Consider the following 121,896-nt stretch of genomic DNA (forward strand, 5'->3'; position numbering starts at 1 on the left):
AAAACTAAAATCTGCAGAGGACAGAGTGAGTGCTTGATCACCCACACAGACTGCCCTGCCATGCCATGGCCTTGCCTTCCCAGAGTCCCTGCCTATTCCGAGTTCCCAAATCCAGTGGACATTCCTCTTACTCTTCCTCTCCTCCTCTCAGTCCCCTCCCGAGACCTCCCGGCCTTCTGCTCAGGACTCCATCCTCAGTCCCCTTCTTCCCTTATTTCCTCCATGAGCTCATCTACTCCCAGACCTCCATCTGCCCAGCCTGGATCTGTCTCCTGGGTCTTCTGTAGACCTCCACCTGGACATCACTCAGCACCTCAAACCCAGGTTGTGGTAAACTAAAGGTCTTCATCCAGCCACATCTGCTCCTATGCCTGTAAAGGACTCACATCTTCATCACTGCCTAGGTGTGACCCAGGTGTCATCCCCATCCCCACCTGCTTGCTCACCATCCCTTCTGACCATATCTTTGGCTCCCAGGTCTGGCTGTCCCACTCCCCAGGGCCAGCGTCTTCCTTGGCTCATACGCTTGTCCTTCTCACTATCTCTTCTGACTGGCCTCTTGCTGTCTGCCTCCTGGGTGGAAATGGTCGGGCCCTGCCATCCAGCCCTGCCTGCCTTCCCATCTCAGCCACAGGCACACGAGTACTTCAGTTGATAGCCCTTGACACAGTGAGGAGGTTGGGAGGGGGTTCACCTTCCCAGGGCTCCCGCAGAGGAGTGATGCCAGGCACGGGGCAGTCAGAGGAGCAGTGAAGACTGCGAAGTAGAACTAGCTCAGCAAACAGGTTCTGCACACGGGCACGCCTGGGTCTGGGTTATGGCTCTGCACTTGCCTGCTCTGTGACTTTGGCTTTGTGACCCACCCTCTCTGGCACTCATGTCCCAGATGGGTTTAATACCATCTCTTTGAAGGGCCAGAGGAGAACACAGGACTCAGGGCCAAGAATGGGCAGGGGGCTGCCCCCGCAATGTGCTCCCCAGAGCTTGAGCTTCTAAATCACCTGGGGGCGGGGCAGGGCCTGGGCTGAAAGAGCCAGTTGGGAGGCCTGGGTGAGGAGGGAAGGGGCGTGGGGGGCGGGGGGGGGGCGTGAGGAGAGGAGGGGAAGCTGACAAAAGAGACCAGCTGCTGTTTGCACACAAACCCCAAGTTGATAATGAGTGGAGGGGCTGGGGTGGGGCGGGAACTGGCTTGGCAGGAGCCTCTGCCAGCTGAAGAGTCTGCCCAGGATCACCGTGCCCCTCCCTCCGCTGCCCCCAACCCAGGCCCTCCCTGCTTGCACCCAGCTGTACATCTGCCCCTAGGACTGCGGCCGGGGAGGGCAGAAAGGGCCTAGGGTGGGGGATCTGGCCCCTCAGTCCAAGGCTCAAATCCTCCTGCTCGGGCAGCCACTCATCCTGAGAGCAGTCCTGGGGAAGCCCAGGGCTGGGACCCAGGGGGCCCCAAGGGTGCCCGAGGACTCAGAGCCAGCCCAGACTCCCTGCCTCTGAGCTCCTGGCCAGAATGGAGGCCCTGAGTGGAGCTCGGAGGGCCCAGAGCTTGGAGAAGAGATGAGGCTCCCAGATGGGAGGCTGGGACGAGTCCGCTGACCCCAGGGCCTCCCACAGGGGCAGAGCAACAGACCAGGGCTGAGGGGGAAGGCCAGAAGGCTCCTGTCAGCTCCCCCTACCCCAGCCCCTGGCCCCCAGTCATGCCAGAGGGCCCCTGGGTCGCCCAATCAGACAGGGGGCAGATAAGACCCAAGGAAGACCAGCTGGGATCCTGAGTGTCAGGAGTGGGACCCCCACTCCAGTCACACCTGCTGGGAGCGTCACGGAAGGGCCCTGCTCCATCTGTGCCCATCTCCCCAGCCCCCAGGGTCTGGCAGGCCCTTCGGCATCTCCCCGGGGCAAAGAGCTCCCCTTTCCCACAGCCGGCTCCTGCCATGGGGGCTGTGGGTGCAGCTGACAGGCTGAGCCTGTGAAGGAGCATGCACCAGCCTAGCAACAGACTCCCAGGGGCTGGGAGAGGCAGCACCAGGCGGGGAGGGCAGCTCCCATACCCTCCTCCGCCCCCACCCCATGCCTGAGTGCCCTGTTAACACCTGCTCCAGAAGAGGGTTAGCTCCAAGACCGAGAGGCAGGATCCAGCACACTGCATCTCCTGGGGATTTGGGCTTCTGCAGGCCAGACCCTAAAGAGTGGAGGGCTACGCTCTGCAAGGGGCAGCCTCGGGAAACCTCCCCCTTGTGGAACCTGAGCCCCTGCCAGCCCGCCTGACACATCTGGAGAGAGGCCTGACCCTCCGGGCTCCTTCTCAGCCATTGACTTTCCTTCTCTCAAGGCTGGAGGGGGACTGGGTGCCGTGGGAGGGAAGGAAGGTAGTCCAGGGAGTTGGGAGAGCTGGACAAAGGCTGGGCAGTGGGACTGGGAGGGGCACAGGAGACGGTGAGCAGAAGGCTTGAATGCCAAGGCGTGTTTTTCCTGAGGTCCGTGGGAATGACAGAATGCTGAGGAAGAAGCAACGAGACAGACAGGGCCATGGGGAGACCTTGGCCACAGTCCAGTAAGAGGCGGTGGCCAGGTGCATCTGAACGCAGGGGAGTCGTGGTCCTGGTGTAGGGATAACACCGGGGGTCTTGGGGTCACGAGGGCCTGGCTCCCAGTCCATATCATGAGCCTCTCTGGGGCTCAGCTTCCTCAGCTGTAATTTGGGGGTGCTATGAGGCCTCTCTGGCAGGTTAATCAGGAGGGTTGGATGATGGAAGGCGTGCGGGAGTGCTCCTGAAGGTGAACTGCTGTCACTAGTGGGAATGGGGCTCGGGCTCCTGAGTCACAGGTGGCCTCTGCGAGGTCAGAGGAGCACACCATGGCTCACTTCCCCTCCTGGGGGTGGGGGGCAGTGGGCGCACAGGGAGAAGGTTGATGGGCTGGGGGGTGGGGCTCAGAAGTGCACAATATGTCCCTGAGCCCAAGTTCAGCCTGGGCAAGAACAGGGTTGCTGGCGCGGTTGCCCGCAGAAGCCTGGGTGCCACAGGGAAAAAGTGGGGTGGGGTCAGGAAGCCAGCACTCCACAGTGGTCCAGATGGTGAGTGGGGCTGGACCTTGAAGGCTGTCGGAGTGCAGAGAGGAAGCTCTCCTGTCCCCAGTGTGTGCTCAGGTGCCCATTTTGCCACGCCTGAATGAGTGCATGTTCAGGGGTTGCACCCTCAGGATGGAGAAGGGCCCCTTAAGACCCCAAGCCTAGTGCTGAGAAGGCCAGGCCAGTGCCACCCCGTGAGGGGACCAGGCTGGCTAGGGCCCAAAGCCTTACCCAGCTCACCCTCCCAAGCCCAGGCCACAGAAGAGGCATTGATGGCAAAAGAGGCGCCCAGAGGCTGTTGCAGCTGGGGCAACATGGGTATCGCTGGGCTGGCAGGGGAAGAAGGATGATCCTTGGGCTCCAGGGCCCATGTCTGAGCATCTGGGGTCAGTGAGGGAACCCCAGGCATCCTCGCCTTGAGAGGCTTTCACGTGGCAGGCAGGCGGGGTGCCTGACTCAGGGCCCATACAGCCCAGAAGGAAACACCTTGGACCTTCCCTCCCAGGTGTTGGCAGGAGGCAGAGGGCCCCCCTCTTCCCTCATAATGGATGGTTTCAGCCCTGCCTAGACTCCTTCAGTGACCCTCCAGCACCAGGCAGAATCAGGGAACCTGTGCCTGGCCCACCTCTCAGGCTTTGCTCCCCACCCCCAACCAGAGCTTCCACTTGCCTGGCATGCCCCCACTCCCTCTCTGATTCTCTGCCCTCTGTGCTCGGAGCCCACTGGGCTCCCCACCCACCTTGCCTGCCTGTTTTCAGGCTTTCCCCTACCCCTCAAGCCTCAGCTCAGCTTGCCTCCCCCATGGAGCCTTCTAGGATTTCTCCAGGCCAGTTGAAGCCCTCCCAGGCTCTCCCTGCATTTTGCAGGCACCTCCAGTGCCCTTATCATCTTAATTATCACGCTAGATTATAATTACTCACAGGCAGAACTGCTTAGGGACAAAAGGGCTTTTCCTCTCTTTCCCCTCATAAGCAGCAAATAAACATTAGAGCGGCCAATGGCCAACTCTGCCCCCCTGCGGCCTTTTGCTGATGCCCAAGTGAGCTGTCCACTCCAGGGACCACCTGGCCAGGGTGCTTTCAGAACAGGCAACTGCTTTAGAGCAAGCCAGGCCCCATTCACCTGCCCCTGAGCCCGGAGAGACAGATGTGTGCCGAGAGGCACCCACACAGATACACAGACACAGGCACTCGAACACACCTGCACACACAAACGAGTACAAGCACACGTGTGCACACCACTGACACATTCCTACGCAGCCAGATATGCACACACCTACACATGCATGCACACACACAGACACACATGCACCCACAGACACATCTGCAGACACGTGCACCCAAGACCCACTCACATAAGGCACACCCTCACAGACACATAGGTACACTTGCACACACAGAACACACTTGCACACATAAGGACCCACCAGTGCACAACTCTGCCAGGCCTCAGCGCGGGAGGAGGGACTGCTAATCTAGGCTTCCCAGCTGCCACCACCGTCTTCCTCCCGGAGCCCCCAGGCCGGCAGGGGGCGCCCGAGGCCCCTTCCGTCCTGGCCCAGCGCTGGCGGGAGGGAGGGCGCGCGGGTGCCACCCACCCTTCGCCCTCTCAAGCTAGGTCCCCTTTGTTCCCCCACCCGGAAAGAGGCCGCCGCGCCAGGGAAGCACCCAGCCACAGAGTCCTCCAGGCGCCGATCCTGCGCTGTCGTTTTGGTCCCGGAGATGACCGAGTCCCGGCACACGGACCGCCACGACCACAGGGAGGGAGAGCCAGTTCATCATTGCCCACTGCCGGTCAGGCAGAACCATGCGGCCCCCAGGGCCCCCGCAAGCCCACTGCTTCACAGGCCTGCAGCCCTGCCCCCTACCCCCTTGTCTCCCTGAAAGTTTAAGTGTTCTCCCCTGGGAGAGGGCCACCCAGGAACATTGAAACAAGAGGAAGAATCCCAGAGGCAAGCCTTCCATCCTCCCCTTCTGCCAGTGTCCAGCTCTTCTGGCCCCAAGGAGCCTCCAGTGAGGACTTTGATTCCAAAAGAACAGAAGCCTGGGGGCCTCCGTCTCCTCTCACTCTGAAACCTGGAATTCTGGAGCTGTGCTAGGCAGAGATTATATACAACAGAGTCGTTTAAGACCTGCCTCTGCTGCTAAGTTCAGGGCCTTGGGTGAGTGTGTGACCCTTCTGAGCCTCAGTTTTCCCATCTGTAAAATGGGCTTCCCTGACACTCCCTACCTTGCAGGTGGATGTGAGGATACACAACTCAGTGGAGACCTGGTGTGGGGCCCGGCGCACAGTGAGTGGAAGCTGGCTCCTGTCCCTGTGGTGATTCCTGTGTGCTGACCCCTTTCCTGACTGAGCCCCTGGACAAGGTTCGGACCCCAGCAGAGAGCCCCGCAGTACGTGCTCACTAAACCCTGGGACCTGCCCAGGATGGGGCAGCCTGGGGACGCTGCACCTGTGCCATCAGCAAACTGCGTGTGTCAGGGAGAGCCTGGCAAGACGCCAGGCCATGTTTTTCAAGTGGTTGGTTTCTCTGGGATGCAGGGCTGGGCTCTCAACCCGGGTTCTTCCTCCTTGTTCAGAAGGGAGGGCTTGGCTGGCTCTCGCCATCTACTCCTCACCAGCCCCTTCCCAGTTGTCCACCATAATTAGGCTCTCTGTGGCTCGGGAGGGGGTATCTTCGCCTCCTCTCCACCCCCAGATTCAGGCTTGCCCAGGGAGAGGATCCACCCGCCCTCAGTGGCATTGCTGCCCTCGTGCAGGCAGGTGGGGAGCCCTGGCCAAGCCTGTGGCAGAGGAGGGCATTCTTGCCCTCGCCCTCGGCCTGGCCCCTTGCTCAGTGGTCAGCCGTGCGTGGGGCTCGGCAGGGCCCAGGAGGCTGCTCTCGTCATTAACGGCCGGCCTCACTCCAAGTGAATTAGCTGGTCCTCAGGGAGTGAGCGCTGAGGCCTGCAGGCTCCTGGCACCGGCCAGCGATTCATTCAACACAACCTCACCCCTGCCAGAGGCCAGCAGCATCCCTGCCCCCAGCCCAGCAGCCTGACTGGGGGCCGGGAGCAGGGCTGGTACCCAGAGCAGCCCAGGCTGCCTGTCCATCTGCCCCTGTCATCCTATTCATCGGGCTGCTCCCCGCTGGCTCCATGGCGCTTGCCTCCATCCACCAGCCCCTCCCACACATAGGCCTGGTGGCCTTGGACCCGTGCCCAGCTTCACCAACCTGGCCTGCCCTGCCAGGCTCTGTCTCCTGCTCCCTTTGTCCCCTGGGTACCTTGAGTGACCAGAGGGAGGCCCCCTCATCCTTTTCCCTCCTCCCTCTGTGCCTTCCTGACCCCCCCTCAACCGAAGCCCTGGGATCCACTTAACTGGTCTTGATGAAAAACAGAAGCTCAGTCTATGCATAGGAGGCTCCTCATAGCTAGCTGCCTGGGGCCAGTTCCTGCCAGGGGCCCTCAGGCCAGGCCCGCCCCCCTTCTTAGAACTAAGGTGGGTGGAGAAGGCACAACCTCGGTCTCTGCCACAGAAGCCCTTAGGAGCCCACAGGCATCCCCTCGATGACCACCCTCCGCACTTTCATTTACTCAGTAGGAGCCAGGTGTTGAGAGGCCGGTGCTGCTGAATGAATGGGTGGATGCCCTCCCCACACAGAAGCGACTTCTCTTCATCAACACTTGTGACTCACATCTTGTCAAATCTCTCCAGCTTGAAAACCTTCCTCCTGCAGCTGCCGATTGGAGAGCATCCACATTTCATGGCTAGAGACCTGAATTCCAGGGCCAGCCGGTTGTCCACGAGCTGGATGATCACTCCTTTGAGCCAACCGTTCCCCGTGGTCGTGCGGGGCTTGTGGTCCCCCAGGCTGCCTCTGAGGATTAGACGCGTTTTATCTTGTGCAGGGAACACAGGGCATCGAGATACCACCCAAAGACAGCCAGCATGGACTCACTCCAAGTGTTCTTCCTGGGGGGGCTCCCTAGCACATATGCGGGCAATTTCCCTTGTATTGTTCTATAATCCTTGATGGTTGCTCTATAATTGCTCTCAAATGGTTTAATCATAATAAATAGCATCTGCAGAGCAGTTTACAAACTGTAACTCTTCCCGCACCCCCCTCCCACCTTTACAGAAAGAAACTGATGCTCAGAGAAGTCAATGAACTTCTCTAAGACCACACAGTGAGCAAGGAGGCAGAGCTCACCCCTCCCCAGGCTGTGGGGTTGGCAGGCCCGCAGGCCAGTGTATCCCCAGCTCACTGTGTCCCCAGTTCTGTGCAGGGGCGGGAGGCACAGGGAGCCTGGCAGAAGGCATGGAGGCTGTCTGGGATCTGATGGCTGGTGGGAAGGGGGCATTTCACCAGGTGTGAGGGTGTCCAGGCAGGATTGTATGCTCGCCTGTGGGTGCAGGTAGGCATTCAGACTGAGACCAGGTGACTCCTAAAGGGGGCTTATTTAGGGGTCATACCTCCCAGGGTGAGATGTGGAACCAGCTTAGTGTCACAAACCCTTTTTGTTCTTAGGTTTAGGTGACTTAGAATCTTCTAGAAAAAAACTGGACCAGATGAAATGCTTCCATTGGAACGGGAAGCAATGCTTCCATTGCTTCCAGTCTCACCCAGATAAACTGTTTTATTAGCTGTTGTTTGATTTGCTTGTGTGCTGTTGTTTTGGTCAGAAAACAGGCCTGAGGGAGGTACGGGGACTGGGCCCAGGAGCACAGAGAGGTGAGAATGGGAGGTGGGCATGCGGCAGGGAGGAGCGATCAGCAGGGGAGACCCCCAATCCACCCAGAGCAGCCTCCTCGTCTTTGAGTCCAGTTAGGAAGATGCCTCCTCTGGGAAGCCCTCTCTGACTGCTCAACAGAACTTGTCTGCTCTCTCCCCGGGTTTCTCCCTGTTGTGGCCCTTGTTACACTCAGTGTATACTTTCCAGACTGTGCCTGTCTCCCTCAGTGGGTGGTGACCAGGGAGGGAGCCTGTGTGTGGATGCTAACATTTGGGAATGCTTAAAAATACAGAGAAATACAAAGGAAACTAAACCAAACACCTGTGTACCTGCAGAGAGCAGCTCTGTGCGCCAAACCCTAGATGGAAGGGGCACCAACATGACTGCAAACACGGCAAGCACGCGCTCATATTCACGCATGCGTGAACACATGTCTGGCTCACAGTAACGAAACCTGTCGCCAGACATGGCTGTGTGTTCACAGTTGCACTTCCAAGGCACGTGCACACCCATAATCAGGAGGTGGGAGAACTGGAATGGGGCCTGGTCCAGAGAAGGAAGTTGGGCCAAGGCCAGGGGTGTGGCTGCTGTGCGCCGGCCGTGTGCCTGTCTGCCAAGGGTGTCCAGGCCAGCACCAGGCCTGCCCCCAGCTGTCACTTTCACTGTGTGCTTCTGTCCTGATTGGCAAGGCCCCCCCATCAATGGAGAGCCCACAAGGAAGCCACCAGGGTTGGGGCTCCCTGACCCTATTTCTGGGGTTTCAGGCTGCAACACTTCCTGGCCTTTCCTGCCAGCCCCTGTGGCTCCTGGATGACGTACACACGGGCACAGCCACTGTGGACAGATAAGGACTGAGGTCTCCTGGGAGGTGGACCCATGGGCAGGGATCAGAGCCTTCAGGGTGGAGCTGGGTGACCTTGGGGCTAATACCACCAACCACACCATCCCAGTGCCTTGAAAGGCAACCATCGTGAGTTCTGTGTGCGGAGAAGAGAAATTACCACCAAGCAATAATAAAGGGGCTTCCCTGGTGGCTTGGCTGGGAAAGAATGCGCCTGCCAATGCAGGAGACTCCAGAGATGCGAGTCTCTTCCCTGGATCAGGAAGATCCCCTGGAGAAGAAAATGGCAACCCTGTTTAGGATTCTTGCCTGGAAAATTCCCGGCAAGGAATTTTGAGGAGAGGACCCTGGTGGGCTACAGTCCACAGGGTCACAAAGCACTGGACATGACTGAGCACACACACAAGCTCTGAGTTGTGGGCTGCTTTCCTGTTCAGATGTGAACAAAATGACTGCTGCCCCGTGTCCTGCAAGAGCTCCAGTCTCCTGCCCCGTATTCCACAAGCGCTTCAGGTCTCTCCATCTGACCCCAGCTCAGCTCTAGGCCTGCATGGGCACATCTGGGGCTTCAAAACTCAGCTGGACTCAAAGGCTCTGAGCCTCAGACGGCGGCTTGGAATTTGAAGAGGGTCCCCTCCACATTGCACTGGGAACTTGTGAGTCTCTCGGGAGCCCGTGGCCTTCCCCAGGAAGCCAGTTCAGGGAATGAAGGGGCTCCAGGCTGGGTAGTGGCTCTTTCCAGTGTGCTGCGGGGTCTCCTGAGGGACCAGCCGGGGAAACACCCATGTTGACAGTCCCAAAAAAAGAGGTGGAGAGGCAGTCGGTGGCCCCCATGCTCTGCCCTCCTGGGGCTTGTTCCTGGGAGGGTTGGACCACACCTTCTTGTCCTGAGCAGTGTGCCAGGAATCGGGCCATCCCTTCCCTGTTGAGGAGGAGAGAGCCAAAGCTGAACCATCTGATGGAAGCACCATAGAGGGGGCCATAGAGAGCAGAGGCAGATTTTTCAATCATCCTTAAATAATGCAGTGGATTTTACCATTTCTTGGAAAGTCCCCCCAAAGTCAAGAGAATGATAACAGGGAAATGGAGTGGGATGGGAGGGAAGTGTGAGGGAGGGGCAGAATCACTCAGCTGCATGGAGGCAGGTGGGGGATTCTGGAAAGGGCTGGGAGAGTAGGGGCGGCCACTTACAGAGCCAGGGCAAGGGCCTGGGGAGACCGGCGGTGGACGGCTCAGGTGGAGTAGAATGACCGGTGTCCACCCTACCAGTTCCCTCTGGGGGCCTTCATTTCCTCTCCTGTAAAATGGGGCACCTACCTGGATTGGCATGAGGCTTAAACAGCATATAACCTGCAAGGAAGTGCTTTGGTACAAAGGGCAGCAGTCTTTTTATCACGATAATTAGGCCTCAGTTCTAAAGCAGTGGTCCCCAGTCTTGTTAGCACCAGGGACCAATTTTGTGGTCCTTCCCTGCTGGTTCAGCGGCAAAGAATCTGCCTGCCAGTGCAGGAGACTACCGGTTCGATCCCTGGTCTGGGAAGATCCTCTGGAGAAGGAAATGGCACCGGCTCCAGTATTCTTGCCTGGGAAATCCCATGGACAGAGGAGCCTGGCAGGATACAGACCATGGTGTTGCAAAAGAGCAACTGAACAACAACCGATTTCGTGGAAAACAATTTTTCTATGGACAGGGATGGTTTCAGGTGATTCCAGTGCATTACATTTATTGTGTACTTTTATTTCCAATCTAATGCCACTGCTGGTCTGACAGGAGGTAAACCAGTACAAGGCCCGGAGGCTGGGGACACGTGTTCTGAAGTTCATAGAAATACCAAAAGGCCAACAGGAAAAAAAGAATGACTGAAGAGGTTGGGTTAAGGGAAAACAAGATGACCTCAGCATGCTCTGGAACTGGGGAGTGCCCTCAAGGTGGGTGCTGGGCCTCTGGCAGCCCACACAGGAAGGAAAATGTGCTTAGTTACAAGACACAGAGGTTCTATAAAGAAAAACTAAAGCAAGTTATTTGGGAGAAGTCTTTTTTTTTCTGACCGCGCTATGTGGTAGGCAGTACCTCAGTTCCCTGACGAGGGATCGAACCTGGGCAATGAAAGTGCGGAGTCCTAACTACTGGACTACCAGGGAATTCCCCAGGAGATGTCGCAGGAGGGTGTTATTTATTCCCATTTTACAGTTGAGAAAACTGAAGCTTATGGAGGTTTCACCTTGCCCAAGGACTCACATGCTAAGCCACAGAGGCAGGCAAGGAACCCTGCTCTAAAGGGCTCCTGCCCCCACCCACCCCCAACAGGAGGACAGCAGGGGGACCTGGAGTTTGTGCTTCTAACCACCAGGCTACACTGCCCTGCTGGTGTGGGGGCCTGAAAGGAATTTGTCCTGTGGGTCACTATAAAGGAACATTGTGCAATGTTGGGCTTCCACAGCCCGCAGCAAGGCCATAGTCAATGGTAGCCTGGAAGGTGTTGTTGCCAACTGTCTACTGATGTCACGAAAAAGCTCAATGAAACAGCCCGGGAGTATTTAGTTTTCAGTAGGCTAACTTACTGGTGAGTCCTTGGCCACAAACAGTTGCAAAATGCCGTTCTCCCGGGTCATCATATCCTGCCAGAAGGAATCCTGCCTCGCAACCAGAAATCACCCATCTGGGGAGGATTCTCTGCTCCTTCTGCAACCTGAAAGGCATCTATCTACTGGAGGACAAGCCCCTCAGCTGGTGAAAATAAACTCCTTACCAATCGACAGAGGAAAGTCCAAGAGCCTGTCCGTGCCTTTGGAGGGGGCAGGGGTGGGCACAGGCTGGTGGGGGCAGGATTGCTTGTGACCAGCAGCTTTTCCCTTTGAAAGTAGGAGCTATACCTGGTTTTAAAACCCAGCTCTGCCAGGTACCCTGGGCAACATCCACCCACTCTGTGCCTCTGTTTCCTCTCTCGTATTGCTGTTCAGTCGCTCAGGTGTGTCCAACTCTTTGTAGCCCCATGGACTGCAGCACACCAGGCTTCCCTGTCCATCACGATCTCCCAGAGTCTGCTCAATCTCATGTCCATTGAGTCAGTGATACCATCCATCTCGTCCTCTGTTGTCCCCTTCTCCTTCCGCCTTCAGTCTTTCCCAGCATCAAGGTCTTTTCCAGTGAGTCAGCTCTTCGTATCAGGTGGCCAAAGTATTAGGGCTTCGGCTTCAGCATCAGTCCTTCCAGTGAATAACGCAGGGTTGACTCTCATGAGTGTGGGTAACACACCACCCAGGACTGAATGGGTTAATGTGGGTCTGGAGTCCAGAGTCATGTCTGACCCAGACTTTGTTCAGTAAACAGGAGCTGCCTGTCTCACCGCCCACTCTACTGCTTACACCTTGTAGCTCTGTCCCTTGCCGTGCCCCTGCTGGGCCGAGTCTTCAGGGTTCTAGCCTGGTAGCCAGGCCCCACTTGTGGAAGGGCACATTTGGAAGGTCTCTGCTTGTTTGGGGCAAGGCGGCTTTCAGAGGCGCCCTCTCCCCTCTGACCCTCCTGCCTCACCCTCGTGTTCATGCGCCTACCTGGCTGGTTTCCCTGTTGGAGCTGCCTAGGCCCCCTTGCCTGTACTCTCTACCTTACTTTCCTGATCTTAGCCTCTTGCCAAGCCTGATTTGCTCCAGGAAGCACCTCTGCCCTGGGCCTTTGAGTTTTCAGAGCCAGCCTCTGCCAGGGCCCCCACTGCTCATTGAGAGGGAGGGTGGGTGGCATGGAGCCCTGGCAGCTGGGCCCAAGGGGCTCTCTTCCTGGCCAGGGGCTACTCTGCTGGCAAATCAGGCTGCTGTTCTGGATCTCAGCCCCACCTGTAAAAGGAGGCTCTTTCCCATTCTCTCCATCTGCAGAGGTGCTGCCGTAACTGTCGGGAGCACGTTCAGATTTTCTCTTCTCCTCTGGCACGGAGTTGGTGTTCACACCCGAGATCAGGGCTGGCTCCGTGGAACGTCGGGCCCAATCACACTTGATTCAGAGAAATAGAATGGTCACTTCTTGATGAAGTATAGCCAGATGTACAGAACATAGGACCACGCCGAATGAGGGGATACAACCAGACCTGCCCCTGCCAGCCCCAGCCTGCACGTATGCCTAGAGATCCCCTCTCATTTCAGCCCAGGTGATGGGAACCAGGTGGGGAGGATAAAGAAATTTGCTTAGAACCAGCGTCACTCAAGCCTAGGCACTCCTCGTCCTAGGCATCCTCCAGTCCCTGGCATGTCCCAACTCCTACTGGTGGCTCTGTGAGGAAGAGAGGTGGGACTGAAGCGAGACCTCATGGAGGACCCCAACCACTGCCAGGTGCTAGGCTTGAATGAAGCTGAAAGCTTCCAGTAACCAGGAGCTGGGGTTCTCAGCTATGAAACATCCATAACTTAACGCTGGTCCTTGCCTGCTTTGAGAGCCATTTCAATTCAAGTGGGGCTTCCCAGGTGGCGCTAGTGGTAAAGAACCTACCTGCCAACGCAAGAGACGTGGATTCAACCCCTGGCTCAGGAAGATCCCCTGAGGAAGGCACGGCAACCCACTCCAGTGTTCTCGCCTGGAGAATCCCATGGACAGAGGAGCCTGGCGGGCTACAGTTCATAGGGTCACAAAGAGTCAGACACGACTGAGCAACTAACCCTAGACACTCATTTCATGCAGGCTCACTTATTAACATTAATCATTAATTTCTGATTTCCCTTTTATCTGTTTCTACAGGTATTCAGAACACATTTTACTTCCATCATGGCTGCCTCTTGTTTAATTATAGTGGTGACTTTGAAGAACATTCTGGAATACATTTTACCATCCTCAAAGTCTTCATTGAGGAAACCTCCAACTTATAACATATGGCCCAAGAGGAGACTGGTTACTCCCTCGGTGATAGGTACTTTGCAGGGGGCGGTGGGGGGCGGTTCTCAACACTGTGTCTTGCCCAGGGACTTTGATGTGGCCCCGTGAATGACTCAGGATGGGGGGGGGGTACCGACAGACGTGCTGTTCCCTCCCTGGAACCTGGGCTATATTCTTCCCTCCACTTAGCGATTGGGAAAACCGAGGCCTTGCCAGCAACCAGGTGGATGCGGAGGTGTCTAGCCCATGCTTTCAAAGTAACACTATTGAAGCACCTAAGTGGCAAGAGAGAGTGGCCTGTCCTGGAGAAAGCTGCCGAGAGCCAGTACATAGTCACAATTCTAGGCTTGGCCACAGCACTGTAAGTTAAGAACGCGCTGCAGCTGAGGAGGCCTGGGGCTCTTGGTTCAGGTGTATGAGCTCTGACTTTCCTCTCAGGCTCTAAATGCCCATGGAGCTTGCACTTCCTTAGAAGGTGCTCCTCTTTTCCTTCCCTGGGGAGGTTTGTTCTCTGGAGTAACCTTTCATCCTGTTTTGAGACTTTCCTATAGAATTGTCTGAGCCTCACTTTTTTTCCCCTGTGAAATCCTCAGAAAACCTCTTGGAGGAGAGAACATTGCTTTAAAGGAGGCTGAAATCTCCTCCCCTCACTCCCACCTGGATCTGGAAACCAACAGATTCCTATGCACTGCACGGCGCAGCTGCAAGCCCTCCCAGGAGGGTGCGGGAGGCCTGATCCCGGTGTCACCCGCTTGCTCTGTGATCTCTGCTAAGCTTCTCCATCCTTCTGCTCTGTCATGTGCAAACCAAATGCTCCTGGAGCCACCCTGGCTTCTCCACCGCAGAGAGGCAGCATCAGAGCTGGAAGCTGTTCTCGGACTGAGCGCTGCAGGTCCCTTTTTCCTGACAGTGTATCTCAGATTTCTTCAGGAATGCCATAGTTACCAGCACATGAGTAAGGACCAGACCAGGGTAACCAGCCATCCGGTGTGTTTAGGCGTTTCCTGGTTGGACCACTGAGTGTTCGGAGCCCCAGAACCATCCAATCGATCGCCTTGCCTGCACTCCCCTTGGCTGTGAGAGGGGGAGCTGGTGGTGTGTCCTCCATCCCTCATATCTTCTCCCCTATAATCGAGACTGGGGGTGGCTCCTCTGCCAGGGGTGACAGAAAGGTAGAAAGGTAGAAAAGACCCATTTAACAGAGAAGAGGGAAGAGGAACCTTCAAGATGTCAAAGAGCCGGCCTCTCCTAGCTTCAAGTTTAACCAGGTTGGGATTTCTGGCCTGGTCCAGACCACCGAGGTCCTCAGCTGGGGTCCGCTTTTGGTTCCTGCCTTGTTGGGTTTCCACGTGGGGCCAGGTGTGGAGATGCCCCCTAAATGCCTCCTCGCGGTCACAGACCTGATTAACCTTTCTCCAGAGGCCCTGCTTTCGCGGCCAGGGCAACTGGGTGTGTGCCCACACATATTCTCCCCCAGCCAGCACCTTCACCTGCCACCGGGATGCTAGGCCCACGCACTCACAAGCAGTACCCAGAGCTTAAGCAAAACACCCACTTGGGCTATGCAGGGAGGGGCGCTCACACAGACACACACACAGACACAAGGATGCAGGGAAGAAGGCTTGGGAAATGGTACAGCCCGGCAGAAGATCCCTGGAGACACCAGGGCATGTGTGCTCAGGGGGTGGCCAGGGTGTTGTACACAGCACACACCTCTCACCCCAAGCGTCCCCAGAATTCCAGTTTGGCATCAGTTTGGGAGCAGGCCTTGAACTTCAAGAGATGTCACCCTCCCTCTCCCAACCAGGCAGGAGCCTTTAGTTGGCCAGACCTGTGTGGGTACCAGGGCCTTCTGGCCCGGCTCCCCAGGAAGACAGGCAGGCCCAGGCATGCTGCACGAGAGAGCAGGCGTGTGGAGGGCGGCTCTTACACAATCCCATCCGGGCTCGGCAGGGCGGGAGAGTTGAAAGGGCCCTGGCAGCTCCCCAGGTCCTGATGCCTGGGCAAGGAAACCACAGCCTGAAACTCCTGGGTTTCTAAAGGCGGGTCTTTTGGAGGCTTGTTCCTCTCAGACTCTGTCTTTCCTCTGAGGCCAGAGGGGCTGCCGAGGATGTCAGGCACCGAGTCACAGGCTTCCAGAAACTCAACTTGGCTGGTTCCCTCCCTTCCCACCGAGTACAGGAAGAATTTGCTGAAGACATTGTTCCTTTGTCCAGAGTCCTGCGAAAACTGTGACGCCAACCCACTTAGGTACAGATGGCAGCTGTAAAGTGGAATCCTGAGAACCCGGACAGCTTTCCTGGTTGTGCCAGACCCTATTTTTAAGCACTTTCTGCATATGAACTCGTTCAGTTCCCACCAGAACCCGTGGAAGGTAGATACTATTCTTGTCATCTCCATTTTTCAAAGGTGGGAAGATAACTCTCCCAAATTCACACAGAGAGCATATGGCAGAGCTGGGATTTGAACCTAGGCAGCTTTACTAGCATTTATATTCTTTTTGGTCTCTTGGGTACCGAAATTGTGAGATGACCAATTATGTTGGAAATGGCTTTGGAGCAAGAATTATAAACTTAAGTGCCTACAGGGTGAGGCAACTGAAAAAAATGTGTGCCCCAGGCCAGCAGAGAAAGGCCTGTTGTGCAGCTGAGAGTGTGCAGGCCATACAGAGGTGTCCCTCATGCAGATTCCCTAAAACCAAAACTCGCCTGGAGGCCAATTGGGTCCCCTGGCTTAAAGCAGCTCTAACCTAAGCCAGTGCGCCTCAGGCTGTAAATGACCAGGGACAGGACATGTGGGCTCCCAAGGCATTACCAGTTTGTCCTGGGGTGGGGGGTGGGGTGTTGAAAGGTCACAGAAGCAGCAAAGGGCAGAGAGGCACCAGTGAGTCAAAGTGACAGGGGAAGCGGAGAACAACCTATTCAGAAAGAGCGAAGGAGGCCAGGGGTTGCCTGTCACTGGACATATGGGACTTTTTCCTTTTTTGGCTGTGCTGAGTCTTCACTGCTGTGCTCAGGCTTTCTCTAGCTGCAGCAAGTGGGGGCTCCACAGCATGGGTGCTAGGCACATGCGCTTCAGTTGTTGTGGCTGGTGGGCTCCAGAGCACTGGCTCAGTAGTTGTGGCACCTGGGCTTAGTTGCTCTACATGAGAGCTTCCCAGATCAGGGATTGAACCCATGGCAGGAGGATTCCTAACCACTGGACCATCAGGGAAGTCCTAGAATGAGGCTCTCCATTAGCCTAAATAACACCTTCAGTTCAGTTCAGTTCAGTTCAGCTGCTCAGTCGTGTCCGACTCTTTGCGACCCCATGAATTGCAGCACGCCAGGCCTCCCTGTCCATCACCAACTCCCAGAATTCACTCAGACTCACGTCCATCGAGTCAGTGATGCCATCCAGCCATCTCATCCTTTGTCGTCCCCTTCTCCTGCCCCCAATCCCTCCTAGCATCAGAGTCTTACGAGGTGTCAAATACCACATGCCTATGGCAAGATGGAGGTTCAAGAACATAGTTGATTCAGGGCTCATTTAACAACAAAGATTTCCCCACTCTAAGGTTTTAGCCTCAACTTGGTCACTGATTCACTTGGTTACCGTAAGTTCCTTGTTATAATCCCTTGGTCCACTTTCCTGACCTGTTAAAAAAGGAGAGTGATAGCGTATTAGAGGTTGAACCTATAAATCTGCCGATTTTCAGTTGGTTTTGACATTCAAAAAAACATCAGTTTCATAAAATCCAACCCTATAATTGTCCTACCTACTTTGGAAAGTGTAGAGAATACCTAAAAATGCTTGAAGCATGAGCCAGAGGCTCACTGCCACCTACACAGCAAGCACCCAGTGTGTGCTCAGTGAAAGGAACGCTGGTTCCATAATCAGGTGGGCATGATCCTTACTTACCCACCTAGCCAAGCCAGCTGCACAGGGACAGCATCAGGCAAAGCAGTTCTTCGAGGGAAATTCACATTCACCCAGTTCCTCCCAAGATCTGCCCCTTCCCCTCGCCTCCCCTCCCCCGTTCACTAAGGTCAGAATCCAGAACAATCGTGACCGGTTTTCAGCCGTGGACACAAGAGACGACTGCCCAAGGCCACTATCCATTTAGGGAAGAAGACTCAGTCGCTCAAATGCGGCACAGAACAAACTCTCAATGCATCCGCGTTTCATGGTCTAAACAATCCCTTCCAGGGTAACGAGAGTTTAAGGGTCACGCCGCAGGAGGCGCTCTTGTACCCCATGTAGGAACCGCACAATCCCTCCACCTCTTGGGATAACGTGATACAAAGGAAGGGTCGCAGCCGCAGCGGCCAAGGAGACCCTTCCTACTCTGGGGCGAAGGGCGGCCCCGGTCTCCGTCTCAGCAAAAGCAACTGACGGCAGGCGGGAGCGGAGTGAATAAAAAGGTTGGGACGCGTGGCCCCGGGGGACACCACTTGCCAGTCTTTTGGTTTGGCAGGCGCCCGCCCTGGGGGAGAATCGCACCTCCAGCCATCGGGGCGCCCTGGGGCAGGGCGGGGACCCGGCGGGCGCCCCACCTCCGCGGTTGCGTACCCAGGACAGGATGGCGACCGCCAGGCAGCGGGAGGTGGCGCGGTGCTCTGTCCTGTCCAGCACCTGCCCCACGTTCCCTTCTGCCAGAGGACAGGGAGTCCGGGCTTCTCTTTTCCCCAAAGGACAAACTCGCTCGGGAAAGCCCCCACAGGCCAGCGGCCAGAAAGGCAGATGTAAACGGGGATGCGAGCCTGAGAAGCGAGCGACAGGGGGACCCCGACCCCGACCCGAGTGGCGCCCCGGCACTGCGCGCCTGCTCCCGGCTGGGCAGCGGAGTCCGTGGCCCGAGGGGGGTGCAGCCAGGCGAGTGCGCGCTGAGCTTAGTTAAGGTGTGTGTGGGGGGGTGTCTCGCGGTGGGAACAGGGCCACGGGTCCTTGACTTAAATAAAAAAGAAGGGCGACCCAGTCTCTTCTCGACCCCCGACTTCAAGCACTGCTGGACTTGGCAATCTTCCCTCCTCCGCGATCCCAGACTCCGGGTTTTCTCCATTCCCAAATTGGCGGCCCCCAAGAGACAGACAGAGGAACCTGCCAATGGCAGGACGCAAAGCGTCAACTTTGTGTTCGCCCGCCACTCTCAGCCAGTGTGCGATCGCTTCTCGCGAGTCCCGCCTTCCGTGTCGGGCGCCCCCTTCTGGCAACACGAGGATGAACACTATCTGTCGCCATCTTGTGTGTGGCACAGGTATTTTCCTCTCGAACGTCTTTGCACTCACTTCGATCTTTCCTGCCACGAAGCCGGTGTCTCAGCTCGACAGTCAAGTGCGATGCCAATAAGAAGAGGGTCGCCTATGGTTTTTGGATCGTCCGAGTGGGTTGGGTCGCCACGTCAAGACACGCTCGCCGAGCCCAGCGCCATCTTGAGTGTGGCGTCCAGATGGTTCCCTTCGGGCTCCGCGTGTTCTCTAAATGGCGCCCAAAACTTCAAGGAGCCCCCAAGGACTAGCCCACCCGGTCTGAGGGACGATTACTTCCCCTCGAATAACCTAGCAAGGAGATGTTCAAGTGCCCGTCACAGAGCTTTAAGTGGGGCGGGAGAGCGACACTCGAAGGCCGGGTTCTAGAAGCATCCCAGTAGTTGTCGCGACGGCAGTGACCGCTCGGGGCAGGCGCAAACCAGAACCCTGAAGTGCGGGCACCCGCTGTGTGTTGCGACGCCCGTGGGCTGTTCAGCTCGACGACAGAGCCCATACCGGCCCTCAAGTCCCCTCTGTGCACGAATATCCCCAGTGTGAATGCTTGGCACGAAGCCCACTCGTCGGCTGGCTTTGGCGGCGGGCGCCTAGGCTGGGTAGTGGGCGAAGGGGTCACCTCCCCAAAGACTCGGGGCACCCTGAACTAGACGCGGATAGAGGACGTAGGGGGTGGCCCAGGTACGCGGGTCTCGGCCTCACGCCCTCATCGCTCGTCGTGGGGCTTTCCACCGACTTGCGCTGGGAAAATTCGTGGTGGAACGTGCCAAGCCGCGGGGGTGGAGGGGTGAGCATCCCCGGGCACTACACAGGGCACCGCCCGGGGCGAGCACAGCCCAGCACCCGGCCTGCCCCTCCCCCTCGCTGGCAGCCGTCGTTTGGGCCAGCCTCCTCCTCCTCCTCTTCCCTACCCCCCTCCTTCCGAGCATCCGCGGGGAGGGGTGAGGACGGAGTAGGGGGAAGGTGGGGGCTGGGCGGGCAGCTTTGCCGCGCTTTGGCTTTCTGCGTCAGCAGCACCGAGGAAAACAGCGGCGGGAGCGCGCGCCCTGAAAGCGAGCGCGCGCCCCTCCCCCCGCGGCGTCGGGTAGCCGACACCCGGCAAACTCAGACCCCGAATGACAGGGCGGCCGGCGACTGCGCAGCACGGACGCACCAAGGCACTGCCGCTTTAAGCATGCTTGCCCATTGTTCGGAATCGAGCCAATGAGCGAGCGCCCGCTCCCTGCCCGCAGCCAATGGCGTTCGGGCAAAGGAGGCCGAGCGCCGCCCACTAATCTATATTAAAGGTTCTGGCGCCGCGTGAGTTCCCCACTGGCTGCTCTGAAAAGCCATCTTTGCATTGTTCCTGTCTCCGGCTTCCCCGATCGCCGCAGCCACCTCCGCCGCGCGCCATCTCCGCCGCCGCGGACTCCGGCAGCTTTACCGCCAGAGTCCTCGAACTCCCGCTTTTCTTCTCAGTCCGTTGCATCGGATCACCGGAGTGCCCCATCATGTCAGACGCGGCCGTGGACACCAGCTCCGAGATCACCACCAAGGTGAGGTTAGACGCCGCCCGCCCGCCCTTTTGGGGTCCGCGCGCCGCTACTGCCGGAGCGGTGTTTAGCGCGCCGCACCCGGTTCTGCCCCGAGCCCGCTGTTACTCCCATTCGCTGCGGAGCCCGCCCGCTCCCGGCCTAGGCTACTAGGTAGCCCACTCTTTGTGCGCGTGCGGGGGAGGGGGCGGGAAGCGCCGTGGGCAAACGTGATGGCCATCCGGGAGTGACCTGAGGGCCCTCAGGGACCCGGAGATGTGAGTGCGGAGGCCAGCAGGCTCGAGGCGAGGCTGCTGCACGGGCTCCCGAAACTTGTTTGTGACTCTCAGGAGTGGCGGCCGGAGGATAGGGGCCAGGCTAGGGGGTCGTCGGCCCACGGGGCGCGCTGAGATAACTTTGAAACTGGAGCGCTTTTGGAATCGGAACTGCCGGCTTTGGGGGGGCCCGCGTGTGCGGGCGCGGACCGGCTGTGGGAAGTGGCGGCTCCGTGGCGAGCGCCCGTCCGCGGCGCTGCTCTTTGTTAGGCGCCGGGCGGCCGAGTTTTGGCGCCTTGTAGTGGATCCGAAGAGGTTTATCTGGACTAGGCTCCGATAAGGCGGAGTGGGGCGGCGGGGCCGCGGTGTAGGTTGTCTTCCTGCGGAGGTGTGAAGGTCTCCTCAGCTCTGGCTGCCCTCGGGAAGGGGAGGTGGGTTTCCCGGGGTGTGGAGGAGTGTGCCAGGAGCAGCCGCCCGGCCTCAGTAATTCACCAGCGGTACCAGGCATCGCTGAGGAGGCGGCGAGCCCACGCGCCTGAGGGGAGGAAACGGAAAGTGAAGGATCGGCGCGCCGGGGCGACGATGGGCGCCCCTCGCGGCTGCCTGGGGGCACCGAGTGTGCGGCTGCTTCGGGGACTACGCGGGCGAACAAAAGCTGCGGCCACGACTACCTTCTTGCGGGCCGAGCCGCGCGCCGGGGGCTGTTGAGGCCCGGTGATGCGGATTCACTGCCCTCGGTTTTGAGATCCTGCGCGTTTGGCGCAGCTCCGCTCCTGCGCGCCGCGTCGGTCTCGCTCCTTGCCCTGGGGAGTGTCTCCGCCCTTGGCGGGAGCACGGCACTTAGAGGAGGAACCGCTTTTTTTTAATCCTTTGGTCCTTATTCGTGCCCCTGCGGAGACAGGCGCGAGTCACCTTGGCGTCTCCTTAACCCCTGTGCCCCTGGAGTCACCCCTGTTTCTTTCCCAGGGGCGACTCCCCGAGAGGAGCGGGGCTTGGGACACGGATCTCCCCCGGGGCTCCCTCCGGTCCTCCCTCCGGTCCTCTCTGGGTCCAGCCAGGGAACTAGTTTGAAGGAGAGGGTCAGCCCTTCCCAGCGCGGGGGTTCGCTTTTCCCCCAAGGTGATTTCCCGCTAGGAGCCCTAAATGCCCCTGTGGAATGCGTCTCCGAAGGCCTCGGGCTACGGGACTGCTAAAGCCCCGCGGACTTCGTGGCGGCCTCCCGCGGGACTTTGCCCGCCAAATACAGAGACGTAGGCCCGCGCATCTAGGCCTGCGAGGGGAGGCGGCGGGGGCGCCCAGAGGCCCAGAAAGACTGGAGACCAACTGGCGCGCGCCCGGCGGTGCCAGTGCAGCCAGCGGGCGCCAGGTTTCCAGGGTCAGGGGCGCACTCGGAGGCCCCGGGGCCACGTGCTCCGCGCGCGCGGTGCGTGCAGAGGCCCGCGCGCAAAGCCCGCCGGGCGGGGGTGCGCGCCTGCGCGCCACGACCTCCCCGCCCCCACAACTCCCCGGGGCTCGGCCGCCAGGGGGCGGGAGCGGGCGGTGCCGGGTCCGCGCTGTGTTGGACAGGGAGCACCAGGAGGATGCGGCCGGCAGGTGCCCCGGGGCCCTTCACCGGAGGGCGTCCGAGCGGCCTCCAGTTCCCGGGCTGCTCGAGCCTGTTTGTGTTAGCGGCAGTGTGCTGCACTGGATGGGAAAAATTACGGGGCAGCGGGGTGCCCGCGGCGGCGCTGCCCCTTGGGGCTCGTGGGAGGCGCGGCCTGACGGACACCGAGCTGGCCCTCGGACGGGCGAGAGAGCCACGGAGGGACATTTTGGCGCTCCCAACTGCCAAATTTCAGGGACTGCGCGCCTGAGTGCAGCAAGGCCTCACTCGGGCCCAGGAGTGAGTCGCCTGAGCCGGTGCCCAAGTCCAGGGCTGTGGTCTGCCTCCTCCTGGGATGGCTGTGGCTTACGGAGGGATCGGTGGGATTCTGGTGCCTTCAAAGAAAGCCCTGCGCTTGCCAGATCGTGGGCTCCGAGCTCAAGCTCGGCTGCGGGGCCTCTGGCTGGAGAAGCGGCTTCCCCAGTTTTGCCAGTTCCCTCCCATTCCCTTCCCAGGCTAGTCCACCCACGGGAATCCTCCCGCAGTGTCAGGGCCCTCCCCCATTGCCTTATTTATTTATGGCACATACCTGCTGTCTTCCAAGAAGGATTTGTGAGAGGCGGAGCTCTCTAGTTGGAAACAACTCTGTGATGAGAGAGTGTGAGTGAAGTGTTCCCGGGCTCGTCTGCCCGGCCAGACAGGTTTCGGTCTGTGGTGCCACATGGCTTGTTTCCTAAGAAGCATGAGTAAAGGTGCGGTGGGAACCGCTGTCCTGGATCCGTTTTTAAAAATGTGTGTGTTTTTAAGAGTAGAGAAGTAGGATGAGATCCCGGCCACAGACACTCAGTATTCTTTGCTCTCTCCCACCTGCAACTTCGAGCTTGTTACTTGGGACATCAGGATTGTCACTGAATCCCTCCTACCTGTAGGTTCGGGCCCCTTTGCCAGCCCTAGGCTACTCAGAAGACTTACTGGTTCCCTTTTCCTTTTTGAAGGACTTAAAGGAGAAGAAGGAAGTTGTGGAGGAGGCGGAGAATGGGAGAGAGGCACCTGCCAATGGGAATGCTGTGAGTGTCTGTTGTGGTCATGACCCACCCCCCCACTCCCGGCAGCTCCTGGCCTGGAGTTCTTACTTAAGACTTTGGGCTTAATCAAGGGTCGGGCGGGGGGCTGAGGCCTTAGCCAGTTCTGTATTGGGATCTCTGGCTGGAACTTCAGGGGGCATCTCTCCGGGGGTCTGTTCTGTAGAAGCCCAGGGTAGGGTCTGGAAGAAGTGATGTTGGGGGCAGAGTGATGTTCTGTCCTCATCAACAAGCTGCTCTGCTTTCTGTCGAGGAGAATGAGGAAAATGGGGAGCAGGAGGCTGACAACGAGGTAGACGAAGAAGAGGAGGAAGGTGGGGAGGAAGAGGAGGAGGAGGAGGAAGGTGATGGTGAGTAGCTTTGTTCCTCTAGTACCTTCTGGTCTTCCTAGCAGATGGGGAGGGACTGGGGTCTTCCTGGGGGGTGGCAGGTCCAAGGCACCACCTCCAACTGGGCTTATAGCCACAAAGCCAGCATCTTTCTCACTTTAGGCTAGTGACTGTGGGGCTGTGCCCCTAGCACCACACTCAACGCCCACTGGAGAGTGCCCTCCATGCCCTGATCAGTTGGTTGGTGGGGCTTCTCTGGTTTCGCTTGGGTCTTACCTCTGATGATAAGCTGCCCGTGATGGGCAGTGTGGGTGCAGTGACTGCCCAGCTTGTCAGGCAGCAGAGATGGCTCAGCGGCACTCAACCCTGGTTACTCTGTTGCTGGAGATTGCCCAAGGAGCTGCAGTTTTCCTGTCATCGTGTCCACCCCCCCACCCTACCTGTTGCTGCCTGCCACTGAGTGGGAGAGTCCCAGGACCCACTGTGCCCGGTTAGTTGAGGAAGGCAGAGTGGTTTACTTGGGCTTTGTTCTCACCAGGTGAGGAAGAGGACGGAGATGAAGATGAGGAGGCTGAGGCAGCTACGGGCAAACGGGCAGCTGAAGATGACGAGGTGGGTCTGGTCTGGCTTGAGTTGGGCCAGAGGGCTGGGATCTGAGACACTAACACTGGAGGGCTTGATGGGGCTTAAAAGTGGTCATAAGGTGCGGGGTGTGGTCCTTCTCCTCTTGAGCTGGAGTGGGAACAGGGGCCTATGGGACCGCGCATGCCTGGTTTTAGTTTGGCCCTTAGGAGCTCAGCCAGTGGGTGGGTGGGCCCAGGGGATTGGAAGAGACCTTGACAATCCTTCCCTTCCCAGGATGACGATGTGGATACCAAGAAGCAGAAGACTGATGAGGATGACTAGACAGCAAAAAAGGAAAAGTTAAACTTAAAAAAAAAAAAAAAAAGGCCGCCGTGACCTATTCACCCTCCACTTCCCGTCTCAGAATCTAAACGTGGTCACCTTCGAGTAGAGAGTCCCGCCCGCCCGCCCCTGGCGGGCAGCGCCACCCACAGACGACAGCGCTCTCCACCACCCAACCAAAACCACAACGTGAATTTGCAACAGGGGAGGAAAAAGAAAGAACCAAAACTTCCAAGGCCCTGCTTTTTTTCTTAAAGTACTTTAAAAAGGAAAATTTGTTTGTATTTTTTATTTACATTTTATATTTTTGTACATATTGTTAGGGGTCAGCCATTTTTAATGATCTCGGATGACCAAACCAGCCTTCGGAGCGTTCTCTGTCCTACTCTGACTTTACTTGTGGTGTGACCATGTTCATTATAATCTCAAAGGAGAAAAAAAACCTTGTAAAAAAAGCAAAAACAACAACAAAAAAAAACAATCTTATTCCGAGCATTCCAGTAACTTTTTTTGTGTATGTACTTAGCTGTACTATAAGTAGTTGGTTTGTATGAGATGGTTAAAAAGGCCAAAGATAAAAGGTTTCTTTTTTTTCCTTTTTTTGTCTATGAAGTTGCTGTTTATTTTTTTGGCCTGTTTGATGTATGTGTGAAACAATGTTGTCCAACAATAAACCGGAATTTTATTTTGCTGAGTTGTTCTAACAAAGCTGTCTCAGGCCTGGTTTTTCTGTATTGGTTTCTTTAGGCTTTCTCCAGAGGGGCAGGGGCAAGAAGAGGGGAGGATCTTGAACCTGCTGTCCTTCCTGGGGACAGTGGGTTGGAGACCTCAGTTGGGAGAGGTGTGCCCCTTGGCACCAGGGTCTGGTGGGTGGCCATCCTGTAGTCAAGTACTGAGCTGCAACTGGCTAATGGGGACATGATGGAGCACTATAGAGCTATGGGCTGAAGGGGGAGCCACTTACCAGCTTCATCCCTTCCTAGGATTGTAGTGAGAGCATCTACACTGAAATTGTTTAACCCAGTTTCATTAGAAATCTGCCGACACCTCTATAGGCTGGGGGAACAAGCTACATGCGGGGCTGCCCTCTGGATCCAGGAGGTGGGGTAGGGGGTTGTCCAGGCCCAAGTGAAAACTCAGGGCCAAAGATCCCAGAGATGCCACCTCCCTGTGGGACAGCTGCTAGCTGTGCCCTTCACCTCAAAGGCCTCACTGGATTATCCTGGCCACTGAGTGGCTCCCCCTGGTGGTGACACGTGGCACCTTCTGGTCCCTTAGGACAGACATTCCAGGATACTAATGCAGCCTAGGTTTAGTCACTAAGAGCTAAGTCTAACCACTGGGACCCTGTAGATTGTAGCCTGCGAGGCTACTCTGTCCATGGAATTTCCCAGGTAAGAATACTGGAGTAGGTTGCCATTTTCTTGTCTAGGGGACCTTCTGGACCCAGGGACTGAACTTGGGTCTCCTGCATTGCAGGCAGATTCCTTACCAACCTTGCACTTATTCACAACTCCGATCTCCAGAAGAAACAAATACCTCGGTTGGGGGAGAGACACCCTGCCCCTTCAGCACAGTAAGGGGTGATATGTGAGCTGCTTGGAATTTTCAGACTGGTGAGGAGCTCTCTAAGAACCTTCTGGGGTCTACAGATGAGCTTCATATGTGTGGTGTGAGGGTCCACAGAGGAGCCTCGTGTGTGTGGTGTGGTGGGGTCCACAGCGGAGCCTCGTGTGTGGTGTGAGGGGTCCACAGAGGAGCCTCGTGTGTGTGGTGTGAGGGTCCACAGAGGAGCCTCGTGTGTGGTGTGAGGGGTCCACAGCTGAGCCTCGTGTGTTGTGTGGGGGATCCACAGAGGAGCCTCGTGTGTGTGGTGTGGCCTGTCCACGGCTGAGCCTCGTGTGTGGTGTGGCAGGGTCCACAGAGGAGCCTCCTGTGTGTGTGTGGTGTGGGTGGGTCCACAGCAGAACCTTGTGTGTGTGTGTGGTGTGAGGGTTCCACAGAGGAGCCTCGTGTGTGGTGTGAGGACTCTCAAGAGTCTTCTCCAACACCACAGTTCAAAAGCATCAATTCTTCGGCACTCAGCTTTCTTCATAGTCCAACTCTCACATCCATATATGATCACTGGAAAAACTATAGCCTTGACTAAATGGACCTTTGTTGACAAAGTAATGTCTCTGCTTTTTAATATGCTGTCTAGGTTGGTTATAACTTTCCTTCCAAGGAGTATGTGTCTTTTAATTTCATGGCTGCAGTCACCATATGCAGTGATTTTGGAGCCCCCAAAAATAAAGTCAGCCACTGTTTCCACTGTTTCCCCATCTATTTCCCATGAAGTGATGGGACCGGATGCCATGATCTTCGTTTTCTGAATGTTGAGCTTTAAGCCAACTTTTTCACTCTCTTTCACTTTCATCAAGAGGCTTTTTAGTTCCTCTTCACTTTCTGCCATAAAGGTGGTTTAGTTCAGTTCAGTTCAGTCGCTCAGTCGTGTCCGACTCTTTGCAACCCCATGAATCACAGCATGCCAGGCCTCCCTGTCCATCACCAACACCCAGACTTCACTCAGACTCACTCAGACCATCGAGTCAGTGATGCCATCCAGCCATCTCATCCTCTGTCGTCCCCTTCTCCTCCTGCCCCCAATCCCTCCCAGCATTAGAGTCTTTTCCAATGAGTCAGTTCTTTGCATGAGGTGGCCAAAGTACTGGAGTTTCAGCTTTAGCATCGTTCCTTCCAAAAAAATCCCAGGTAACTGTGGGGCAAATAACTGAGCCCTGCTGGGCCTCCATCTCCTACTCTGCCTGAAGGCAACACTAGCAGGAGGTGTGTGCCATGGCCCAGAGCTGCCTTTCCTAGGGTCTTAAGTCTGCACTGTGAGCTCACCACACTCATTTTCCCATCCGTACTGCTCCCCCTTCCAAAGGTTTGGTCTGGAACAGCCCCTGCTACCTTCAGCACAACCCACTTCTCTGTAGTCCTGAGTTTAGTACACAATTTATCACTGCCTGGGACGTGTCCTTGGGGTACAGGGTCGCCTGGATCCTATTCAAGTTCTCTCCAAGAGGAAGGACAGGATGCCCGGGACCCCAAGTTGGAAGATTTGTGGGGAATGGGCGCCCCCTGGTGGACATAGAGAAACTGCATGTGGCTCTTGTGTTCAGCACCTTCCAGGAAAGAGCCATTCTGGGCCCTGGCCCCTAGCAAACGCAGCCTGGGCCAAAAACAAGAACGTCCTCCCTCTCTGTTGCTGGAACCCCAGTCAGACATGAAGGTAGGTGGTCATCTCCCAAGCCTTCCCTCTGGACAGCTGATGGCCCATCTCAGGGTTCTGATCCTTTTTTTTCCTGGAGTGCAGACCGCAGGCCTTCCAGAGCCACAGCTGAGGCCAGGGTTGGCTCCTCTGTAGTCATGGGAGTCCCCTGGATTCCGGACCCTCTTGTTTCAAACTCCCTCTTGTTTGAAAGTGTTGCTCACTCAGTCATGTCTGACTCTTTGCGACCCTGTAAACTGTAGCCTGCCAAGGCTCCTCTGTCCATTGCCCTTCCCTTCTCCAGGGAATCTTCCCGACCCAGGAATTGAACCCGGGGTCCCCTGCACTGCAGGGAGATTCTTTACCGGCTGAATACCAGGGAAGCCTTCTCTCTTGTTTAGTTCTGTTGAAATGCATGGTGTGCAGAGTGTCCTCCTAGGGCAGGCATAGCTTTCGGCCACCTCTGGGCCCTATTGTAGGACACCACACAGTGGCTGCTGCTCTGATGAGGCTCTAGTGCCTCAACTGATTGGATTTGGGGGCAGGGGGCAGGGGTTCCCAGCTGTACTCTCTGGAACTCTGCCTCCCTTCCAGGCTGCCCCAGGCCTGAGGGCTAGGATCTGGGGTCACCTCTCCACAGCTCCGTTGCTGGCCCAAGGGCCCAAAGGCCTCCCAGGTCCCAGTCCTTCCAGGACCCTGATGCCCAGTCTCCCCTGTGGCCTCCTGTGTCCTGGATGCAGGCCAGTCCTGCTTGCCTCAGGTCCCTGGCCACTTTGGTCCCTCCTGGTGGAAGTTGTTTCGTGAGGATGGAAACCCCGGTAACAGCTTTATTTGAGCTGGTCCAGTTCTGCTGTGTGGCTGCTTGTCCCTCCCAACCTCAACCCTTTGTAGGCAAGGACAGGGCTATCCTCAGCCTATGGAGACCTCAGTCTATGCCCACAGGGTCTGGTCTGAGCTCAGAGAGGTGATGAAGGCTCAAATAAGGAAATAGAGGTGAAACATTCTAAAACCGCCTGGGACATTGACCTTATATACTAGGTGAATGATATGTGTACTATTTATGGAGATGGCCTAGCAGCCAGTGACTGTTGTGGGATTCCACGAAGTTCTGGGCATAGCCAAGAACCCAGTTAGAAGGGTGTATGTGCCCTCGGGAGCTTTTCATCAAGGCTGCTGCCCATAGCAACATGAAGTGCCAGGTGGTCATTTGAGACAAGCTCATTTCACATACACCCATGCTGGGGCCCAGCTGTGAGGCTCTTGGCAGCAAGCAGATCCCTTGAAGGAAGCAGATGCTAGTGAAGATTCCAGAAGGTACTGGGGACATCTGTTGTTTTTTCGACCAGCAGTCTTTACTGTTCTCTTGGCAATAATCTGAAACTGTCCAGTCTGCCTCCTGGATAATTTCCCCTCTCCAATCTTAATCAAGCCTCACGGAAGGATGTGGTTTTGTCCTGGCCAATCAGTGCCTAGAGGGCCCCTCTGGCTAAACAGATTGGCTCAAGTTGATCCAATCAGAGTGAGCCCTGAGATTTTTGCCTGAGTTGCTGGGAAGAGAACAAACTTGATTCTTGATTCTGAGCCTTGGGCATTGAACTTGGGCAGCTGAGTAAGAAGCTGAGGCTGCAGCCCACATGGATAGCAGCAGAGTTGAGCCAAGAAGCAGAGGAACCCTGAGTTTTCTGATGACATTGCTTGAGCCCCTGAGTCTAGTCATGCCTGAAGCTAGAACAATCTTTTGACTTGTTAATTATACATGTCAGTAAATTTCTTCTTAGCTTAGGCCAGTTCACGTTGGGTTTTTTGTGGTCTCTGAGTCATACCAGTGAACAGGTGAATAGAGGGCTCCAGGCTCCAGTCTCCAGTCTCCAAGGCCAACCAGGCTTCCATGAACAAAGACAACCTGGAGGAGGAGGAGCATGGAGGTGTGGGGGATTGCTTCTCTGGTGAGGTTTCCAGGTTGAGAGGGAACAGAGGGAGGTGAATCAGCCTTGGAAGAGGCTGTGATGCTCATGGCCTATCTCTCAGCAGGATGGCAGAATACTTCTAGATTCATTCTCAACTGGGGGTGGGCATTGGGGAGAGAGGGCCCGGGTCATCTGAGCTGCCCCTCATGTATCACCCGCCTGGAGACCCCCTTTCCTTCATCTCTAGTCCCAGGACTCTCTGGTCCTCTGATCTCCCAGCGACTCACTGAACTTCCAGAATTCCCACCTATGCCTCACAGTCAAAGTCTCACTGAACTAACTCGATTGCTCTCGAAGGCCAGAGGTGAGAGGTGAGACTGTCTTTATGCCGCCTGGTGCCTCCCAACTGTCTCTCTGCCTCAAGTTGGGCGTGAGAGGTGAGATCCCCTGTGTGGAGAAGTGCTAGGCTAACCAGTGTCAAAGTGTCTTCTTTCCACAGAACTCATGGGATCTTTAATATACCAAGGAGTCTGCAGGAATAAGGTTTAACATGCAGCTTGTCCCAAGTTTATTTGACCTGTATTTTTTTCATAGTAAGTCTATTAACATATTGAAGGACATTCATGTCCAAAAAAAGCTGATCTTGCACAAGGACCATCTGCAGGGCTCAGGGAATATTTGCTGAACTAAGCAGATGATGGGAAAGGATTCCCTTGGGAACTGGTTCCACAGTCTGGCTTTCAGAGCCCTGGAAGGGCCTCATGCAGGCTCCCTGGGCTGCAGGTGGCCTGGGGCTCTGTGCCCACAGCAGTGGCCCTTGTTAACACAGCCTGGGAGGTGACCTATCCGTAGGTTAGGGGGATAACAAAAGGGGAACTGGTATAGACCCTTCTAGAAAGCATTTGACCCTAAATACCAAGATTCACAAAATATGTACATACTTTTTTGTGATAGAAATTCACCTGCAATGCCATTTTGCATCCTAGAAAAATCTCTACCTCTTCTCACCCTTCTTGCCAGTCTCCCCACAATGTCCCAGGTCTGACTCTACTGGAGCCCAGGGCTTGGCCTGCTGGGCTGTCACCCAGCCTCAAAGAGGCTGAAGAATGGTGCGGGGTGGGGCGGGGAGAGGGGAAGGGTGTTCCCAGTCCCAGGGGGAAGTGACAGTGGCTTCTACAATTCTGACCCCTTTGTCAACATTGTCCCTGGTGAGCCGCTCTAATCATCATCATACCTACTAGTGTCTCTCCCCAGGAAAAGCTCCTTCCTTTCCTCTGAGACCAGTGTGGTCTGACCCATTTTAACATTTGTATTTATTTTATTTATTCATTTTTGGCATGTGGGATCTTAGTTCCTCAACTAGGGATCAAACCTGTGCCCCCTGCACTGGAAATGCGGTCTTAACCACTGGACCACCAGGGAAGTCCCTGAATCCATTTTAAAGAAAAAACATTTTACTGACCTTGGCACTTAAGGGGTCCCATTATCAGGTGGGTGGGCTTTCTATTATTTTCCTGTTCTGCTTGGGGAGGGGATGGGAATCCTGCCAAAATCACAGATTTGACTTTTAAATGGTAGTCTCTTGTTATGCAATGACATTTTTCAGATGGGTACTCCCAGTGGCTACTGGCCTCCCAGGGAGGTCAAGGAGGTGTTTGTGAGCAGAGGCAAGCTTTTCCTTTGCAAATAATTGTGTCCTCCAGAACACCACCACATCCACAACGGAGCTACCAGAATTCTGGGTCATAATGATACTATTTGAGAGCCTGGAAACACTGAGTATCACTATTGGTCATAAAACTATTTCAGTATCATGAAACATCTACTTTTAAGTAAATGTGAACCCTCCAAGAGTTTCCCAGGTGGTGCAGTGGTAAAGAATCTGGCCTGCCATTGCAGGAGACACAAGTGATGCACGTTTGATCCCTTTGTCAGGAAGATCCCCTGAAGTAGGAAGTGGCAACCCAGTCCAGTATTTTTGCCTGGAAAGTTCCATGGACAGAGGAGCCTAGTGGTCTACAGTCCAAAGCGTTGCCAAGAGTCTGACGTGACCGAGGGACTGAGCCTCCATGCACGCATGCACAAACCCTCCAAGAAAAACCTTAGTCTAATTCTACCAAATACGTTATATATGGTTGCTGAATACAAGTCAATTAAAAGAGAGTAACACTTAGACAATCTGCTGGAAGAGATGAGGTGGATTCCAGTTGTAGCCAAGGGTTGTGGTCCAAGTAACCAATATGTATGACCGACAATGTACCAGGAAAGAAAGGAAATGACCATGATCAACTTCTGTGATAATAGCACAAAGCAGTGGAATGAAATTCTTTTTCTCTAAACAGGTAGACCAATCACGCACAGCTTGATTATACAGGGGTGTCCCATGTACCATGCAGATGGCATATTGATAGCTCAAAATACACATTTTAGCCCAACACAAAAGCAATAATGATAATATACCTGAAACATTCAAGGTGACAATAATTTTCCTTATTCCCTTATAATTGAGAAGAGCTATTGGGGGTTGATTTGAATGAATCAACTCACCTAAGAAATCATTCTAAAAAAACTGAGTAAATGCTATTTTTTAACTTTGAATACATTTCCTCCAAAAAACTGCAAGACTTTAAAAGCATTTCATGGAAACACGCAGCTGTTTCAGAGTTCGGACCTGGGTGCTTAATACCCCTTTGTTGGTACTGCTGTCAGTGATGGTGATATTTGTGTGTTTAAGCATGTTTCTAATCCTCTGAAAGACATAATTTTAAACTAAAGGTTTTATCAGAGAGCCCCAAATGCTCTCTGTTCACAGAAATCTTTGTGTCTCAGAAATGTTTTTCACAGTGCAACTAGACCAAAACAAATAACTAACAATTCTCTTTATTAAGTAGTTAGGTCCGAACAACTTATTCAGTATTAATGTCCTACTTACTAGCCGTCATATTATTTTGGAAAAAGAAAAGCCACATAAATAGAGAGCAAAAATATTTTTATTTCTTATAATCACAAGGACTTACGAATGGAGTGTGTGTGCCTGTGGAATCCGGCACATCTTTTCCAACCTGGAGTCATATTGGACCACAACCCTCATTTCCTCTTCACAATGATTTTCAGCAGTGTGTAACAGATGTCCTGGACCATTACATTGCTTTTAAAAACTAAAAGTTCCTGTGCCACCCCTGTGAATTCACTGCAGTGCTCTGGGGTGCCTCAGTGTACAGATTGGGAAACAAATGTATTGGATTGGCCAGAAAGTTCGTTTGGGTTTTTGGTACGCTGCCATAGAAAAGCCCAAACGGACTTTTTGGCCAACCCGATATTTACTAAATTTCTGCTTCTCATTCCACTGCATCGCATTTCTCAGGTTCTTCAAAGCCATAGTCAAAGCTGCTCAGTTTCATACCAAATAAAAGCACCTGAAGGAGCTGCTAAGTGGCTTTATGTTTTCACTTTGAGGGCCATTTTAACGGTGCATTTATGGAAGGCGGCAAAACAAGTACCAGGTCACTAGCCAGAAATTCTAAAAATAAACTCGCCAGTACACAGGGATTGGTGAGCATATGCACTCCCTGGGGCGCTCTCTGGTTGTGGTGTGAAGGATAAATGGGGGTGCGGGGCAGGCATGCCGCTGGCTGGACCGTTCCCAGAAGGTTATAGGAACTTTAGCAGGGGCGGTGGGGATGGAGGACACGATGGGGGAGATGCTTATGGAAGCTGAGTCAACAGGGTCCCGTCTACTGGATGGAGGGCAGCCCACCCTCCCTACTAGCCTCCAGAAGGCCCCATCATCCCCCACACCTGGGAAGATTAACAAGAAATAATAATTATGCATTTATTTGGCTGTGCAGGTGTTTCTCGAGTTTCCGTGAGCCCGGGCTTCTCTCTGGTCGCGGTGCGCCTGGGCTCGCTGCAGTGACTCCGCTTGTTGCAGAGCGCGGCCTCTCTCGAGCGCGCCGGCTTCAGCAGTTGCAGCACTCGGGCTCAGGAGCACAAACTCAGTAGCTGCGGCGCACGGGCTAAGTTGCTTGGCCGCGTGTGGGATCTTCCCGGATCAGGGGTCGAACCTGCAGGAGTTGCATTGGCAGGCAGATTCAACGGCTGAGCTACCAGGAAAGTCCTAGGCAGATGTTTCTATCCGGCCATCCCCTCCAGGCCTGAGGGGTGGAGAGCAAGGATGTCCATACGGGCATCTCTGCCCTGCTTCCTCCTCACCCTCCTCTCCATCCTTCACCAGGTGGAAGGGGCAGGTGGTCACTCCTCCCACAGGGCAGGGCTTTCCCCATCACACCCAGAGGTCTTTGTACTATCAAGCCTGGCACATCTGGTTCTTACTTTGTTGATGACAGGTTAAAGAGTGTAAAAATCTTTCTGTTTGAGTCAAACCTGGCTTTCCAGACTGCTGGCTTGCTGCGGGGGCTTGTCAATCCTTGTTTCGGGGTCAAGGACTGAATGCTGACTTCTTTCAGTTTTTTCACCTCCTCATTTCAGGCATGATGCCACTGCACTGCCCTGTTTTCTTCAGAGCAAACTGATTACCATCTGAAATTATCTGCTTTCTGTCTCTTCTCATTAGGCACTCGTGGTAGGGACTTCGCTCATCTTGTCCAGCAAGTGTCTCCGTAACTTAAAACAGGTCTGGCACATAAAAAGTGCTCAGTAAGTATGTGTGGAGTGAATGTATAATGCTTAAAGAATTTGACAAATATGTTTGCAATATCAGTTCAGTTCAGTTCAGTTCATTCGCTCAGTCGTGTCCGACTCTTTGCGACCCCATGAATCGCAGCACACCAAGCTTCCCTATCCATCACCATCTCCCGGAGTTCACTCAGACTCACGTCCATCAAGTCCGTGATGCCATCCAGCCATCTCATCCTCGGTCGTCCCCTTCTCCTCCTGCCCCCAATCTCTCCCAGCATCAGAGTCTTTTCCAGTGAGTCAACTCTTCGCATGAGGTGGCCAAAGTACTGGAGCTTCAGCTTTAGCATCATTCCTTCCAAAGAAATCCCAGGGTTGATCTCCTTCAGAATGGACTGGTTGGATCTCCTTGCAGTCCAAGGGACCCTCAAGAGTCTTCTCCAACACCACAGTTCAAATGCATCAATTCTTTGGCGCTCAGCCTTCTTCACAGTCCAACTCTCACATCCATACATGACCATAGGAAAAACCATAGCCTTGACTAGGCGGACCTTAGTCGGCAAAGTAATGTCTCTGCTTTTGAATATACTGTCTAGGTTGGTAATAACTTTTCTTCCAAGGAGTAAGTCTCTTTTATTTTCATGGCTGCAGTCACCATCTGCAGTGATTTTGGAGCCCCCCAAAATAAAGTCTGACACTGTTTCTACTGTTTCCCCATCTATTTCCCATGAAGTGATGGGACCAGATGCCATGATCTTAGTTTTCTGAATGTTGAGCTTTAAGTCAACTCTTTCACTTTCATCAAGAGGCTTTTAGCTCCTCTTCACTTTCTGCCATAAGGGTGGTGTCATCTGCATATCTGAGGTGATTGATATTTCTCCCGGCAATCTTGATTCCAGCTTGTGTTTCTTCTAGTCCAGCGTTTCTCATGATGTACTCTGCATAGAAGTTAAATAAGCAGGGTGACAATATACAGCCTTGACATACTCCTTTTCCTATTTGGAACCAGTCTGTGTTCCATGTCCAGTTCGAACTGTTGCTTCCTGACCTGCATACAGATTTCTCAAGAGGCAGGTTAGGTGGTCTGGTATTCCCATCTCTTTCAGGATTTTCCAGAGTTTATTGTGATCCACACAGTCAAAGGCTTTGGCATATTCGTCAATAAAGCAGAAATAGATGTTTTTCTGGAACTCTCTTGCTTTTTTCATGATCCAGCAGATGTTGGCAATTTGATCTCTGGTTCCTCTGCCTTTTCTAAAACCAGCTTGAACATCAGGAAGTTCACGGTTCACGTACTGCTGAAGCCTGGCTTGGAGAATTTTGAGCATTACTTCACTAGCATGTGAGATGAGTGCAATTGTGCGGTAGTTTGAGCATTCTTTTGCATTGCCTTTCTTTGGAACTGGCATGAAAACTGACCTTTTTCAGTCTGGCACATAAAAAGTGCTCAATAAGTATGTGTGGAGTGAATGTATAATGCTTAAAGAATTTGACAAGCATGTTTTCAATATACACCAACTAAAAAAAAAAAAATCCCCAATTTACCAACATTTTAGGGACAGGGCAGCTGGAAGAAAATGAAGAGCCTGCAAAGTAACAAGGAGCAAAAGCTCAGGAAAGGGGCTCCCAGGACCCCAGCAGGTAAAGCAAGAAGGGCTGGACGGGGGTAGGGGCTCAGTGGAGTTCTCTGATGCCTCAGAGGAGACGCGGCCACAAGCCAGGTGAGCAGCAGAGGCAGAGTGCAAAGAGTGCGAGGAGATAATTCTGGGGAACTTGACTTTGTGGAGAAAGAAGAGGATGAAGCAGGAGCTGAAGGCTATGCAGGATTGATAGAAAGCCTTTTTTTTTTTAAATTCATCTTTTTTTTAGGGCAACTTGAACATGTTTTGTCGGCTGAGAGTTGAAGGATCCAGAGAAGAGAGGGCTTTCCTGATTTTTTCTGCACTGCGTGTCATCTCTTCCTTTGAATGCCCACCTTGTCCTTTTCTCGTGGCAGGCACTTATAACTGCTCAACTGGAGACGACGCTCGGAAATGCAGACCTGTGCTCTCTAACTGGTACACAGTGTGGCCTGAATGGGCCAGATCCTCTCTGCCAGACTGCGCGTCCTCCAACTCCCACGCCCGCCTGGGGCCAGACTCAGGGCTTCACCACATGCCCCATCACAGAAACCACCCAGCACTCGGGCCAGTAACACAGATGGGAAGGTGGATGAGACGGCTGACTCACGTCACACAGGAAACCTTAACCAAAACTCTCTAAATAGAAGTCTGTGTTTGAAAGAGTCTCTTAAGTTCTCCCAAGTCTTTCTCAAATGCCATGCTGCCTGGGGCTTTTCTGTCCTCCTCTAAAGACGACAAAGTTCCTCTGGATGGCCCCAAGCAACTGGACAGGTCAGAACTTGCACAGGTCAGAACAGGCCACTTGCACAAGTCAGAACTGGGACTGCCTTTGTTCCTTAAGCATGCTGCTTAGAGATCTCAGTTTATCTTATGGTCACCAGTGGACACATTATGTCTCTAATACTGAATGCCAGTATTTTGGATTTTAAAAAAAAATGTAAAAGTGGGTCAGCTTTTATTTTGCTTTCCAAAAATGCCTTGTCTTTTCTCAGCATCAACCTGTCTCTTTCCTTTTTCCTGGACTGTCTTCTCCCCAGAATCCACCCAGGGAAGGCTCCTGGGCCTGGACACATCCTGATGGAGAAAGGACTTCCCAAGGGGCTTCTCCACCTGCTTAGACTTCCTTCACTGCCCTGCTCCACTCACCCACCCAGCCAGCACTGTCAGGGACACACTGTGTTGCATTTGTATCCCTGTTGAAATACAGGGACAGTGCTGTATTTCAAAGATTGTTCCACAGACCACCTGTAGCAGAATCAGCCGGGGTGCTTCCATAGGCAGGTATCTGGGCCTGATACCCGCTGGGTCATCATTTCTGGGGATGGGCAGATGTCCATAAATGTTAGGGAAACAGTGGCTGTACACTGTGCCAGGTCTGATCTGAATGCATCTCCTTCCAATAACATTTTGTGATCTTTAATATATCCACCCCCAACCCCACACAGATTTTCAGGCATTTGGACCAGCATTCATCCTACAGGGGCTGACCTGAACCCAAGGATCCTGGTCCCTGCAGCTCCCGTGTCCTCTCTTTCCACCTGGCCTGTACCACCTCCCTTCTCCTCTCACCACAGCATTCAGTTATCCTCCCCATCAGTTCAAGTCCCACTTGTGCTTGAACTCCTTGATCAGCATTGTTCCCAAAGCACACGCTTTTCTTCCTTGTTTGTTTCATGGTTTGCTGTTGTTGTTCAGTCACTCAGTCATGTCTAACTCTTTGCGACCCCATGGACTGCAGCAGGGCAGGCTTCCCTGTCTTCCACTATCTCCTGGAGTTTGCTCAAACCCATGTCCATTGAGTCAGCGATGCCATCCAACCATCTCATCCTCTGTCGTCCACTTCTCCTCTTGCCTTCAATCTTTCCCAGCATCAGGGTCTTTCCCAATGAGTTCGCTCTTCTCATCAGGTGGCCAAAGTACTGGAGCTTCAGCTTCAGCATCAATCCTTCCATTGAGTATTCAGGCTTGATTTCCTTTAGGATTGACTTGTTTGATCTCCTTGCTCTCCAAGGAACTCTCAAGAGTCTTCTTGAGCACCACAGTAAAAAAGCATCAGTTCTTTGTAAATGTTCAATATTTCCTGAGCACATGTACCTTGGAGAGATGGCAAGCTTCTAAGAAGGACTGGGCCATGGTTCTTTTTGTTTTTCTCAGAGCAGCTAGAAAAGCAGTGCTAGCTGGGTGGGTGAGTGGAGCAGGGCAGTGAAGGAAGTCTAAGCAGGTGGAGAAGCCCCTTGGGAAGTCTTTTCTCCATCAGGATGTGTCCAGGCCCAAGAGCCTTCCCGGGGGGGATTCTGGGGAGAAGACACAGTCCAGGAAAAAGGAAAGAGACAGGTTGATGCTGAGAAAAGACAAGGCATTTTTGGAAAAAGAAAAGCTTGACTCACTTTTATCTTTTTTTTAAATCCAACCTTTGGTATTTAAAAATTAGGTTTTGAAGATAACAGATCTAAGAATGGAGTCATCACTGAAAGATGGAGATACAGTACTAAAAATGTTCTGCTTCTTCTCCCACCCACAGATGCAAACAGGCCCTTTGCAGTAACAGATGGAAGGAGAGCAGGGATCTAGGAGCAGGGGCTCCACCAAGAGGGCCCACTCAGTGTATTTTCCCTCCTCTGGCCTCAGACCTTACTACTTTAGGAACCAGAAAATTTTGCTTAAAAAAATTTTTTTTGGATGTGGACCATTTTTTAAAGTCCTTTATTGAATTTGTTACAATATTGCTTCTCTTTTAAGTTTGTTTTCTTGGTAGTGAGGCATGTGAGAAGGCACGTACATTGGAAGGTGAGGTCTTAACCCCTGGGCCTCCAGGGTAGTCCCAGAACCAGAAGACTTTTCATTGCTGGTATTTTATTAAGTACAGTGAAGGCTACTGATAGTTCACAGGTAAGTTCCTAAAAAAGAACCCTTTCTTGTTGTTCTCTGTGTTTTGTTTTTTTAAACTCTTTTGGCCACCCTACTCAGCATGTGGGATCTTAGCTCCCAATCAGAGATCAAACCTGAGTCCCGTGCATTGCAAGGCAGATGCTTAGCCCCTGAACCGCCAAGGAAGTCCCCAGAAGAACCCATTTTAGTTTTCTTTCTATTGTCAGACTTAAAAAGCACTGCAGATATAACTTCTGCTCCCCTACACGGGCTCCCTCTGACCTCGGTTTTCAAGGTCTCCCAGCATCCCTCCCCATCCAGGTTCTTCCCCATCACTGTTCTCCAGGTGAGTTTAGGGAGACCTTTTCTTCATTTTGTAACTTCTAGTGTCTTGTTTAGGAAGGTAAGAGTCCTTACTCGACTAACTTAGAATTTCCAACCTCTCTGGAAACCTCTTGAACAAATGCACATTATAAAAGAAGGGGAAAAGTTAAAAACAATAGACAAATGGAGGGCACATGTATGTTGTAGAAGAGAGCCACTAAATACCACATCTAAAAGACAAATGTCAAGGTCATGGGTCTTGCTCAAGTGTGTTGTACGTTCTTGGAAAGCAGTGACTGAAGCACTCAGGAACTGTAAGATCTATCAGTCCTCTCTGGAGCAAAACAGAGCTGTGATCCTACAGTCTGATAAATGTCATTCTTCCCATCATGGAGCCAGGTTCACATTCCAAGAAAAGGAGAAATCAAAGAAGTGTCATGCTAAAGACGTAGGAATATTTTAATTAACATGTTTTAATTAATTATGTAATAATAATAATATCAGTCTATTTTACAAGTTAAATGTATGAGAATGTATGAAATAGAAATGGTAGGAAAAAACTAAATGCGGGTCAGGAACATGAAGTTTTCCAAAACCAGGGGCCAAAAGATGTGTTGCCTGCAGGGCCCAAGGAGGAGGCAGGGAGGGTGATGGGAACAGCTCGTGATGTGTGTCTGTCCCTAGGTCTACTCCAGGAAGGAGTTGAGGCATGCCCTCTGCCCTGGTCTGGGACTGGGAGTTTATACCCTGGTCAACGGAAGATGGTGGCTTGAGAGAAAAAAGCCATCTGGTTACCTACACAGAGCTGGTCACCTGGTGGCCGCAGGTGGGTTTTGCCGTAGAAGGAATCAGGGGTGAAAGTGCCAAAAATCAAAGGTATAGAGGAAAAAAGTAAACAGTTTCCTCCATCCCTCTAAAAAAATGAATTCTTGAAACGCACACACATTCTTCTCTCAAACGTAGAAAAGCCTCACTCTGGATGTGCTTACGAGAAGATCGTCGTCAAAAAACTTTGTCTCTATGATAACATTTCCACTGTAAGTCAGAAGAGAGGGCAAAAGAGTGAGCGTGTTAGCAACAGATTTCATTTCCACAAAGTAGTTTCGGTCTGGCTTTACTGGGCCCGTGGACATGCACTCACTTATACAACCTTGGCTTGGGGATATTAAGATCACATGGGGTTAGACATCTCACATGACCTTTTAACTTATGTGATGAGGTTCATCTTCTTCAAGTTTAGAAATTAGAAGAGGGAGCATGTCTTAACCCACAGTACACCCAAGGCCCTCTGAGTGCTCTGCATGCAGAGGTGCCTATAAATACGACTTCCTGATTCACGTGAAAACCTCAGACTGCAGGGGTGGTATCTTTTCCTATAAAACTCACTCTGGTGGAAGCTGTGGGTTGGCCTGTCCTGCATCCTTCTCCTCACTTTGGGTAACAGCACTCTGTTCTTCTCTTGGGGGAACCCCTATCTCCAGTCCATGGTCAGTTAAGTGGCCCCTCCCTTGACTGACAAAGGGGCAGGCAGAGCATATAATTTGAGCCAATCAGAATCTCTCCCCTGAGCAAAATCCTTCCTATGGCTGCTCCTTGAGGAATCCATCCATGATTCCTGCCACCTGCATCCTCTAGCTCAGCCCTACCCTTTCAACTCTGTCCTGTAAGCCAGAGTCAGTTTCTGTGGCTTATGGCTCAATAACCCCAAACGATACGCCTGTTTTGTACACAGTGTGCAATTTCATTCTTCTTGGTGGGTATGTCAGTGTTTCCAAATCAAACTCCTCTTGAACTGAGTTAAAAGCAAGAGCGGTGCTATTCTGGGGTTCTAAAAAGTAAGACAAGTTAAATAACCTGAATATATTATCATAGACTTGCTGGTGTTAGCACCTAAAAGAAATCAGGCCTGGCCAAGAAGTCAAGTAAGGGTTAACAAAATCTAAAAAATGCCCATCTACTTATGACACTGTACTTTCCTAGGGTAGTTAATATCTACCAGATACATTTTTGCTGGTAATTAATTATAAAAAAATGGGTAAATAAGGAACTCAAAATCTGACTGATTAAATATAAATTTAATTATTTTATAATTTATACCATTATGTAGTTATAGTATTTTATAGTTTATACTATTATGCAAATAAAAATCTATCCAAGACATAAAAAAACTTCTATTTACAAATTCAATGTGATTTTCATTAAGGACCTGTTTAAAGAGGTGATCTAATGTCACACAATTATCTATTTGTGTATAAGATTTGCTACCAGGCAGTACTGTTAAAACCTTTACAAGACTAAAATCTTTTCTCAAGAGAAAATGGTAGGTGGGCAATGACTGATTGATTTGGAGGACAAAGGACAAACTAATTATTCTTTGAGCAGGAAGCAAATTTATAAAAATGGTAAGTGAGTCTCTGAAAAACTACAATCAAACATCATCCTCTAAGACAGAATTAGGACTCTGCCAGATTCTGCTGAGGGTCAAAAGAAGTACAGAGTATCAGAAGTTTGATAGTCAGGAAAGGGAGCAAATTAGCATAGATTTAATTTATGTTATGTGCTAGTTTCCTTACATACGATCTCATTTTATCCTCACTCTACCTCTGTGAGACAGGATTATTAATTCTCTGTTTAGAGAGAAGAGTAAGGCCCAGAGAAGTAAAGTACATAGCCCCAGTAAAGTACACAGCTAGTCAGGGTTAATCAGGAATTTAGTCTAAAGGTCTAGTCTGAAGTTTTTAATTCTTTCCACTCTATCATACTGTCTTTTTCACGTGACTGACATCAGTAAGCTGTAACCTTGGATACCCTGGATACTCTTACCCCTGTTCTCAACTTAGGCTGCCTGCCTGCTGAACGGAACCATGTATCCCATGTGCCTGGACTTGCTGCTTCAAGACACCTCCACCATCCCTGCGGCCCGCTCACTCACGTTAGCACGCTGGCTGGCATCATCTGGGACTCGGGTGCGGCCTCTATCAGGGACTGCCAGGTGTTTGTTGAGTTAGGGATCACAAAGCCAAACTCGAAGAACCATTCTGAAGGAAGAAGGAAAAGTGGGTGAGCTGGAGCCCTAGGCAGAGTCTCGGGGCTCTGTGTCGCCATCCGTTTGAGCAAGCCTCTTCCTACCTCAGGAACCACCAATGAAGCCATCAGAAACCTCCCAGGCCAGAGGCCATGAGAAAGGACATGGAAGCCCCCTGAACCACACCAGAGGCCTGTTCCTATGCTCTGAGATCTAAAGGACTAGGACCAGCAGCATTTTTTTATAAGTAGGCTGGATGTAAATTATACACAGAGGAATAGAACAGGCCTTTTCACTTGTCACTTCAGCTCTAAGACACAGAGTGCACTCTTACACCCAATGGTGAAGAAAACTCACTGCAGGGTGCCCTTGCCAGTGGAATCTGTATGTGACAGCATGGAGTGCACTGTACCAGGGCCTAACCAGCGGCTTCCTCATGACCACTTCAGTGACAAAGCTGGCACCACCCCTAGGCCCTCCAGGGTCAGTAATCCTCTCATTGGGCTCAGAGCCCCTCACAGTTGCCAGCTTTGTTTCTGCTTTTTGCCCAAGCTCCCAATCTGCCAGGGTGTAGGAACCCTATCCAAGGTGAGTTGCAAAATGGATGTTATCAAAGCAGGGCTTTAGTTCCCCGAGTCTTGACTTCTGCCCCTGTCACCCTAAGCCCAGATACGAGGCATGTAGGCAGCAGAATACCTTCCAGACATTGCCCTTTGAAGTAGACTTTTTGTTCCAGGCGGAATTTTTCCATTTGCTCTGCTGAAGAGAAGTTCAGTTCTCGAGACACTGCCTTGCATTTGAGGATTTTCTTGGGAACACGGGCTGGTAAAGAAAAAGAAATACTGAAACCATTTCTGGGAGCTTCTTAGAGATGATTTAGAGCATATCTTATCTATGCTAAATCTCAGAGAATGCCTCAGTAACAGAATTATACTTTTTGATTAGAGGCAGAGGTCCCAAATTGATCCAATGCATCTGACTGAAAGATCTTCAAGGAACAGCAGATTTAGTGCACAGAAAGGCCTTATCCAGCCCCTCTTATCAGGAAGGAGGCTGAATGGGAGCCTTCTTTCTAGCCTGTCCTGTCGGTTTTAACCCCTTGGTTTTTCTTTTATTTCAGTGAGATAAAAACACAAATTTTCTTTCAGAAAAAAAGTCAAGATCTTACTTTATATCTTTGGGTATGTTCTAATGCTAAAATTTCAGCACAGAGTTGGTTTTGGGAAGTAGGAGAAAGAAACATAAGGAAGGCACTAGAAATCTCAGCATCTCATGGATGGACGTGCTATGCCTGTAGAGGCCTGCCCGCTGGTGGTGCTGTGTCAACTCAGCTCCCTGACGCTCCGGGCCTGCTCTGCGTCATCAGCCCTGTGCAGAAAAGGGTGGAAAGTACCTTCGTGCTCCACGCCAGGGACTGACAGGTCTTCTGTTCCTTGCCAGAGTATCTTCCCTGTCTCAGCATCCCGAAGGTTCATCCAATTTCTGATCAAGTATATTAAGGAAAAAGAAGACCCTAAAGCCTCCTACTTTGTCCTCCAGGTATTTCAGATGTGCTCCTATTGACTCCTGTTTACTTCTCAGCAAGCTGGCCTGACTGCTAAGTGCCAAGAAAGCAAATACAACTGTGCAAGAGAGTGCACTAGACATTTAAAGAAGATGCAGAGACCCAGGGGAGATATTTTTATCTGCAACATGAGAGCTCACAGATGGTACACGTCTGGCAATTGCAAGAAAGAGGTAGAAAATGAACAGTGCAAAATTTAAAATAAAATTTTCCAACAGAAACTGACCAGCTGAAATAAAAAGACCTGAAGAAACAGGTATGAGAGAAATCCCAGGACATGACTCATGGAGATCGCCCTACAGTGAAAATCACTGTCCACAAGTGTTACTCACAAATCCAGACCTCTCAAAGCAATGCTTTTTTTTTTCGGCTGTGCCACTTAGCTTCTGGGATTTTAGTTCCTCGACTAGGGATTGAACTTGGGCCCAGCAGTGAAAGCAAAGAGTCCTAACCACTGCCAAGGAGTTCCAGTTCCCTCAAGTAGCTTTCTTTCCCCCTCACAATCAATATAAAGTCATTTATTTTTAAATTGGCAATAAAATTATCAAGTTTATATTTTAAAAAATGGAAAAAAAAACCCCTTCACTTTGTATTCCAAATGGTAAGCCCCAGGCCTCAATCTCAGGAAAGCCAGGGTCTGAGATTGGAATTTGGCTGTCCTTGCTGGAGCCAGGCCCGTGAAGGACATCATAGCCACAGGCCAAAGGGGGTCCCCTTGGCTCTGTCCGAGTTAAGTAGCTGCTGCAAAGGAAGCCAATGGGCTATGTCTGGGTTAGGCTGCTCCCCTAGCCTAGAAAACATTAAAGTCAAAGCTGAGATATCAGTCTGGCAAGCTGGCAGGCAGAGACCAGCAGGGAGACTAAGGAGGTCACATGGGCTCAGCATAGTCTTTACACTTACAAATTTCCTAGATGTTGTTTCCTGCAAGACAAGTGAGGAGGCAGGGACAAGGGATCTATCAAGTCCATTAACCTGGGAGCAGGAAGAGCTGCTGAGTAGACCTTGGCCTCCTCAAGCTGGGCACAGGACACCCAAAGGTCATGGAGATGATATTAAACTGCTGTGGGATGTTCTCAGGACAAACCTAGCCTAGGCAGCAAGAGAGGACAGGTGTCAAGCTTGCCATACCGTCTGTTTGCTATGTAGAAAAACCCAGTGGGGACTCACTTAGTCCTCACCCCAAAGATCTACGATTCTCTGAGGGCCTGAGCAGAAAACAAGTTTCCCAATGATGTGGGAAGATCACATTTCTATCACAATTCATTGTAAGTACGCGAATGTCTCTTACCTAACTTTTAGCCTGGGTACATGTTAAGTCACTTCAGTCACGTTCAACTCTTTGCCACCCTATGGATCTTAGCCTGACAGCTTCCTTTGTCCATGGAATTCTCCAGGCAAGAATACTGGAGTGGGTTCCCCCTGCCCTCTTCCCAACCCAGGGATCAAAAGTGCATCTCCCGCATCTCCTGCATTGGCAAGCAGGTTCTTTACCACCATTTTGAGGTTATAATATCCTCATTTCCAATTTCCTACTTCCTGAGAGATACACGCATATATGTACATACATGTCACACATATGATTATAAAAATACATTTGGAACACATAAAATGACTGAATGTTCATAGGTGCCTCAGTCTGAAACATCCTGAACCTGAACCTCAAGTACCTCATCCCCGGTCTACTTTAAGATGCCTGGTTATTCTGGGCCTCAAGGCAATGGCTTCACAAACATCACTTTAACAGTAAACAACCCATTCCCAAGACAGAGACACAAAAACAGTGACCCCACATCTCCAGACTTTACAGATGACTGTCTCAGGTGGCGCCTCCTTGAGTCAACATGACGAGTACAATATAGACAGAGATGGAAGTTGGCCATCGAGCTGAACACATGAAGAGCTTAACTGAAGGCTGCATTCCAAAGAAGTCAGCTTCCAAGACCAAAATGACCTCTGCTGTTCCCTCCTATTGCCAGGCCAGGGACAATGAGCTGTGAGAACTGGGACCCTGCCCCTGGGACTGCCCCAGTCCCCTGGGATGAAAGACAAAGTTGAGAGATACTTTTAGAAAGAAAAAAACACAAAAGGATAGAAAATGAGAGTAAAGATACAAAAACTGGACCTAGTACAACAGGCCCAACATCTAGCAAATATAACTTTGAGAAAGAAGAGAAAAAAACAAGGAGAGGAAGTCATCAAAAAAATGAATTCAAGAAAATGTCCCAGATTGAAAAGGTCCAGCAAGGGCCTGAATTGCATCACTGTGAACTTGCAGAACATCAAGGTTAAAAGACAAGCTTTCAGAAGGAAAATGAGTTGTTACCCAAAAGGTCAAAATCAGAATGCATAAGACTTTTCAACAGGGACTCGAGGACAGAAAAAAATGGAGCAGTGCCTTTAAAATTCTTAAAGAAATGATTCCTAAAACTAATAAGCCTTTACTTTCTCAAGAAACTAATAGTAACATGCTCCTTCAAAATGACAGGGAAGACCAAGGAAGAGGATAACATGGAATCCAGAAAGCAAGGGATCTAAAACAAGAAACAGCAAAGGGGTCCTCAGAGTGATGGTGAAGGAGACCCCAAGACAAGACCTCCTTAACAGGCCTGGAGGGCAACAGGTCCAGGGTCCAGACAAGAGCAAGCCATAACACTCACGGAGACATTTAAGAAGATGAAATTAAAAACAACAAAAACAAAACGATGAAATTCATATATCTAATGTGTTTATGCTCAGATATGCAGATGACATCACCCTTATGGCAGAAAGTGAAGAGGAACTAAAAAGCCTCTTGATGAAAGTGAAAGAGGAGAGTGAAAAAGTTGGCTTAAAGCTCAACATTCAGAAAATGAAGATCATGGCATCTGGTCCCATCACTTCACGGGAAATAGATGGGGAAACAGTTGAAACAGTGTCAGACTTTATTTTTTTGGGCTCCAAAATCACTGCAGATGGTGATTGCAGCCATGAAATTAAAAGACGCTTACTCCTTGGAAGGAAAGTTATGACCAACCTAGATAGCATATTGAAAAGCAGAGACATCACTTTGCCAACAAAGATCCATCTAGTCAAGGCTATGGTTTTCCAGTGGTCATGTATGGATGTGAGAGTTGGACTGTGAAGAAAGCTGAGCGCCGAAGAATTAATGCTTTTGGTGTTGGAGAAGACTCTTGAGAGTCCCTCGGACTACAAGGAGATCCAACCAGTCCATTCTAAAGGATAGCAGTCCTGGGTGTTCTTTGGAAGGAGTGATGCTAAAGCTGAAACTCCAGTACTTTGGCCACCTCATAAGAAGAGTCGACTCATTGGAAAACACTCTGATGCTGGGAGGGATTGGGGGTAGGAGGAGAAGGGGATGACAGAGGATGAGATGGCTGGATGGTATCACCGACTTGATGGACGTGAGTCTGAGTGAACTCTGGGAGTTGGTGATGGACAGGGAGGCCTGGCGTGCTGCGATTCATGGGGTTGCAAAGAGTCGGACACGACTGAGCGACTGAAATGAACTGAACTGATGTGTTTATATGGAAAGAGGGTTGATTCAATTAAGGGAGGCTTGGGGATCAAATTAGTGAGAAGTATAGAAAATTTAAGCAAATTTAAAAAAACAATTATTAGCATCAGGGAAAAATTAAATGTGGTACTGGAGAAAGGAGTAGTCACAGCATAACACACAGCTTTATCACAGCACTGACAAAGTGATGATAAAAACACAGAACACAGGTTCACCACAATCATCCCGGGAGGATGGGAAAAGGAGAAGAGAATGCATGTGTGATTAAGAGGAAAGTATTGAGACAGAACAAAACTCATTTTCATCACGGAAAGTCGATAAATAATGCTTAAAAGGGAAATATTAAGATATAACCACGGTGCACTATTTGGAAATATCAAGATAAACACCAAATAAATCAGTTGGAAAGAAGTGAAAATAGTTTTCTCTAGGGAGAAGAAAATCGCAGTGTGAGCAATGAAATACTCTTTGTCTTCAGAAACCAGGGAGAACTATGACTCTATGTGAAGTATACATACAACTCTGATAAAAATAAAGACTAAGTTTAAAAAAGATAGTCCGAAGTTTGTTTTGTTTGTTTGTTTTTAAAGACAATGAACAAAGCATTGAAGGAAAAGAAAATTAATATTCTCCATGCATAGCTGAGCCTGAAAAAGATGGTTAATATTTGTAAAGAGACTGAGCTCCAGACAAATACAGTTGATAGTTTATATGTCTTTTTTTTCCCCCCTGGCTATCCAGCAACCAAACCTTCTTCCCAACCAGCACCCCACAGCCTTCTTTCCCCTGAGGGAGGCAGTGAGTGCTCTGAACTATAGCAACTAGAAGATTCAGCTTCTCTCCTAGTCACAGTGCAGCTAGGGGCAAGCATATGACCTAGGCTGGGACACCCCGGGCCCTGAAGCTGTCATCACACAAAGATTTGAGGAAAAGCCAGCAGTTCCTCAGGGTAGGGCAGCAGGTTATACCAACCTGACGCTCCCTGCAGTGTGTCAGTTCTGAAGCAGCAGAAAGCCTCTGAGAGTCTTTTCCAAGGGTTGGGTAGCTTGCAGTGCAGAACTCTGAACAACACAGTTGATGAGCATCATTATGTATGGAATGGTTCTACATTTAACCCTCTGGAGAGACTCTAAAGTTTTGCTGCTATATAAAAAAGGTCACAAAAGAGAACCAAGGGTTATCCAGTAGTGTGCCCGAATGTGATTGGCACCTAAACCTCCCGTGCCCTGGACATGCTTGGGCACTGTCCTCGGACATGCACCCACCATTGCTCTGAAATTGTGTTGGTTGTGCTACTCTCCTCTCAGTGTGCGAAATCCTAACAAATTCTCCTGCAAGCTCATTATATCTCTTGATACAGTTGCTCTGTTGCACCTACGTGGTTTTCTCACCTCTTTCATATTTCTACATTCCACTTTTTAATTTTAGTAACTGAATCTAAAAGCAAGTTAAAAGTATCCACATTTGCTTAGGTATCTTAAAAAGTGTAAACGGTTTTTCTTTTCTTGGGCTCCAAAATCACTGTGGATGGTGACTGCAGCCACGGAATTAAAAGATATTTGCTCCTTGGAAGGAAAGCTATGACAAACCTAGACAGCGTATTAAAAGCAGAGACATCACTTTGCCAACAAAGGTCCACAGAGTCAAAGCTATGGTTTTTCCAGTATTCATGTACATGTGTAAGAGCTGGACCACAAAGAAGGCTGAGCATCGAAGAAATGATGCTTTCAAATTGTGGTGCTGGAGAAGACTCTTGAGAGTCCCTTGGACAGCAAGGAGATCCAATCTGTTCATCCTAAAGGATATCAGTCCTGAATATTCATTGGAAGGACTGATGCTGAAACAAAGAGCTGACTCATTGGAAAAGACCCTGATGCTGGTAAAGAATAAGGGCAGGAGGAGAAGGGGGTGACAGAGGATGAGATGGTTGGATGGCATCACTGACTCAATGGACATGAGTTTGAGCAAACTCTGGGAGATAGTGAAGGACAGAGAAGCCTGGTGTCCATGGGGGTTGCAAAGAGTCAGACACAAATCTGCAACTGAACAACAACATACATATACTTACCCATTCTAGAGTCTCCATGTATTAAGAGAAAGCTTCCCCACCTGGAGAAATAAAACAGGCACTACTGCTCTAGCAAGTCCATGCTGAACTCAGATCTAAACAGAACTGCCTTAGACATTTAAGCCCAAGGTTTTCAGAAGACACAGTACTCATTCAACCTGCAGTGTACATGCTTTTCATTCTTTTCCTGCAGATAGTCTCTTATGTACTAATATAGCCACAATGGACACCAGCCTTTCTTAAATAAGAGAACTAAAATTACTTCTAAATTTCCAGGCTCACAATGCAAGTAGGACATTCTAGCAAAACTACTATAAGAAAAGCCTTGGGGAAGTTCTCCTCACAAAGCAACAGATGGATCAGACCTAGTAGCTTCTAGAAAAAGCATTACTGTCCCTGACCCAGGTCAGCAAACAAAAGCCTGGGACCAGGACTTACTCTTCAATCTGTCGGGGGATAAAAAGAAAATAGCCTTAAATTATTCTGTCTGATAGTGGATAGTGAATTTGTTTCCTCCATTTTATAAGGCAGAGAGGCTGCTAAAAACATATAGCTTAATTCCTTAATATAAGCATCTCTTCTCTTTATAAATAATCAGATTAAGGACTTAATTATCTTTGGGGAAAATATAGTAAAAAAAAAAAAGTATCTTCTGCCACTTCAACAATTAGGCATTTCCTGTATGTACCCTAATCTGAAATATTATTTACTAGTGTCTGTATCATATGTTCATTTCATAATCCTAAACCTGTGACATTTTAGCTTCAATAAATAACACAAAAAGCTTCCCAGGTAGCAGAGAGGTAAAGAATCCACCTGCCAATGCAGGAGACATGGGTTTGATCCCAGGGTCGGGAAGATCCTCTGGAGGAGGAAATGGCAATCCACTCCAGTAGTCTTGCCTGGGGAATCCCATGGACAGAGGAGCCTGGTGGGCCACAGTCCAAGGGGTTGCACAGAGTTGGACAAGACTAAGTGATTGAGCACATACATACACACACACCCACACATACAATACAAAATCAGAGAAATACAAACAGAGCTCCATTCAAAGATACTGGGGTGAAGGTTACTTAGAGACCCTCCAAGTTCTGTGATTTTAGGGGTGAAAAGAAAGGCTCTTAGCTCATGATAGAGATGCAGTCATTTTTGTTGTTGTTGTTATTAGTCGGACACTAAGTCATGTCCGACTCTTTGCGACCCCATTGACTGTAGCCCACCAGGCTCCTCTGTCCATCGGATTCCCCAGGCAAGAATACTGGAGTGGGTTGCCATTTCCTCCTCCAGGGGACTGTCCCGACCCAGGGATCAAACCCACATCTCCTATGGAGTCATTTGGGAACAGCTTTCTAAATTATAAAAATACAAATCCATGATACCCTATCAGTAAAAAGAAATAAAAATGATTGAGGAAAGTGTCTTAAAATAGTAACAATGAGAAAAGCTGGTCCACAAAAGAAGCAGCATATTTGCCTAAAAGTGCTGGAAATGAAAGACAAGCTCTTATGACTGATAATCATCTGGCTGAACACATTTTTTAACAGCTTTTTGCCAATCAGATTTTTAAAAGAAAAAAGAACCTGAGTTTTAAGGCTCAAAGTTCAAGTCACTTCCTATCTTGAGAGAAGAGGATTAGGTGGACAAGCTTTAAGGAGGGGGAGCTGGAGGACTATTTATAAATACCACCTTCTGGGTCAGCCAGGTCTTTTCTCATTTAAAAGCTCCCTGGTGATTTATATACGAGATGAGCACAGAGGAACGCTCCTTTACTAAGGGAAGCCTGTGCTGGGGAAGAGGGGTTGTCCCCGGTACCTCTATATTTGGAACCAGGCACCCAAAAGGAGATGCACTCTCACATGTAAAATAAAAGCATCTTAAAAAGAAGCTTCAGAACAAAAGCAATAGTTTGTAAAGTATTAAGCTTTACGAAAGTTAATAGAGGAAATAAACTAAGAGAAACATTATGGAAGAATGAGACATTCGGTTCAATGTGGACAGTTGTATAAGTCCTCTGATGTTTTAAAGAAAGACATGGTCTGGTATGAATTAGATGCAGTCCAGTGTAGGAGCTGGGGACAGTCCTAAGGTACAGAAGGCAGTGGAGGTGCAGAGGTGGTAGTGGAGTGGGAAGGGAGCGTGTGGGGGTTGGAAGAAACCAGTTAGATGAGTGGTTGTGGTGGTAGTTTAGTTGCTAAGTTGTGTCCAACTCCTGTGATCCCGTAGACTGTAGCCTGCCAGGATCCTCTGTCCATGGGATTCTCCAGGAAAGAATACTGGAGATGAACTGGGTACTAGGTAAATTTCTCCTAGAGATGTCAGTTCAGGAACTGGGATACAAAGACTTAAAATACTTCATAACAATCATCTATAGAAGCATTTTGGAAGAGTACATTGAGTCTTGTGGGTCTTCAGTTCAGTTCAGTTCAGTTGTGTCCGACTCTTTGCGACCCCATGAATGGCAGCACGCCAGGCCTCCCTGTCCATCACCAACTCCCGGAGTTCACTCAGACTTGCGTCCATTGAGTCAGTGATTGCCATCCAGCCCTTAATTCGTTTTAAATGGAAATAGTAAACATTAATTTTTGATTGATTACTGAATAAGATGAACATTCATTATTATACTATATATATAATATGCATTATATTAACAACATTAATATGTTGAACAGAACAGAGTCACTGGACATGCCAGTATCTCACTGGCCAGTTAAGGGAGGGAAAAATGAGGGACATTAAGGCAAGGCAAGGGAATAGAGAGGGAATGAGGAAGGCAAAGAGGGGAAAGAGGAAAGAAACACAGAGCACACAAGAACAGGAAAAGGGACTCGAGGTGAGAGAGTTAAAGAAGAACTCAGAACCAAGAGACAGGGTGAGGACAGAAGGGAACAGAGAGGAAGAGGTTCGGCAAATGGAGAGGTCAGATTCTAGTTTTTTCTACTTTAATATTGCACTATAGAGCGTTTTGGTTAATGACTTTCACAGAATGGTTTGAAATTGATGGGTGGAGAAGGAAGCAGCAATCCAACCATCAAGCCCCTCTGACAGTGTTAATTGGCTGATTCATAGTTTTCTGGCATTTATTATCCAAACTGTGGTTACCAGTGGGGAGAGGGTATGTTTTGAGGGGCAATATAGGATGACGTGAAGAGGAAGTACAAACTATTAGCTATAAAATAAGCTATAAGGACACACTGAACAACATGGGGAATACAGCCATATTTTATAGTAACCTATAAATGGAGTATAGCTTCCCTGGTGGCTCAGATGGTAAAGAATCTGCCTGCAATGCAGGAGACCTGGGTCAGGAAGGTCCCCTGAGGACAGGAATGGCTATCACTCCAGTATTCTTGCCTGGAGAATCCCATGAACATGTGGAATCTTCCCAGACCAGGGATTGAACCCATGTCCCCTGCACTGGCAGGCAGATTCTTAACCACTGGATCACCAGGGAAGTTCTGTTGCCATTCTTGCCTCCTCCTCAAACCCATTCCCACAGATGGAAGTGGTTTTTTAGAACTGTAAATCAGATGTCAATCCCCATTTTTTCCTTTGCACTTAGAAAAAAAAAAAGTCCTTTGTGTGGTTTCCAGGGTCCCCCAGTTGCTACCTTCTGCTCACAGTGGGCTCCTTCTATGGCTCTGACACAGTCTCTTCTCCCTGCTCTTGTCCTCACTCTGCACACCCTCAGGTCATGGCTTCAGTGCCACCTCCTCAAAGACACCCGGGACCACTCAATTTCCAGCAGTTTCTAAAATCAGATCTGCCTGATTCCTGGGTCAGGGTTTCTTCTTGCCCCAGGGTCAACACCTGGCCACAGCTGGCTTCCCAGAAGCAGAGGATTTGTGGTACCTTCATCTCCCCTGAAAAAAAGGCTACCCCTCCATCTTTGTGTGTTGCTCTCTTGGTCAAAAACCTTCAATGGATCCTCCCAGACTGATGCAGGGCTCCCCATATATCTGATTTCAAACTATCATTCATTCAGTAAATGATTACTGACAACCTACTATGTGCCAAAGACTGACATCAAAGTCACATATGAAAAAAGTCTAGGCAATGTTGTTTCATAAAAAGTGACAGGTGACCCACTCCAGTATTCTTGCCTGGAAAAGTCCATGGACAGAGGAGCCTGGTGGGCTGCAGTCCATGGGGTTACCTGACTGACCATGAGTGCATCAGGGTGGAGGGAGATGAGTTGATGGCAATAAACTGGTAGAACCAAAAAAAAAAAAAAAAAAAGTACCAGGTGGAGGGAAATAATAATTCTAAATTCGTATTATTTTATTAAAATTATGATCTTAAATATGTGTGCAAAAATATTTCATCCACATTCCTTTTTAAAATATTTGGGAAACCTGGCATCCTGCAGTCCTTGGGGTGTAAAAGACTTGGACACAACTTAGGTACCTAACAATAATAGCAAATACTGTGTATAATTCAGCAAATTTACTACTCTTAGTATAATTCTTTCTGGCCTCTGGAAATTTCCTATTCCAGAAATCCAAGGACACTCTTTTGTCTTGCTGTTTTTGCCATAAGTTCCAATTAGCATATAGTTCATTGATAGATACATGTAATTTTATGTCCCCTGGTTGTAATTTTTTGGGTAACTGATCTCTTTTTAAAGATAGATGACTGACATAAGCTATAGAATAATTCAATTAAACTTTTTAGCAATAAAACATAACAGGAAGAAACTATTTGAGAAGTGACTCTTGGTCAACATAGATCTCAAGTAACAAAACTAGAATTTAATGTTCAGTGAGAAACAAAAATTTATATGTGTGTTTGGGAATGCATGTAAGAATTAAAGATTTTAAAATTTAAAAAATAAAAAACTAAAATTAAAAAAATAAATAAATAAATATTTTTTCATTGGAATGATAAGAAATTGCCTTATATTCAGGGTCACCATATATTTAGGAATTATTTTGATAATTTTGTGGGTTTTCTTTACTTAAAACCAAAAAATTTACTCACTTCTTTAAAGATAATTCATACTCCAGCTGGATAATCTGCAATGATACTGAGATAATTCTTAATGATATTAACTGCAACCCTGATATCAATCTAAGGATGGAAGATACATAAGATTTCAATTCATAGCAATTCACCAAGAAGGGAATTGGTTTATCAAGTGTTATTCTATTCTAGCCTTTTACAAAAATAAACTTTAAATTTTAGAATAGTTTTAGATTTACAGAAAAGCTGTAAGATAGTAGAGTTCTCATATACCCAATACCAGTTTCCCTTTTTATAAAAATCTTATGTTTGCTGCAACTTACGAACCCACACTGATACATTATCATTAATTAAAGTCCTGGGTTCAATCCTTGGGTTGGGAACATTCACTGGAGAAGGGAAAGGCTACTCACTCCAGTATTCTGGCCTGGAGAATTCCACAGACCGTACAGTCCATGGGATCACAGAATCAGACATGACTGAGCGACTTTCACTTCACTTCATAGTTTGTTCACATTTCCTTAGTTTTTATGTAATGTCCTTTTTCTGTCCCAGGATCCTATTCAGGAATCCACGTTACATTTAGTTGTCGTGTCTCCTGAAGGTCTTCTTTTTTAAAGTTATTTTTATTTATTTATTTATTTTGGTTGTGCCACTATGCAGCATGTAGGATCTTAGTTCCCCATCCAGGGACTGAACTGGCGTCCCCTGCATTGGGAACACCAAGTCTTAACCACTGGACCACCAGGGAAGCCCCTGAAGCTCTTCTTGGCTGTGAGAATTTCTCAGACCTTCCTTGTTTTTGGTGACCTTGACAGTGTTGAGGAGCACTGGTCAGGTATTTTCTGGATGTCCATCAGCTGGGGTTTGTCTGATGTTTTTTCTTATGATTAGACTGGAGTTGTGGGTTTTGAGGAGGAAGACCACTGAAGTAAAGGGCCATTTCCATCATATCATGTCAAGGGTACATAATGTCAACATGACTTATCACTGTTGATGCTGACCTCAATTGCCTGGCTGAGGTAGTACTTGTCAGCCTTCTCCATTGTACACAGTCATTTCCCCTTCTTTCCATATTGTACTCTTAGAAGGAAGTCACTGTATGTAGCATGAATTAAGGGGTGGGGAGTTATATTCCACGTCCCAGTGGGAAGAATAACTAGATGAATTATCTGAAACTCTGCAATGGAGATTTGTCTATTTTCCTATTTATTTTTATATAAAATTATTTATTTATATCAGTTCAGTTGGTTTTATTATCAAATAACTGTGCTCTGATACCTAAATTATCTATCCACATGAAAATATTTCAACACTAAGCAATTTGTTTAAAAATATTTAAGATGGGATTTCCTTGGTGGTTCAGTGGCTAAGACTCAGCTGTCTCAATGAACAGGGCCTGTGCTCCATCCCTGGTCAAGGAACTAGATCCCACATGCTGCAACTAAGAGTTTGCATGCCTCAACTAAGACTTGGTTCAGCCAAATAAATAATAAAAGTAAGTAAATATTAAAACAATATTTAAGATATTCACCTCTAAGTCTCAGGGATTCATTTGGATTGTAGAGGGGAAGACAGACACCACAGGGTATATTAGTATACAGTAAAAGGGAAAGCTGAGACAGAGGAAAACAAAATTGGTTTGGAGCAGAACACCTGGATGAAAGTCCAATTTCTACCGTATAACAGTTGTGTGATCTTAGATTAAGTCATTTATCCTGCCCGAGTTTTAGTTTGTCAACTAGTGATAATACTTTAAGCCTTAAGGTTACTGCAGGATTATATGAAATACTTATAAAAATGGTTTATACACTGATAAACTTGATACAGGGCTACCCAGAAGGCACCATGATAAAGAATCTGCGTGCCAATGTAGGAGACACAAGAGATGTGGGTTCAGTCTCTGGGTCGGGAAGAACCCCTGGAGTAGGAAATGATAACCTGCTCCAGTATTCTTGCCTGGAAAATAGCATGGACAGAGAAGCCTGGTGGGCCACAGTCCATGGGGGCTGCAAAGAGTCAGACAAGACCGAGCACACCCACAAACTTGATACAAAAGTATGACATTATTATATTATAATTATTCAAGACTGGAAAAAGAAAAAAAGGAAGCAACTTCTTCTGAGCTATTTCACATTCTCTAATAAAGCACATTATCTTAAATGCTGTATAATCTTCAACAAGGGAAAAATTACAAGTTTTGTTATATGAAATTAATGTTTGACTTTGGTTTATTCACTCAAAACCTTATAACTCCTAGAAAATCTCTTGATGTCCTTTTCGTTGCTCATATATTAATCAGCATTTCTTTTCCCACCTTCATCTGTTTAAATGTACATATGTGTGTTTAGTTGCTCAGTTGTGTCTCTTTGTGACCCCAAGGACTATATAGCCCACTAGGCTCCTCTGTCCATGGAATTTTCCAGGCAAGAATACTGGAGCGGGTTGCCATTTCCCACTCCAGGGGATCTTCCTGACCCAGGGATCGACCCCAGGGATCGTCTCTTGGGTCTCCTACATTGGCAGGCAGATTCTTTACCACTGTGCTACCTGGGAAGCCTATTTAAGAGTTTAGGTGAGACCTAAACCTACTTTATTGCAGAAGGAAATGGCAACCCACTCCAATATTCTCGCCTAGAGAATCCCGTGGCCAGAGGAGCCTGGTGGGCTGCTGTCCATAGGGTCACATAAAGTCGGACACGACTGAAGCGACTTAGCAGCAGCAGCAAACCTTCTTTATACTTATATACATATAAGTATAAAGTAAATACATATATCCTAAATATTAGATAGATAGAGAGCAGAAATTGTATTTAGGGGTTTGAATACTTTAACCTGAAAAAAAAAAAAAAAAAGACAGGGATGGCTCTCTTAGTTTTTCCATTTGAAATGAAACCTAGCTTTTATTAATAACTCCTTCTGGTTTTTTGTTTGACTCACATTTTACACTGAGAGGGCTTCCCTAGTGGCTCAGACAGTAAAAAATCTGCCTGCAATGCAGGAGACCTGGGTTTGATTCCTGGGTCGGGAAGATCCCCTGGAGACGGGAATGGCAACCCACTCCAGCGTTCTTGCCTGGAAAATTTCATAGACAGAGGAGCCTGGTAGGCTACAGTCTATGGGATCTCAAAGAGTTGAACACACCTGAGCAACTAACACCTCCATTTTTCACTTTGACTTTACACTGATATCAGTATTAACTATAATTAAAAATTAGGTGATTTTTTTGAGAAAAGTCACTAGAAAATGATTTTTTCTTCTACTGTACTTGTTAAAGCTAGTTCTCTTGAGGTATTTTTTTCTCCTGTATATTATTGATACAATAGTCTGCCAACTAATTTCTCTCCTTCAATCTGCAGTCCATTGTTTTCTTAAAGTGTGGTTTGATGATCTTGTTAAAAACACTGTTCCCAAGGCCTCATCTCAGTCTTAGTCAGAATCTCTTCAGGTGAGGCCTGGCGATGCTCATTCTAAAAAGCAATTCTTGTGTGCAATAAAGTTGAAGTACCATTTGTCTAGCCTTTACAATCTATGTCTAGAGTTATACTTCTAAAGTACAAGGTGGATCATATCATTACTTCCTCTTCAAAACTTTTCAAAAGATTTTCACTGTTCCTAATTTTTTAGCTTGGTTTTTAAAGTTCTTTACATTTCTGCTTCATATCCTTTCTGATCCCTTCCTGTACCCCATTCTTATCTAGGCACAGTGAATATACTATGGCCCATATATACCTCCAGGGGCTTCCTAGATGGCACTAGTGGTAAAGAACCCTCTTGCCAATACAAGGGACATAAGAGATGCAGGTTCGATCCCTGGGTCTGGCAGATCCTCTGGAGGAGGGCATGGCAACCCACTTCAGTATTTTTATCTAGAGAACCCTATGGACAGAGAAGCCTGCCAGGCTATGGTCCATAGGGTTGCAAAGAGTCAGACACAAATGAAGCAATCTAGCCTGCATGCACACGCACCTCTGTGCTCTCTGGTCAGCTTGGATACTCATCTGAAGTCTCTCATGAGAGGAGCCAGAAAGATCAAGAGAGTTGAGCTGCTTTTTGGGAACCCAATCAAGCGTTATGATCACCACAAGGCCACACCAGACAAGCTGACAAAAGGAGATGGGAAGAAACCGGTCTTTAGCTCAGAGGACCCTTGTGGAGGCAATCATGACAGAGAAGCAGAGTAACAAAGACACAGTAATTATCATTGGCAGAGGCTGGCTATAATTGCCCCAGATGCACCAACTGCAGAGCAAAGGCCCCCAGTCATCCCAAGAAAATCTCCCTAAAATATATCAAGTGTGACTAGTCTTTACTTCCATTACTGAGAGAAGGAAACACTCTTTGTGGCTTAAATACTCATTTATGCCATTTTCATATAATGCCATAAATGCTATAGAGCAAAACTTGTCCCAAAGAACGGCAGTTTCTCATGTGATGAGACTAAGAAAAAGACCATAAAGCAGAGCTGCTCAGTATCCTAATCAAAGTTGCACAGCCAAGAGGCAGCAGCCCAGGATTTGGAATGATGGTCAGACTCTGAAGCTTAAAATCCTTCCACTATTCTCACTGCCTCTCCATGACAGGGAGTAGATTTCTTTTCCTTTCCTTCAAAGATTAAAATCCACTCTTCTATTACAATTTTTAAAACTATCATGTTTTTTTCTTAATGGGAGTTCCAAACAACTTATTTTTAAAAAGACCCAGAAAAACTCTTAAGTCTTCAGCACTTCTAGAAACACCAAACTGCTCAAGCCAATGGCAATTCCAGTTTCAGTGAGTGGCTTCTACTCTAGGTGAAGCTGATTGCTCAGGAAACGGATTCACAGGTAGAACAGAGCTTTTAATTCTTTCAACCATTAATTCAGATCTCCCTTACTTTTGCTCATTCGTCCACACCCTGAGTTTTACTGTTTTTGGATGATGCAATTAAGGATGACTATTAGGCAATGGAAGAACAAATACAAGTTTTTAACTATGGATGTATTCAGGGGAGAGAATGAGTCAAGAAATGTGGAGTATAAATGTACTTATTTACAAAACAGAGAGTCACAGGTGCAGAAAACAAACTTATGGTTAACAAGGGGGAAAAGAGATGGGGTGGAGGGATAAATCGGGAGACCCAGATTGACACATACACACTGCTATATATAAAATACACAACTAGTAAGGACCTATTGTATAGCACAGGGAACTCTATCCTCAGTACTGTGTAATGGCCTACATGACAAGAGAATCTAAAAAAGAGTGGAGAGGGAGTTCCCTCGTTGCCTAGTGGTTAGGATTCCAGGCTTTCACGGCTGTGGCCCAGGTTCAGTTCCTGACTGAGGAACCGAGATCCCAAAAGCTGTGCGGTGTGGCCAAAACGAAAAAACCTAAAATAAAAAAATAAAAAGGAGTGGATATATGAATATGTATAACTGATTCATTTTGCTGTACAGCAGAAACTAATACAACACTGCAAATCAACTATACTCCACTTTAAAAAAAAAAAAGTTCCACTCAGTAAGCAAATCAACTACACTCCAATAAAAAAAAAAAGAAGTTCCACTCAGTAAACTTTAAATATGCCAATATTATCTATTTCACTTTTAGAAATTGTTGGTTCTTTTTTATTCTCGACTCACGTAAGAGATTTACAAATTAAAGATTATTTCCCCTTAAAAAAAAAAAGAAACGTTAAGTAAGGGACACTTACTTTGAGGCTATCAGCCCACTGTAGCTCCCTTTGCTTGGCAAAGCAACAAAGCTACCCTTTTCTACTTTACCCCATTCCCCAAAAAAATGTTGAGTAAGGAGAAATAAAGATGTTTATGTAAAACAAGCCATGATTCACACTTACTGGGTAAACACTAGAAACATTCCCTTTAAAGTCAGAAGTAGGGCAGAGACATCTTCTAGCACCACTATTATTTACTTTATTCTGGAGGTACTAGACAACACAATTATAAGAGAAAGAAATAGGAAATATAAAAATTGGAAAAGAGAAAATAAAATAATCATTATGGGCCAGTGATATCGTTATATATCTGGAAAACTGAAAAGAATCAAAAGTTACTGTAAATAACAAACAATAAAAGTAAGGCTGCTTGACTCAAGCTCTATCAGAAAAAAACTCTAAATGCTACTGAGGGACACAAAAGAAATATTAAATAAATGGAAAAGCATACCCTAATTTTGGATGGAAAAAATTAATGCCATAGATTCATCCGTAAATTTAATGCAATTCAAATAAATGTAAACTATAGGATTTAAAAAAAACTCGAAAACTGATCTTAAAATTCATACAAAAAGTATGAGAATCATCAGGAAAATCCTGAAGAAGAACAAGAAATATATCCTTACAGATATTAAAACTTATAAAGTTATAACAACTAAAATAGTGTTGAATATGACTAGACAGACCAGTGGAAGAGAAAAAATCACATGGAATTCAGTACATATTAAAATTCTTAAAGAGAATTTTTAAAGAGATGGGAATACCAGACCACCTGATCTGCCTCCTGAGAAATCTGTATGCAGGTCAAGAAGCAACAATTAGAACTGGACATGGAACAACAGACTGGTTCCAAATTGGGAAAGGAGTATGTCAAGGCTAAGTCACTTCAGTCGTGTCCAACTCTGGGCAACCCCACAGATGGCAGCCCACCAGGCATATTGTCACCTTGTTTATTTAACTTACATGCAGAGTACATCACGAGAAATGCTGGGCTAGATGAATCACAAGCTGGAATCAAGATTGCCGGGAGAAATATCAATAACCTCAGATAAGCAGATGACACCACACTTAGGGCAGAAAGTTAAGAACTAAAGAATCTCTTGGTAAAAATGAAAGAGGAGAGTGAAAAAGCTGGCTTAAAACTCAACATTCAGAAAACTAAGATCATGGCATCTGGTCCCATCACTTCATGGCAAATAGATGGGGAGACAATAGAAACAGTGACAGACTTTATTTTGGGGAGCTCCAAAATCACTGCAGATGGTGACTGCAGCCATGATATTAAAAGATGCTTGCTCCTTGAAAGAAAAGCTATGACAAACCTAGACAGCATATTAAAAAGCAGAGACATTACTTTGCCAACAAAGGTTCGTTTAGAAAAAAGATATGGTTTTTCCAGTAGTCATGTATGGATGTGAGAGTTGGACTATAAAGAAAGCTGAGCGCCAAAGAATTGATGCTTTTGAACTGTGGAGTTGGAGAAGACTTTTGAGAGTTCCTTGGACTGCAAAGAGATCCAACCAGGCCATCCTAAAGGAAATCAGTTCGGAATATTCATTGGAAGGACTGATGTTGAAGCTGAAACTCCAATACTCTGGCCACCTGATACGAAGAGCTGACTCATTTGAAAAGACCCTGATGCTGGGAAAGACTGAAGGCAGGAGGAGAAGGGGACAACAAACGATGAGATGGTTGGATGGCATCACTGACTTGATGGACATGAGTTTGCACAAACTCCAAGAGTTGGTGATGGACAGAGAAGCCTGGCGTGTTGCAGTCCACGGGGTCACAAAGAGTCGGACATGACTGAGCAACTGAACTGAATTGAACATATTAATAGAAACATTTAAAATCAGTGGCAAAAAAAGGATGGGACTATTGAATAAACAGTGTTAGGACAAAAGGGTGGTCATATAGAAAAATTAAATCTCTACCTCAACTCCTTCTATTAAAATGTACTTCAGACAGATCAAAGTTAAAAAAGAAAGAAAGGAAGGAAGGAGAAAAATACAAAGGGAAATATGGGGATTGTTTTTATAATGTAGGATTGGGAAAGGTATAATATGATGAAAAATCCAGAAGCCTTTACAGAAGTCTCTTCCTTCTCTGACCAAAACTGCAAACTGCCAGAAATCCTCATTTCTTCTGTCATTGTCTTATTCCTCCCATTTAGATCTTCTAGAGACTATTTCTTTTCATACATAATGTATTCCTCCATCTGATTTTTTTTAAGAAAACACAGTTCAGCTTTTAAACTGCAAAAGTTTTAGTTTTCACTGTATAACCTTTTATACTATTTGAAAACATTTTAATCTGTATATTACTTAAAAACAAAAGCACAAATAACTTCAATAAGAATCACTTCCTAATTCTTCACCAAAGAAGAGGCCTAATTTTTCATACCCTAGGTCACCTGAATTTCTTTCTCTGGAAGCTTTTCTCGGTAGTGAAGACTTGGCCCTGGCTCCCTCACTGCTCTACTATATGGTAACTTCTGCGGATGGAGAGGATATTCCAAGAGGATCTATTGAATTTGATCAGATTAACCTTTGCAGCAGGTTCTGCCCCGGTCAGTTCTGGAGTCACTAGCTTTATAAAGGCAGTGGTGTGCAGGCTTCTTTAAAAAAAGGGGCAGAATAATCGCGTCACATGTTTCTATCTCCTGGCTAAGACAGACACTATAATCCAACATCTCTGAACAAATCAAGATTTAAAAATGAGCCTCTGCTTGCCAAATGGCTCTCCTGAGTGCCTATATTTGTCTTCCTCTGCCTGATTTTCTAGTACTTGCTCCTCATTATTCCTTTTATTCTGAACACTCACAGGCTTTTAGCAGCTGTTTTGTGTACTAGTCACTGTTTCCCTAATTTGGTTTATGGACTTACTGAGGGCAGAGGTATTCCCACTCATTGAGTTGATAGCAAAAAACAGGGAAATCTTGGGCTATCCTGGCTTTTGTATCACATCAATCAGTAACTTTCCAGTGTGCCAAAAGTTAATTAGCAAAAAAAAAAAAAAAAAAAAAATTGGGGGGTTGGGTGGGTAATAGAGCTAAGTAGAATGAACAAGAATTTGCTTCCAAATTATTAAGTCTAGGGTACTCTGTATAAGGACAGTCAACATTAGTTTTCATAGAGTATGTTTTCTTAGAAAGGATTTTTCTTTTAGGATAAGGCTTGAATTAAGGCAAAAAAGGGACTAATTTCTTAATTAGTATTTTATTTTTATTCTACTTTGTAAAGTACATTTTTTCCATGACACTTATTCTTCCCTGGTGGCTCAGCTGCAATGCAGGAGACCTGGGTTCAATCCCTAGGTTGAGAAGATACCCTGGAGAAGGGAAAGGCTACCCACTCCAGTATTCTGGCCTGGAGAATTCCATCTGAGTGACTTTCACTTCACTATTAACAAGTATCTTAAAGTTATTGTACAGTTCTTGTTTACTGAGGACTTGGTTCTCATTTCCAGTCTTCCTAAAAGTAATCAATTTCTAGACATAATCCTTTTCTTCCATTTTAATTATAGTTAAGAATTATAAACTTTCGAAAATGTAGTCTCTTGCAGATGCTACCAAAATCAAAACAGGGGCACATTCCTAAACTATGCCAGAGAAAACAAAAATCACTAGCTCTGTTAGCTTGAAATTTGACCAAAGAGAAAGGGATAATTTTTAAATGGACTATTATCATTATAAATAGAAGAGTATTCTTTATATTTTCATACTATTTTAAGAGATTTGCTAGTTTGTAAAAATAAACGTCTGCCTGCAGGTCATTTGAATGCACACATTTCACTAGAATGAGGTACCATATTTAAGATCCTGTGATATTCCTTCATATAACAGGAGAGAGAGATTGAGAAAGAAAAGAGGGAGAGAAGAGAGACAGAGATATAGATAGATATGGAGAGGGGGAGGGAAAGAGAGAGGAGGGAAGGGAGGGAAGGGGGGAGAAGGGGGAAAGAAAAATGGGAGAGAGGGAGTGAGAGAGGGGGAGAGTGCCCCTGCTTTTTCATGCAGGTGAATTTAATGTTAGCAGTTTAGAACAGTTGTGTGAAAATGAAGTGTGGCTTTTGTTTGTTTGTTTTTGTAAATTACATGGTTTAAATCGCTCTGCAGGAATTTATTGTCTTAAAAGTACCAAAAAGTTATCTCATAAATGGAGAAAATTTTCTGTAAATTAATGTTTAAAGCCCTGATTTGAGATTAACTAGGCATGGGGTCGCTAAGAGTCGGACATGACTGAGCAACTTCACTTTCACTTTTCACTTTCATGCACTGGAGAAGGAAATGGCAACCCACTCCAGTGGTCTTGCCTGGAGAATCCCAGGGATGGGGGAGCCTGGTGTGCTGCCGTCTATGGGGTCGCACGAGTTGGACACGACTGAAGTGATTTAGCAGCAGCAGCAGCAGCAAATCTCTAAAAGCGAATTTCTGTTTACTGTGATTTCTTCAGGCAGGGCACATCCATGGTTAAGTCTTCATTGTGATAGGAAAAAATGCCAGTCATGTTAGTTAACAACTTCTGAAGATTATACCCCAGTTAGATATAATCATATTTCAGATCTGAACCCCCTAAAAAGCCAGAACTTAATTTGTCACACCACTGTAATATATCTTTCCCTACCACACAAGGCTCTCAGAAAAAGATATCTTTGATGTCTTCATAAAGTGACATTTTTTTCTTTTTTTTCCTAAGCCTTCCTAAACTTGAAGTGCATCATTATCACATCAATGGCACCGTATAATAAGCATAGCTAGGCTTCCCTGGTGGCTCAGGTGGTAAAGAATCTGCCTGCAGTGTGGGAAACCTGGGTTCTGTCCCTGGGTTGGGAAGATCCCCTGGAGAAGGGAATGGCAACCCGCTCCAGTATTCTGGCCTGGAGAATCCCACGGACAGAGGAGCCTGGTGAGATACAGTTCATGGTGCAAAGAATCATACATGACTAAGCGACTAATACTTTCATTTTCTTTCAATATGACCTCAAGCAAGTGCCAAGACCAAATTATCTGCATGAGAAACAACGTCCAGGGCAGCACTAAGTTTACTCAACCAAGGTAACCTGAAATTCTTGGCTGTATTAGTGTTTGCTGGCAGAGGTGGCTGCTGTCAATTCGCCCCTGTCACATTATTTTGCTTTGTCTCAGTCAGAAGCCACAGGGGAGGGCAACAGGGTTTGCTTCTAACTTGTAACAACAGCAGAGGTTATGGATTCCCTCTGCTGCCTTGATGAACCTGACTCCTGGCTCCTCGCCTGGAAACACGGTAAAGCTAGAGACAGATGTATTGTTACCAAACAGGACAAGAAATCTGCTATTCTATGAAATGTTTGGTTGGCTACTTGGGGAACATGGAAAAGTCTGTCAGAGGAAGGGAAAAAAGGAAATTGTATAGAGCTGGCTTTGACCAGAATGTCTGCTACCTTCGTTGATATCCTTGGTTTCTTTACTCCACTTCTTATTTCTTTTAATACACATTGTAGTCTGACTGTAAATAAGATAGCTGAAAAGCAGCTACTTCCACGACTGTTTTGCATGGTTATTCACCAAGTGGACTCTCAGGGTAATCCTAGAAGGTATTTGACCCTGGAAAAACAGTAGTTAATGGTACTGTACCAATGCCCCTTTCCCGGTTTTGATAATGTAGTATAGCTATGTAAGATGTTATCATTGAGGGACATTGGATAAAAGGTACATGAGAACTCACTTTCTATTTTCACAACCTATTGTGGCCTAAAACTATTCCAAAATGGAATTTGAAAATAAAAAAACCCAGACACCCATATGTATATTACACTAGCACTAGTTTCTAAGACATTTAAGACTCTATGAGCATGCTCAGTCATGCCTGACTCTTTGCAACCCCATGGACTGTAGTCCACCAGGTTCCTCTGTCCATGGGATTTCCCAGGCAATAATACTGCAGTGGGTTGCCATTTCCTTCTCCAGCAGACCTTCTCAACCCCAGGATCGAACCCGGGTTTCCTGTATTGTAGGCAAATTTACTATCTGAGCCACCAGGGAAGCCCTGCTTCATTCTACACCATATGCTAAATTCCAAATCACTGAAGAAAAATGGTTGATTATCTCATATTGTTTACTATAAAATACTGCAATTGGCCTCAAGAATTACATATAAAAAAATACAGATGAATATGTAACCTAAGGATAAAGAAGGCCTCTCTAAAAAGAAAAGCAAAAGAAAAAAAAACATAAAAGAATAAAGTGTGTATAAATTCCAGAAAAACAGTTTAAAACCCAAGTGGTTTCAGCAGGAGGGGGAGAGCACTAGACAGAGTGCTCTGGGGACAGAGATTGAAGCAGACTAGGTTTTTCAAACTATTTTAAGTTTCTACAAGAAGAATGTATCCCTATTACTTAATTTAAGAAGTATCTCAAAAGTCAAACCATAGAACACTTTATACCTCAAAATCATCAAACAAAGTTAAGTCAAATGAAAAACTAGAAAAATATGACAGGCAAAGGGACAATGTCTTTACCACAGAAGGAGCACTTACATGAGAAAAAGACAAAATGGCTCAAAAGAACAGTAAGCAAAATCATGCAGGAAATGCAAGTTTTCACCTGTCACACTCCCCCAGCCCAGCCTGGCCCTCACAGAAGGAGAGAAAGAGCTGCCTCCCTGGGACCCCAAGGGAGAGGTGCCTCCTTGAGGGAGGATCAGGTTTCAGAGAAGGGGAGGGCTCCAGGAAGTGTTCCTGGAGGGAGGAGACCGTGTTTAGAGCAGAAAAGGGTTTTCTGATGGGGCGGTGTTGGGGAGAATTGGGTGGAGTAAGAGGCAAGAGGGTGAGACCACCAGAATGGACTGGTGCCTGGAGGAGCCTGCGCTTTGGGAGGGTACAGGAAGTTTATGGAGTCATTTATAGCCTGTTCTCAAGGTTTCCAACTTTTGACAAAATTATTTGGGTACTAAACTTGCCCAAAGGGCTTTGTTTCTTTGGGCATTGACCTTCCTGACCTCTCTTGACCTTCCTTTTCAGTCACCAAGTTCTGCTATTTTCTTCCATTAAAATGCAGTTTCACCTTTTTTTCCCCTCTATCCAATCTGCACACTACTGCCAGACTATTGTTTCTAAAATACCACTTCGATCTTGTCTCCTTCTTGCTCATAAACCTCTCAGTGCTTTCTGCTGTCACTGGGTCAAGCATAGACACACCACGAGGAGTCTCAGGTTCACTTCAAAAACACCTGCTCCAGCCAAAATGGTTCCATCACAGACCTGTCCCTGTATGTGCCACCATCCCCCCAAAACCTTTTTTATGTTTTTCCTAAGTCTGATTTCACACTCGAAAGACCCTTTCCTTTTTACTTCTCCATGATCTAGCATTTTTTCATATTCAGTTTCATCCCCTCTTCTCCCACAAGTATACAATGTGCTTAAAGCACAAGAGTGGAGTCTCACAGACCCGGTGATAATCACGGCACCATTATTTAATAGTTTTGTGACCTTGGGGTCACTTTCTTTATGTTTGCATGCTAAGTTGCTTCAGTCATGTCCAACTCTTTGTGACCCCATGGACTGTAGCCCACCAATGTTCTCTGTCCACGGGATTTTCCAGGCAAGAATACTGGAGTGGGCTGCCATTTCCTTCTCCAAGGGATCTTCCTGACCCAGGGACTGAACCCAGGTCTCCCTCATTGCAGACAGATTCTTTACCGTCAGAGCCACCAGGGAAGCGGTTTCCTTAAGGCTTAGTTTGCCTCAACTCCAAAATGTAATAAATATTTGTATGATTTTTGTGAAGATTCAATGAGAACTGATGTATGTAAAACTAACACAGTGCCTGGAGCACAGGAGATCAGCAGTAATGCCTGGAAGCTCACTAGACAGTACTCATTATTACTGTCCAAAATACATTTATTTTCTCTGAGTATCAAGTTTTTCTTACGATTTGGTGCTTGTGTGCACTGCTATCTTCTCTCTTACATTTAGATGTTTTATACTCATTAACACTGGACATAAAGCCCTGTGTTAGGTGCTTTACGTACACAAAACCACATGGGTTAGGTACTGTTACTTCCATCACTTCACTTTCTGGATGGGAAAAAGTTTGGAGATATTAAAAACCAAACCTAATATTAAACAGCTGGAAGGAAGAAGCAGGTGATTTTCTTTTGATTGATCTATTTTTAAGGTTGAAAACTGTCTACGATTTCCATGAATGATCTCTGGACAGTCCTAATGAGTCAGGTCTGGTCTTCCCTCACCGGGAGATTTCCTCCCAGGGAGAACTGAGCACCGTCACCAGATCTGGCTTCGGCTTCGCTCCCCAAACGGCCAGAGCCTGCTCTTTCCTCCAGCGACTGCTCTGACCCTTTGACTTTAAGAAAGAAAGCACACTAGAAGCCCCATGTTTTGTTATAAGAAGAGAGGAAGATCATTTCTGGCATGAGAAATCACGCCATAAGGCATCAGAACAAAAACCAGGTTTCCATCAACGAGAAGCACCCTGTCTTTCTGAGGAGAAAGAGAGGCTCTTAATAGAAAGAACCAAGCCTTCTGAGAACAGAAGAGGCCAACCTTTCCCAAAGGCAACATTTAAAAGAGTGTGAGTCTTAAAGAGTCAGAAAGACAAAAGGACAAAAGAAGGACAGACCCCCACAACTGTGTATTATTTATTCTGATCTATTACATGAGAGTGCCAGTACATACAACTAGATTTGTTTGGTAAGAACAGTACGAACATAAAAATGAACCACTGTATTAACTGACATGGTAATTATGTTTACAAGCTGATTGCCAGTAGAATCATCACACATTAGGCCTCTTTAGGAGCCTACAGTTTCCAGACGATGAGAAAGCACTGCCTCTGCGTGAAACCTGCAAATTTTATCTTGCTAACTCAAACTGTTTTGCCTGATAAAGGTTAAAGAACTTCTTTAAAACAAGCAAACAAAAGAAACCAACAGCCATAAAACAAAACAAGTTCATCTACTTAAGAAATAAACATGTCTCCCCCGCTCTACTGTTTCTTAACTACCAAGGGTACTTTAGAGGGCAGAAGGAGTAGATATACATTCCTATCAGTAGGGGAGCTGCCCACTGCCAGCCTCTGGACAGACACCCTGGGCATGGATTCTCTAAGGCTCAGTGTTGGTAACTTCCTGAGTTGGGAGACTGAGACTGGTGGATGAGCAACAGGAGTTTTAAGTTTTCTCCCTTCATTCACCCACTTATCAAATTCTGTTCAGAGGATCTTTACTTGTGGAAAGAGGGCAAAGAACTTTTTTCTTTACAATGCTTCTCTCCTACATGTCGGAAGAGAATTATGAGGACTGGAGGGATTAAGATGGTGATATTTCCCAAACTGCTCTACAAATTCAACTTAATAAAATCCCAGCTGGCTATTTTTTGGCTGAAATTGACAAAATGATCCTAAAATTCATACGGAAATCAAGGGACTCAGAGAATTCAAACAACCTTGAGAGAGAAAACAAAGTTGGCCAAATCACACTTCCTGATTTCAAAACTTGCTATGAAGCTACAGTAATCAGATGGTGTGGTACTGGCATAAGGACAGACATATAGATAAATGGAAGAACTGAGAGTCCATAAATAAACCTCACATTTACGGTCACTTGATGTCTGACAAGGCTGCCAAGACAATTCAGTGGGAGAAAGAATAGTTTTTTCAACAGATGGTGCTGGGACAATGGGCTATCTACATGCAAAAAAATAAAGCTGGACCCCCAACATTCACATCATACATAAAAATTAACTTAAAGTGGATCATAGGTCCACATGTAAGAGCTAAAATTACAAAACTCTTAGGAGCAATACAGGAATAACTCTTTGTGACCCTGGGTTAGTTAAAATCCTTCTTAGATATGACAGACTAGAAAAACACGATAACAAAAGAAAAAAAAGAAATAAACTGGATTTCATCAAAGTTAAAAACTCCTATGCTCCAAAGGACACCATTAAGAAAATGGAAAAACAACCCACATAGTGGGAGAAAATATTTGCAGATCACGGAGCTGAGGAGCAAACTGTATCCAGAATATATAAAGAACTCTTATAAGTCAATAAGACAAATAACCCAATTGAAAAATGGGCAAGAATCTGAATAGACATTTCTCCAAAGAAGATACAGAAATGGTCAAAAGCACATGAAAAGATGCTCAACATCATTAGTCACCAGGGAAATGCAGATTAAAACCACTCTGAGATATTACTTTACACCCTCTAGGATGACTATTAGTAGGAAGACATGTGTTCAAAACCATGGAGAGAAACTAGAACCCTCATACACTGCTGGTGGAAATGTAAAATGGTGCAACTTTTGAAAGAGTCTGGCAGTTCCTCAGAAGGTCAAACAGAGTTACCTTATAGCCCAGCTATTCTGCTCCTAGGTATATGCCCAAGAGAAATGAAAACATAATGTTCACACAAAAACTTGTACATGAATGTTGATAGCAATGTTAGTCTTAATAACCAAAAAAAAAAGTGAAGACAACCCAAATGTTCATCAACTGATGAATGGATAAATAAATTGTGGTATATCCACACTATGGACTATTATCTGGAATTGAAATGGAATTAGACACTAATATATGCTATAGCATGGATGAACCTTGAAAACATTAAGTGAAAGAAATCAGTCACAAAAGCCCCCAAATTCCTTGATTCCATTTATATGAAATATCCAGAATAGTGAAATCTATAGAAGCAGAAGGTAGATTAGTGGTTTCCTACAGCTAGGATGGGAGAAGGCAATGGCACCCCACTCCAGTACTCTTGCCTGGCAAATCCCATGGACGGAGGAGCCTGGTAGGCTGCAGTCCATGGGGTCGCTAGGAGTTGGACACGACTGAGCAACTTCACTTTCACTTTTCACTTTCAAGCATTGGAGAAGGAAATGGCAACCCAGTCCAGTGTTCTTGCCTGGAGAATCCCAGGGACGGGGGAACCTGGTGGGCTGCTATCTCTGGGGTTGCACAGAGTCGGCCACGACTGAAGCGACTTAGCAGCAGCAGCAGGAACACAGCTAGGATGGGAGGGTGGAGGAAACGAAGAATGACTGCTAGAGGAAACAGGGTTTCTTTTAAAAAGGTGATGAAATGTTCCCAAAGTGACTATTGATGGCTGCATAACATTGTGAATAGAATAAAACCCACTGAACTGTACATTATAAATGGGCGAATTGTATCTCAATAAAGCTGTTAAATGTGTATTTTAAAAAGAATTACAGGTAAATAAATTTATATTAAAAAAATTACCACACTAGGAAAATAAATAAAAAGAATTACAAGGATATCAAGAAAAAGGCTTCAAAATTAATGAAAAGGTCAGGAAATGTTTCAAAAACAAAAATCCACAAAAGAAGCATAAAAACACTTGGTAAGTATGCGAAAAGGAAAGCTGTAGGACTAGAAAGAAAGTAAAAACATCCTTGGTCTGGATCTATTCTGAAAAACAAATTTTTAAAAAACACACTGTGGCAGGGGAGGGATAAACTGGAAGTTTGGGATAATATATGAAAAGTGAAAGTCTCTGAGACCCCAGGGACCGCAGCCATCTGAGCCACATTATATAATAGTGTGTATATGTTAATCCCTGGGTTTCCCTGGTGGCTCAGATGGTAAAGAATCTGCCTGCAATGCAGGAGACTCCAGTTTGATCCCTGGCGGGAAGATACCTGGAGGAGGGCATGGTAACCCACTCCAGTATTCTTGCCTGGGAAATCATCCATATGATTATATGGACAGAGGAGCCTGGCAGGCTAAAGTCCATCGGGTAGAAAAGAGTTGGGCACAACTGAGCGACTAACACTTTATTTCATATATAAAAAGAGATAAACAAAGACCTACTGTATAGCACAGGGAACTATATTCAATATCTGGTAATAACCTATAATGAGAAAGAATCTGAAAAAGAATATCTATCTCTGAATATCTCTCGTAAAGAGTCAGACACGACTGAGTGAATGAACTGAACTGTATCTCTGAACAACTTAGCTATACATCTGAAATTAATACAACTTTGCAAATCAACTATATTTCAATTTAAAAAACATATTATATGTCAATTCTATCTCAATAAAACTAGAAAAAAATTTAGAAAACACAAGAGGGAGAGTCTAACACAAACTGTTCCCCCCTCTTTTTTTTTTTTTTTGCAGTTTTATGTGATATTAATAAATGACAAAAAAGGTCTGGTCTGCACATGGACTCTTTAGATATAGGAAGAGCTTACTACTACTACTACTAAGTCGCTTCAGTTGTTGTGCGACCCCATAGATGGCAGCCCACCAGGCTCTGCCGTCCCTGGGATTCTCCAGGCAAGAATACTGGAGTCGGTTGCCATTTCCTTCTCCAATGCATGAACGTGAAAAGTCAAAGTGAAGTCGCTCAGTTGTCTCCGACTCTTAGCGACCCCATGGACTGTAGCCCACCAGGCTCCTCTGTCCATGGGATTTTCCAGGCAAGAGTACTGGAGTGGGGTGCCATTGCCTTCTCCAAGGAAGAGCTTAGTAGTAGTTATTTCTCATGCCAAACACACCTTCCACCCTAATATTTTCTAAATCATTGTTCTAATAATAATAAAAAGATACAGAATTAGGCTATCAGATTTACTAAGGCCATCAATGAAATCCATCATTCATTTGCATAGAACCTTGAAGTTTATAAATCACTTTTATACATTTTATCTCAGCTGATCCTCTCAAAGCAGGTATCACCCCCATTTTAAAGATGAAGAAATAGCCTCAGAAACATTAACAGACATTTAAAGCCTCACACCTAGTGAGAGGCATAGACAGATTAGAACCCAGGCCACTTTCTAAGTTTATAAAGAAACTGCTCTTTTGTATACAATATTCTTATAATAAATATAATTTTTTTCTTGTTGAATTTTCTCTTACAAAAAGTGTTCAGAACTAATTTTAAATAGCAGTTTGGTCCATATTGAAACATAGTTTAATATACAGTATAATAATTTTTCTATATTAATTTCAATCATATATTTCATTTTTAAAAAAATCAAAAAACAATTACATGGGGAGTTCCCTGGTGGTCCAGTGGTCAGGACTTGGCACTTTTACTGCTGTGGCCCTAGGTTCAATCCCTGGTTGGGAAGCTAAGATCCCATAAGCTGTGTAGTGCAGCCAAAAAAACCCCTCAAAAACAATTACTCAGAAATGTACAAATTCCAAGCTGACTGTTACAGAGTTTGACTAATGGCTAAGAAGTCAAAGTAATGCTTTCGGGCAATAACTTTGCTATGCATCCAAGAGTCAAATGTGTATCTCAACCATTTAATTTACTTAATATACTAATATCAGGAAATTGTCTTTCCTTAACTTGTGTTTTCATATCTTATTTAAGAATTAAGGCACTATAATGACAGATAGTATAGTATATGTATGTCCTCCAAAACATAATACCAGTCTGAACATAAATAAATATGGTCTGAAAAGCTAATCCCCAAATTTTGATATAATTTTAGATAGAAGTTTTCCTAAATAATTTCCCCTTTATTTTCCTTCCAGAATGTCCAGAACTCCAGAATGATCATCTACTATTCAGTTGTTAAACACTGGTGTTAAGTAATGATCAACCTATAATTGTTGGGAAAAAAGAAAGAAATCAATTGAATATGGCCAAAGGGTTCTGAATTACAACATGGCTGAATTGGACATTTCATTTGTCTAACTTTACTGAACGTTTATGAGTGTTAGGCTAGCACACACCGTGATTAATAAGACAAGACTGTGTGCATGTTCTCTGGAGTGCTCCTCCAGGTAGGGAAAACTATTAGGTAAAAGAATAATTACAATGAAATGTGAGAACAACTATCTATAATGAAGACTTGTACAAAGTACCATCTCTGGCTTGCTTATGATCCGGTCTTGTGAGATAGGATAAGTATCAGTGACTAAAACATGCCTCTAAAGCTGAAGAGCCGCTCACTGACCTGTATCACCTTTCAGTACTGTGCCATACCCAGGTGTCTCCTCTCTTCCTGATTTGCATAATCAGGCAAGATAGCCCAGGTTGATAGCACTACTGTCTCAGGTTAAGGCACAAACTCAGATCAAATACTACTCAAAGGAACATAAATTCCCTCATGATCTTAGTAGGTATAGCTCCTGAAGTCTTCAGGTTGTGAAGTGTTTCAAAATTTTTCTCTTCAGAAGAAAAGCTAAGTTTAAAAGCTCAGTTAGAACTACAAATAGGCAAATAAAACATTAAGCCTATTTCTCTGAAATTAAAGACTGTATATTTCTGAACCTTTTATATATAGATTCTGGTAGAGAAAAGGTTAAATGGAGTAAAAGCAGAATTTTTCCCCCACAAAGTCAGCTACTGTATATCTTTTAAAAGGTTCCCCAACTATAGAATGTATCTCCTTTCTTCCAATTGTAAAGACACTATCAGCAAAATTATTCCTTTCCCATATAGTGCAACTGGACTCGGTCAAGAATAGAACAGTCAAGAATAGGCTGATAACTTATTTTTTCTTTTGAAGTTGGAGGAGGACTAGTATTTATTCCCAAGTTTGGGAAAAAGGAGGTACTTGAATCTCTTTAATTACAACACAGCCCGGCCCACTATAATATACCGTTGATGTTTTCAAGATTTTGCTCAAAGGATATTCTAGCTTTACATACCATAATGTACACAGTAATGCAGAGGACACTCAAACTGTGAGAGGCATTTGTTGTCTTGAAGCACAATTCCAACTAAGCCAAAAAGGATTTGCAGGGGAAATTCAGAAATATAATGCCCTTCAACAGGACATGTAGGCTGCAATCCAAATATCATTAAGGATTCCCTAGGGGGCAGCATCTTCTGGGATGGTAAAGTCAAGTTTTCTGTGTTAAGTTCAAGTGCTCAAAAAATGCTGGTACTCAACTGATGACAGTTGCAAAAGCCTCTGGGAAGGTCTAACCCGACTTCACTGCAATTCTGATGTCTTCATTTAAACACAGTTCCTTCTGTGGACAAGGAAAGCTTCCAAACACTATAGATTTCTCTAGGAGTTAGTCTCTCAAAGATGCTAGTCAGTATATAAACGTATCTTTTAAGTAAAAATACAATCCTGGGTCAAGATTCACTTTAAACAATAATAAAACCTATTTAAATGATATTTAATGGTATGAGAAAGTGTTATTTGTGTGTGAAAAAAGATAAAATTTTAAAATGAAAAAGTTTACAAAACACATATAATGTGATCACATTTATTAAAAAGTATATATATATATATATATATATATGAGGGTTTTTTACCAAAAGGATTCATGTCTATTATAGAAAATTTGGAAAATAGAGGACAAAAAACAATAGCTGTATTCCTACAAACCAGAGATTACCATTTAATATTTGTGTTGGTATTTCCAATTTTTTCTATCATATATATATGTCCTCCCAATAAATGTAATTGTGAAAAACTTAATCTTTTCCTTAGTCATTAGTCTTGCACTGATTAACATATAATGATATTTTAGGAAACTAAGGTAAATTATAAGATTCATGCACATGAGTGGTTTTCAATCTTGGCTGCATATTAAAATCGCCTTGGGGAATATTTAAAATTCACAATGTCTGGACCACTCCCACAGACCAATTAAATCAGAATCTCTGGAGATGGGACCTAGGCATTAGTATTTTTCAGAGTTCCCCAGGTGACTCCACTGAACACCAGGGTTGAGAACCACCACTTGACAGCTTTCCCTGCTTTGAGCAAAACTTGAGTTATAGCAGTGCTTTCTTAAACTTTCATGTGCATATAAATCATGTGGAAATCTTGTCAAAATCTAGATTCTGGCTCAGTAGGTCTGGGGTAGGAATTGAGATTCAGCATTGGCTCAAGGGCCGCGGTCTGAGTAGCTACAGGGTTCTGGGAAGGAAAACTCTTCAATGGAAAAGAACAATTTACAGCCACTGAAGCCTACGCTCTATGCCACCAGGCAGGGAGGGCAGTCTACCACGGATGGACAAAGAACTGATACGGGGAGTTAAAAGATGTTTCTAAAAAATAAGATTTTAGGGAAGCGAACGTATGCAATAACTACATTTTTCAGGGGAAACAGTCGCTAGAGCTTATATAGTCCATGTGCACAAAGAAGGACAAGAGAGAAGGAAGACAAGAAAGGTGGGCAGTGTAAGAAACAAAAAAAAAACATCAACTGTCTAAAAGTTGTTATGGGGAAAATAAAATCTTTGGCTGCTGTGCTGGCAATGGATGGAGAAACACTACAAGGAGATCTGTAGAATATTTCACTGCCAAAACATGTTTGGGAAGCAGTACAGCTAACAAACTGAAGTCGGTACAGATTACTAACCATCCTCTATCAACCCACTCCTGGGACCTAAGAAGAGACCCCAGGAGTATAAGTCTCTCCTGGCAGCACTTAAGGAACCAACAGCAAACAGTGAACTATTTGCCCATATGCTTCTCACTGTGTGCAGAAAGAACACTGAGATGCGCAAACATGGGGTCTTATGAAGCTTCTTGGGGCTTTCCAGGTGGCACTAGTGGTAAAGAATCTGCCTGACAATGCAGGAGATCTAAGAGAAAGGGGTTTGATCCTTAGGTTGGGAAGATCCTCTGGAGTAGGAAATGGCAACCCACCCCAGTATTCTTGCCTGGTGAATCTCATGGACAGAGGAGCGTGGCGGGCTAAGTCCATGGGGTCGCAAACAGTTGGACACGAATAAAGCGACTCAGCATGCATGAAGCTTCTTGGCAACACTCTACTTCAGATTTCTTAATTTCAATGGAGATGGAACAAAAACAGCTTTTTTTTTTCTTCCTGAAAATTAGAAAAGTTTAGCCTATTTTGTAGAATGACAAACTATGTTAAGTATTCATAAACAGAAAACATAAGTTTTCATAAATCACCAGACTCTCCTTCAAAATAACTTCTAAAAACAATAAAATAGGAAAACTTTTGCATAAAATTATCTGGAAAATTATTTGAATCAGCTGGTATACTTTATCAGATATTCCTTATCAGCTCAGCCATGTCTGGGTAAAGTTCTGTTCAAATAAACTAAAGAGGAAGAAACTAAAGGGGAAGACTTTACCAAGTAATGAAAAGAATTCTGATGTCATATGATTCATGTTACACATCTCCTGGATCCAAGAATCTTTGGCAGAATCATACCCAACCATAACGGTTCCACTGATCTGTATATTCAGCACTTACTTACTGTGTAATGGTGATGGTTAACATGTGTTGAGTGCCAGATGTTGGCTAAGTTAATCTGTACAACCCTATGAAATAGGCATGATTATTACAGTCCTTGTATGGATAATAAATCTGTGGTTTAGGGATGGCAAGTACCATGCTCAAAGGTCATGAAGCCAGTATGTCATAACGCTGGTTTTTGAGTGCCTGATTTCAATACGTATTCTCTTAACATTTATATGACATAAACAGCCCTCCTGTGTGCTAAGTCTGTACCAGGGAAAAACTATACTTAAGACTGGGGGACAGAAGGTAAGTTATGATGTCTAAGCTTGTGGAACAGGACAAGCAGTTCTTCTGGGACACGAGGCTGGAAAGGTACTTCAAACACTGTAGAATACAGGATGCCATACGGTGTTGTGGCATGTCAGCTCAGATTATGCTGCTGGTGTATTCCATGGGTCAGAACTCATTTACCTTTGGGGTCCCTGATTCTTGATCTTTTATATATTCTGGATGAGCAGAAGACATATTTACAAAGAGGACACACTATGTGACTATAGACATAATTTCTTTTAGCTTAGGCAAGCTTTCCAGAAATTACTGAACCACTCTAACCCTATAAAATCAAGGAAGCCACAACAATGTCCAGATAAGAGATCTAGTACTAGTTGAGGGGTTGGTCTCCTCCACATTCAAATGGTAAGGGGTGTTGCTGGATAATCTAGTCCAGTCAGGACTAGGAAAAAAGAAATGTGTCTCATATTGAGGTTTTAGTCTAGAATTTCTACTGAGTTTCTGTAAAAATTTCCAAAGGCTAAGGGAAACCCCACTGAAGGTATTAGCAGAACAGTGGCAACAAAGATCAATAATTCTTAATGAATGATTCATTACCAGTGCAGACAGATAAACAAAGTCCTAACTTTTTTGCATTTCTCAGAGCTAGCTACCTAGCATGCATTCGTGCTCAGTCACGTTCAACTCTTTGGGACACTGTGGGCTGTAGCCCGCCTAGCTCCTCTGTCCGTGGAATTTCACAGGCAAGAATACTGGAGTGGGTTGCCATTTCCCTCTCCAGAGGATCTTCCCCACCCAGGGATGGGACCCACGTCTCCTGTCTTAGCAGGCGAATTCTTTACCACTAAGCCACCTGAGAAGCCTATTTCCTAGCAGTCTTATTCAACTTGGTAACTGCAAACTTACTAGGGAAAAGGTAAACAGTATTTCCAGCCTTATTTGGCTACATTAATCGCTTAAAGCTAGTCTTTCAAAGAAAGAGGCAGGGGAAAGAACTACTATCTGAGTACCTACATTTAATACACCAGTTGAGCACTGTCCTAAGAGCCCCTCCCTTTTCCATTTTTCAACCTTATCTCACTTGATAATGACACGCACATGAAACTGATCTCAGAAGTTCCTTTCTCAGGAACTCATGGGAAACGTACTCAGGTACTCAATGCAGCTCGCATTCAGGTGAGGCCTGTCCATACTACATGTTCTTGAAAAGAAGTGACTTCAGGCAGCTGCAAGGTCCTGGGTATCTTTATGAGGACAGGCCTCCAATGCTAGAAGAGCTGAGGAAACTGATGAGAGGATGATAAAGGCAGGCAGACCTCAAACATTCCACAAAAATGGTCCTTTTGCTCCACCTAACAATGTTCTCTTGGGATATGGTTAGTAGAGAATAAGGACTATGGATTGAGCTATTGATGCTGTACAGCTGTACCCTCAGTTATCTGTGGGGGACTGGTTGTAGGACCCCCTCATATCATAATCTGTGGATGATCAAATCCCTTCTTTATAAAATGGTATAGTATTTGCATATGACTTATGCACATTCTCCCTATACTTTAAATAATCTCTAGAGTATTTATAATATATAATACAATGTAAAGTGAAAGTGAAGTCGCTCAGTCATGTCTGACTCTTTGCGACCCCATGGACTATAGCCTATCAGGCTCCTCTGTCCATGGGATTTTCCAGGCAAGAGTGCTGGAGTGGATTGCCATTTCCTTCTCCAGGGAATCTTCGTGACCTAGGAATCGAACCCAGGTCTGTCACATTGCACGCAGACGCTCTACCGTCTGAGCCACCAGGGAAGCCCCATAATACAATGTAAATGTTATGTAAATAGTTGCTGGCATGGCAAATTCAAGTTTTGCTTTTTGCAAACTTTCTGGAATTTTTTTTCTTGAATATATATATTTTTAAAATTTAGCTGCACCACTAGGCATGTGGGATTCTAGTTCCCCAACCAGGGATCACACCCATGCCCCCTCATTGGAAGGATGGAGTCCTAACCACTGCACCACCAGGGAAGTCCCCTAAATATTTCTGATAATGTAGTTGGTTGAATCCCTGGATGTAGAACCCATGAATACGGAAGGCTGGTTTTACTGATCCACAATGGAAACAAGATTCTACTTATGATAGCAGAAGTCCCCTGTTATAAGCTGCATTCAGTTAATTAAATATTTTAGATTAATGATCTCCTTGAAATGCAGCTGTGTGTTCAAATATCAGAGTACACCTCCTGCTTTTCTATCCTCTGAACAATAGCATGGATTTCTTATTTGAAAGGAATTCAAGACCTTACAACTTGCTTGAAGGAACTGAAAATTTGTAGTGTAATAAGCAATCTGAAGTTATCTTACCTGACACAGAAAGCTTGTTGTTATAAAGTTTTTGATATAAAGACATCTTACCTTATTCAGCTAATCTTTGAAAGGATGCAAAAGGAAACAAGAAAATCTTAGGTAGGGAAAGCATTTGGCAGTATGGTCCATATTATGACATGGAGGATACTTTGACTGAAAGAGCAGAGTTACTATCTGAATCAATCCTTGCCAACTGTAGCTTTGCTCCTGAAAACTAGTTCAGATAAGCAGGTTGACAGTTTTCTACAGACAGTCACAGTAACTTTTATATTTTTGTCAAGATCAAAACTAGTATTTCTCATAAATTCACATAGGTTATTTACTAGTATTTGCCTAGAGAGCCAAAGGAACAATGTTCAGAAAGTGATGACAGAAAGCTTGTTTTACATGGAGGGTAATACTGCTACGGTACTCTTTACTTTCTCACTAAATTATTTCCCTTCAACTCTCCAAAGAGAGCTGCCACTGTTCATTTTCCCTTTTCTACTACTATAATTATGCTAACCATCTCATTCACATACTTACTCTTTAAACATGCATACTTACTCTTTAAACATGCATTGAAGTTCGACTGTGTATCAGGCACAAATTGTACTGGGGATTCTATAGCCATGTTACTCAAAACGTGGTCCACAGACTGGTGCTGGTTTGTGAATGCACTGGTTACCTGTCTATGACAAGGGTCTAAAAAGTTTAACAGGAATTTAGCAGAGTAATTTGAATGTTGATTTTAATAATAAAATTTTTGACATTTTGTATGTCATCTTTCTAATAACTCATTTTTATTTATTTTATGAAAACATCAGTCTATAAAGGATTAGAAGTGAAAATCTGGCTTGTTACTAGTAATAGTTTAAGTAGCATTGATCTAAAGCTGCAGTCCCCAACCTTTCTGACACCAGGGACAGGATCTGTGGAAGATAATTTTTCCCTGGATTGGTGTAAGGGATGATTTCAGGATGATTAAAGTGCATTACAATTACTGTGCATTTGATTTCTATTATTATTACATCATCTCCACCCCAGATCATCAGGTGTTAGATCCAGAGGTTGGGGACCCCTATTTGAGAGGATAGAAAGATAAGACCTTGGCTCTTGCTTGACATGGGCACAATTAATCCCATGTGAGCATTAAAAAAAAATCTTTCCATCCTCAGATACACACATTTCTAAGGAACTTTATATAAAGTTCAAGCTTTGTAAATAGGTTTGGGGAATACTGACCCTTTTTTTAAAGGTTGTAAGTTAATAATAGGTTAAAAGAACAATGGAGAAGGGTGAGATAAGAAGGTAGGTCAAGTAGAAAGGACAATTTAATAAAGAACAGGAAACCAACAGGCAGCCAGGAGGGTAGTAGGTATGATGAACTGCTGAAAGCCTGGAGTGAAGTTAAGAGGGTCAGTCAAGGCTTACTGGAGGGAGGAAGACACTGAGTCTAGTCTCAGCCATCCTTTCCATTCTCCAGTCACCTCCTACCTTAGTTCCTAGGCACAGCCTACCCTCCAGCTACCCCTAATTGCTATACTTCCCAAAGACATTATTTTCTTTTGTTTGAGTGTTTAACAGACTAGTGTTCCACTCCATCTAGAATGTGTATCCCCCCATCCAGTACTCTTCTTAAGGACTCAAGTGTTGCTGTCAACCTCTCTGACCATGGTCCCTGACACACCCCGAGGCAAAGCTCTTATCCCTCTTCAGTGCACTTCTACACTTGTTTAAACTTGCATCACATTACTTATCAGAATGTACCATGAATATAAGTCTGTGAGTCAAATTCCATTGGCACTGTATTATTTACCCTTTTCTTCTCAGTGCTCAGCACATAATTGCCTTTCACATATGTGTTGAACCACACTGAGCATCAGAGAGCAAGTCAGAGGGGTTGATAGGATTCTTGTTCAGGCTGAGCAACCAGAAAGCAAGGCTCACTGAAAAGTGCCTAGAAGCCAAACAAGTAGAGCTGCTCATTCAGGGTTCAATAGGCTATGGAAAGGCCAGCTTAGCGATGGAGCTCGGCAAAAAAAAAAAAGGCAACAGACCCCAAAACCCCATTCTCCTTAGGGAGAACAGTTTCATCACTAAGCCAATCTGTACATGAGAACACACTAGAATGAAAAGCCCATTCTGTATTAAGTTGAATTCATCACTTGGCAGAGTAAATTATACATGGGAATGCGGCTCATTACCTATAGTCTGGAGGAATTTCGAGGTAAGTAGAATTGTCAGGCAAAATGGCTGACTAAGCACAAATGACATATGCTAACGTCTACTGTGGCTGACCTGAGCAATAGGAGGCAAAGCGTCAACACCAAGGTCACAGGCATGAGGAAAAACCTCCCCCTTCTCATTCCTCTGGGGTGGAAGCAGCTGCAATGACCAGCAGTAAACAAAGGGAGTTTCTATTTAGTGGTATTCTGAGCATTTTCATCATAGGAGTGCCTTTCTTTGCTCTGCTTTCCTCATTTTTGGTTGTAGCTTTTTCTTTTTGTGCTTGTTCTCTGTATTTTAACACTCTGCCTTTATGATCTCTCCCCTCTAGAACCCTCTCTTCCTTGCTCACTTTCTAAATTCACTTCCTTCTCTTATTCTCATTATCATTCTTTTTTTCTTTTTAAATAAGGTATTCATTCAGCTATCCTTTAAAAGATTATTTATTTGGCTGCACTGGGTCTTAGTTGCAGCATGTGGGCTCTTTCAGTTGTGGCATACGGGATCTAATTCCCTGACCAGGAATGGAAACTGGGCCCCCTGCTTTGGGAGCACAGAGTCTTAGCCACTGAACCACCAGATAACTCCCCCTGCCTTTCATTAATTCTTAAATACCAAAACCCTCCTTCTAGGCTCCTTCTGCACTAGCACTGGTTATAGAGAGCATCCTATTTTTTAGTATGTTTAAAAAACCAGTTCTAATTGATGGGCATTCAAACTCCAAGAGATGGTGAGGGACAGGGAAGCCTGGCTTCCTGCAGTCCATGGAATTGCAAAGAGTTGGACATGATGTGGCAACTGAACAACAACATTTTTCTTTGCCCGATAAGTTCCCAGTGATTTTTCCATGTGGTATTTCTCATATGCATGGGGACAGGTGAGAAAATATAAATGGATCCCTGAGAAACTTGGTATCAGTATCCTTGAAACATAATATGCACACCGTGATCAGTGGTGATATCCCAGTGAAATAATACTCTGGTCTGGCAGAGGTTCTATGCTTGGAAAATGCGTAATCAAAATGCAAACAGGCCTGGGAAAAGAGTGGAGGCAAGTAATTTATAAGGAGAAAAAGATCAGTATTTGAAACATAACATAGCCTTCTCACTAGCAAAGACAAACAATGAAACAAACCTCTCTTTTTCTAGTAGGTGTATTCTTCTACTGATATATGTGTGGTTATGTGCCTGAAACTGCTCAGAAATAAGCTAGAAGAGACATAACCAAAGAGATTCATAGAGACTCCCTTTGCGTTTTTACTCACTTCCCAAAACCTCCTGATGGAGGAAGAGACAACACAGGGTACTTTCCCAAAAGGATCAGCAGCTGTTTCTTATACATTATTCAGAGGAATAGGAATATTACCTTAAATCCTATCGAAATCCACATTTAGAGATCCCAAATTTTACCTAGCTTTAAAAATGCTACAGTATTGAAAAATCAACGTCCTCAAGTTATAACCCTTAAAAAAAAAAAAAAAAGGAAAACCAAAGATGATTTTGGCTTTCAAATGCAGCATATGTGCCTTGGAGGGGGCTTATTTCATCACTCTAGCAGCCATAATTACCCTCCAGATTTGTGAAAAAGGCTTCAGATATCTAATCTGGAGTTAAAAAAAGGATCACTAAGGCTCTGATTTTATCAACACCCTGAAACATGGAACCTAAAATTTGAAAAATAGAAAGCAATCCTGAAATTTAAAGCAAAGATAAATAACTTAACAGGCTACCATTTTTAAAGTGAGGTGACAAATATTATTCCACTCAAATTTCACAATATCTCTATGAGGCAGATGGAACAAGAATTATCCTTGTCTTATAAGTGTTAAGCAACTTGCATAAAGTTGGGTAAGCTTTAATAAGTGACTTCTACTCTTTAATAAAGTCTCTCTGCCTACTCAAGCTACTCCCCTAATCTCTGCTTTTTCAGGTCACCAGATTTCTTGGAAAAGTAATCTATTCTTTCTGAATTTATTTCCTCATCTATTACCCACTTTTTAAATCTTGGTAGTTAATTTGTTTCCCCAAATAGCTACTATTCTCAAAAAGATCACCAAGAAAGGATCATGGAACTTTCAGTAGAGTCTCAAATAGTCAATGAGTGAATGAAATTTCCAGCAATCTCAAGGACTTGTTTTTGATCCTCATCCTTTCTCATTCTTTTTTGTTTTTAATTTGTTTATTTATGGCTGTGCAGGGTCTTTGTTGTTGTGAGTGGGCTTTCTGTAGCTGCAGCGAGCAGGAGCTACTTTTGGTAGCAGTGTGTAAGCTTATTGTGGTGGCTTCTCTTTTTTAATTCAGCATTTTAATAAAGGATTTTACTGCAGCTTGCAAATTTTGCAGGTTCCACAAGAGAATGAGTTTTAAAGAAGTAGTGTTGCCACCCTGTTTACCCTGTTCAGGGCACTGTGGGGGTTTCTTTTGCTGTGGAGCACTGGGCCCTAGGCATGCGGGCTCAGGAGTTGCAGCACGTGGGCTCTAGAGCTCACGGGCTTCAGTACTTGCGGCTCGTGGGCTCCAGGGCATGGACTCGGTAGTTGTGCTGCACTGGTTCATTTGGTCCACGGCATGTGGAATCTTCTCAGACTGGGGATCATTCCACCAGCAGGGAAGCCCTCTTTCTCATTTTTGACCCCAACTCCCCTCTGAAATCCTCTCTTTCCTCATTTTCCATGCCATCACTTTCCTTCCTCTATGTTACTGTCTTGTATCTTTAAAATTAAACTGCTCAACACCTACTCATCATCCAAGACCTGATTCAAATGACAATTCTGAAGTCTTCTAGAACGCCTCCAGCAGCAGGTTCCACAGTATTCTGAGGTTCCTCAGTACTTCATACTACTAGGCACTTATTGCATTGTATTCTGCTTGTTATCATCTCTGTCTCGGTCTCTCCCTCCCTCATAAGAGCTCTTTGGATACAGAAACTGGCTTATTATTCTGCATCTCTTGGGTTTAGTAAATTACCTGGCAGTTACAGACCCTGCTTACAAATGTCTGAATGAACCACCAGTAAGCAGCAGCCCTAAGGCCAGAGTTCCTCTGCCTTTATCCTTCTCACAGAAAGTGGCTCAAAAGCAAAAGACGTTTATTTTAAATCTCTCAATTTCTATTCCATGAAGGTAAGTGATCAGGCTAGATTCTCAGATTTAGTCCCTTAAAAACGTTTATTTGGCAGTGACCTGCCTACGAATCACTCTTTCCAAGTAGAACTGTCGGCCAGGCAGCGGTGCCACATGTGGTAGAGTTATGACTCTCCTACGATTTGCCCATCTATTCTCTCTCTACCACGTGAGGACTCAGGGAGACGGTGGCCAGCTGGAAGCCAGGGACCAAATCAGTCAGTATCTTGATTTTGGACTTCCGAGCCTCTAGAACTGTGAGAAGGCCCCCAGTCTGTGGGGGAAATGTCTTTTTCTGGAAAACATCTTTTTTCCCCCCCCAGCTAATTCTGCTGCTGCTGCTGCTGCTAAGTCGCTTCAGTTGCGTCTGACTGTGTGACCCCATAGACAGAGGCCACCAGGCTCCCCCGTCCCCGGGATTCTCCAGGCAAGAACACTGGAGTGAGTTGCCATTTCCTTCTCCAATGCATGAAAGTGAAAAGTGAAAGTGAAGTCGCTCAGTCGTGTCCGACTAGTAGCGACCCCATGGACTGCAGCCTACCAGGCTCCTTCATCCATGGGATTTTCCAGGCAAGAGTACTGGAGTGGGGTGCCATTGCCTTCTCCCCAGCTAACTCTAATTGTTAGGAAATTCTCCCTTACCCCAAGCTAAATCCTGCCCTCTGTATCTGAGAATTGAGGAAAAACAAAGAATATAGGGGGTAGGATCACAACAGAAGAGAATAATTTCCAACTGAAAAATAAATCTGTGACTTGACCACTGAGGAAAAATTTTTTTTTTTTTTTGAGGAAAAATCTCAAACTCAAAACCGATAATATAGCAACAAAAATAAATTCTCCAGAGAGGCATCATGATATGCTATAGAAAATAGTAAGTTTGTAAAAAGACAAGCCAAGGTTTAAGTTAAGATTCTGCCTTTATCTTAGTGACAACCTTGTCAATCCTTACTTTTCTTGTCAAAGTGAGGTTAATATTGTGTAGAGTTGTATATAATAATGTAATAATACATCAAAGGGCTTTGAAAAACTGAAAAAGACTACAAGAATGTGAGGTATTATTAGACTATCCCCTTTCTTCTTGTGGCTACATATAAAGTGTTTTTTATATTAGAGCTACTTATGTTTAGTTCTCTAGACTGTATTCAAATTCAGAGGCAAAAATTGCCCTCTATAACTTTGAATCAGTGGATCCACAATACACTAAACAAAACACATTAACAATACTGAGTTCCTAAAGATTTGTCTGAAAAACAAAAAGGAAACGATATCATGCTTTCATTATATCAAATCACAAAAAGTGTTTTGCCTATTTTAGGTGTAGTACATATCTCAATAGAAATAAGCTGCTGAAGAGTCCTTGTTAACTAAGAAAGTTTGTCACCAAATCAAAGAAGTGCAGTGTTGAAAGGATTTGAGTCCTTTTGGAAACCATCTACTCTAATATCTTGTCTGATGCATATATAATTCCCTTCTGCAATACTCCTGATGGATAGGCATCCATCTGCTGCTTAAAATATTTTCTGGAAAAAATTTTTCTCTTCAGGTAACTCTAATTATTAAAAGTGGGCTGGGACTTCCATGGTGGTCCTGTGGTTAAGACTCTGCTTCTACTGTAGCGGGTACAGGTTTGATCCCTGGTCAGGGAACTAAGATACTGCCTGCTGATTTACAAATTCAATGCAATCCCTATCAAGCTACCAGGCACATTTTTCACAGAACTAGAACAAATAATTTCAAGATTTGTATGGAAATACAAAAACCTCGAATAGCCAAAAGCAATCTTGAGAAAGAAGAATGGAACTGGAGGAATCAACTTGCCTGACTTCAGGCTCTACTACAAAGCCACAGTCATCAAGACAGTATGGTACTGGCACAAAGACAGACATATAGATCAATAACAAAATAGAAAGCCCAGAGATAAATCCACACATATGGACACCTTATCTTTGACAAAGGAGGCAAGAATATACAATGGAGTAAAGACAATCTCTTTAACAAGTGGTGCTGGGAAAACTGGTCAACCACTTGTAAAAGAATGAAACTAGATCACTTTCTAACACCGCACACAAAAATAAACTCAAAATGGATTAAAGATCTAAATGTAAGATCAGAAACTATAAAACTCCTAGAGGAGAACATAGGCAAAACACTCGCAGACATAAATCACAGCAGGATCCTCTATGATCCACCTCCCAGAATGCTGGAAATAAAAGCAAAAATAAACAAATGGGATCTAATTAAAATTAAAAGCTTCTGCACAACAAAGGAAAATATAAGCAAGGTGAAAAGACACCCTTCTGAATGGGAGAAAATAATAGCAAATGAAGCAACTGACAAACAACTAATCTCAAAATATACAAGCAACTTCTGCAGCTCAACTCCAGAAAATAAACGACCCAATCAAAAATGGGCCAAAGAACTAAATAGACATTTCTCCAAAGAAGACATACGGATGGCTAACAAACACATGAAAAGATGCTCAACATCACTCATTATTAGAGAAATGCAAATCAAAACCACAATGAGGTACCACTTCACACCAGTCAGAATGGCTGCGATCCAAAAATCTGCAAGCAATAAATGCTGGAGGGTGTGGAGAAAGGAACCCTCCTACACTGTTGGTGGGAATGCAAACTAGTACAGCCACTATGGAGAACAGTGGAGATTCCTTAAAAAATTGCAAATAGAACTACCTTATGACCCAGCAATCCCACTGCTGGGCATACACACCGAGAAACCAGAATTGAAAGAGACACATGTACCCCAATGTTCATCGCAGCACTGTTTATAATAGCCAGGACATGGAAACAACCTAGATGTCCATCAGCAGATGAATGGATAAGAAAGCTGTGGTACATATACACAATGGAGTATTACTCAGCCGTTAAAAGAATTCATTTGAATCAGTTCTGATGAGATGGATGAAACTGGAGCCGATTATACAGAGTGAAGTAAGCCAGAAAGAAAAACACCAATACAGTATACTAACACATATATATGGAATTTAGGAAGATGGCAATGACGACCCTGTATGCAAGACAGGGAAAGAGACACAGATGTGTATAACGGACTTTTGGACTCAGAGGGAGAGGGAGAGGGTGGGATGATTTGGGAGAATGACATTCTAACATGTATACTATTATGTGAATTGAATCGCCAGTCTATGTCTGACGCAGGATGCAGCATGCTTGGGGCTGGTGCATGGGGATAACCCAGAGGGATGTTGTGGGGAGGGAGGTGGGAGGGGGTTCATGTTTGGGAATGCATGTAAGAATTAAAGATTTTAAAATTTAAAAAATAAAAAACTAAAAAGGCAAAAAAAAAAAAGAAGTTAAAAAAAAAAGATACTGCCTGCTGCACAGAGGCCCACCCCGCTAAATCCTCCAAGACAAAAAACTGGGCTAAACGCTGTCCCTTATAACTGCTAACCTTGTGTTCTCTGAGAGCCACAAAGAATATATTCAATTTTAACTCTTTAGAACAGTTTTCTAAAACTTTACAACGCTCATATCCTTTGCCCAACTCGTCTTCGGGTTAATCCTCCTCAGTTCTCCAATTACTGTGCTCACATTTTTCAAGTGTCTCTCCTCTGGACCAGCTCCACTTCGCTGTGTCCCCTCATCCTCACTGCAGTCTAAGCAAATTCCTCTATAAACAGTGTGCTTCTTTAGTCCAATCCACTGAGATCTTTATGGATATTGGACTTAAAAAAATATATTTGCTTTTCCTCTCAACTTCAAAATTATCAGCAGGTGAAAAGCAAAAGGAGAATGTTGTTCCTAAAATCTTGATTTGAGTTTTATGCATTCAAGCAATGGTTGGAACAGATTTTATTAGACAAGATGGCCTTGCCGTTATAGTATCTACCTCTGATGCCAAAGCTCAGGAATAGGGACAGGCCCATACTTTTAGAAGTCGAGTTCTCCTCTAACATGGTAATTTGTGGACGCAGAGTCCTGACAAGTGATGCCTGTGAGGCAAAAGTGAGGTCAAGCCTAATAAGAACCTAGAGCTGGCAAACCTCAGCACCACTGCTAGTCTTCTATCAAATACAATGATGATACAACTGGAATTTTCCATGACAGTTTTACCATATTCTGTTCCACTTTTCCAGAAGTCAATACTACATTTCACTATAAATATAATCCTGGAAAGAAATTTAGAAGGTCTGAAGAAGAATTTAAGTTCTAAATTCCTCCCCCAAATGCAAAAGCAGCAATTCCTGTTTAAAAATCCTAAATAACAAAAACAATAGGATGCTATCGTCATTTAATCAATTCAGGATAACAATAACTTCTCCAAGCCCATGCAGGAAGGTTCTGGAGAACAGACTACCAATCACAGTCTCCATGCAGGCTATGATCTATGATCAAAACAACCTGTTTGGGGACTTCCCTGGTGGTCCAGTGGCTAAGACTCTGTGCTCCCAAGACAGGGCCCAGGTTTGATCCCTGGTCAGGGAACTAGATTCCACATGCCAAAAGAAAAGATTCTGCAAGCTGCAACTGAGACTTTGGGCAGCCAGATACATAAAATCAATCAATATTTTAAAAAAGTCTGTGTGTTCACAGGCTGTATGGGTGGTGTGTTTTACTTTCCCCAAATTTGGGGTTGATAAGATTAAAACTATATTTTAGGAATTATAAACTCCGGACTCACTTTTAACACTTGGTCAAGGTATCTCTTAGGCAATACTGACATTCAAGAAAGTTCAACAGTCTACTAGTCTTAACGAGGAAATCTAAGTGACTAGATGATGCAAAACCAATTATTTTTGACTGGAAGTAAAGTCAAAGATCAAGGTGCTCTGAGAAAGAGAAGGTGGGGGGATCCAGGAGCAAACTATAGAGAGGAAATGCAAGAACATAAGTGAAAATTGCTTTCAGAAACCTCTGAGTCAAACTTGTTCTTTTTTTTGCTTACTGCCATAAATTGGAATGTGACTAGTTGCTAGAAAACAAAATAAATACTAGGTATACATCAATGCTACTTAACTGAACCATTTCTTCAAAGAAGCAAAACAGATATTATAGCTGTTCAGTAAGAACGACAGCATGAAGTCATTGGTTATACCTCAGAAAAATAAGTGGCTTTCCCTGTTGGCTCAGAGGGCAAAGAATCCACCTGCAACGCAGGAGACCTGGGTTTGATTCCTGGGTTGGAAAGATCCCCTGCAGAAGGGAATGCCTATCCACTCCACTATTCTTGCCTGGAGAATTCCATGGACAGAGGAGCCTGGTGGGCTACAGTCCCTGGGGTCACAAAGAGTTGAACATGATTGAGCAACTAACACTTTCACTTTTTTCACTTACAGTAATATTAACATTACTGTTACTGTTAATAAGTATTAATAAAGCAAATAATATAGCACTTAACATTTATTACTATGAGCCAGGCACTGTACCAATCATTTTATATGCACTCTCATCTAATCCTTTTAACAACCCTCTAAAGAAATGAAATGGATCCTGAGGTTCAGAGTTGAGGGCTCTGCCTAGGGTCACAGTGGTAGAGGTAATAAAATCTGAATCTATAGTCCATGCTCCAAAGACTGCTCTGTGCTTTGCTGCAGCTACATATACACTTTTGATAGATACCAATCACTTTCCATAAGGTCTTACACAGACACACACACACACAGAACAAACAAAGCAGCCCTTTTCCCCAATAGTTGCCAACACTGACTATTATCAATCTTTTAAGTTTTTGTCAACTAATTGGGAAAAATTTTTTTTTTGGTCACACCATGAGGCATGTGGGATCTTAGTTCCTCAACCAGAGATCGAGGAACACTCCCTACAGTGGAAGCAGACGTCTCAGCCACTGGAACACCAGGGAAGTCCCTTGTTGTTTTAAGAAGGTTGTACATCTCTGAATTTATTCATTGGTCATTTGCATTTTTCTTCTGTGAACTGTTTTTCATATCCTTTGCCTATTTTGAATTAAGTATTTATCTTATTGATTTGTAGGCAGTCACTTATATTCTGGATATTATATTAATATTTAGAGCATAAGGAAATGAAGAAATAAAGATAATTAGCAATCTTTATTAAAAAATTAAATCACTGCTTCATACCTTATACCAAAGCAAATTCCAGACAGATTAAAAATAATGAGATCATAAGAGCATAATTCTTTCTTCTGGAAGTGTGTCAGTTTCTTGATATTAACTTAATAAAATTATAGATTTATGTTGAGGAAAAATTAATCTGATAGGCAGAACAGTGCATTACAGCCTACACTACAAAACTAGTATAAGGCTTCCATGACAAATCTATGTCACTGACTGCAACTCAAAGTATTAATACCTATCTTCAAAAATTATGAACATGATAAATTTGTTCAGTTTAAAAAGTTCCAAAATAATACTTATGATTCCATTTAATAAAAGGAAATACAATAAATATTAGCTACACTAGAAGACTATATTAAAATATTAACAAAGGTCATATCTAGGTAGCTGGAGTCTGTAAAAGAAAAATTAATACTATTTTTAAAAATGCATTGCTTTATAAGATATCCCTTCTAAACAGACACAAAAATAGTTAGACTTCTGAAGGGTCCGTGACTCATTCATTTTTATGTCCTTTAAGTGCACAGTGTCCTGTTCAGAAATCGACCAACAGACATTTATTGAATGAATAAAATACAGAATGCAGAATTCACAAACAAAATCTCCATATTAGCTACTTAAATGCTCAAATTCAAAACCTTGCAGGAGAATCACATTTGCTCCCCAAGTCATATTTTATTCACAACTTTAGTTCCTAAAGTGTATGAGCTAAAAGCAGGTGGTGTAGAAATGATGTGAAAAAGAAATCTTGGGAATTCCCTGGTGGTCCACTGGTTAAGGGCTCTGAGCTTCTACTGCAGGGTATATGGGTTTGATCCCTGGCTCAGGAACTGAGATTCTGCAAGCCTGAGCAGCCAAAAAATTTTTTTTTACTATTTCATTTTTGAAAAAACTTATGACAAATATAAAGTTCATGTTGGATTCTCTTAGACACAAAGACTATCCCTGCTTTATGAAGTATTGTTATTCATATTTATTGAATACCTATTATAAGCACATGGGCAAAGCTCTGTTTGTATAAACAGTACATGAATATTTATAAGGAACTTATATGACTTAAAACACATAACTGTGACATATCAATCCTATTGTAAACTATACTAAATCATGCTATAAAACTATATTAAACCAATGCATACAGGAAAGGAATGGGAAGAGCTAAATGGATCAGTGAAACAGAAATATTCCAAAAATACATCCAGGTCTTATGGAGACTTAGTACATGTACATGACAAAGATAGCTTTCAAAACAGTGGGGAAAGGATGGCCTAACTACTTAGTAAATGGTAGTGGACAGCGGTCTATCCAAACAGCAGAGGAAATTAGATTTCTACCACATACCATATGTATTAGCACTTCCCTGGTGGCTCAGAGGTTAAAGCGTCTGCCTGGAATGCGGGAGACCCGGGTTCGATCCCTGGGTTGGGAAGATCCCCTGGAGAAGGAAATGGCAACCCACTCCAGTACTCTTGCCTGGAGAATCCCATGGAGGGAGGAGCCTGGTAGGCTACACTCCATGTGGTCCCAAAGAGTTGGACACGACTGAGTGACTTCACTTCTCTACCATATGTATAAATACATTTCAGGTGAATTAAAGAGCTAAACATTGAAAAGAGAAAAAACATAGGAGGATATTTATTAACAGTAAGATAAGAAAGGTCTTCTTAAACAAGACACAAAATTCAAAAGTCACATGAAAAGTATTGATGAATTTATAGTATTAAACTTCTGTTCAACAAAAAAAAAGTAAACCGTCGAGAGAAACATTGGCAATATGTAATATACACAAAGGATTGACATTACAATAAAGAACACCTACAAAGCAATAAGAAAAATACGCAATTCAATAGTAAAATGGGCAAAAACAAAATCAACAAACAATTCACAGAAGAAAAAGAAATGGCCAGATTTTGTGACTTCTAATAATAACAATGGCAGCGATAACAGCTAATACAATGTGCTTACAGGCATCAAGTGCTTGGCTAAATGCTTTAGATATCAACTAATTTAATGCTCACAATAACTCTAGGAGATAAGATACTATTTTTATCCTTTTTTAACTGCTAAGGAAATTGTAACAGCAGTTAAAAGAAGCTCCTCAGGGACACACAACCTGAGCTGGAATTCCACTGCAGATAGTAAAGCTCTCAAGCCAGCGTATCTCTTAAACACTATGCTGTTACCTCTCCAGAGATAGCAGTATCTGGGAAACACAAGTTAAAACAAGATGTCATCTACTGTTAAAACTGACAAAAAGAAAAAGACCAACACAGTAAATGTGGAAAATAAGTACTATCAACATTGTTGGCAGGAGAATAAAATGGTGATTTCTTTTTGTAGAAATGACTCTTCTTACAGAAAAAGATACTTGGAACAATTTATACAATAAAAGGTGGATAACAGGTATTTTCTTATTAAAATATTAATTTTATTTTTCCCTGAAGGTAGTAACAAATCCTAGAACTCTTTTCTTTTCTCTTTTAATTCTCGGATGTGAATAAAAGCTACCAGAGGAGGATATTCTGTTGTCTCCACGCTAAATTTTCTTGGTGGCTGCTCCCCATGTGATTTAATCAGCCCCGGTCAAATTTTCCCTGAAAGCCTGTTTCGTGATGCACTAAACAACACAGGTTCTACTTTCTATTCTTTCCCATATTTGTCCTTTGCCTCTTTCTCAAGAGCCAAAGTTTCTCTTGAACAACATTCAAGAACCAAGACTGAAGGTGAGTAGCTCAAACTTTCCCTTTTTGGTTTGAAAGACCCGTTCTTATTTTCAGCAACATGTTAACTCCAATCAGATAAAAACATGGCTTCTGAAATCTCTCAATTCTTTATAGTCTTCAGTTTACTGTTTATAGCATAAATGTAAAGTAGCAATATAAATTACTTAAGGGAAAAATAAAATCCACGTCATAGCTTTTGTAACACTTCAGCCATTCCTATCTATAGGCACTATCAGGAAGAGAAACAGGGGAAGTACATGAAGCTATTAATATGTAAAAGAGGCTGTTAGGAAACTTCACTGCATGAAAGTATTTAAAGTTTATCATGAATGGCAGTAAGTTTAGGTAATATTGCCTTCCCTTAAAAAAAAAAGCATAGTAGGTCAGTTCCCCTTTGAAAAACTTAATTTGTACCTCCAAAACTTTCTGTTAAACTTTTTTGCTGCTGGGTTCTAAAACTTACTACCAACTTGGTTTCTGATTATGACAAGGCAATGAAAATCTGCAGGGGTGAAATGGACTCTGTGGAAACACAGTCAGCTCAGAGAACAGTGCTTGACTAAATCTCCAGGGGAGGAGCCCTACAGGGATGACTATATGTTCATTAAGAGACGAACTGAAGAATGTTCCATATTGTAAACATAGGATGTGAGAAGAGATTAAGGTCAGCAGGAAAATGTGAGATTGGAACGGAGAAGATTGCACTTTTTCCATCTGCATCAAATGGTCACAGATAAACACTCCATTCAAACACAGTTTCACTATGGTAAGAAGGTAGTATTTGCAGCACCACAACAGGCCCGAGGCAATGATTTCTACACCCTACTAAACCCTACAGTGTCCCCAACGTAATCAAACAATTGCTGGACAGTTCCAGCATGTCTACGCCTTAACCACACAAACTTGTGCGAGCAGACACACCCCTTCACCAGGAGTCCCAGTGCAAACCCAAAACGCCTCAAGGCATCTCACGCACACATCTAGGGTCCTCATTTCGCTAGAAAGACAACTGAGGAGCTGAGGGAGACTCAGCGACCGTCCAACGCCTCCAAGGGCCAAGACAGAGTTAAGGTGAGGTCCATCTCGGACTCCTCACTCCCAACCTTCCTCCGCTCCAGCCCTGGAAGGAGCCACAAGTGAGGAAGAGAAGTTGTGGAAACAAGAAGGGGAGTGGCGTCTGGGGTGGGGTTGGGGGGTGCGGAGTGGGATGCGAGAACCCCACTCGCATTGAGAGTTCAACACCAGCATCTGTATTTGTCCCACACAAGGTCACTCGCTCCAAGTCACTTTTCCCCCTGCTGCCCGGTGGGCTTCCCGCCAGAGGCTGCTGGGCTTCGAGGTCAGCCCACCGCGCCCCCTCGGCTCTCCCCTACGGGCCGCAGCCCCTTCCCGGCCTCCCTTCTCGGACCCAAGCGCGCCTCCCCGACTCCGGTTTCCGACGCCCGGAGCCTCTCCCAGCCCCATTCGGCGGCTCCTCTGCCTCTACCCACAGGTCTCCCATCAACGTCCCCTCCTTTCCTCCAGACGCCCCTTTCCCCGCCTCCCGCGCCGGGTCCCGCCGGGGGCCCCCGGACGCCGTTCCTGTTCCCCTTTCCCGCCACCCTCTCCTCGGGTGCCCACCTGGCGCGGCCCCCGCCCCCGGCCCGTCTCCTCAGCGAGCGGCCGCCTCCCGAGTCCTCCCGGCCCCGCCCCGCTCCCGGGCGGATACAGTTTGAAGCCCCTCAGGATCTCCCTGGCACGCTCGTCCTTGGCTGACATGATGCGGCGGCCGCCGCCTGCGGCTCTCTCACGCTGGCCTGGCGGAGCCTCGCAGACGGTGCCCAGGAACTGAGGACGGAGCCGCAGCCCGGCCTGAAGACCTCGGGAGAACAGCGGCAGCGGCCAGACCCAAACCGGCCTCTCCCTCCCCTCAGCTCCCGCTCCTTATCCCTTCTCCTTCCCTCTAGCCTCTGAGCGCCCGCCTTGAAGCCAATAGGAAGCCTGCCTCGGCGATTGGCATCTTGATCGACCAATAGAAACACTCAGCGGCTTCGCAGGGGGACGAAGAGCGTCAATGGGAAGGGCCCTCACGGGGAAGTCCCGTAGGACAAAATTTTCATTCGGCGTGGTTACCTAGAGTTTGTCCCAGAGGAGAGTTTGCTTCAGATTTGCAGAGGCTCTCCTGCGGCTGGGTACAGTAGGGCTTTGAGATGACAGCCCGTTGCCCTGTGCGATGTGGTGGAGACTACACTTCCCAGCATTCCAGGGGGCGCCCGGGGGGACCACAGATCCCAGCACGCAACAGAAAACCCAGGGACTACAAATCCCAGCATTCCCCGCACTCAGTTCCTCTAACTTCGATTCCAGTGTGCCGCGCAGTGTGCGCAAACCCCTAAATCTGCTTGTAGGCTTGGTGGTTTCTGAATCCCAGGGGTTGAAACCGGGCAGGAAGATCCTCTTCAGCCTCAAAAGATGACAGCCCACAGACAAGTAACTTCTATTTACATGGAACCCAGAAATCTCCTGCAAATCATGGTAAGGCTGAAACAACAAACACAAACACTGATTAAATCATGAAAAAGAATGTAACAGAATGACTCCTTCAAGCCGTACTTGTTTGTTGGCCTGGGGAGCCGGTTAGGTATTTCTCAGGGATTTCTGGTGTGCTCCTGCGGTGGACCAAGAGATGTAAAGGTTGTGTACTCAGACTATCAATGCAGTCAGAATTCAGAGGATTTGCTAATCTAACCTCTGTTATTTTACGTATGAAGAAACTGAGGCCCAGAGAGGCAGAGAGATTGTCGGGGTCACAGAAAGTTGGGGCAGAGTTAAAATTCAGCTCTAAGACTCCTGCAGTCTGGGCTTTTTGCACTACACTAGGGTAGTGATATTTTTAGCAACATGGCTATGCGATCTTCCTCTCCTTGGTGAAGTTTTCCTATCAAGGTTGAAACACCCAGAGGATACTGTGGACAAAAAAATGTTGCCTGACATTTCAGTAAACAACAAACGTTGCCCACCGTCAAGCCATCAGCCACTGAAGCCACCGCTGAAAATGGGCCCAGAGGAGGATTCAGGAGGGAGAAAAATAGGAACTTGCTCTAGATAATTAAGATGCATGTCTAGGGAATGATTTCAATGAGCCCAGACACTTGCATCTTCCCATGCATAGAAAACCACAGAAATCATTCTAGTTGTCTGTTTCTTGTTAATTGGCAGTAATCTTTTGATGTTCAACTACAAGCTCTCTTTTCAGCAAAAACTGCTAATATCCTGGCTCCTCCCTTTCTTTTTTGGAGCAGTTCCTCAGGGCTATATGAGGCTGTCTCCTGGGCTATAGTCCTCAGTAAGGTCCCTGTATAAAACATTACTTGCAAGTTTTAGGTTGTACGTTTTTCTTCAGTGGATATTAGGTGAACATTTATTTGGTGACTTTCCTGCAAGTGAAGGAGTGCAGTCTTTGTTTATCCTCAGTCTAGGTAAAACTTGGTGTTTTGATTTGTTCTGTGTTCAAGGGCTTCCCTGGTAGCTCAGACAGTAAAGCTTTAATATGATTTCAGAAACTAGATAAATACTGTAGTTTAAGCTAAAGTTTCTTTAGCGATCTGCTACTCTTTTTCTAGGCCTTCCTTCCTCTTCCTTTACCTCTTTTGCCCATCTGGGCACCCACCCAATTTTTCCTTCCGTGTGATTCAACAAACATCTTTTTCAGTTTTTGTTATTTGTCAGACTTTGTTGGTAGAAGGTGAAAGACATGGTCACTACCACCAGGAAGATAACCATCTAGTTAGGGAAATAAAGAGATTCCACTGAAATTCAAGATGAACTGTTAGGAACGGTACAAAAGAAAGGACATTAGAATGCTACAGAGGCCCCCGTGAAAAGATATATTCAGTTGGCAAAACTTGATGGAGGAGGTGGCAGGAGTAGGATTTTTTTCTATGTTAAAATTTTTATCTGTAAATTGTTTTTGTTAATGAAATATAACACATACAGCAAGGGCACAGTTTTTGCCTATGTATACACTTGTGTCATGAACCCCTAAATCCAGATAATGTTTCCAGCACCACTTTGCCCCTTCCCAGTCATCCTTCAGTCCTGATAATCACTCTTCTGACTTCTATTACCATGGATCAGTTTTGCCTGTTCTTGAATTTCATTTATTTATGTATTATTTCTTTATTTTTGGCTGAGCTGGGTTTGTGTTGCTGCATGCTGGCCTTCTCTAGTTTAGGTGAGTGGGGGCTACTGTCTAGTTGCAGTGCCCTGGCTTCTTATCATGGTGGTTTCTCTCATTGCAGAGCATGGGCTCTAGGGCTGGCAGGCTCAGGAGTTGTGGTGCACGGGCCCTATTTCTCCATGGCTTGTGGGATCTTAGTTCCCAGACCAAGGACTGAACTATGTCTTCTGCATTGGAGGGTGGATTCTTAATCACTGGACTACCAGGGAAGTCCCTTGAATTCCTATGTACAGTATAAGTCTGGCTTTTTTTGTTCAGTATTTTTGTGAGATTCATCTATGCTGTATGTAGCAGTACCTAAGTTTTTTATTTTTACTATTTAATTGCTAAGTAGTATTCCATTGTAGGTATGTAGCACTGTTTATCTTCTCTACTGTTCATGGACATTTACGTTTTCATTTACCAATTTTTGGCTTTTATTAACAAAGCTGCAGTGAACATTCTTAAGTGGTTCTTTTTGTGGACTCGTGCACTTATTTGTAGGAGAGAAGTTGCTGGCTTGTGTGGAGGGTGTGTGATCAGCAATAGTAGATATTGCCAGTTTTCCAAAATATTTGTACCAATTTTCACCTTAAACAGCAACATAAGAGAGTTCTGGCTGACTCTTATCCTTGGCGATAGAGAACAGTGTCAGTTTTTAAAAATCCTAGCCATTTTGACTAAAAGTGGTATCCCATTATATTTTTGTTTACATTGTCTTTGGTGTTGAATCCTTGTCATATGCTTGTTGACTATTTGCTATCCTCTTCTGCGAAGTGCTTGTTCAAGTCTTTTGCCCACTTTTTAAATTGGGCTGATTATCTTCTTGTTGATTTGTAGTTCTTTATATGGTCTAGATACGGAGATCCTTGTCTGATACACGCTTTACAAATATCTTTTCCAAGTCTGTGGCTTGTCCCTTTAGTCTTGTACTGGTGTCTTTTGAGAAAGAGCAATTCTTAATTTTAATGAAGGGCCATAGTTCAGTGTTTCCTTTTCATGATTAGTACTTTTTAAATTGTTTAACTCTTTACCTACATAGTTGGTGGAATTTGAGCAGACAAATATGAGGGAAGAGCACTGCACAAAGGAAGAGACAGCAAGTCTGAGCCTAGGCTCTGGTGTCAGAGAGGGAAGATCTGAGTCCTGTTGTGTTGGGATGGCATGGAGTTTGAGCTCTAATGGGGGGAGGGCAATGAGACAAAGCTGGATGGGGTGGGGGAGCCATACTGAGCCTTCAAATATGAACATTATTCTGGAGGAACTAGAGGCACAGCCAGAATATTTATGAACTTAAACAAGACTTATCAGTCCTCCTTCCAACACCAAATTTGTCCCTTCTCCTCCTCAGCCCTGTTCACTTACCACCACTTCCAGACAGCTCTGGCCTCCTCAGCCAGAATCCTGGGTGATATCTTCCTTCTCTATCCCTGCATTCAACTGGCTGCCAGGTCTGATAGATTCTATGGTCTAAACGTCTCCAACAAGGACCTTTCTATTTCAAGCCCAACTGCTGCCACCTTTGTTCAAGATCTCACATCTCTTAACCGGAATCCATCAGTCACCTCAAGGGTTTCCCAGCCTCTGCTGCTGCTGCTGCTGCTGCTAGTTTTCTCCATATCCAGTCCATTCCTATAGCAGCTAGTGTCCAAAATGGCAATTATTCAGACCTCTCCACAGCTTAAAAACCCTCAACAACTCCCCAGTGCCTCTAAGATAAAAGAAAACCTCTTTTACATGGCTTGTCCTCTTTCTGATTTGCTTGCTCATTCTTCCAGGCTCAACTCAAGCCTCATCTGCTCTAGAAGGCTGCCTTGAATCACCTCTCCCCAGGGCACAGTCAGGAGAGCCTTGGCTGGACTCCTGGGATACCTGTGGCACCATCTGTCCTGGCCAGACAGGCCTGTCTCCCCCAGAACCATGAACTCTCCCAGGTAGGAACTTTGCTGTATTTAGGTTTTTATGGGTATAGTGCCTTGCATGTGGTTTCCAAGAACACAAGATGACCTGATGCCAGCTCTGCAGCCCCCATCTCTCACCCATGATCCCTGGGCTCCAGTCACTCTGGGTTTCTTTTTTGCATCAGTATACGCTACATAGTGCAGACCTCTTTTCTTCTCAGCTCTTGCCCATAAGATGCCCACTTTCTCTTCCCCAGCGCATTCTCTTCTGTGCTTCCAAAGTGTCATCTCTCTCTCTCATAGCACTTAACAGATTGAAGCTTTTTGAGGGCAAGAACTTTATCTTCATAGAACCTTCTAGAACATAATAGGCGCTAAAGAAATTTTCAAAATGAATGTGTTGGTGCTCCGCACCTTTGCCGCTGTCTGATTTCTGCACTTGAATTCATGAAAGGTAAATAGGGCCCTTTTTTTTCCCCTTTCTTTTCATTTTCAAGACCTTAGTCTGGTGTACATGTTAAAGGAGCCAGCTTAGGTGTTCAGTTGGGTGGCATTCCTAGCCATCTTCCAGGGGAGTTGGTAAATAGCAGATGCAACGCCACAAATATCATTTTGGTCACAGAATCATGGTTGGTTCAACCAGTCTTTTACTTATTTTTAAACATTTTCTGAATAGAGGCGAAGAACATGGTCTTTGGCTTCAGAGAGCCTGGGTTTCAAAGCAGACTTAGACACACTGGCTTTTGGATCTTAAAAAAATGGGAATAATGTTACAGGCCTGGAGTTGTTTTAAGAATTCGACGAGACGGTGTACAGCATTCGGCACCAGCATATGCAAAGATGCTCTGTACCCCATGGGTAGCCACAGTTAGGCAGGGAGAATGGATTTACGGCCCAAAGCTGCAGATGGCGATGGTCTGGGCCCCTAGTCCTGCCTAGGCTGCATTACTCTCCTCAGGACCCCCACCCCAGCCGGCTCGGACCTCTTTTCTCTGGTGGAGGCCTCACTGGAGCTCCGAGGCTGCAAACGCGGCAGGGGAACCGAGTGTGGGCGGAACTCGAGTGCAGCGGAGGGAGGCTTCCGGGGGAGCCTCAAGGGCAACGGGTCGGCGGAGGCAGAAAAGCGTCGGACGCCGGGCAGATCATGGACGCTTGACAACCTGCGGGCAGGCGCCGGGAGGCCAAGCCAGCGACCGAGACGACAGAGAGGCGGCGGAGGACAGGTAGGGGCCGGAGAGAGGGTGGGGCCCGGCGCGCCAGGCGCGGCTGGGCGGTCAGGCCTAGCGCCAACCGTGGGAAAAGCCCGCGGCCACACCGCCCCGCCCCCGCCCCGGAGCGCGCCCCTCTGCTCCTCACCCTGCACCCGCGGCCCTGCGCGGTACACGCTGCCCGCCCTAAAGCCCACCCCAACCCGCGACCCTCAGCGTCCGCACTGTGCTTACTCTCGCGTCTCCACCCGCAAAGGCTGCGGCTTTGCCCCTCTGCGGTCCATGAAAATAGCGCCCCCCGCAGGACGGGAATTCTCCCCTGAGTTCCTAGCCGCCTCCTTGGGCCCTCCCACTCCAGAAGAAAGCGGTTATCAGCGCCTCCTTATTATCTCTTTGCCCCCACGGGGTTTGCGTTTTAGGCCGAGATTTTTTTCGAGGGACCGAAGTTCTGTCCATGTTTTTACCCCTTCTCCATCCCCTATCATTCAGTGTCTTCACACATCTCCACTTGGAAGGGAGGTTTTTGTTTTTTCCTCTCCAAACACATCACCTTCCCCCGACATCTCCCTCATACCCTCTCCTCTTCTCCCTCCAGTTTCCCCTTTCCTTAGCAACCTTTATTCCTTTTATTTAGCACTTCATTTTTTTCTGTTTCCAACAAGACCTTCTAAGTAACCCTGGTGAAACGACGTACTTGTTCCTGTAATACTATGAAAGGACTGCAGCTCTTGGTGCCTGCCTCCAAAGGAAAACTTAGTTTCTCTTGTAGCAAGCTATCCTTTTTCGGTTTGTTCTCTTCTTCCCTCTACTACTCCTTCATTTTGTCACACTGCCCAGGATATATCATTCTTAGAGAAGTAATTCCTGTAGAGTAGATATACAGCGTGTGTATGTTCACATACACTCAGCTTGTCGTCAGTAGATTTTACAATCGAGGAACCCTCCTGTCCTAATGTCTTCAGGATGGCTATCTTCATTGTTTCCTCAAATCTTTTTATTGTTTTCTGGAGGTGTTCTACAAATTCTGAAGTTATATTTGGTGAAATGTTACATACCAGCAGGAGGCCAAATAAAGGGATTTTCCACATGGACTTAAACAGCATGTGTGCATGTATTCTCTTAGTTTGAATATGTTGCTCTTTATCTTTCAAGTTGATTCCCCTCTCCCCTTTTCTATTCAGTCAGTGATTTTTTGATTAAATGCATCATCTTTCTTGTCTGCCTTTTATTTTTCCTTATCTGTATCTGGTTGTAGGTGGGATTCTAATGACACAGTGGAAGCTATAACTGATTGCTTTTGCTTACATCTGATGCCTCTGTGTTTTGACAAGAGTCTCTGCTTCTTAACCAGAGTCTAAAAATGAGGTGAATATAAGACAGCTACTGAGATACTCCTGTGTGTTTCTTCAGGTCCTGGTTAGGTTTAAGGGCTTTGAAGGTGCTGCCTTTGGGGAAGGGTCAGATGGAATAAAGTGGCTTTTATTAAATGTTTCAAACCTCAGAATAAGAACCAAATCCCTGTAACTCCAGGTTAGACCCTACCATGTCACAAAGTGAGATCTGGACTCAGGAGCTGTTTTTTCTTTTTGAATACTGCAAAACTATTCTGATGTCTGATCCGGCATGAAATAAGCACAGATTTTGCAAAGGAGGAGGAAGAATGACTGAAACACTTTCTGTTGGACAGATCTCAAGGCCAGAGAATGGCAGGTGAACAGAAGCCCTCAAGTAACCTCCTGGAACAGTTTATCTTACTAGCCAAAGGTACCAGTGGTTCAGCCCTCACTGCTCTCATAAGCCAAGTTTTGGAGGCTCCTGGAGTATATGTCTTTGGAGAACTGCTGGAGCTGGCCAACGTGCAGGAGGTAAGGGCAGTTTTCAGACAATTTCTCTATCTTCTTTGTTTTAAACCTTCCCGAGATTCTTCCAGGGATTATTGGTGCTGAAGCATAGTGGACCTGTGAGGTGCTATTTTTGAGTGAGGGATGGTAATTGGTGAGGCAGGGGAAGTGAATGGGGATGAAATTCTGGGTTCCATCTGGTCAGTATTTTCATCTGAATTTGGAGTAAATTGAGATTAGTAGTAGCGTTAGTTGCTCAGTCATGTCTGACTTTTTGTGACCCCATGGACTGTAGCCTGCTAGGCTCCTCTTTCCATGGAATTCTCCAGGCAAGAATACTAGAGTGGCATTCCCTTTGCCAAGGGATCTTCCTGACCCAGGGGTCGAACCCCGGTCTCCTGCACTGCAGGCAGATTCTTTACTCTCTGAGTCACCAGGGAAGTGGTAGTAATTTGAAAGATAGGGGAAAAATCCAGTTGAACCTGATAAATTAGAAAAGTATAGTATCAGCATGAATGATGTTACTGGTAGTTCCAGTCATTCGTAGGGACAAAAAGCCTCTGGTATAAATATGGATATTGAAGATTGGTCAGGCACGTACATAGCAGGAAGTATTTGTTATTGAGCATGAGATGGGCATGGATAAAGAATATATTATTTCTGTGAAAAGGGCAGTTGAGTGCTAAAGATGTGTAAAAACAATATGACCTGAAAAGCTGGGAAGTAGTTCTTTTTGCTTTGTTTGCTTGTTTGGTAGTGGTTATTAAAACCTTGGGTATCACCTTTGGTTGTTGTATCTTAAAATGAGAATAATCAGGTGGAACAGAGCTACTTTTCCACCTCTGCTTTCCACCTAGGATATTTTCATATTTATTGATTGATGCTTTTATGTTGATTGATTTAAAAGTCTGGTGACATCTTTATTACATACTTTATTGTATTACATACTTTATTACACCAGGAGCTCTTGGTATGGAAGGCTGGCTTCTTCTACAGTGTCAGAGCTTCTTCCTGGTTGCCCAGTGTTACTCTTGCTCTGCTGAAGGCTGCCATGTGCAGGTCTGGGTGGTCCTTGTTCTTGAGGATCAGGTGCATGATGCTACTTAGAGTTGCCCGGGCTTTCTTGTCGATGATGGTCCACGTAAATCGGGTGACTGACTTTTGCTGGCCAGTTCTTCAGTTCATGACAGCAGGACAAATGCCTTTGCCATTGGCTGCTGGCTTCATGCTTATAGCCCTGCTGTGAGTCAGCCCGTTGTAGCAAAAGGAGTTGGGTCTTCAGGTTACTGGACTTGCTGTTGTACATGTGCTCATTCCTCTTGATTAAGAAGCTCGAGCAGTTCCCCTGGATCATCCCATGCAGGTGTATGGGTGTGGCATCAGTTCCTGTCCCTGCAACAGTTGAAAACAGAAAGACCCACTTTTTTTTTTATTGTAAATTTTTATTTAACATCAGACTGGCTTGCTGGACTGTAAGCTCTGTGAGGGTAAGGTCTATTCTGCGCACTGTTGTTTTCTTAGAGCTTCTTATGTACTCTGACACACCACAGACTTTCAGTAAAAATTTAATTACCAGAGATAGAAAGGCAATCCTGTGAGGAAAATTTAAGAAAATTTGAGTTCTTTTTTTTTTTAAAGACTTAATTGTTTGAGATCAGTTTAGATTCACAGCAAAGTTGAGAGGGAGGTACAGAGAGTTCTAATGTATCCCTTGCTCTCATGCATGTATGACCTGCCCCGTTACCAGTGTCCCCCACCAGTGTGGAATGTCACTGATGCATGACTGTCACCCAGAGACCAGAGTTTCTGTTAGGGTTCACACTTGGTGTTGTACAGTCTGTGGGGTGTGTGTGTGTGTGTGTGTGTGTGCTCAGTTGTGTCTGACTCTTTGAGACCCCATGGACTATAGCTCATCAGGCTTCTCTGTCCATGGGATTTCCCAGGCAAGAATACTGGAGTGGGTTGTCATGCCCTCCTCCAGGGGATCTTTCTGACCCAGGGATTGAACCCATGTCTCTTGTGTCCCCTCCATTGGCAGGTGGATTCTTTACCATGGCACCACGTGGGAAGCCCTTATGGATTTAGAGAAGCGGTTTGATGACATGTATCCACCATTACAGTATCAGGGAGAGCGTTTCACTGCCCCCAAGATTCTCTTCCTCCCCTCTAGTCCCTGACAACCACTGATGTTGTTACTTCTCCCAGAATGTCATATAGTTGGAAACATAACATATGTAGCCTTTTCAGATTGGCTTCTTTCACTTAGTAATATTGCATTTAAATTTCCCCCATGCCTTTTTGTGGCTTCATAGGTCATCATCTTTCAAAAGAAGAGATGGCCAGGAGTAATTTGTTTCTTCAGGTTTCTGAGAAGCCTGAATGAATATAAACAAGTAGTTGTTTTTTATGGAAGTTTGGGTAAGAGGAGATGGATGCAAATTAAAGTCAGAAAAATGTTACTGATTTGGGCCAGTGGGAGAAATTTTGGAGTGTCTGCCCTAGGGAAAATAGTCTTTTATGGCTAGTTTTGAAATTGTCTGTCTGAAAAGTGGGGACTAGATTTGATGGTCTCATCCACTTCTGATTGAGGACCTCGGGAGATTCTTGATAATCTGAGAAGGTAGGCCAGGGTGTTAGGATGCCAGAGTTCTCATTGGCGTGTTCAGCAGAGCACCTTTATCTTCCCACAGTTGATTTTCTTTCCATTTGTGAGCTGGGAATAAGCTAGTTGCCTTTCAGTGGTCAGAAATTACAGATGTAGTTTTTGGAACCTTTTAAAGTTGAGTGGTATTATTATTCTACAGAATGCCACTTGGTTCCTGTTTAGACTTTCCTGAGTTTGGTAAATTGGGAGAGTAACAGGTCATATTTGTGAGTAGGGAAAGCACATAGTTATGGTGATTGGCAGCAGAGCAGAGCAGAGTAGAGCAGCTCTCAGCAGAGCAGGACCACTTTTCTTTTTCTTCCACAGGTGGCTCGTTGCCGTTAGGGTTAGCGAGGAGTAGGTAATTTTGATGGACAGTTTTGTTTGGGGCTGTGCTGTGCTATTGAATCTTAGGCTTTGCTAATCTCCAGCATTCACAGTCCACTTGTAGTCCTGAAACTTGGAGCCACCCCTGTACTTTTTTCAGTTTGGATTAAGAGTGACTTACCCTGTACCCATCAAGCTGCGGTGTTGACAAAGCTGCCCCTGTCCTTGTTTCAATGGTGGGGAACGCTGAGAAAATTCCACTTGCTCCCAGTGCTTATTACTTTGTGCGCATCTGTGTGACAAAAGTAGTTCCCTTGGGCAAGCTGGGTAGAGTGTAAAGTGTGTATTCCTGAGAGAGATAATTTAAATATGGGCCCTTAATAACCTTATTTATTTTTTCCCAAAGAATCAGAGTTGGGAGGGATCTTAGGGACCAAGCAATAAAACAGTACAGAACTGTGGCCCGTGATCACCTGCCCTCTGCTCGAATGCTGCAGTGATGGGTAGACAGCTCACTCTGTGAACTGTTTTCTTTTTTCCCTCCTCAGCTTGCAGAGGGAGCAAATGCTGCTTATTTGCAGTTGCTGAATCTGTTTGCCTATGGAACATACCCAGATTACATAGGTGAGTTGGTTAAGATCCTCCACAGACGTCTCTTCATTATGTTACTCTGCCTGGATGTGTTGTCTTCCCGAGGCTCACAGAGGTCTGGGATATAATGGGGTGGGCGCTTACCTGGCTGTTTCTCATCTCACTGTGCTTTGTAGGTGACATCCCATGAGGACTTTGGTTCCCTCCTTTTATTTCCCAGTGGGTTAAAGGGGGCTATGTTTATGCTCATCCATAAATACAGCCCTTGTTTTTTTTTCAGATGAGGTTCTTGAGGACTGGTGTTGGTAGAGCACTTGGAGTGTTGTGAAATGTCAGAATACCCATGTGGAAAGTCTTTAAGTGTTAAATATTATCTAAATACCATCACCATATTGAAGGTTTGGAAAATAGGGGAAAAAGTCACTTGTAGTTGTACCACCCAAAACCACTTTTCGTTTTATGGTCCTGGACTTTTCCTCCCTTGTGCTTATGATTTCTGTAGGTATAATTAGATTATGTGTGCAATTTTATATCTTGCTTTATTCACTTATTTCATAGGTGTTTATCCATGTTTTACATCTTTATAGTCATTTTTAATATTTCATAATCTAATACTCCATAATCTACTTACCCAGTTCTCTTTTCTAGATCATTTGAGTCATTGTAAGTCATTGTACAGCATAGTCATTGTAACTGTCAGGAATGAAGTACATGCATGTCCAAACACTAACTTACATTCCACTCAAACCATTTTTTTCTGGCTTTCCTAGTTTATTTTAGTGGTATGACATAGACCTGGCATTTATTTTAGTGGTGTGACTCAAGGTCCTCACTGTGGTATCCCTGACTGCTCTTTTCTCGCACTTTCTCTCTCCCTGGTCACTTCCACTTAACTCTGTGCTGCCATCGCACTGGACAGTTTGCCACTTGCCAGTTTTTTCTGACCTGCACTTTGTTCCAGTGAGTGAATCCTTTGTTTCCATCCTCACGAAAGAGCAGCATTTTACAGACTCTGGAACCAGGATTCTTGGCTTTTATACTCTGTCTCCACTTCCACCAGTTGTGTGTCCTTTGGCAAATTAAGTGATCTTCTGTACCTCAGTCCCCTCATCTGTCAAAGGGGAGTGATAAAAAGGTCCTCTTCTGCACTTCTTGGGCTGGATGTTTCATCATTTAGAATTTCAGGGATTCTAAAAAGGTTATATGATTTTAAAAAGTTGTATGATGCATATACTTTTTTATGTAACACGCTTGAGAGATGTGGGCAAAACCAGTAATCAAACACATTCAAACACATTCAAGCAAAACAAATGACTATTCACAACAAATGGGATTAAAAAGCCTAATTCAGTTTAGGTCAGGAATTGGCACCACGTGAATTTCAGCAGGGTGCTCAAGGGGGAAGAAAGGCAGTTTGGATTCACCAATTGGAATCTAGAATTATGGGTAAGGAACCAAAGACATTTGGAATCTGATTTGTGGGGTGGTTGTGAGGACTCCCTGGTTGTGTGTGTGTACGTGTGGATCTGTGTGTGCACTTGCACTAAGTACAGCTTGCCGTCTGTTCCCTTGGCTGCTGCCATCGCTGTTGTTTTCATTATTGCTGTTGCTTACATTGTGCCCGTCCTTCCACAGTCATCTGAAGCTCCACCTTTTGTTCTGTTTTTCTATCTCCCCAGTCTGATTGCACTCACTTGTGTGAGCTCTTTTTCCCTTTGTTTTTCTCACCCTCTGGTCGTCTTCTGGTAACTTGTACCTTTCTTCTGGTAGTTCTCTTGCATTTGTAGCTGTTGAAACGTCAGATGACAACTAAGGACAAGTCCAGGGCCATTGAGTTGCCCAGCTCTGGGTGGTGGTTGGTGCTCCTGGAGTTGTGGGGTGCAGCAGCCCCGATAAGGCCCATCTTATTCCCCTTGAATCACTTAAGATAGTGCATTGCGCATAACAGGTACTCTGGGAAGACATTGAAAATAGTATTCCGTTAAGATAATTTTCATATCATTTTGTGCAGTCATGCCTGGCTTCTTAGGAGACCCAGCTTAGGTGTAGACATTCAGTTTTTTTCTTCTTTGGAAGCACATGGTCTTTGAGTGAAGACAGGAGGCGCTGATGGAACATTTGCCTCATGAGTAAGTGCAGAGTCATGACAGTGATTCAGTAGTAGGTTTGATGTGGGGAGTTTGTGTGCTTATTCCATGAAGAAATCCTAATTTTGTTTTGTGTCTTGATTTTTGTGGTGGGTGGGACTGAGCAGCCAACAAGGAGAGCCTGCCAGAACTGAGCACAGCTCAGCAGAACAAGCTGAAGCACCTCACCATCGTGAGCTTGGCGTCGAGGATGAAGGTACGGCCCCAGCCCTTTCCTGTCTTCTTCCTCACCTCGAGGCAGGTATCTCGTTGGCATCAGTGTGGGAACTCCCAGCTGCACACGGCAGAGTTGCATCATAAATGCATAAAATTTGCCTGGCAAAGGACAAAAGAGAATAAGATAGCAGTTAAAATAGTGTAGATATTTACTCACGATTCCGTTTAGGAAGAGTATGCCCAGGAGTGATGTGAATCAGCAGGTCTCAGTTCTGGCATGCCGTGGTACCCCACGTGCTTGAGCATTTGCCATGCTTAAAGGAGACTGCTGTTTCAAGACACAGATTTTTCAAACAGCAAGGCATCTCAAGGCAAGTTAACCACTTCAGCTGTTGCTCAATACACAGTGAACTGTTCCCATGCTGGAGGAATAACTTGTATGCTGGACTTACTGAGAGGTCGATTTTTTAATAAGCTGCCTTCCTCTGGGGATTTTCAAGGTTGAATATACTAATTGGAACTTTTTGCCTATGCTGACTTCTGACCCTAACCTCCTGTAAAATACCACTCCACTATATCTCTGAGTTCTTTGCTCCACTCAGTTTAGATGACATGCAACCATCTGCTCATAGCCATTAACAAAGAAGATCCAGGTTCAGTCAATTTATAGTTGGTTTTTGGTTCTCTGCTCAATCCTAACCTAAATGTCTTCAGTTTTCGTGAAGCTGTGCCTTTGAAAAAGTTTGCTTTTTGTTTTTTCCCTCTGTGATTGAGCTAGAAAGATGTCTATTTGTTCTTGGATTGTTGTTTTCACTTATTAATATTATTTTATCTGGTCTAATCACAGATTTCTGATTCTCAGCTGGGCGTTACAGGTGGGAGACCTGTTTTGTTAGGAAATGAGGACCTGAACTCTTTTTTTTTCCTTTTGTCCTGATCATGGACTTCTCAAGTATAGCAAAGAGTAGTAGTGACTCTTTACCTCGTTTTTGCAACCTCTCATTGTAAGCCCATGTACCAACTCTGGATTTCAGACCTTTAGTCATAGAACACCCCTCAGGTAGGTTTGTCATATTCTCTGCATACATCTTCCTTCTGTCTGTTTCTGCAGATTTGATTGCTCTGTTAATTTTCAAGCGAATAGTGATGTGTCAGAGGAATTGCAGAAAACTGGGTATTTAAATATCCAGTTTCCTTGGAGTCATGCAGAGTTTTGGTACAGCCCATTACAGGACTACTATTGGGGAGTTGACTTTGTTGGGTAAGAGACTAAGAAAGCAAATGTAAATTTCAGGATGACCTTTGAGCTAGCAGTACCGAGTGGCCACTTGTAGGTGGGTGTGTTAGCCTCTAAGTTTTTAAAATTTGTGCTCTGCTGGGCAAGCAGCCAGTTTGTCTCTCTGGTGTCTGAGATTGTTGGGAGTTTTTTGATGACCTAGCATGTTACACAAATTCTGCAAGCTTCCAGAAGGCAGCACAGTGCCAGATACTGAGTATTTTTCTCTTCTCAGCTGAAAAGTGAGCAACGTCCACTAGGCAGAGGATGGAGGAGAATGCATTCCTAAGATACTGTGGGTCTGGTTTGGATCCCACTGGTCTCACAGCTCTTTTATCCATCTCTTGTTGCCATGAGTGAAAGTCGCTCAGTCGTGTCCAACTCTTTGTGACCCCATGGATTGTATAGTCCATGGAATTCTCTAGACCAGAATTACTGGAGTGGGTAGCCTTTCCCCTCTTTAGGGGATCTTCCCAACCTAGGATTGGAACCCAGCTCTCCTGCATTGCAGGCAGATTCTTTACCAGCTGAGCCACCGGGGAAGCCCAGATCTCACCGCACTGTAAATGTTACTAATTACCACTGGACTGCACTTCCCAAAGTCCTGAGGCAGACGTTGGCGATCTGGGTAATAACTGGAATTTTCTTGAATGTTTACCAGTGGTTTTGTAAGTATGATGCACACCTTCTCTACAGTGTATCCCTTACTCCGTGCTGCTGAGGGACCTGGAGATGCGGAACCTCCGGGAACTGGAGGACCTCATCATCGAGGCGGTCTACACTGACATCATCCAGGGCAAGCTGGACCAGCGAAACCAGCTGCTGGAAGTGGATTTCTGCATTGGCCGTGACATCCGAAAGAAAGATATCAATAATATTGTCAAGACCTTACATGAATGGTGAGGCTCAGAGAAGGAGGCGCCCCCATCTTTGTTATTGTTTAGTCGCTAAGTTGTATCTGACTCTTTTGTGACCCCAAGAGCTGCAGCCTGCCAGGCTCCTCTGTCCATGGGATTTCCCAGATGAGAATCCTAGAGTGGGTTGCCGTTTCCTTCTCCAGGGGATTTTCCCGACCCAGGGATTGAACCCACATCTCCTGCACTGTAGGCGGATTCTTGACCACCGAGCCACCAGGGAAGCCAACTGCCCCCTGCCGCCCGCCTTTAGGAAGGGGATATCTAGCCTGGCCTTTGTGCTTCTGTTTGGGGAAATGTGGTCTTCAGGTATCAGCGGGGGCTGCCTGGGTGCTGGGACCTTGGGACAGCAAGCAGGGTGTGAGCTGCATTTGTGACTATAGCTTTGTGACAGCAAGAATCACTTCAGGCTGCCTAATGTCATAGTTGTAAAATTGTTCTTGTCCTGTGCAAATGGGGGCTAATTAGCAGCAGGCTGTGAAGTGCCCAGGGTTGGCAGGTGGAGTCTCTTAAGCCTGACACTGATCCTATTGCTTTGCAGACTCACCCTCAGCCTTTGACCAAGCTAGGGAATTTGTGTCAGTAAGACTTTGTGGATAAGAGAACCATATTCAGCATCAGTAACATTGGGCTAGCGTTTGTAAAACACCGTGAGGGATATTGAAGACAAGGAATAGGTTATTCTGAATTGGGACATAGACTCAGGTATTGAATATTTGATAACCATATTCTGGTATATAAAAAGAAGTGGGACATTTGCACATATGCTATTTTAATGGAATTGGATGCATGTGAGAGCTGTTGCACATTCCCATTCTACAAGAATTTGTTACAGTTATTAAAAACCAAGTTGTGAAGGAGGGCCAGGATGAGAGTATAGTTGGAGGTGAGGAGAGTACAGTTGTAGGTGGGCTCATGGCATGTTTGAGATCATGAAGCAGGGCAGGTCGGCTTTGTGCAAGGGGTGGGGGTGAAAATTGTCTTTAAGCAGACTGACTCTCAGACTGACTCTCCGGCTTTGCTGCTGCTGCTGCTGCTGCTAAGTCGCTTCAGTCGTGTCCGACTCTGTGCTACCCCATAGATGGCAGCCCACCAGGCTCCGCCATCCCTGGGATTCTCCAGGCAAGAACACTGGAGTGGGTTGCCATTTCCTTCTCCTGGCTTAGCCGCAGGAGGTGTATATCCAGGGAGGTACGGCCCAGCTTTGACCTTCTAGAGGTCCAAAGCCCTCTGAGCTTCCCTCGCTGCAGCTCTTGTCAGACCCCCGGGCTGTTGCTGCCCACGCTTTACCCCGGGTTCCGTCCTAGGTGTGACTCCGTACATCTTCCCTTTACAACATGTGACACAAACAGGAGCTTTCAAAAGAGTGTAAAACTGTTAAGTCAGAATAGATGGGAAAGAAACTTATAAAATACCGCTAACGTGAACATGGTCTGGAAGAGAAGCTTTCGGTGTCTAGTCCTGCTGAAGTTGGCTGTCTGTTTCTGTCTTTGAGATGACCAACACAGTTTTCACCTCCAACATCTGGCGTCAGCGTATTTGCACTCAGGGCTCTCCTAGCTCCCAGGGTGTCTACGAATTCTTACCCCTTGTTTTTAGGCATTGGAGTTAGATTTGAAACAAAGCTGGTACATAGAGTGATATCACAGGTACGGCAGAATGTTCACAACTGCTGACTCTGAAGTGGAGGGGAGGTGGGTATTTACTGTAGCTTCAACTTTTTTTTTTACATTTTAAAATGTGCAAAATAAAAAGTGTGGAAAATGAAATAATGAGAAGGTGGGTGGCAACCAGGAAGTAACACACTTCTAAGAAAAAGGGCAATCTTCAAAATAGGATGCTTTTAGAAAATAATTTTTTCTGTTGAGAAAACTGATCAGTTATTGCCACCTGTGCAGTCTCTCCTAATTCCTTTAATTGCATGGTCTGTGTCACTTTCTTGTGGGACACAGAGGTTGGAAATTGAAGCTGTATTCTAAGAAACCACCCCAGGGACTTCCTTGGTGGTCCTGTGGTTAAGACTCTGTGCTCCCACTGCTGGGGGCGTGGGTTTTATCCCCGGTTAGGGAACTAAGATCCTGCATTCTGCATGCCATGGTCAAAAATAAACTCTTAGGAAATCGCTCCATATCCTCTGTGTTTGTTTCCATGTGCCCTGTCTTATGTATTTAGTAACAACCTGTCCTATGGCAGGAGTGAAGGGGCAAGAGCCCCTGCAGATAGAATGTTCCAGCAAGTGTCTATGGAGCTGGGGAGGGAGATTTGGAAGACTGGTGGACTCCCAGGCTTCTCTGCAGCTCGTGGCTGGTTCTCTCCTGTGTAGGTGTGATGGCTGCGAGGCAGTCCTGCTGGGCATCGAGCAGCAAGTTCTGAGAGCCAACCAGTACAAGGAGAACCACAGCCGAACTCAGCAGCAGGTAGAGGCCGAGGTAAGGCAGGGACTGTCTGTCCCCACTCCCAGGTATCCCTGTTTGTTCCTTGTCTCCTGAATCTTGGCGTAGATGAAGTGCTCACGAGTGGGCCTTGGGCAAGGTGCTCGTGTAGAGGACATTGTGACCCATCCCTGGGCTTGGTGCTCTCCGTCTCCTTTCTGATTCCCAGTCGCCAGAGGGTGAGTGGGCTTGGAGACCAGCATGTTGTAATTCCTCAGCTCACACACACTTTGCAGCTGCACAGCACAAGAAACGAGTTTGGGGATGGCATTCAGGGTGGATGGAGGGTTGATGGTTACTAGGCTGGGCGGAGGCACCTGGCATCCAGGCCTAATGCTGCGCTCCTCCGCTGTGTGGTGGGTACGCCGTGTTCATTTTATTCTCTAATCTATGCGTGTTTGTCATAACCTTTGAAAATGCATCATATGTTTTATCCTGAACAAGAAAGAAAGGGAAAAAATTCAGTGGATGGAACGCAAGTGGAAGTAAAAGTGTGTGATTGTGGTATTAGACACCTGGTTATTCAGGACACTTTTAGCCTCTGGGAGACGCAGGCTCCAGCCCTGCATCTGAATGGGCGTTTGTGAGCCTGTAGCCTGGACACCCGTGGGAGTCATCTCCCAATTTGTTTGGAGCCCTGAAGATCAGAATTTTAGCACTGAAAGTTCTTTTCTGGTATGATGGAGCTTGAGGCATTAATGATATTTAATGAATTTTAAAAGTCAGGTGTCCTAGAGTATGGCAGACTGGAACCCAGAGTTAGAGGTAAGGAACATAAGAAATAGGTGGTCATGCCTTTCAAAGGGGGATTTGTGAAATTTGAAGATTTCCCCTACTCTTGTATGTATTTCTTGAAAATAAAACCTGTATCTTATTTAAATTAAAACCTGATCTTTGTAAGACCAGCTCTTTGTCCCGTGCCTTATGCATAATAAGTGCTCAAATGATTGTTATATATTTCAGGCACACCCTGTAAGTATCAGTGAACTGCCGAAGTCTGCTTTTCACAAACTAGAGAGAATTTATTTTATGTGCACAAACACTCGTGTATACTACACAGGCACACCTACTCTGGGAATGTTCCACCTGTTGTAAATTTTTAACCCTACTTCTTGCAGGAGAAGTGTGATCTATATTTAGTTTAGCATTAGTCAAAGACAGATACAATTAGGAAAATAAGCCTGCAGTTTCTCTAATGAGCTCTGTGATCCCCTGTTGAAGATTGTAGTTTTTTCTCTGACCTGGGATTGATGTCTGAGTGAAGTAGGAAAGGCTAACCTCTCTCCTCTTCACTGATCTCTCTCTCTCCTCTTCACTGACTCTTCCCTATAAATCAGACCTAGGAAATAGGAGATTTAGAGGCAAAACGCCCACCTGACCCGGGATCACCTGAAACGCTCTTTAACCTGGTTGGTCGCCCAGGAGGAGGCTGATCGCTGCTGGCTGCCCCAGTGTGGTTGAAGTGAAGTGAAAGTCACTGAATCGTGTCTTTGTGACTCTGTGGACTATACAGGCCATGGAATTCTCCAGGCCAGAATACTGGAGTTGGTAGCCTTTCCCTTTTCCAGGGGATCTTGCCAACCCAGGGATTGAACCCAGGTCTCCTGCATTGCAGGCGATTCTTTACCAGCTGAGCCACAAGGGAAGCCCAAGAATACTGGAGTGGGTAGCCTGTCCCTTCTCCACCGGATCTTCCTGAGTCAAGAAGTGAACCAGGGTGATTGGACTGCTGCCAATTGTGTGGCAGGTGGTGGGCTTGATTGTGGTGGTTTGCCAAAATGAATGATACTAGTTGTAGAACTTTGAATGGCTCCAGTTTATTTCCATAATAAATGGCATCTGATGAAAGAAGGCACTGACTGCCTAATGTGGAAGCCCAACCAGTAGTTAGACAACAGTGTGGACTCCTTAAAGTACGGTTATTAAACGAGAGAGCCAGCACGCGTGGACTTGCCGTCAGCAGTCCGCTGCTGGAAAACACAGCTGCTCCAGCTGGCAGGGCCTGATGCTGCCACCAGGTGGCAGTAAGGGCTTGCTTAAGTGCAAGAGAAAGAAATTTGGGCCAACTAAAGGACAGGGAAGCCTGATGTGCTGCAGTCCATGGGGTCGCAAAGAATTGGACACAACTTAGCAATTGAACAGCGACAACAACCAAGGTTACCTCCACTACCAATTAAAGCAGCCTTCTAATTTGGTCTTTCCTGGTGGCTCAGACAGTGAAGAATCTGCCTGTAATGCAGGAGACCTGGGTTTGATCCCTGGGCTGGGAAGATGCCCTGGAAAAGGGCATGGAAGCCCACCCCAGTATTCTTGCCTGGGAAATATCCCATGGATAGAGGAGCGTGGCGGGCCACAGTCCATGGGGTCGCCAAGAGTTGGACACGACTGAGCAATTAACACTTTGACTTTTCACTAATTTGATACTCTTCTAGGAAATCTAGAACAGACAACTATGAGAAGAGTGGGAGTGTGGCTAAAGCCCAGAGCCTAGTCAGTTTTTCTAAACGCATGGCCTGGCTACTACCTGCAGGGTGTTGATTGTGCCCTGGCTGAAGGCACAAGAGGGAAGGTGCTCCCTGAGTGTTTGTTGACTTGGAAACAGATCTACCGCCAAGCTGTAATTCTGTTCTATTCTGCTTGTACCTGTGCTTCTGTTGCTCTTAGCTTGTTTAGTCCTCTTCTCAGCTAAGTTGGTCTGTGTTTATTTTTAAGTTAGATTGGTGTTCTCAGAGGGGAAACCTTCGTTTTTTTTCCCCTCAAATCTTATAACAGCAAACTTCTGGTGGCTATTAGCTTTAAGAGCCTTCCCTCTTAATGAAGTCAGCCCCATACAAACTGCCTAAGAATAATCTCTCCTTTTAGTCTTTCACAGAAATAACACTAATTAGTCACAATGCCAGCATACCTGCAGGAGATAGAGCAGTGACGTCACAAACTGTTTGTCATCTCCAAGCAAATGCTCTGGAGGGAGGTAATGATCACCTCCACAAAGTACCTCATCACTTATATTTGATTTTGGAATGTATTCTTCTTCCTATTTGAATGTGCTTATAAGTCTGATGTTGTGTGGAATGTCAATGTATAGCTCTTGCTGCATTTACAAAATAGGCCATTTTCCAGTCAGGTAGGTAATACAGCATAACTGGACAAAGTACACTCTTTTCTTTCTCAATACGGAGAATCTCCCAGAAGCTGAGTTAGTGACAGACCTTGAGCCCGTGGGCTGTTGGCGTGTGCTTCCCCGTGCCTCCTGGGAGACTTCTTGCCTTCTCCCTGGTCTCCTTTTCCCTGTGGCCCTTTCCCTACTATGTGCTCTGCTTCTGTTGTCTGCCTTTGCTCAGCCCCACAGCTCAAAGGTGTTTTCCTGCCCGAGAGCTGTCTCGATTCTCCTTTTACCTGAATATCTAAAGTCTCTAGTAGAACTAGCCTGTGATTGTGTTAGCAGGCGCTCATAATCTGAGGGACCTGCCGAACTCTAGGTCATCTGTGGTAATGGGATGGCGCTCGCCTGCAAGCCAGACTGCTCAAGGAAGAAAATTAGAAGGCAGCACGACACTGAGGCCAAAGAAGCTCAGCCTGCAGGATATCAATCATTGTTTCAAGGGTGCCTCTGTGAAGGCAGAGTTAGACTTCTCAGGATTGTTCCGTGGAGCTGAGACAGACTTAATTGACGGACCTGCCTGAGTGGCCACTCTTGGGTTCTAGAAGGAGGTGTCTATGGTTAGACCTGGGGAGTTATTATAGAAAGCTGGTTGACTCTCCCTTTCAACTCTGAGAGTCTGTAACTGGCTCAGCAGTCTCCTTTGTAAGTTCCATGTGTTTAAATGCCAACAGTCAAACTGATTGAGCACGGTATATGCATAACGACCCACTGTGAGCCATGTCATGACCCCACCCCCACCCCATCCAGCTGAGAGGCCTTGTGAGGATAAAGGGCCTCATTTCTTCAGGAAGCCCTCTTTTCACCTGGGTCGTGTTTACCCAACTGTGGAGGGCTCAGCTTTGTCAGCGTGTAGTCGTAACTACAGGAAGCCAGATGGGAACCCCTGAAACACAGAGGGGACACAGCATGTAGGAGGCCACCATCTGACAGTGAGAGGCGCTGCCAGGCAGTGTAATTGAGGGGAGACAGGTCAGCGTGTTTGAGTGGTCAGGGTGAGTTTGTGGAAGAGGTGGGGTCGGAGGGGGCTAGTGAAGGAGGAGGCCTGCCCAGGCTGGAATGACAGGGTGTGCAGGACAGGCAGCTAGGCAGAGGGAAATGACTGCTCCCGCGTGTGCGGCCGGGGACTTGGCGTGGCTCGAATGGAGGGCATGTGTTGTGAAGGGAAGGATGGTACAAGGTCTTGAATGGTGTGTCAGAAATGGAAAACAAGCCAGATTTGTCTTTGAGGTAGGTCTCGTTTCTTCATGTGGCATGCCAGTGTCACCAACCACCCCAAATATCAGCTTATTGGGAGATAGTTTCTATAAGAAACTGAAAAGGTAAACAGGCACTTGAATGCTTAGAGAACGTATCAAACCGGACAAGCCTTGGAGTGTTGTTTTATAAAGCAGTGATAACTGAGAAGTTACATTTCTTAATCTCTCCTCCACGGCCATCAAAATAGGCCTTGAAGTAAGAGAAAGAGCAGCAGGCTGTCCACTTGCTTCAAATTCTTCGCTCACTACCTCACCAAGTAACTCTCTTGAACAGGAGATAACAGAGTAGCAGTGAGCATGGGAAGGTCCATGATGGGGTCCTGAGATGGCAAGTCTTGGCCTGGCAGACACTGGATGAACCCAGCCTTGGATTCGGTGGCCCTCTGTGTCCACTGTCCCCATTCACAGCCCTCTGTTGATGGTCCTCTTAGAAATGTCATTGAGATGACTGAGGGGACAGCAGTTTTGAGGCGTGGCTGTTCCTACATCTCAGAACAACAAAAACAAAATGACCTGCAGTCTAGTCTAGGCCCATTTCGCAGATGACAGCTCTCCTCCAGGAACCTAATTTTTATGTTGCTTTCCTTTCTGCATTTGGACTGTCTCTTACTCAAGCTCCTGATACTCTGACTGTTGAGAAGTATTGATGGTGATAGCTCCCTTCTTGTTCTGTAAGAAACCAGGGCTTCTTCCCAGAGAACATGGAAGCCACCAAACAGACGAAGCTGCTTACTTTCTTACCAACAAGTGTACACTTTTCTCTGCACCAGCCTTCTCTTTCTTCCTTCTAATGATTGGGGGAAAAAGTTGATATTTCCTCTTCTGTTTTTCTTCCCTTTATTATTATTCTCCTCAGCTAGCTGAAGGGCAAAGATATGAATGATCCTTTAGAACTGGCATTGGGAAACGTGTATAAATATGGGCATAGGAGCACACAGTTTGTAGGACAAGTTGGTACAGTCATGTTTCAGAAGGCAGTATAGTAGTAGTTAACTAAAGTAAAATGTGTAAACCCTTTGATCTGGAAAGCTCCACAGGTGTTCACAAAAGTATGCAAAGGCTGTTCATTGAAGCACCATACATAAGTGAAAAGCAAGCTAGGAACTAATTAAGAAATGGTAGAACATTCATAGAACAGTACATCCATGTTACTGTATAGGATATGTTCAGGAGGAGGTGCTTGAATATCCATTAAGAAAGGTCTGCTGAAAACAGTACTGTGATTCCATTCTTTTTGACTACATTTTTTGTCATTGGTCACTTAGTTGGCTGAAGTTTACCTTCTAGTTGCTTATTCAAGAAAGAAAGTATTAGTTGCTCAGTCATGTTCTTTGTGACCCCATGGAATGCAGCACACCAGGCTCCTGTGTCCATGGAATTCTCCAGGCAAGAATACTGGAGTGGGTTGCCATTCCCTTCTCCAGGGGTCGAATCCAGGTCTCCTGCATTGCAGGCCGATTCTTTACCATCAGAGCCACCAGGGAAGCCGAAATAAAGGCTCATGCAGTTGTGTTCCAAAGTTCTTGTGAAAATAGTCTGCGGTTTCATACCTCAGCAGCGGTCAGCTGAGTATAGCGTCTTGTGTCACCCTTTCTTTTTCCATGGCCATTTTAGTCGGTGCTTTCTTCACCTGCTCTGTTGTACCTTTTTGCCAAATGGTCCACTACCACTTGGCTTGTTTCCCGTTCTCAACCAAGAAAGCATCATTCGTTCTGCTTTTCTGCTTGACTCATTTCCACATACCTTCTGTGAGCAGCCCCTGCTCATTCTCCCCTTGTGTGGGTTTCTGGAGATAATCTCAGGTCTTCTTGCAGAGGGCTCTGGTTTCTTCGCTGAGTGGCCCCCGTTGTTGCAGGAGCAACTTGTGAGTTTCTGGCACGTACGAGCTGAGCACGCCAATTCTCTGTCTCCCTCCAGGTTACCAACATTAAGAAGACCCTCAAAGCTACCGCGTCCTCCTCGGCTCAGGAGATGGAACAGCAGTTGGCCGAACGAGAATGTCCCCCTCACGCCGAGCAGAGGCAGCCCACTAAGAAGATGTCCAAAGTGAAAGGTCTGGTCTCCAGCCGCCACTAGGGCCGGCTGGGGCAGCTGGCACTCACCAGGCCTGGGTCAGGTGGGGAGGGGACACTAAGGGCCTGCTTCCTCCCCTCTCCACCTTCCGTGAGTTCCAGACCTGCCCGTCCCCTCACCAGCGCCTCCCCCCTCGTTGGTACTGTTCCAGAAGAACCGTTAAAGTCCCTCCCCCCACCCTACCGCCCCTGTCCCCAGTTGCTCCCTTCAGACTCAGGGGCTCCACGGATGCCATCCCAACAGGGCCGACACTGCCCAGCTTCCCTCCAGGAGGTTCTCGTTTCTGTCTAAGGGCTTGTCTCCCTCCCAGTTTTCCTTTTGCTTCGTGTCATTTTGTCAGGCTGTTCATAAGCCGGAAGCAGCTTTAACTGGCCCGCAGGGATGGGTGCTCTCTGAGTGAGGGGGCCGCATTCCTTCTCCAGCCCCTTGTACACAGTACCCACAGAGGTGTGGGCGCTCTCTAGTAGCCAGGTATCAAAATGCTTCGTTTTCCCTCTCCTGCCTTACCCCTTGTTGGCAGCTCCGATCAGGCCATGGAGGGATGCCGACGCTGGGCTGTGTTTACCAAACCTGCGGGTTTTCAGCCTCTTAATGCCCAGCTCCAATCTCTCATTAGCTGGGAGCGCTGGGCTGTCTTTACCCCTGGTATCTGAGCACCAGTGCTGGGTTGCCATGGGTCTGCTGGGTGGCAGAAGTCTCTTCCAGCTTGGTGTTCTCTGGTGGCTTCGCTCCCTGCTGCCTTGTGACTACTCAGACTGGCCTTTGGTGTGAAGGCCCCGGCTGCCCACGGGGGCTGTCTGCCAACATTCGCTCTCCCGAGGTCTTTAATTCCTCCCGGCTGCATCCGTGGTGGGGATGGTGTGTCGCGGCCCCTCTGGTGAAGGATTTGTTGCTGCTTCTGTTTCTTTCTTCCCACCCTCCCTGGCTGGTGCCCCAGAGCCCTCTGATGATGGCATTCTCCTGGCAAGAGAAAAGGACTTGACTAGTAGCCTTTCTGAACTTGAACAGTTTCAGGTTATATTTTAATTTTTTTTTTTTTTTTGTACAGGTTCTGATTCTAATACATTTCAACATGCCTTTTTTCCCCCTCGTGTCAATATTTGTTATAGACTAATCGCCGGGGGTTTTCACCTGCTTGGAGGGTGGTGTGTGTGTATGTGTGCGTGTGGTGGTGTTTGTTGGTTTTTTTTTTAAGGGGAGGTGGAGGTCCTGGGCCGATATTAAAGAGAGAAAAAGCACAGTTTAGAACAAAAAATAAACGTAGATTTAATGTATGTGACTGTAAAATGTGGGGTTGCATAGCTGGTGGATCTCAAGGGGCTGGAATTAGGGGGTTCAGGGAACAGGTGATACTGTGTCCGTGCCATGGTGAAGAACAGATTTCTCCTTTTTCCAAAATGTCCAGCAGCTGCCTGCCATTGACTGAATGTTAACAAAGTGTTCTTGTTTCCTTTCTTATAATCCATGTCCCCATATTACATGCCCAGCTGGAGGGTTTAATTCCCAAAGTATGTTTCATGAAACCCTTTGGTAGATGCTCTGTGGAAAGGGGGTTCTGTTGTTAAATAAATCTGGCACATCCTGCATCCCATATCCTCACTGGAAGTTCATTGTTAAGGTCTCAGAGGAGGCCTGGGGGAGGAAGCCGGTTCCCACACTCATCTCAGCACCCAATCCTTTTTGGTAATTTTTAGTGGAACACATTTTGGGGATATTTTTGGAAACATAGTATTTTTCAAAAACACCTCCCAGCCTTATAGGTTTTCCCACCTATTCCTTCTAGATCCAGAATAGTCACTTGTTCTTACAAGTGGTCCTCGATCCTTGTTTCCTGCCAGGGAGCAGGTTAGGAAACGTGACCCATCTGTAGGAAGTGTGCACCCACTTGTCTGACTGCCCCAGGCCCTCAGGGGCTCCAGGTTCACCTGCTCCACGGGTCTGCTGTTCCTTACAAATAGTAGTGACAGTCATAAGAAC

General features: G+C 46.0%; 3 protein-coding genes, 1 long non-coding RNA gene and 2 other non-coding genes across 11 annotated transcripts; 5 read left to right on the plus strand and 1 right to left on the minus strand.

Annotated features, from left to right (window-relative positions):
• Window positions 1-4,607: 4,607 nt before the first annotated feature.
• Window positions 4,608-7,689, plus strand: LOC105610100 (uncharacterized). Its single transcript, XR_001033852.5, has 2 exons — window positions 4,608-5,219; window positions 5,295-7,689. It is a non-coding gene; the product is annotated as an uncharacterized LOC105610100 (long non-coding RNA).
• A 12,332-nt stretch (window positions 7,690-20,021) lies between these two features.
• Window positions 20,022-25,108, plus strand: PTMA (prothymosin alpha). Of its 2 annotated transcripts, none has more exons than XM_015093602.4 (5): window positions 20,022-20,250; window positions 23,079-23,150; window positions 23,419-23,515; window positions 24,033-24,106; window positions 24,353-25,108. In XM_015093602.4, the coding sequence occupies exons 1-5, from the start codon at window positions 20,206-20,208 to the stop codon at window positions 24,398-24,400; spliced, it is 336 nt and encodes a 111-aa protein (XP_014949088.1). In that variant the 5' UTR covers window positions 20,022-20,205; the 3' UTR covers window positions 24,401-25,108. The 2 variants fall into 2 exon arrangements, with proteins under 2 accessions (XP_014949088.1, XP_012004152.1); XM_012148762.5 differs by having other exon boundaries at window positions 23,422-23,515.
• Window positions 25,109-39,462: 14,354 nt separating this feature from the next.
• Window positions 39,463-95,713, minus strand: PDE6D (phosphodiesterase 6D). The gene is made up of 5 exons (XM_004005001.6): window positions 95,501-95,713; window positions 43,428-43,516; window positions 42,731-42,856; window positions 41,942-42,047; window positions 39,463-40,044 (listed from the first exon to the last, which is right to left on the minus strand). The coding sequence occupies exons 1-5, from the start codon at window positions 95,548-95,550 to the stop codon at window positions 39,963-39,965; spliced, it is 453 nt and encodes a 150-aa protein (XP_004005050.1). The 5' UTR covers window positions 95,551-95,713; the 3' UTR covers window positions 39,463-39,962.
• TRNAK-UUU (transfer RNA lysine (anticodon UUU)) lies at window positions 72,881-72,953 on the plus strand. The gene has a single exon. It is a non-coding gene; the product is annotated as a tRNA-Lys (tRNA).
• On the plus strand, window positions 92,427-92,498 carry TRNAS-GGA (transfer RNA serine (anticodon GGA)). The gene has a single exon. It is a non-coding gene; the product is annotated as a tRNA-Ser (tRNA).
• A 5,295-nt stretch (window positions 95,714-101,008) lies between the features above and the next one.
• On the plus strand, window positions 101,009-121,505 carry COPS7B (COP9 signalosome subunit 7B). Of its 5 annotated transcripts, XM_015092738.4 has the most exons (7): window positions 101,009-101,114; window positions 102,787-102,964; window positions 106,460-106,535; window positions 108,757-108,845; window positions 110,778-110,980; window positions 113,319-113,424; window positions 119,764-121,505. In XM_015092738.4, the coding sequence occupies exons 2-7, from the start codon at window positions 102,803-102,805 to the stop codon at window positions 119,920-119,922; spliced, it is 795 nt and encodes a 264-aa protein (XP_014948224.1). In that variant the 5' UTR covers window positions 101,009-101,114; window positions 102,787-102,802; the 3' UTR covers window positions 119,923-121,505. The 5 variants fall into 5 exon arrangements, with proteins under 5 accessions (XP_014948224.1, XP_042098305.1, XP_060264602.1 ...); NM_001162562.1 differs by lacking the exon at window positions 101,009-101,114 and having other exon boundaries at window positions 102,803-102,964; window positions 119,764-119,921; XM_042242371.2 differs by lacking the exons at window positions 106,460-106,535; window positions 108,757-108,845.
• Window positions 121,506-121,896: the final 391 nt, after the last annotated feature.

The sequence above is a fragment of the Ovis aries genome, chromosome 2 (assembly GCF_016772045.2).
Source record: "Ovis aries strain OAR_USU_Benz2616 breed Rambouillet chromosome 2, ARS-UI_Ramb_v3.0, whole genome shotgun sequence".
NCBI lineage: Eukaryota > Metazoa > Chordata > Mammalia > Artiodactyla > Bovidae > Ovis > Ovis aries.

What these genes read in the sequence shown, in the direction of transcription:
- PTMA (XM_015093602.4), top strand. Translation starts at nt 20,206, where the DNA reads ATGTCAGACGCGGCCGTGGACACCAGCTCCGAGATCACCACCAAG. An exon ending in CACCTGCCAATGGGAATGCT is followed by an intron (nt 23,151 to 23,418) that starts GTGAGTGTCTGT and finishes CTTTCTGTCGAG; the next exon opens with GAGAATGAGGAAAATGGGGA. An exon ending in GGAGGAGGAGGAAGGTGATG is followed by an intron (nt 23,516 to 24,032) that starts GTGAGTAGCTTT and finishes TGTTCTCACCAG; the next exon opens with GTGAGGAAGAGGACGGAGAT.
- PDE6D (XM_004005001.6), bottom strand. Translation starts at nt 95,550, where the DNA reads ATGTCAGCCAAGGACGAGCGTGCCAGGGAGATCCTGAGGGGCTTCAAA. An exon ending in ATCCTGAGGGGCTTCAAACT is followed by an intron (nt 43,517 to 95,500) that starts GTATCCGCCCGG and finishes ATACTTGATCAG; the next exon opens with AAATTGGATGAACCTTCGGG. An exon ending in CAAAGGGCAATGTCTGGAAG is followed by an intron (nt 42,048 to 42,730) that starts GTATTCTGCTGC and finishes TTCTTCCTTCAG; the next exon opens with AATGGTTCTTCGAGTTTGGC.
- COPS7B (XM_015092738.4), top strand. Translation starts at nt 102,803, where the DNA reads ATGGCAGGTGAACAGAAGCCCTCAAGTAACCTCCTGGAACAGTTTATC. An exon ending in GCTTGGCGTCGAGGATGAAG is followed by an intron (nt 108,846 to 110,777) that starts GTACGGCCCCAG and finishes CCTTCTCTACAG; the next exon opens with TGTATCCCTTACTCCGTGCT. An exon ending in GTCAAGACCTTACATGAATG is followed by an intron (nt 110,981 to 113,318) that starts GTGAGGCTCAGA and finishes TCTCCTGTGTAG; the next exon opens with GTGTGATGGCTGCGAGGCAG.